Genomic DNA, 138,093 nt, shown 5'->3' on the forward strand with positions numbered 1-138,093 from the left:
GTTGATAACACTTCTGTGTCCCCTGAGCCTTCTCGGGAGAGTGCAGGAGGTACTGAGAAAGCAGAGGACCCCAGCCCTGGGACATACTTATAGAAAAACCCTAAGGGTAACAGTTAATAGCAACGGAAAGGGAGAGAGGACTGAAATCCCACCCTGCTGAACAAAGGACTAGCGATGGGGGGAGAACAACATCCTATTTGTATTTACCGTGCAGGCTGGAGAAGAGGCTCTTGCTGTGAACTACCTGGCAGGCTTTTGGCTAACCCAGGACTTGCTTTTTATTCATTAACAAACGCCTATGAGTGATTAGAAGCAAGCCCATGGCTCTTCCTCTGGAACATGCCCTGCTTAGCATGAAGGACAATGCAAGAAGTAGAGGAAACACAGATTGCCTGGCTAGAAAGGAGACAACTGAAACCCAGTTTCAGTTAAACTGAAACCCTCCCTGAAACCCAGGAAGGAGACAACTGAAATATAGGACCCTGGACGGAAAATGTACCCAAGCGGTCATTTTCTAGCAGCTGCAACAAGCACTGATTTTTGACATGTTTATTTCATGGCATTTTGAGTGTAATTCACTTTTTGAATGTAATAGAACAGGGTACATGGGCAAAGCTCATGTACTCTGGATTCTTCTGCTTACACTGCTGGAGCTTCAGTTTGCTAGTCAGCACAAAGCCATTCTGTAAAATGAAAAGATACTTGCCGTGGTCTGAGCCGGACCCCATTTCTCCAGAACATTAATTCTATTTCCCTCTAAGCACGGTGAGCTTCTGCAATATTTCCACATGAAGCTGCTGCTGTTGTGAAGGCAGCAGAGCCCTGAACCCCCAGCAGAAAAGATTTCTGGTGTCTAAGACCAGGTTGCTCTGACTTGCTGGGTCTCCGTCTCACCGGCACGTGGGTTACCCCAACGCTCCTTTCTGCTCCCTGCAGTGGATTTTCTGTCCACCAAATTTTACTATGAGGACAGGGAGGACAGGAGGTCCTATAGTGCCATCTCGTGACGCGTGCACGGGCAAGACAGGCTCTCTGTACTGCTCACCCCCGGGACAGCTTTGCATTATAGGAGGGCAGTGTTACAGATTTCCTTGGTGTTCGGTTGTGTATATAGCATGAAATTCAGATGACAGCGTAAAGAACTCCGTGCTACAGCAGATTTCAGTGATTACCATCCACTGCAAAGACACTTAGGAGACATACGAAGGTGCTGGAGCTAGATGCTAAGAGAAAACATTATACTTTCCCCAAACAGCTCAAGAGATTAAACAATGTACGTCACAACTTTCTTTTGTCTTGTCAAAAGACTGTTAAGAAACAGGAGCAAAACAAAGTTGTAAAAGAAAGGCTAAGGATCTATTATTAGTATTTGTACAGTTCAGGCTAAAGAGAGTTTGCATCTCTGGAGCAATGTATATTGGTTAATATAGTACTTTGAATCCTTGAATACTAAATTATCTTTTACTGTAGAATTTCTGTAATAAATTACTGGGTGCTTTATTATAAGCTTCTCCTGTATTTGTTACCTGCAAATAGGAAAGCCGTATGTAAACACTTACTGGACTATTACTAACAGTGCCAAGTGCACTCGGGTCACTATAAAACAAAGGTAGTGCTTGCCCACAAGAATTTATAATTTGAGGAACCAGCAGAGCAGAATAATATCCCTGGTAAAAACCCTGGTTTCCTTTTCCTGCTGCACACTTAAATAGTTAAATAGGAGACTCATTCTATGCAGCAGAAGCGTTAGGGGCTTGTACAGTACAGCTCCTGCCATCCACCTCTGCCCTCCACTTTTCCTTCCAGCAGTCCTATACATACAAAAACTCTAAGAGAGAAAACACACTTGCTCTTACCTTGTAACTCCTCGTTACTCGCTGCTTTCCGCAGAGCTGGTAATTTGCTGAGAGTAGGAGCTGCCAAAGCAATGCTTCCAGACAGAGTCGCGCTGCTGCCAGGTCCCACTCACGTGGGGAGAGCTTGGATGCAGGGTCCAAAATATCTCTCCTCCTGCTCAGGATGGGGATTTTCTGTCATCCAGCCACAGCTAACATGGTGTGGAAACCAAGATGCTGAATTTAAGAAGAAACTTGGCAGGGAGAGAAGCATCATTTCCTCAATTCCTCCTACCTCCTCAAGGCTGCATCTTCGCTTCAAAGGAACAGCCACAACTGTATTTATGTATGAAAAGGAACCCACAACAGTCCTGTAAAGCACTAACAAGGAACAGCCTCATTTCCCAGTTCAAAGTAGGAGCAAAGAAGATCTTACAAATATCATATATTCATAGCAGCACCTCACATAGGTGGCTGTCTGACCCTCCAACTCAGAGGATACCAGTACCACTTGTATAATTGATATATAAAGCCATAGCAACCCTCTCAAGAAACCTTTTATCAGCCAAACAACCAATAAACCAATTTCTGGCTTCAAGCTTTTACTTTTTTTTTTTTTATTTATTTATTTTAAATCAGCCAATGTGAATTCAAAGCACAAAAGCAACCAGCTCATCTCAGCCAGTCCATGTGCTTCTGAGCTTCCGTCACTCCTCATGTCATTAAGTTAAAGCCCCAGGCCTTCACAAATGAGGACCTCAGCTGGACTGCATACATTGGACTTTAAACTGAATTAGGAAAATTCAAACACCTGATAATTTTAGGCAGGGACCAAAAGATTCCTTTTTCTTGGAGGAGCCAGTCAGAGTTTGTAATTTGCTAATCACCAAGTGTTTAATTGTGACCAGGCTAGTCACAAATTCTGCCCCAAATTTCCTGCCCTCAAAAATGGAGCTCTTTATTTTACCTTTATCCTTCTAAAAAAAAAAAATCAAAGCAAATAGACCTGCAGGTATCAGGTGTCTCGAGGGGAAAACTTGCCCAGTTTTTCCAGCAGAGACTGCTGAGGGATTACCTTTATGGTGTCTTAACGAAGCAAGGTAGAGCAAGGCAAAAGGCATTGCTTTTTTTTTTTAAGGAGTCTGAGGCTTTGGTCCAATTCTTGATCCCATCCTTCCCTTTTTCCTTTTTTTTATTTCCTCCCTATTTTCACTTTTGTCCCATGCTGTTGTTTATTATTACCTAATTGGAGAAGCTAAATGGAGATTAAGACACACCTGTCAGATATTTCTTAAAATTATCCCCAGAAGGAGAGTCTTTGCAAAAAAAGACAGTTCAGGCCATTTATTAGCTGGAAACAGGCTGTGCTCACAGGTGTTTCCTTTTGAACTGTTAGTGCTTCTTCACAGCTCGCCTTTGAACCAGTATCCCTAGAAGATAAAGATGGGGATGAGTGGCCTTGCCTCCAGCCTGAGGCTTTGATGGTGGAGCATGGGAGTTCGGTGGGATTTATTGCTGTTCTCCCAGGAGGAGTTCTTCTGCTTTGCAGAGTGTGTCCTCTAAGGGTAAGAAGTATTCTGTTGTCAGGCAGGGTCTCTCAAAATGCGATAGAGTTGCTGCTATTTGTTAACACTAATTCAAATACTAGGTAGCATTACAAGAAGCTGGTTTATAGGTTTGGGCCCCTTTGCTGGCTGTCTGTTGCCTGCTTTGAAAGGAGTCACTGGGACATATGTGCTGACTGTGAGCCAGATCTCCACGGGCTCCGCATAGCATGCATGTACACCCTTAGAGCGTGTTGAGGGAATGCTTATGAGGAGGTAAGCCGTTGCTGAATGCTTACGTGAGCCAGTAGGAAAGGCCTTACCCCATGTCCAGAAGGGGCCAGCATAAGAACCTATTTATAAAATGGCAACTGCTGGCTTGCTGAGGCGAGCTTGGGCACAACTCCGGCTTGGGTTTGGGTGGGATGCTTCGTTCCTTGAGAGTGAGTGGTATTTGTGTTACTCTTGTGCAGGGTGCTTCCTTGCTCAGTTATTGCTAAAGATCAGTCGTTGCGTTCTGCCTTGCTCTTCTAGGAGTTACCAGTAGGTACCAAATATTCTTTTACTCTTCCTTCTAAGCTGTTTTGTTGTCTTGCACCATAGTGGGGGCTTAGCAGTAGGAGTGGCTGTGTACATTGTAGTTTTGTGACAAATTCATTTGTGGCAAATGAAATTATTCCTATCTATACCTTTGACATTAACATGTCTGGAATACTGTGGTATATAAAATAAGTATTACTGCATTCTTGGTTTATTTTACTTTGAAAGCTGTCTTCCAACAGTTAATTAGCAGATCAAATGAGGCAGAGTGCTGGGCAGATGAGGTAGTGAAAAGTGAGATCTTCTGCATGTCTTGCTGGGAGTTCATGCTGCTGCAGACAAACAGCTTTTGTTTTTTTCTTCTCTCTCCCTCCTGCCCCAGTATGTTTTGTAATACTCTTGTTTTTGTGAATGTACAGAGTAATGGTACCTATAAGATACAGAGGATGGGAGAGCAAGTAAACCAGGCACATGAATTTCTGATCAGCCAAAACTCCCATATCTGAAACCGGGAAGACACTTTGCTCGGGGAGTTTTTGCTAAAGATGCCGAGTTACAATGTGCTTTCATCCTCTCTCTTCCATCACAGTGCAGGCATGCCAGTAGGTGTTGTACACCTCAGGGCATTCAAGAAAAGCACGTGCAAAGGGAAGTCTGGAATAAACTAAACCGAATATGCATGTCTAGCTATCCAGGCCCACAGCTTGTGGCTGGAATCCTTTCAGGGCACTGGCTGCTCTCCTCTATCATTTATTTTAAAAAAAGATGTGTAGAGCTGTAATTCAAGCTTTGCTTAGACAGCGAGTTTCAGATACTTGGCATCCAGGGCCCTGGAGATGGTCAGTTTTGTAGGTATCTTATAAATGGGTTTCAAGGGAGTTGTATTTTTTGGTATAAATCTGTTTAGCAAATAAACACACAGACTTCCTATGCCCTTTACAAGAATGACTTAGTTAAGCGAATAGTTTTCTTAGAAGGAGCAAGAGCTGTCTTATTGCTTTACAACAGAGGAAGGCATGGAAGCAAGCATCTGAAGTAATTTTTACCACCCCTCCCACTCCCTGCTAGAAGTGTGCCTAGAAGCTCAAGGCTTTAGGAAGCTAGTAAAACGTCACCAAAAATAATCAGAAGTCTAGGAATCAAGCAAGCGAAAGTAGAAAATACCCCGTAGAAAATACCCCAGGCTTACCGATACACAAAGGGCAAACAGAATCCAGGCTCTGGCGGTGAAGGCAATGAAAACCAAATGGTTTTGGCTGCTGACCAGGCAGCTGGGTCTGCCTGGGAAAGACCTTGTGCTTAGAGCAGGACTGCAGGACCAAGGCAGAAGAGGCTTGCTGGCTATTGCTTGAATGCGTTCAAGGGGTTCGGTGGAGGAAAGGTCTGTAAAGGAAGGGTTGTGGTTTTGCTTGTTTAAAGTGGGGGTGTTGTAACTTTTTTCCCCATGACCTTGCTCTTGTGGGAGCTGATTGTTGAGAAAAAATGCAAGACTTGCTAACATGATTCAGTTTGTTGGTGAAGCAGTTGTGAGCATAATGAAACATCCCTGGAGTGAGCTGAAATCTTCACCTAACTGGGGAAAAAGCCATATTGCTGAGAATTTTGCTTGACTAAGACTGCCCCAGAGGCTAACTCTCTGGAGGAAGCCGCATTTCTCTGAAGAGACAGATACTTCTTTTTCTTGCTCGGGGAGAGTAGCTGTGTGTCAGCCCCTGATGCTCTTGTTCAAGGTAAAGCTACAGTTGTGCTGCATCTGCTTATTCTGTAGCTGGAGGCTTTTCTGAATTGGTTTTGTTTTTTCTTTCTAGACTTAAGCAGAAAGGCATGTTAAATGCTTTTTATGACTCTCCAGCCATAAGCTGCAGGCATCTGACATTAAACCAAATGGAGACACGGGGGAAGTGGGTTTTCAGAAATAATCCCTATAAAAGCAAAGGCTGAGGCATGCGGAGCTTGAGTGACTGTAAAGTTCCCTGACTTTCCATCGAGTGCCAATGAAACAGGGAGAATTCATCTTGCTGGGTGCCAGCCAAGATCAGAGGAGTTCAGAGCAAGGCAGCGTGCAGCCTTCTTGCAAACGGAGACTGAGCGGAGGGCTGCCTGCATGTGGTTCACAGGAAGGGAATTTCCACCCAGTTTTGTTTTTATTGACAATAGTGCAAAGTGCCAGATGAAATTATCTTTGGGTGAAGATGAGGCTGAGTCCTGCTTCGTAAACACAGCATCCCGACTTGATTTTAACCTTGCTGTGGCTTCTAATAATGTGACATCACTCGGGGCTAAGCTACACTTTCTCCGAACTGCTGCTCCTGCCTCCAGTATGGCTTGTCTCTGTGCAGGATAATCTCCTCCTTCCTGTGTGAATTAGGAGGAGCAGCAGCAGAGGGGCCCCTAGACCATCCTGACTCCAAACAAAACACCACTGCAAATAACCCTCTCTTCCCTCCCCTCCCCTGTTTTCTCTCCACTGCCATAGAACAAATGTTTTCATCTTGGAGAGTGCTGGAATAGCCAGTAACTGTGCAGAAGGAAGTTAGCCCACCAAAACCTGTTTCCAGGATAGTTACCTGGGGAAGGTAAGAGTGTTGTTTTGCCAGGACCCTGATGCGTTCCAGGGAATATCCTGGCCTTTCTCTCAGCTGTTTTTCCGTCTTGTCTAACAAGGCGCAGGTCACAAGAGCCAATGTCATGTTTTGCTTCGGTGGCCTCCCCACTTCAATTTCAGGCGATGTCTACAATACGGAAATGCTTTAATTCTAAGTGTCCAAATGAAGCCAGAGGAAACCTGGGGAAAGTGACAGGGGAAAAGGAATTTTCCAGGTTCTTTGTGATTTGTTCCAGAGCAATTGATTGTAAATGGTTGCTAACTTGTTGGAGGAAAAGAAAATTCCTGTTGTAGGCAAGGCAGCCTACAGTAGGATTTCTTCCCTACCTCTTTGTTGAAAAGTATTCTTTGATGCTGTAGCTTGCGAACAACAACTCCACTCCACCTCAGAGTTGGCTGCATTTCAGCAGCAGTGGGTGTTATGAAATTCCTGCATTTTTAACGCTGATGTATATGCTGCTTTCCATCGAATGCTTTGGCTGTTAGCTGAAGTTGTAAGAATGGTGTTGTCGTTTTGTGGTACTCGAGGGAGTGCTCCTCACTGAGGGTTTGGGAATATCTGGGCCAGTTGGGACTTTGGAAGTATTAATTTGAGCAACTGGTTCTCTGCAGAGGTCTGCTGGGAGGGAGATGATGACATGACTCCTTCCAGAAGGTTTTTAACATTCCTAGGATTCCAGGAGAGGGGTCTCAGGAAAAGAAAAAAGAAAAACACAAACCCTTCAGATTGTCATCCACGGGAACAGCCACAGCTATGAGGCTTAAAGAAAAATATTGTCTTTAGGCTTGTTTGAAAATGCAAAATCTACTAAAACAATTAACTTCACTTTGAAAAACAGGAGTGTAATAAAGGGGAGGCAGACATCTTTGTCTTTGCAAATGTTTCTCTACCAATTATCTGCTGGGCACCAGAATGCGATCAGATCTGCGGGCTGCATCAAGATCGGGTTACTTTGTGACTTTCTGCTGGCGGGGAACATCGCTGCGCAACATCCTACAAGCCCCTTCTAAACTGTTGGAAATGGGGAAAAAAGTCACAGAGTGATTGGAGGGGAAGGGGAGAGAAGAGGGGCTGGACACAATGGGTGTTTGGTCTTGCCTGTGTCTGGTACTCAATCCCCGAAGTATCATTGTTGGAAGATATCTGAGCTCAGTCTTTAAGAAATCATTATGTGGTTGCAAAAGCTGATGTGAGGTTTTCAGGTGCAATGGTTTTTGGTTTTGCAGGTAGCACCCTGAAAGGGTGTGCTGGGCCCGAACTCATGCATATGGTATGGCTAGAGAGATGAACTAAATGGGTCTTGGGTCCTTTAAATATCCCTGAAACTTGAAAATAAACAGACTTGTGTGATGCAGAGAAGTCAAGTTAGGTTTTTCTAGACAAAGGGACCAGAAAAATTGCTGTTATTAAGGTCAGGATTTTGAAACCTGAAATATTCTCTCACCTCTGTATGCAAGCAGATACCGTTTGTGACAGGCTTACATGAGCCCCGGCCTAGTGCAGTCTGACATTTCTTGTATCCCCCTTTGTCCCAGCTCTGGTGTGTGTGGACTGGGTTGCCAAAGTGCTCCTGACCCTTTGGCAGCACTGGGTGCCCCAAACTTGCTGGGTCTGTCTGACGTGCTGAGCTATTGTCATGGACTGTTGACACTTCAGTTGAAACCAGTTATGCTGGGCTGTTTTCCTGATTGCTCTGGGTGTTTCCTTTATGAAAACGTTGCCTCTAAAGCACTTGCCGAGTGCCAGTTTGAAACCTTAAAGGAACGAGTAAATCAAAAGTATTTTTAGACTGCTGCCATCCCAAAGACACAGCTGCAGAGCACGTGTGGCTTCATAACTCTCTGAAGCCTATCAAAGCCAGTGCTGCTGCCAAATGGTTGCTCTGACCTGGGTTCTGCTTCTTGCGCACCGGCGTGGCGAGTTGGATCAGTGACCTAAACCTACTGCTGGCAGCGCAAGGGTGGGCTGGGGAAATGGGGGGGCTGTTTTATTGCAGCGTGGACTTGGGGCCCTTTGGTCTTAAACTAATAATGTAACCAAAAGGGTAATAAATGCCTCATGGGAAGGTGAAGGATCTGCTCTGTGTCACTTGAGTAAGATGCTACAAACTTAAAATGACTTCCTGTAACTATAATATTGTAAATCTGTCTGGTTGCACTGAGGACTTCGGGCTCTTAGGAACAGCCTTCTTGGTAACTTGGTTGTTCTCTGATCTGAGAAAGCAAGCTTGTTAAACTATTCCCCCCCACTCCCCAAGAAAGGACCTTGTTAGTGAAACTTTTTGCTGCTTCTAAAAACACATATGGAAATTTTGTGAAAGGCCCCTGTGCTTGGTACTGTCTTGTGAGTGGCATCATCAGTCTAGAGGTGCAGAACTTGTAAGCAGGTGGCAATGATAGGTCCTTTCTGAGTTTTTGTAGCCCATGTGATGTTTCTAGCATGATTTTTGGCCTTTGGAGGATGTAGGGGTAGAATGTAGGGAGCCTGGTACAATTTTCTGGTTTTGCAGGACCGGTAGTTGCTCCTCTGCTATTGCACCCTGTCCTGTTCATCCCTCTTTTCTGCCAGTGTCACTACTGCTCTGCTTCCCTTTATTGGCTGCCCTGCTCTGTTAATGTGTCCTCAGATCTTTGGCCCTATCTCTTTCCCCTTTGTGTTGGGCTCTCTTTGTAAATCTCCTGCCTATTTTACATAACACTGTTTGGCTCTGCCAAGCTCTACGGTGTATCTGACTGGCAGCAGATTAGGGTTGTGCTGGGTGATAACATTGTTCCTTGGGGAACAGATGATGGTGGGAGAATAGGAAATTGGAGTTGAATGGAAATTGCTGGGGCCTTTGCAAGAGCAGCAGGCATAAATCAAAGTGAATGGATGTTGTGAACTCAGTGGTTTTTCCTTCATAATTTATACGGCTATGGCTTGTTAGCACCAAGTATGCTGTTGGTATTGGTACAGTACTTGGCAGGTAAGATAATCTCTGACGCGTCAAGGACTAGCTAGACTGACATATCAGAAACGTGAGCTCTCGTTCTAGCAGTGACACAGACTTTTCCCAATTACAGCAGGAAAATCCTTTCAAGTCTGTGCCTCAGTTTCCCGTGTCTCATGATATCATCCCCCTGCTTCTTACCCATTTCAGCGTTTCTTGCGTTGCACTGGGCAAGTGTGGCTGGTGTAGTGGGTGTGGGGGGCCAGATCCTGACCTGACAGTCCATGTGAGATGTGGGTGCTGTAGTTGCAGGCTGGGCAAACAGCTTTCGGTGCCAAGGCAAGACAGCTCCTCCATCACGGGATGGCACCTGGTCATTCAGAAGAAGATCCGCTCTCCTGCTGCGGTGGGGCAAAGGCTGTGGGGCAGCAGGCGAGCGTGAGCAAACCCTTGCCGTGGGGCGAACCGGTGTGGCGGGAGCGTTGGGACCAGAGGGTGCCGGTTCCCACAGAGCAACACCTTGCTGGCAGGAACGGTCTGTGAGGGCGATGCTGGCGGATTGGAGCTAACTCGTTCCAGTCCGAACCGGAGGTGCTTGGAAAGTGGCTTTGGCCTCCATGAAGGCAGCAAGGACTCGGGTTACAGCTCCTGGGTCTCCTGGAAGGACCCGCCTAGGGGAGGACCCAAGGAGGGATGGGCCCATCGGAGCTCTTTGCAAACTTGCCTCCCAGGAGCCAGTGTTTCGGAGCGCTCTGTGGTGGACTCTGGGGCTGTAAGGCTCGTCTGAAACTTTCCTGTTAAGGCGCCTGGCTTGTTCGGAAAGCACCTCTGCCCGCCAGAGATGGGGATCTCCTTGCTGGATAGCTGCCCTGGTTTCCTGTGGTGGGGAGACCAATGCTAGATGTCAGGTCTGGATGCCGTGGCTGTGCTTTCAGGTAAGGACGCTGTTCTTTGGAGTAAAACCTGGTACTGTTTATGGCTTAAATATAGCAGTGGTTTGAATGTTCGGCCATGTAAATCCGAGTGCAGTGGACAAGGTTAAAACAGGCTGGATTTGAGTGCCTGTGAGCCTTTATAGATCCGTTGTTCTGTCTTGATCACCGCTGATTTTGGTTATTGGTGGGTGCATAAATTCAGCCATTCATCCCTGTTTGCTTCCACGCTGCGCTGGCTGTGGGTCTGTTCACAAGTGTTGAATGTCTTCCCAGATCTCGGAGCTGACTAGTGTTTTCCACTCTTGCAAGCAAGAGGAAACGGAGAAGGGAAGACACTTAACACCTTTACTTTCTCTGTAAAAGGACCCTGAACTTACGGTGAACCTGGGGCAGTAATTAACCGAGTAAGAAGGGAGATGGCGTATGCGTACGGATACTGCTGGTAATGAGAAACAATCCGTTCCACGCTCATTTTGTGTGGCGGTTCCTACCAAACTGCAAAAGCTGTACTTGATTCTAAGGGAGAGAGACTTGAGCAGAGTTTGAGGTAGCATGATTAGAGGAGAGTCTGTGTTTGCGTATTGCCCAAGGGAAGGGGCTGCTGAATTGTTGCAGCATGTAACTAGAGTCTTGTTTTATGGAGTAAACAATGGTGGTAAGGAAAAATCTTGTAAGATCCTGCTGAGGAGTGTAAGACCATGGAAGGGGGTTGCTTGGACACTGAACAATAGATTCATCCACCTCCTTTGTGCATCATGGCACCAGCCTGACTTTCTATCTGCTTGCTGCTGCGGGCTGGGTGTTTCTCTTCCTGTTAAATTTTGATTTGTGGCATTGACTGCCCTTGATGCCAAGTTCCAAGGTCAGTTTTCTAATTGCAGGGTGGCAGTGGAGTGGCACTCGAGCTCCTAAGACCAGTCACAAGCATTAACCTGTCAGTCCTGGACCCCGCCCAGCTCACAGTATTGCAGAGATTTAGTTTAACCTATGCACATCTTGGAGGGATTTGCACCTCTCCAGCTTCTCCCTGGGCTCTAACTGGGTCTTGCCTAAAGAAGCATTTCGTATGTAGGATTAATGCTGAGGGACCCTTTCTCCAGATTTGAGTATTACACATGCAGAACACAGCTCCTTTGTGGGTTTACACAGCCCTAATCCCCTCCCCCAGTAAACATGTCATTGAATGAGTACTTGTATAATGCTTTGAAAAAAAAAGTTCACAATTTGCCAGTGAGCATGCAATCTTAAAGTTTATGGGACCTGTCATAGCTGTGCAATCTTTAATATTTGCAACAAAATAAGACTGGTCTCCATAACAGTGGAAATTTTAAAGCTAGTCTTATCTGGATTTAATTTGTCTTGGTGTCAGCTCAAAAGTTACTGAGAATAAGACATCTGTCAACATGCTATTTCACTGTAATATTTTAATGTTTCCTAAAAACTAAAGCATGGTGCGAGTTGTCTTTGTGCTGCACTGTGCACAGGCAAATTTCTGTTCCATTATAATCTTCATTGTATCAGATAAAATTTATAACACGTTATTCCACAGCAAAAATGTGAATGGGATTATAATGGCATTTGATACGTGCTCATTCACGTGGCTGGACAGTGTACGGAGTGCTCTGAACCACAATGCCACTTCAGCCTCTCTCCTTCCTCCCCTTTCTTCCCTGGGCATCCACATGTACAGTCTTACAAAGGTGAAGTGACTTGCCGAATTTAAGCAGCAATTTCCTTTTTGATTTGGGATTAAAGCTTTCAAAAATGTTGAGGGAACTCTTTTGCATAAGAATGGCGTAGCGTTGGATTTGGTGCCTCCCCAGATACACCCTATGCAGGTGGTCATCCACCTACCTGTGATTCACAGCGGTTGTGTTCGTCCTGTTCCTAGGCTTTCCTCTCTTCCTCATTCTTCCATCGCTTTCTGCTGTTCAAGCCAAAGCGCTCCCCGGGTACCTGCTGAGTGGCCCCGTGGTATCTCTGCAGGACCCACTTGGTTGCTTTCGCCTCCTGTGCTGCCTTTGGACCACACGACTCCTGAAGAGCTCTACGGCTTGAGATCTACAAACATCCTGTGACCTGAAACGAGAGGACAGATGGACTTGTTATACAGTACTAGCCCATGACTTCCTCCTCTGGGGCAGGCTGAGTTCTCGTCTGCCTCCTCTTCCTTTTTTCCCCACCAGTATTTGTAAAAATAGTATCTTCATCAGCAGATTTTAAAGTAAATTAGTTCAGTTTAGCTTTCTTGTCTTGTGGTAAAGACAGCATATGCCAAAGCAGGCTGGTACAGAACCCATCAGGCAGCGGAGATCAGAAGTTCAGCCGCAGGTACAATGCGATTTCCTGGCTCGGCCATCTTGTTTGCGTAACTCGGCGTGGGTGCAGTGCAGGTGATAATATGCTGGCCTGCCTGCAATGATCTCTCCTCCCTGCTACAAACAGCAGCCGTGCTGCTTTGCTGAGAGCTCCTGCTGAAGTGTCCTGGAAAACTCTGCTGCCCAGAAAGTGGAGGAACATGCAACTAACTGGGGCCGCTGAGCTGTGTTTGGATTTCGGGGATGATTAAAGTGAATTGTGAGTCGGGCACTTTGCATTTTCTCCCTGTCCAGAGAACTGTGCTTTTGCTGTGTGATCTGCATTAGGCTTCCTCTAAAATGAGGATGATGGTTGGGCTCATGAGAGGGCAGGGAAAACCAGTGACTTCATGTGCAGAGCACCAGGGTAAGGAAAAACTGTGTCATTTTTCAGCACCTCAGTGCCGCAAGGAAGGAGGCTCCAAACTGTGTTTGCCCATCCCAGTGGGGACCGCAGCCAGCCCTGACTTGAGATTTCCAAGCTCTTGGTTAGGAAAGGAACAGGAACATCTGCTGTGGGGTGTAACGATTGGGCTTCTCATCCCTCGGGGTTTGTTCATGGTGCTGTGTTTTTGCATGGACAAGTAACGCAAGTGTCAATTACTGGGTTTAAATTCTGACTCTGTAAGGTAAAAAATCCTTTAACTTAACCTGCTGCTTCATGTTTGGCTGTCCTCTGGACAGGAAGTTAATTACTAGAGAGGTATATGGGCTTTGAAAATTAAGATTTTAAGGTTATGATCCAGACGAATGGCTTGTCTGGTCTTGTTCCCAGCGGTGCCCAGTGTGTCAAAGAAATGTGAAAAGCCATTCTTGACACTTAAACAACTTTTCCTATCAATCCACCAAGTTCAATGAGTTTTAAATTGCAGCCTTGTCCCAGACCTGGAAGGGAAGAAGGGAGTTGCTTCCCTCGTTGCACAGATGACTTACTGGTCAACACCCTGGAGCATGGAGTGATGACCCCCGTGCTGTTGTGTAGTGTAGAAGTGCTGCAGGGGTTCCAGATGATCCAGCTCTTGCAGAGCTCCAGCCCATGGTTGTATGTGCTGACTTCTTGCTACTGTTTACTTTTCTGGGCTGAGGAGTTTGTTTCTGCGCAGCTCTATGTGCTCTTTGCTTTTTGGCAAAATTTGGGAAGTACTCACCTGTTTTGGAATGATCAGCAAGTGCTGTGCATAGAGCAGTGTTTGGAAGTAGCTGTGCACTACATTAGCCTTTAAGCAATAAAACTACCCAGGAAAGATGAGATATGTGCGTTCACTGAACCAGAAGCAGCAGTCCTGGGGACTGCAACAGCTGCAGAGGCTCATAGTCTTTGTCAGAGTGTTGTTTAGTGATTGACTGATAAACCTTCTTTGCTGCTTCTTTGTTTTTACATTTCTGAAGTAGGACATCTGGGACAACAAAAATAGTTTTGTCTGTCATCCCCATGAAGCTGCGTGGGCCAGATAGGGAGAATCTCTTATCAGATCTGGCAAACATTATCTCCTCCTATGAATGTTCAAGGCTTTGCTGCATCCTCAATCTGGATTTGAGGGCAGATGAGGACTCAGCCTGTGAGATATGTAGTTCTGTCTCAAGTACAGAAGTGGTTTCCTGCTGCTTCTGTGGTGGTTTTTGTGTGTTTCAAGCTCCTCCCCACCTCCATCCGTGTCAAAGGCATCATCGTAATGCTCAGAATCTCCCTGGCTTGTCATAGTTGTGTGTGTGTGGGCACAAGAAGCTAATGATACTCTCATCCCTCTTTAGGACAGCAGCAATGAAGCACTGTTTTTACAATGAGACTGTGGGGTTCTTCTACAACAACAGCCGCAAAGAACTGACCACGTACTGGAGGACGAAGGATGTCCTGGTGGTTGCCTTGGGCCTGACAGTGAGCGTCATTGTGCTCCTGACCAACCTGCTGGTCATCACTGCTATCATCATCAACCGGCGTTTCCACTACCCCATCTACTACCTGTTGGGAAACTTGGCGGCTGCCGATCTGTTTGCTGGCATCGCGTACATGTTTCTCATGTTCCACACGGGGCCCAGGACAGCAGAGCTCTCCTTGAAGACCTGGTTCATCCGCCAGAGCCTGCTGGACACCAGCTTGACAGCCTCTGTGGTGAACCTGCTGGCAATTGCTGTAGAAAGGCACCAGACTGTTTTCACTATGCAGTTACACAGCAAAATGTCCAACCAGCGTGTGATGATCCTCATCTTCTGTATCTGGGTCACAGCCCTGCTCCTGGGGCTCATCCCGTCCTATGGCTGGCACTGCCTCTGTGCCCTGGAGAAGTGCTCCAGCATGGCACCGCTCTACAGCAGGAGCTACCTGACCTTCTGGGCCATCTCCAACCTGGTCATCTTCCTGATCATGGTGGTTGTGTACACACACATCTTCATCTATGTCAAAAGGAAGATGACACGGATGTCCAAGCACACTAGCTTCCATCCCCGCTACAAGGAGACCATGATCAGCCTTGTCAAGACGGTCACTATTATCCTAAGTAAGTCCGCTTGCTGTAGTCAATCTACATGGTGCTTTGATCTTCCATCCTGGGTTGTGTGGGGCTGGAGAGGTGAATGTGCTCGGGACAATGGGGAGGATTGGGAAGTGAGGTTCTGCTTCCCTGGTCTCGGAAGCTGCTGGGGTGATAGTTTGGTTTGCTGAGGAACTCAAGAGTTTCAAGACTCTGCATGAATTGCGTGAGCTGTAATGGGAGCAACCTCGCAGGCAGAGGGGAGGCGAGCTCCTGAATCTGAAGTTATCAGGAACAAGGACTGTTATTAATGTGACTCGGTAATATCTGACTACTGTAAATGCAGGTGCTTTGGGCAAAGAAAAGGGTCTTATGTCCTCAAGTCTAGTATGCTCCCTCCATAGAAGTGTAGCATGGAATTAGGAGCTATAATCCGGCTTTATCAAGAAGCGGCACTTGGTGCATCCTTCATTAAAGGATGGAGAGGTTTGGGGTAGATATTACAAGGTGATGGGGAGAGAATGAGGGAGTTGCATCCAAATTCCTTACTGTTTACTAGAACAAAGCACTGAACTCAGATTATTTTTTTGAGCATCTTAGATACCGAGTCTCAATCTGCTCAGGTAAATAAATCTGCTCTCGGAAACTCTCATCTCCCAGTTTGAGCTGCTCTCCATGAGCACGGGATCTCCAGCAGAGTGCTAACTGCCTGCCAGTCTGTCTGCATCCGCAGTCTGTAGTGCAAATAGGAGCAGATCAGTAACTGGAAGTGGTTGGTGCTGAGGGTCTGCCTCTCCAGACTATTTAACTTTATTCAGATATGTGCTCTTCTGCCCAGTGGCGCATGTCTGACAGTGGAGGCTGGTGCGTGCATTGTGCTTTCAACAGCCTATCACTCCATGATTTCTTTAATCTGCTTTTGCCTCTTGCTTTCATGGTCTAACAGCCTTTCTTTAAAGTGAAAGAAATTAATGTGCTCAGATCTTCTGCAATCCAGCCCGACTCTGGGCTTACGGTCACAACCTCTTGCTTGCAAATCTTTCCTGATAAGCACAGAATTTGCTCCGTCAGGGAAACCTTGTAGCTGCAAACAAAGACTACTCCCTTGTGAACTGGCGCTGGCAGAGTGGGGCTCGGCAGAGGAGGGGAGCAGGGTGGGAGCCGTCGGGGGGGCTGGCGGGCTGCTTGGTGTGTCCCTGCTCCGGGGCACGCTGGCTTGCCGGGTCCTGTTGCAACTTGTGAGCATCGAAACTGGAGTTTTCTGCTGGTTCCTGCCTTTCCTGTGATGTTGTCTTCCCTGCCTTGCAATCTCTCCATCTCTTGTGTGCAGCTGGGAGTTCGTTACTGCCTTGGAGCTGATCAGATGCAGCACAGGGTCAGCAGAACTCAAGAATGATTTACTTCATGTATTTTGCACAGTCCACAGTGGAGGGAAGTTTTGTTTCCCCCTTTCTTTCCCCGAACAGTATCAGAGGGTCACTCTGTGGTGTCAGCAGGACTGCTTAATTTTATGGGACCTCACAAGATCGACTGGAAGAGGGTTGGTGGGATGGGGATGCTGGCCAAGAAGGAAAATGCAGTTCATGCATTTTCATCGTCATGTGAGGCGCCTTTCTTCTTGGTGTCTGCCCTCCTGGCTTGGCTGGCCTGCCTTTGTCTTCTGCCTTGAGTGAGGAAAAAGCTTGGGTCCGAGGAGGCTCAGAAGAGCTGCTGTGGTTTCACAGGGAGTTGGGACTGGTGTCTCTGGACAGACAGACTGAGGAGGAACCTAATCTGGAGAGTTGAGGGAGACTCAGGAGTTCATCAGGCCTTTGGGACTCTTGCAACCCAAGGGTTTTTCCCTTCCTCTGCGGGGCAGCGCTGGAGAGAAGCAGCAGTCGGTTCTGTACAGGTCCCTTGTGCAGGAGAGAACAAGGGAGGGAATCGCTCCACTCAGAAAACACCTTTCTGTTTGGACTCGGCACACAGAAAGCTGAGACTGCAATGGGTGTTTTCCCTCCCTGTGAAAGCCCTGGTGTAATTCCTTCTCCACCCTCGTTCCCCAGCCTTCTGCAAACTTGGACTCTGCACAGAGGAATACTTTGCGCCTTATGCATCAGAGGGTGTAGCCGCTGGTGAGCGTGCGAGGAAGTAAAGGGTGCGGTAGGAGCTGTCTGTATGCCACTTCACCGCAAGGTTGCTGCGGTTGATAATCTTGCAGGTCCTGAGTGTTAAGAACAGGTCTAGGAGCCGACCTGGAAACCAGTAAGTCCAAGGTACATCTGGAAACTAGTAGCAAGTCTTCCCACAGACCAGTTGAGCGACACAGGAGGTGATGACCAAACCACAGGGCAGAGTCATTAGTGACCATGCTGTGTTAGATTATTAAGAGTTCAGGCTTCTTTTGGAATACTTCATCTTCCATTAAAGAGCAGGGAAATCAGCTGGATATGCAGGCAAAGGCCCCAAACTTTTTTGATACTTATTTTTACACCCTCCCCTGCAATATTACTCTGGCTCTACTTTATGCTGCTGGGAGCCATTCTCTAGAGAATCTGGCTTTCCTTGTGGATGCTGGAAAAAGTTACATCACTAAACAAGGAGGTCCCTTTCCTGCAGGCTCACTCAAGATAGAATTATTGGACCTTCTTTCATGACAGCAAGGAAACTGTTTTGTATAGTTGCTAAATTTAAAGGGGGCAAAGTCATGTCTGCAAGTGCAGGGAAAACTGCCTGGCCCAGATGTGGTGGCTGCTGTGCTGACCACCTGGGAGCATGACTCGCTTCAGTAAAAAGGGTTACATGATGCAGTGGCCTGAAATTGGGGGAGAACACTCCCAGAAATCCAGGAGATCCCTCCCAAGTATTCCTTTGACTTTTCACCAGTGCAGCATTTCACTCTGACAGCTTTAAATTCAGCCTCTTGGTGTTGGTGCAGCTCTTCTGGCTGTTGTTCTTTCCTGACAGATGTTTTTTCAGTAAAGGGTGTAGTTGCAATGTTCCCAGCAAGTCTTGCTCTTTTCCACCCTTTCCCAGAAGATGCAGCAGGGTGCAGCTCCTGTGCTTTAAGGTACAACCTTATGTATGACCGCCAGGAGCACTGATGGGCGAGTGCTTGATTTATGTCAGCCTTAAAATCATGACTGTAAAAAGGGTTTTAGGAGCCGCAGGCACCTCCCACTCTCTCATGCAAAACAGCAATTATCGTTTTGCCAAAGAGCTTTGCAGGTGATGGCAAGAACCCAGTATCAGCCCAGCTGAATCAGTGGTGGAGTCTGGTCAGCTCAGGCCTTGTCTTGGCCAGCACATTGCTTGGCTATTTTCTGTTTGGCTGTTTTCTGCTTGGCATATAGCTGTGTGAGAGAGACTTCGTTGGACTGCCCAAAGTGTTGGCCAGGACTCTTCTAAACTCGTGCTGTTAAAGCCCCCATAAACTGTACAGAGAAGTGGAGAAGATTTTCTTCAAGATGTATCACTGTTCCCTAATTTTATGGCCTGTTCCCCTTTTTGGAGGGAGTGACACATAAACAGGAAATACGGACACTTTATCTTCACTCTGTAAATGCAACAATGGTGATGAGGGGAGGTAAGTGCAAGTACTTAAAGTGTTGTTCTGAGTGAACTGGGAGGGGGGGAAGCCAATGCCTCCATCTTTAATATTTGCTGGTTTAATCCTTGGTCTTCCTCCAAAGCAAAAAAATAGCATGAAACTAGTTATTTTTCCCCCCATTTAGCTTTTTTTTCCAAGATAAAACCCCAGTGATTCCATTGGGCGTCTTCATGGTGAATGACTGGGCAGGGTCAGGAACCTGCTTTTTCTCTAACACCAGTTTTTCCTCTCCCCAGGTGCTTTTGTCATCTGCTGGACCCCAGGACAAGTCGTGCTCCTCCTGGATGGCTTGGGCTGCAAGAGCTGCAATGTTCTAGCGGTGGAGAAATACGTCCTTTTGCTGGCAGAGATCAACTCGTTGATAAACGCTATCGTCTACTCTTACAGGGACAACGAGATGCGTAGCACCTTCCGGAGGATCCTCTGCTTTGTCTGTTACAGGAATTCCAAATACACCCCCACGGTGGTGAAGCTAAACACCACAGACCGCAGAACGCTTTCGCAGAATGGGCACTTTACTGTGGATTCCTCTATTTAGCTCTTAATCAGCGAGACAAGCACGATGCCGAACAGCGTCCGCTTTCTGGGCAAAAGCACGGAGGCTAGGAGTGACCTGCTTCTAAAGCAGCAGAGACTTTTTATGTGCACAAGCATAAATGTTTCTATAGAATACTTGTCATCGGTAAAGGACAAGATGCTTTTAAGGAACTGATGGATGGTGTGTTATTTAGGACAAACATACTTGGAGTAGTATTCTTATTAAAGACTGCTATTTCTAATGCAAAGTTGATTGTAATTTAGCAGCATCTAGAAATATGTGCAAAAGGAATCTCACGTGATCTCTCAACAAGCAAAGTATTTTCTTGGTACTTCAGTATTACTGCCTTCAGAAATAGTCGTTCCAGTGGTAGCATACTCCAAAGAGCCAAAGCTCTTCAGCTTTACGTGTTGCTTCCTAAACAGAGCTGCTTAGTGTTTCCCCAGAGAGTCGTATTTGGGTTGTGTTCCACCTGCTTCAGAAATCATATTCTTAAGGCCTCTTCCAAGAGGAATCTGTTTGAATTGCTTCCTGAGAAGCAGATTCCTGCTTTCCTAAGTGTCTGTTACTGAATTTCAAAGTATTCTGGGCTTTTGGAGAGTGTCTTAAGAGCACCTCATTCTTTCCTAAAATGGAGAGTGGTGGTGCTGTAACTAAGTGCAGTTGTGTTTGTGTTCTGCTAAGTGATACCATGTGGTATTCACAAGTTCATTGCCTATTCATAAATGTGGAGTGAGTCATGTTCCCATTAAACTATCTTTCTACTCCCTGAAAACCCCTTGGGACAGGTTTAGGTTGGATTCCAAGGCAATCAATATTTTGCCCTAGGTTTTAATGTGCAGTTTGTACCTTAATACTCGACTGCTCAAATAATGTGTTAACAGTCTGTTCAAATGTAGTCTTTTTCTCAGCAAAGCATCATAAGAAATTAGCAATATTAATATTAGTGCATGTAGGATTTAGTTTTCTGGGTAAGTCCATTTGTGGGATCTGACATGCAATGTAAACTGTCAGTCTTGGTTGCTGGGCCACGACTGGAGGGCAGAGGCTCTGCTGGCAGAAGAATATTCACAGCTGAGAAACTGTAAATACTTCTCCAGGTTTCCTTCACCTTCATGCTGTTAAACTTCAGCAGTGCGAATGTGCCTGTGACAGTCCAAAATCCAGGGCCAGGTGTTTATCATGGGCTTCTGTGAGAGCAGGGAGAGGCTAGAAGAAGGCAGGTTTTGGAATGTTGTCTAAATTTATAATTTCAGGGTGTTTTTAATAAAATAGCCCTGTTTTGTCTGATCAGCTGCCTGCCTGATCCCCACAGCTGGCTTTGCAGAGAAGACAACTTCCATTTGAGTAACAATGCCTCCAGTATGTGCATGGACTTTTTTTCTTGCAGAACATGGCCAGGAAGTGACAAGTGTTAAGGTGAGTCTCCTGGATTGACTAAAATGGTCTTGGAATAGGGTTCACCATCTCCGTGTCCCAGAGACTTTTTGAATAAACACTTTGTCCTGGGTTTTAGAAAAGAAGATTTGGAATTTTCCCCCTATCTCCCCACTCTGGAGCCCTGGGAAAAGAACATCCTCCAGTTGTGTGTTGTGGTGCTGGAAGGGGAGGGATACTGGCCTTTGTGCTTGCGTCCATTGTGACTGCTGATGGTCTGCCTTCTAGGTAGGTTGTCTTTGAGAGCATCTCCCAGGACTCTGCTTGTGTGTCTTGAAGGGGTTATAGTCTCCAGAAGGACCATGAAGAGAACTGGAGGCAGTAACTTTCAGGCAGCCATCTGCAGCCAGAGCAGGGGTAAGACTACAATGCGCCTTGGCGCATTGCTTGTGAACACCAGACTTGGCTGGTTTGGGGCAATTTCACACCACTAGAGCCCACCAGGTGGTAGGGCTAAGAGAAGCCATAATTGTATTGATTGCCAAAGAAGACTTATAGTTACTTTTACGTTCCCTGGAAAATACTGTTATTGGGATACAGGCACACCCTGCAGTGGAAGCAGGTGGCGAGCTAGCAGTAGCTGGGGGAAGACTGTACTAGTGAACACTGGAAAGCTGCTACTGAGAGTGATGGAGCTGGGACAGAACAAACTTAGACCTTTTCTTTCTGCTTTTCTGAATATTCCCAAAGCAGGAAGTGCATGAATCCTACTTCATGCAAAGCTAATTTTACAATTAAATACATGCCAAGCCTTGCTTTTATTAATAAAGGGGGAAGGAGGAAATATGGACGTTCATCCTGTCTAGATATGGGATTAGTACCAGTCTGATTTGGGGGGGGGGGGGTGTGTGTTAAGAATTGACTACTGCATTTGGGTTTGAACGAGCATTTGTAGTGGGTAAGATGACACTTGGCTCCTAAAAGAACTGCAGTTGGCTTTTATGCCCAATTGGGCCTTTAATAAGCTGTACACGTTCTTCCCTGAGGGATCTGGTAACTAGCCTGACCTCAGCCTTCTGCTGGCTGCTTGTTGAGCCGTGTTTCAGCAGTGCGATCCTGCTTTGACAAGTGCTTCCATGTAAGTACCTGCAGCGCAGGCAGACTTTGTCATTGACAAGAGACTCTTGATGCTTTACGATCACTATAGAGAGGATCATCTCAGTTTTTTCAGTATTTTAAATGACGGACAAATTCAGACTAACTCCTAAACCAGTATAAATACTAAAGAACTGTTATACATAAAACTGATGGAAAGTATATCAAGGATTTAACCAGTTTCCACCAGGCAGAATATCCTGACTACTTGAAAGATGTCAATGCTTCGTATAAAAATCGAGTCCTGCTGAGTAACAGTAACTGAATGTACAAATGCAGCTTATAGTCTAGCAGTCTTGAAAATGCATGATTTACAAAGGTAAATAGCAACTGATTAGTGTGAGGAGGAGGAAAAAGTCTCAAACCTCTAATGGAGCTTGTTTCTGAGTGATAGCTGGCACCCATCAGGAACGGAGGTGGGTTGCCTGGAATTCTTCAATGAGATTTCTCTTCCCGAGTGACTTGGGGACCATCAGATTTCTAGTTGTTTCCAGCTGGCTGTAATAGATGAGAGAGCAGGAAATTAGGAATGATAGAAACTAGCCTGGAAAGTGCTGTTTTCAGTAGGATTTGAAAAGAAATGGTAACTCAATGAGGCAGAAAAGATAGGATTTTACAGCCCTCCCAGCAATGAAGATGGGGGAAGACATAAATGGTGTCTATAGAACATGCATCACAAAAGAGGCTTTTAGGCTGTTCAGTATTTTAGTGAAGCCTTTACTTTCTAGTTTTATTTGGAAACACAAACCCTTGTCTAACTACATGGAGGCAGGAACCACGTTGCACTGTTTTCCACTTGATGTTTTGTGTCCTAAACAAGATGCTGCAGCAAAGGATGTGGTGTTATCTGATTACATGTTTGTTTCCCAAAGCTGCTTAGACTTTAAGTATAACTTTATCATTGTATGCAGAGCTGGATGCTACCAGATTTATGGGGTAGCTTGGTTTTTAATTCATGTTCCACAACCTATGGTGTGTCTAGTTTAAATGTGGCAATATCCCTCTTTTTAGTTTGAGAAGACTCCCTGCCTTTTTTAAATCAATGTGAAATGGCCTCGGAAGGTTCATCACTGGTTTCATCAAGTTGTTTTTTTAAGAGGAAATGTCCCTGAAATTAGTGTGTGGGGTTTTTTAGGCATGTGAGATTGTTCTAGACTTGCTGTGTGTTGGGTGGGAGGAAGGAAGAGACACCTAGGAACTATTTTAAAGGGATCGAATGTGGGACAAATAAGAACACACAACTTGATCAAAGATAGGCCGTATCGTTCCAGGAATGAGAGGTCATGCCTTGCTGACTGGTTGGAATTCCTGAAGCAAGCTGCTGCCAAAAGTAATATGGATTTTGGTGTGGTTTTTGGGGAGGGTAGCACTGGAGACTAATACTGTAGGGACTGATGGACTGTGAAGGTTTATTTTGTTGAAGAAAAAAAAAAATCCAACAACAACAAACTAACCTGCGGAAGGGGAAAGACAGAATAAGGGGGAAGCAAGATGAATAAGGGGAAGCTGGTGATGGTGGGTTTTTCTTTGTTTTTAAACTTCAGTTTGTCTTCTCTCTGATGTACTGAGGCATGGAAAATGAAAATTAAAATTTCTGCTAGACTGTAAGTGTAGCCAATGCAAAAGTTAAGCTTTTTGGAGTCAGTTGTGCTTTTCTGACTCTTGGACAGTACTGGAATATTAGGGCTGAGAGTTTTTTTAACGTGCAAGGATGCCTGGTGTGACACCCGGGGCCCCTGGTCTGCATGATGGTGGTGGATAGTTTGGGAGCCCACCCATACATTTGCATTGTGCTCCCCCAGCCAAAGGCCAGTGAGGAGACAGCGAGCACCTCAAGCTCTTGTGGGGGTGAGTTCTTCTTGGCTTAGGACACGCATCAGTGCAGTTGTGAAGTGAAGCCCTGTATCTCTCTGCTGTGGACTGGCATGAATGTAGCCAAGGTAACTGAAGAAAGGTCACACTGATGGTGTAATAATTACTTCCCATGATATTTCTTTGAAAAGCTTTTCTATAAAAAGCACAATGGTTAGCAGCAACTGTTGGGTTTCATAAGTCCATGCTCCCACACAATATGTGAGTGTAAATCCTGCGAGAAGAATCTGTCTCATCTCATCTGAAAGCTGGTACAGCCCGGAGTCCAGCTTCAAATGGGGTTTCTGGAAGATGATTCTCTTCTAACTGGTGGTCTTGACCAGGTTTTGTCCTTACACTGTGGCTGTCAGAGGATACAGCAGGCACCAGAAGGAAGAGGTAAGGAGAGGCTCTGATTTGCCTGCATTTCCCAGCAGGGAAAATAACTGTCCTTTAGTTGTTGGCACCCATTTGCTGCTAAACATCACCTCAGTCTCTTCTGTAATTGTGGCAGAGAGCATTCAGCTGAGTTCTGCTGGGCTTGTGTCTGGAGAGGAGCATTTGGGTGAGTTGTGTTGACCCTTTTCATGGTAGAACCAGTCTTACTCTCTAGGCTTGTCTTTGCTCACTGAAAGCAAGGAATACAAACTGGAAAAAAAATGTGCCTAGGATTTCTCAGATTTTTTGAATGTGCCTGTAGATGTGTCTAATGCTGCAAAATGTCCCCATCACACCCTTGATGTCCCGAGCACTATGTGGGAAGAAAGTCCAAAGGCAAGCAGGAGAGTATCTTCTTCCCGAGTTTCATAATCATGGGCTCATCTAAGATTTCAGTGTCACCATCCAGGATGTAAGAGGAGCCTTGCATGCTGAATTTTGCTCTGGTATAGTAATTTTTCACACAATTACTTATTTGGTGCTACCCACCTCTGATTTTTAGCACTTAACACCCACTCTTGTCTTGGTAGGAGTAACACAGCATGGTGGAGCAGTGGGATGTGGAGGTACCAATGGCTAATTGGCTGCTGTGCTATATGGTGACAGAGAAACAAATGCTTTTGGCACTGCTGCTTTTCTATTTTTTTTCTTGTTGTCTCCATGCCTTGGGGACCTTTACTGAACTGGTGCTTGCTCTTATTCTCTCTCTGGCAGTCAAGGAAATTGCACTTTTTATTGCAGGTAGTCAGATCAAAGATGCATCCTGGTATCTTGATGTTTTCTGGCATGGGGAGGTTGTAGTGAGGTGGGTGGTCAGCCTCTTCTCCCAAGTAACTAGCAATAGGCCTCAAGTTGTGCCGGGGAGGTTTAGGCTAGATATTGGGAAAAATTTCTTCACTGAAAGTCTTGTCAAGCATTGGCACAGGCTGCCCAGGGAGGTGGTGGAGTCACCATCACTGGCGGTGTTCAAAAAACATGTATACGTGGCACTTTGGGACATGGTTTAGTGGGCACGGTGGTGTTGGGTTGATGGTTGGACTTGACAGTCTTAAAGGTCTTTTCCAATCTTAATGATTCTGTGATTCTATGGGCTGTTGTGTGTGTAACGCAGCTTTTGGTGCTAGATTAGGTGTGTTTATTACTTTCTTGATCTGTCTGTAACAAGCAACTTAGTTCACAGCCCAAATCAAAACCCATCAGTGTTTGGAAACCCTGGCAGATCACTGTGAGTCTGAGGCACTTCACAAATACAACGGCCAAAGCCAGAGCATCCCAGCTAAGCGTGGATGGGGTATCCTTGAGGTAGTGCTGACCTGTGCCACCATGGTGTTGCATGTGGTCTGAGCTCCCGAGGCTGCAGCGGTAGCCAGGGGATATGTAAGCAACTTGAAGTTGAAGCTGCAGGACACACAAATAACTACAAGCAGAAGTCGGGAACAGTATGACTGCGTAGATGATGGGATGCAGCTCTCCAGAGCCCAGGGAGATCTCTACAAGTGGTGTTTCGAAATGGTGAGTGTATGATTCTCCTTGGAAGTAGCTCACGAGTCCCCTTACTGGCAGGAGAGCCTTGGCAGCTGCCGCAGGGATGCGGGTAGCTGTTGCACGGCGTGCTGTAGCCTTCCTCCGCCGGGAGGCAATGTAAGCCAAGCTTTTCTTGTGCCGTGTGTGTGTGTTCTTGTTCTCTGCCTGATGCTTTGTGTCCCCTTCTCGCTTGAGAAGGGGGCTGCACAGCCTCCCATCAGCCAGCTGTCCTCTTGGCTCTCTTTCATACACTCATTGGCACTTTTCAATGCTCCATGGAGGGGCTGTGCCACCCACCCATGCTGTCACTGGTGTGCAAATCTAGGAGGTGGGTGACATCAGTCATGGCAGTGGAGCCGGTGTCCCACAACTTCCCTGTTAGTTCGGGGGCTGAGCAAAGCCTCTGACTGATCTGTGAAACCACGTTCCTATGCTCCAACTTACAGGACACCAGCAGCAAGTGGTAGTCACAGATGCAAGAGCCTGTATGAAGAGCGTGCAGGTATCTTCACATGTGTACATATAACTTACATGTCTTATGGGCAGAGGCATTTATGAATGTCTGGCCCAGATGAACTCTGAAATACAGCTGGGGAGTTCATCATTTCTTTGTGCTGCTGCCTCCCCTCGCAAAAGCAGTGATCACAGGTCTAGCAGCTAATTTAATCCCATCACAACACAAACACTTTTATTTGAGCTGTAATAATAGCAGACGTGCCTAGAGATAAGGCATAGGCTACAGCGGGGGTGTATCTCCCTGTGAGTTTATGCTCTGTGGGCTTCAGGGTCAGTTTGTAACTTGTCAGGTAGCAGCTGAAGTCTTGGCTTTAGTTGTAAAATGAACTCTTTCCTCCCCTCACCCCACCTTTTTGTGCTGACAGGAGAGAATTCACTTGCTAATTATACCCCAGTCCATTTCCAATCGAAACGCACAGGGTGATTTATCAGAGAGCTGGAGACAGCTCTCCCTGTTCCCTTGGCTGCATCAGCAAGAACTTTTGCAAGACAATTTAATTTCTTGTCATCTTTTAATCCAGCTCCCTTTCCCCCTATAGTCAGCCTGTGAATGAGAAAAGATGGTTTATTAATCATTTTACCAAAAGGCTGAGAAATACAGTGTTTCTTCAGTGGTGCTTGCTCTGTATCTCATCAGTCAGCATTCCCAGAGCCACAGGGTCGTAAACATTCAGCCCTGTGACATGGGAAAATTAGTTCCCTTGTTGTGAAAACCTGACCAGTGTGAATGCAGGGAGCCAGGTTTTGCCACCATTGGGGTCTTAAAGGGTGTTACTCAGAACTGGATTTGGTCCTGGCATTTTATGCAAGAACCTGCTTAAAATAAAGCCTAAAAAAAACCTGTGTCTGTGTTCTCAATGTCACAAAGTGGGGGAACTTCGGCGTGGGAACTTCTAGCTCATAAAGCCAGGCATGTGCCTAAGTCTGTGGTGTTATGTTGGAATAAATGGAAGATTGCTGGATGCTGTGGAACTTTTCCACTAAGAAGTGATGAGCTGGACTCTAGCTAAAGCTGCAGGATAAATATTGCTGTCATTGCTTACTGGTGAGCTGGGATAACAAAGGAGGAGGGGTTGATTATTCTGAGCCAAGCCACAGCCCTGGGCCTCGCAGTGTTTATCGGTTTCCACTGTCACTGATACTTCCTTCCCTGCCTCACTCTGTTCCTCCTGTCTTCTTCCCCACCCTGCTTCTGCTCTGCTGCCTTTCCAAATAACCTGTCCCTTGCTTAGGATGCTTTCTGTACTATTCCACAGGAGTTTTGGCTAAGATTCCCGTACCTGAAATAACAAAGGCAAAACATATAAACCTAGAGGTCCAGAACCAAAATACATATTGGGTTTCAATTTATGTGAAGTTAGAGCTCAATTTGAATTACTCATATTTGGAAATTTCAATGAAAATAAGCTGCAGTTTGCTGCCAATCCCCTAATGTGGAATTAATGGTAGAAGGTATTAGCGTGAGCAAAAGTGCTGCTTGGCCATGCAGGCGTCCCTCCAGCACCAAATCCAGGGAGATGTAGGGCCAGGGGTGTTTTAGCACTAAAGCTTCATAATAACCATAAATGGCACTATATATACACACAAAAATATACATATGTATACATAAAAATAAATTGGTAAGAAGCCTTTCTGTTTCTGGGCATTAATGCTGTTTCTGGTCCAAACACTGTCCAATGATTAAAAAAAACCCCAAAGGTAAATATACCAAGATCAGGTATTGATTGAGAGTGTTGCTGTGGTTATTGTTTTCCCCTCTGATTTAAAGCTTCAGTCAGTTCAATCAATAAATGCATCAATACTAAGAGAATGGTAACGCTCTGCCTGAAAACAAGATTTCATGATCTGGATGGAGGTGAGCAGAGTTCTGGGAACTCGGTATGTATATGTGTGTGTTTACTGATACCAGCAGTTTCTTGGAAATTTTCCAATGTAACAAATTTTGGTCCTTTTTTCTAAATACAACAGTTACCCCCCAAGGAATAAGTGGTATGCAAAGACTTCTGACCATGACTCTGCAATTGCTTATGGTTGTAGCGATGCCTGAAAATGTCAGTGGGTCTAAGAGGTACATGGTGTTATGGAGGTGAGGAAGAGGTTTCCCTGCTTTGTAGTTGGAGAGGGGCCTTTGGCCGGGCTTTGCTGGGACCCCCGAGGGGCCCCGCTGTCTTCCAGAGTCATGAGGACCCTGCATGTTACAATAATTGCTGCTTTTAGTAAATGTTGTTGGGTTTTTTCCCCACAAGAAAAAAATGTGTTTTCTGCAGAGGAACAGAAAATTTGTTTTAACTTTGTCAGAGCAGAGCTACTTCAGCTGAGCAACTGCCCATACGCTGCACTCGCTCCGCTGGGAACATCCCCGGAGGGGAAGCTCCGGGTCAGTTTGCCGCACTTTCATCATTCATCATGTTGTCTAGGAGGGAATGTTTTCTTTACAAAGGTTTTGCTGAGCAGCCGGAGAAGCCGACAGTGCCTGGCTGACACTGAGACCTGGCCACCAGGTGTCTGAGAGAGCGATCAAACCTGGATTTTGTGTTCTGAAGCAGAAGATGAATGTCATAATTCCTGCTTTGGAGGATGAATGCGATGTTTCATATTTGCGGAATTGATATTGTTATTTTAAACAGCATTAAAACTGCACCACTGAATGTTAAATTGCCCTTGCCTATGAGGTGAAGATTCAAGCGTTGGGTTGGTAGCAGTCAGGCATGTGGAAGACGCTTCTACTTGAAATGCAGCTGTAAATGGATGTAAATCCTGTAAGCACATAATACTGCTGGACAGTAAAACACTCGAAGAGGTGAAGAACAATGACTGATGTGGTCAGCTCTGTGCTTGCACAGAGGCATTTAAATACCAAATCTATAATTGGAGGTTTTTTCCTTTCTTAACTTCTGTTTTCAGGTAACCCTATGTCCAGCTGTAGTGTGGTAACTTTAAAGTAGCAGCTTAAGAAGATACCCAAACTTCTTATAAAGCTGTTTGGGTGACCCTCTATAAAAAGTAACTTTTTCTGTGCTGCTTTGTACCCACAAACTTTCTTCAGCTGCAAATACACGAGATGCACAGCAGCTTTGCTGTTGAAGCTTCTGCGTGCTCAGAGCCACGCACGGTCTCGTTAAAGTGTCTTTCCAAGGTGATGAAGCAACGAGTGAATACGACCTGAGCCTGTGCCAACTGCTGATGGAAGAAGGAACTTACGGTGCCTTTTGGCACTCGTGGTGATGAGGTTTTGGAAGATCAATAGCTTAGTGGTGACCAGGCAGAATAAATTGGTTTAGAGGTGACAGAGTTCCCTCAGGTTACTCAAAAATGTGACAGTATTAGCAGCAAAGAAGAAATATACAGTCCAATTCTTCTGTTGTGTTTTTTACTAATGAAACTCCGTTAGTGTTAATCTGAATAATTTTCCTCTCTTTGAGTGTAAAAAGGGGAGAATCAAAACTAAGTACTGTGTCTGAGGCTTGGCCTGACATTAGGTACACGCAAGAACGATGGTGGCTGGGCAAAGGGGGGAATCCTTGCACCGCAGTTAAATGCCTATTAGCACGTTAAGATTGTTTATTGTCTGCCTAGAGAAATTAGAGGTCAATTAGGCGGGGAATCCCAAAGGTTATTTGAATACAGTTTTATGAAATGGCCGGTTGCCGCGCTGACGTTACGGCGTGGATTTGATTCCGTCGGCTCCTCGGGAACCCCCGGAGATAAACGGAGAGGACGGGGCCGCCGGTCGTTCCATTGGGCGGAGCGGGGCACCAACCGGGAAGCCGGCGAGAGGCGGTGGCGGCCCTGCCGGGGCAGGCGGCGCTGGGACCCAACGCGGGGCTGGCGGCGGCTCCGCCCCCAGCGTGCGGCGGCGGGGCGGGGCCTTCCGGGGGCGGGGCACGTCGCGGGGCGGGCGCGGCGGCGGCGGCGGCGGCGGGGGGGGTGCTGCGGGCGCAGGGCCCTGTTGTGTGGGAGCCGCTGGGGCCGCGCCGCTGCCCGTCCGCGGCGGACCGGCCCCGCCGTCCCCCGCCATGGAGGACACGTCGCGGCTGCTGGCGGCGGCGCACGGCGGTGGGGTGACCCTACCCGGTGGAATCCCGCCGCCCCCTCCGCCCGCCGCCGCCGGGGATCCGGCTGCCGCGCCCCCCCCGGGGCCGCCGCCGCCCGCGCACCACGACACGGGCGACGTCCTGCAGCAGATCATGGCCATCACCGACCAGAGCCTGGACGAGGCCCAGGCCAGGTACCGGCGGGCCTGCGGCGGGCCCGGCCGCCGGGCGGGGAGGGGGCTCGGCGCGGCGGAGCGGGCCGGCGGAGCTGCTCGGTACCGGCCGCCTTCCCGCGCAGCCCGGCGCCGTGACTCAGCTCTGCGGGGGGGTGTGGGACGACACGACACCCTCGGCCCCGCCGCTCCGGTCGTTACCGGCGGCTGCGGCGAGGGGAGGCGGAGGGCAGCGGTCCCGCCGTCCGACCCTCCCGGGCGCGGCCGAGGCTCCGGCGGGGGAAGGGGCTTGTGGTGGGCAGTCGCCCTCCGGAGGCGGAAAGTTCCCCGTTTCCCGGTGTTTCCGTGTCTTTCCTCTCCCGTCTGCCGGGCAGCGCTTCGATACCCAACGCCGGGATGATGCCCGGGCTCCTCGTAATTAATTTTCTGACTCCTTCTTTTCCGTCGCATTCAAAAATCGCCCCGGCTGATCTCATCGCGGCCGTTACCCCGCTGGGAACGGGATTGTCCATGCCTGACGCCGGCCTGGAAGGGGAAAACCGTAAGCGGTGGCTGCCGTTGAGGGCCGAAGTTTGCTCAGGAAGGGAAAGCGAGAGGAGCTGGAGTCCGTCGAGCCCCTCGCGGCACGGGTGCGAGGGCCTCGAAGGGTTTCTCACCACCACCAAGAAGTTTCTGGCTAATCGTATTTAAAGGGAAAAAAATTACATTCGTTCTTTTCCCTGTCTTGTTGACTTCGTTGGGATGTAAATAATTATACGGCGAAAACAACCTGGAAGTCAATAGAATTCAGCATCTTCTGGCGTGTTCTCCTTGCCCCGGAGCTGCGTCTGGCCCTGATTGGCGCGGTGTAATTACACGTAATTACACGCTTTGCTTCCTCGGCGTGTGCGAGGTGGGCAGCCCCCGCCATGAGACGGTTTGGGAGAAGGTGGAGACTTAGAAAGCGGGTTTATAAAAATCAGCAAAATGGGTTTTCTGGCCCTTTTTCCTTCTTCTAGTTAACGCGGTGTTGCTCCTCCAGCTTGCCCCTCAGTTGGGTGTTGCACGCAGTCGCCCCTCCCTGCGTGCACCCCGATCGCTGCCATGCCAACAAAACCCTGCCAGGTTGTTTGGGGTTTTTTCCCTGATCTCTGCCTAAAATTTAGCTGCGTTTGGGTATGTCAGCCACTGGCATGCCGAGGCCACAGCGTTACCAAGGACAGGCATCAGATTCCTGATGGTTGAGTGGCTTATACGAATATAAGGAGAAACTGTGCGTTCTAAGAATGTCACGGTTTGGGTTTAAAGTCGACTTTTCCAGGTAACTTTCAACTCCAGCTTGTAGGGCAATGATATCTGCGAGCGGTGCTTGGTGTGGGTCACATGTAGGGCTATTGCTTCTTCCCAAAACTTGCGTTTTTCTTTTCTACCTGGTGCTGTATTTCAGAAACAACCACCCACAGCTCCTGTATAGATTCTATAGGTGTGGATTTGCCTGGGTGTTGCATAAGAGCTGCAGTTTTCTCTCACAGCTTCATATTTAAGATAATTTTGAGCGGAATAAATTTGTCAGGAACTTCAGTTTCAAGTAAGAGTTGAGGAATGGGCTTTGACAAATGGCTTGGCCATTGTTTAAACTAAATTACTTTAACATTGCGTTAGAAATCCTGTCAAGCCCTAGCTGAAGCACAGCAGGCTTTGAAGGCCCCCAAATTTGGTGGGTTTTCATGTATATATGCGTAAAAGAAGCTTTTGTCTTCTGGACAAGAAGTTTGTTGCGTTTACTTCGTCCTCCTTAAGAGGACTTGCTGCTGAGAAAGTAAAACTCAGGCCTGGTTAAACCCATTGCACAAGTGATACACAGATGGGAATCCGGGACTTCTCACACCTCAGTGACATGGCTTTATTTGCTGGGGATTACATTTATTCTTTGGTATTAAAAATGCATGTTGTTGTGTTTTGTGTGTATTATTTTAACGCCTCGTGAATGTCGGAGGGTTCTTTCAGTGCACACAATGAGAATATTTAAAATACAATTGAAAACTTGGCTGAAAGTTTCATTGAAGGGAAATTAATCTGCCAAGAATGAATTTAATGCTGTTATTAAACACATTATGTTATCACCTTAGTCTTCTTCATGAGGGTTAGTGGCCATATTAATTATGCAATTATCTCTGGGTCTAGTGTCTCTACTGCTTTGTACCTAAATGCTGCTTTTTAGACCCGGGTGGAGAGTACAGTCTGGAGGCTTGGAATTCATTTTCTCCCCCCCCCCCCCTGTTTTTTTCCCTCATCAGGCAAGGACAATAGACTCCACTAGGCTGTCTTCTCAGCTGCCTTTGTTCTCAGGCTGTTTGTCTTGGGGTTGATATTATCAAACATCTCTGTAGCTGAATGGGTTTTGTACCTCTTTCGGCCACGTCATGAAGGAACGTGGCCCATCGAGTTCAGCTTCTGTGAATTTTTGTTAAAAGCTTGGATTCTGGTACTAGCTGGCAGTTCAGCAGGAGCTGTAAGTGTTACGGGTTGAAGGAAGCCGAGCACCTGGATTTGCGCCGTTCCCAATAGCTGGAGAAGTGACTGGCGTGCAAGAATGAAGGCCAGTTTGTATTTATATAAAAAAACATATTGAAACCTAGCTATAAAGGTGATTTAAATATTACTTCTGAAATACAAAAGAGGTCACAAGAAGCAAGAGGGACTTTCTTTGACGCGTATGTTGCAGCTAGATACTTCTTTCCACTGACTTCCAGTGGAAGTTAGGCACCTAAGTGCTGGCTGCCCTTGAAAATCGGCAACTGCTAGGTAAAATCACCGCCCACCCTCCGTGGGAAACCTCAGCTCCCGCTTTTATACGGCACTCACCATACTTTAAGAGTGTTTTAAACTTGGCAAAAGATGTAATTCTCTGTTTTTATTAGACTTTAGGATGGATTCTGTGTTAATGGTGTAATTAACATTGCCTCTTCCTGGTGAGAAAGGGGGAAAAAAAGCGGCAAACACTGGAAGAGCTTCAAAAAGGCAATATTAGCACATGTGGTAAAACTTGTGCTAAAATGTTGTTAAATACAACCTGCTTTTCACTGGATCAGGTGGCCGCTTGTTGTGTGAGCTGGGCGAGTCAGTGAGTGGTACCTGTATTCTATGTTGTTCCCCGCTGTTCAGGATCTATATGCTCTAAACCCACTGTTTTTTTCCTACTTCTTTTTTTTGATTGATTTCATTATTAGATTTCATAGACACATACTAACTCAAGAAGGAACTTTTTATCCCCACATATAAAATACGCTTTTGTTAGAACTGAAGGTGCTTACAGTTCCCATAAGCGACGCAGAATTTTGAATTTTAAGACCCGCATATTTTTATGACAGTTTGCTCCTAGTGATGGCTGAGTATGGCACTTAAATGAAATATATCATCAGAACTAGCACATTTCTGTCTTAATCTTATGCGCTAACCTGCTATTACTGAAGCGTGATCCAGTTCCCTGTGAGCCGTGGCATCTCTTACTGCCTTTCCTGTTGGCGTTCACTCATTCTTTCTTCTTCTGTTTCAGAAAACATGCCTTGAACTGCCACAGAATGAAGCCTGCTCTTTTCAGCGTGCTGTGTGAGATCAAGGAAAAAACAGGTGCGTTGGTGTCTTTTCTGGCCTGAGCTTTCCAAAAAAACCCCACATTCAGTCACCAGCTCTGCTCTTATGTAATGTGGCCTGTATTTTCCCTGGTAGATTCTACAACTTAAGGCTATTTTTTTTGGCTGAATAGTCTTTCTGTAAGCTGGAAATTGTTTTGATGTGCTTTTATAATGCTGACAGTGTGCAGGTTTGCAGAAAACAACACTGTTTATTTAAGCAAGTGTTTTGGTTGTGTGTCTGTGAAGAATCTATAGGTTGGGTTATTTTGATGTCTGGTTAGATACCTAGAGAATTCTGAATTATGCTGCTATGTTGTTATGCTCTTTTTTTTTCCCTTTAAGGAATTGGTACCAAAACTGTGGTGGTAGTAGGAGTTCAAAGCTGACAAATAACTGTATTACGGAGAAAAAGAGGGAGTAAGGCAGAACGCTTGGGGATACTGGAAAACACAGAAGTAGCAGAAAGTGGAGTTGGTGATTATGGGGCTTTCTTCGAGGAACCTAAGCACTGGGGGCAAATGGATTTCGATTTTGAATTGCCCAGTATGTGCTCATACATGAACACTTAAGCAATGCCATTTGAATATCTAATTTCCATAAACTATAGTGAATTTGGATTTTTTTTTGAGAATAACTACTTTCATTATATGTAACTAAAATGGTGGTGGGTTTTTTTGGTTGTTTTTTTTTTTTTTTAAGTTTTAGTTGTATTAACATTTAACATCCTAAACCTACATTTCTATTATTTTTATAAAAGTGTATGGAAACTTGCAGTGCTTTCATTGTACTGCCAAGTGAGGGACCGTACCCTTCCGCCCTCTGCGGTGCTCTTGGCATCCAAGGCAGCTGTGAGGCAGACATTACGCGCTCATTTCTGGAGAGTTTGGTTGCATGTATTGCCTTCCCACGATAGCAGTTTGCTTCTGAAGAAAATCATCGTGGTAGTAAACGTGTGTGTGCTGTCTGGGTGTGCTTTTATGTCTGTCTGTCCTTCGAGGATTGCTGTCCTTAAAGAGGGTCTTTCATCTGTTTTTCCTTTCTACATTGAAAGCTGCCTTCTGTGTTTTATTGATTGAAACTGTGACTTCTCTCAGCTAAATACACTTGCAGGAACAGACTCTGATAGCACGGTTATGCTGGATTTGTTTTGGTCTCATAGGTTTTTGAATGTCTGATGGTCTGTCTATTCCTTATTTAAATTATGGGGAGCAGATGTTATGGCTTCAAGCAAACAAAAGCCTGGACATACTGTAGCACAAGGTTTTGGGCTTTCTTTGTGACCCAGGCACACAAGCTTCTTTTCTAGCTCGGAAATCAGGTTCAAACATGTTCCCCCCCCGCCCCCCATCTTTCTTTCGCTCTTTGTTGGAGCGCTAGTGTCGTTCACAATAGCTCAGGATAAGCTGTATGCCTTTGCAATGGGCAGCCAGCTGAAAGGTGCTGAAAAATTCTCCCCAGTCATGTTTATTAATTCAAAAGAAATTACAAATGACTCTTACTGAAATAGATTTGGCAACACTTAATATTTTCTTCAAGCCCTGGGTTTGCCCCCCTGCCCCCCCCAATGATTTTAATTTTTTTTAATTTAAAACTAGTTATGGGAAAAACAGGTATTCTATTTTCAAATCTTAAATACCTGCCTGGAGCATACGTAGCTATTTGAAGAGGCATCTAATCCAAGAAAGCCCACTTGGTTTTTTGGGAACTCACAGAAGCATTTGAGGCGTTTTTAATTTGTGCAACAAATAGGCTTTTTGTTTTGGGTTATACTTCAGATACGATTCAAGGTATACAAATTGAAACGTGGCATAATTCCATCTTAAAATCAGAAATAACATCTGTAGTGTTAACGATGCCTGCTTTTGGTGCTGAATATGAAATTTCAGAGTTTATCTTCTCTGCTGATTATACCGTGCTGGGAAGACAGTAGTCTGTGATGGGCTTCAGGCCCCTTGGGGCAGGGAAAGTGTATTTCTACCCACTTTTGTGGAACACACTGCACAGTGAGACTCTTATTGTGCGTTTCTGGCCTGTGGTGGGGAACGTGTTTCTTGCAGCACTGTAACATGGACTACCGCTTTTTATTGTTTCTTGTGGTTGCTAGCTGCAACCTCTGTCCGTCCTTTAATGTGCCGGCACTTGCTTGGGTTAATTCAACGGGTACCTTTTCATTCGGTTATCAAACTTGGCAAGCGGCGTGGCCGAAGAACATGCTTTCTCTTTGTTGCTGAGTTTGTTGACACTTTTACATAGCTGAGTCTTGTTCCTCGGCACTCGGAGCCCCGCTGGCTTTTGTCTTCTGCTCCCATTCGCTTTCTCTCTCCCAGCGTGCGAGACTCTCTCTTGGATTTGGAGAAAGCGTTCCAAGGGACAGTGCTTTGAGACATCCTCTGTAGCGGGATGTTTGGGAGGCTGGTATCCCCACAGAGGACTGCTAACTGAAAAATGGGGTGTCGTGTGGGTGAAAAATCTGCTTGGTAGTACACGGGGGTGTGTGGAGGTGTGTGTTATTTTGGCAGCATTAAGAAGTAGTTCAGAAGGGGTTTGTGGTGGTTTTAGGTGGCCTGCTATTAAAAAAATATGCTCCTGCCTTCTCACCTAACAGTTTGATTTCGGACTGTCAAATTGAGGAAACCCTTTTGTCTGAACAAAACATCAGGAGTCAGTATTTACCCTTAGTTATAGGATAAATATTTGCAAGTGTAACATAGGTGATGGGATCATCTGGGAAACAGAGAGATGCGGACAAGGAGGGGTGCAGCTCCAGCACCCGCCTGCCTACCTTCTTCCATTCTCCGTGGGCGTTTTGTACTTCATACAGTATAGGCTCTTCATTTCTGGCCCTAACGTGTCAGATTTTGGTTCTAACTTTGTGTATTCTATACCAAATAGACACATTTATCGTGCTGTTCTTGCTCTATCGTGTGTTATCATTCGTTGCTTTGAAGGAAAATCTGGAAAGGAAGGCAAGTCTAAGCAAAGTGTGCATCACTTATTTTGGTACCAGGGATCTTGTACAGTTCATTACAGAACTGCAAATCTTTAATTAATGAGATGTAAATATATTGTAATGATTGCATTTGCATACTGAGTGAGGCTTCAGCACCTTAGGTTCTGATGTATTTAATTAAAGATTAATTAGAAATGATGGGAATTTCATTTTGCTTAGTATAATTATTTTACATATTTGATGAATATCTGGTAGGTGATGTGCCAGAGAATGCACAACATTATGTTAGTACAGCTGACGGGAGGGACTCTTCAGGCTTATTGAGCCAGTGTTGGGTTTTTCTTAAACATCCATGAAAGTGATGGATTGTGAAGGATTTTACTGTTACGCAAGGACTTTCTAAGTCATGCTTAAAACACTGACTATGTCATAACTGGTTATGCCATAACTCCAGTCTCTTAGCATCTTGACTGAAAGCCTTGGGTACCAAGAGAGTTGCTATATGTTCTTAAGCTTTTGTGGGAACTGCAAAAATTTGATGGCCAAAAGGCTACCGAGAGAGGCAAGCATTCTAGAGAAGCGTTCTCCTGGGAAGATGCCGCTTATTACCTACTGGGAAGCCAGTAGGTAATAAGCGGCATGTAAGGACAGGCATATGTAACATGGTGGTATTGATCGAGATGCTTTTCTTTACTATGGTAAGTTTTTTTTTTTTCCTCCTCTTTTATTTGTTTTTTTATTTCCTTTGGAATGCTGGTTGTTTAATGAAATCTAGTCCTTCCAGAAGCCACGCAGACTGCAAACTTCTGCTGGCATAATTTTCAGGACTGTATGCAGAAATGGGTGACGCCTGACCCACAACGCATGCCAAAAGCTTGCAGGGTAGATGCAGCTACCGTGACAAAACCCCTAACGGCACAGCATGTACTTCTGGAATTGCTTTTACCAGACTGTCAAAAGAGAGTTGCAGGAGCCTGTGCGAGCGCAGCGTTCCTGCGGTTGCGATGGTTTTGCTCTCCCATGCGCCATCTTTTGAGATTATCAGCTCTGGAAGGTTGGTAGGTGAACAACTGCAGCTCTTGTACTTGGAAGTAGGATCTGGCTGCTACCTGAAGCAAACACAGATACTAGGAGCAAAACTGAAGTTCAAGCAAAAAGTATCCATTCCCGGAGATGATGTCTGTGATTTAAAAATAGTATCTGTGGCAATGATTTCTGTAGGACTTGTGTTTTAACCGTCACATATATTAAGATGCAGTAATGCCGAAAGTTTAAGCTCAACCTGATGGAGCGGGTTGAACAGACTGAGCTTCTTGCACTCATTGAGTCTTAAGTCTGTTCACCTTTGAAAGAGTTTATTAAATAAAAGTTTGAACTACTAGGTTGGAAATGCAGTTTACGATATGTTGATAATAGTTAACTCCTTTCTAGTTTCTTGTGACTTGCTAGAGCCGGCCGACCAGATTCTTCCCTCGAGACTGGGAAGGTGCTTTATACATGCTTTTCAGCAGTCAACTTGAGATGAGCTTATGTGTAATTGATGATAACTAATGTCTAATTACCATAATTAGACAAGTGACATAAAATTAAGCTGCAGCTGGGAGCTTGACTTCAACATGAGGTGCTCTGATATGCATCATAATGTGCATAAAAAGATGTTTGGCAGAAGCACATTCGAATGAGACAGTGACACCAAAATATCTATTGCACTGAATCCAAATAGTTTAATGTGATTTTTATTCAAAAAGACTAAAAGCAAATGGCCATTGCTGAACTCTCTGCTGGGTCTCCTGGAAAAAAGGAGAACTGGTGATTTTTAAAAACAAAAAATCAACAAAAAATCCTTTTTTTCTGCGTTTCATTTCTTGTAACGTTCATTCAGTAAAGGGTGTGTGTAAAAAGGTGCTAATTTTTATTCCATGATGAGTTAGAAAAGCCACTAACTTCTTAAATAGTCAACAGTTTCCTCTCTCATTGTCTTAGCTTGAGTTCAGCAGTTACCCACGTACTACGTTATAGCTACGTTTGCCTTACCTTTTTCCACTTGCAAAAAGATGGGGGATGTTCTGGAAAAGACCGAATTGCTGTGACAGACCAAAGGTCTGCAGCCACTCCAAAGCTCTCTTCAGATGTTGTAGTAATTTCTGTACAGCCTGCAAAATGCAAAGTTCAGCTATGTGATTGTAAGTTTAGCCTGCTTGCGTGTTTAAAATTTTTATTGATTTTTTTTTTTTAGATGAGCTATTCTTTTGCCTAGGAAATGCTGAAAATTATTATAAATGCGTATGTTTAATGTCTCAGTACATACACATTGTTCTCCTGCCCTCTCAACAAGCGATCATTTGTGTTTATCTTTGGTAGGGAACGTAATAGCCCGTTAACCTGCCAATTACAATTTAGAAAAGGTCATTTAAATTTTGTAGCTTCACAAGGTTGAGACCAACTGTTCATCCAACTAAAATTGTCTAGCAATTAAAAGCAAATTAAAAGCCAAAAAGTTGTTGGCATTTTTTGTATGGACTCAACATCTTATGAGTTCTTACGTTTTTTAAAAAAGGAAGCTCATAATAAATTGTAAAAAAAATTTGGGAAATTAAGTTTTTAAAATAAATCTGTTTGGAATCAAACTTGAATAATCTGAGCATATAGACTGCTGCAGTCTGGGTTTGTTGAATACAAGCTTAAGGAAACTGGCTTGCGGTGCATTTTTTTCATGTCGTTTCAGATTTTGATAGATTTTTGAATAGATTAGAATAGATGTGAAAATTCAGCACTGTTACGACTTCAGTTTGTAGCCTGCTGCTGTACAGTATGGTTGTATCATGGCATATAAAGCAGATGAGGTGAAGCTCACACCTTGTGTACAGATTCCAACGGGTTCTTGCACTAGCGTGGTGTTCGTTTCCTTCTCTGGACTTGGAGGCACAGCAGTTGTCCCAGCGGCTCAGGCCTTTTGTCCGTCACCATAGTCTGTCTGCACAAGCTAGAGCTGAATGCTGTTGAGGACCGTGCAAGGAGCCAGGCAGCAGGCTGATACAGGGGCATCTGCTCTGTAAGAACCTCGTTCTAATTTTTACAGACCTCTAAAATAATTTCCAAATCTACTATGAACTAGTATGACCCCCTGATCTGCATGCATCTGAAAACTTGCCTTGCGTCTTGGTGTTTCTCGATCCGAACAATGTCCTCTTTGTTCTGATGTGTCGCACTGTGGCTTTGTTAAACGCTTCCTTATTGTTTTTCTTGAGCTCAAGACCTGCTAAAACCTCTGAAGAGCGTTTAAATGCTTTGCCAGAATTGAAGTGGATGCTCTTTCCTGGTTCGGAAATAATCTTTTGATTCCCTCTTTATATTTATCTAGTGTTAAGTATTCGCGGTATTCAGGAAGAAGATCCCCCAGATGCTCAGCTAATGAGACTAGATAACATGTTGCTGGCAGAGGGTGTCTCCGGGCCCGAGAAAAGAGGAAGAGGAGGACCGATGGCTGTAGCAGCAACATCAGGTGGCTGTCCAAATGACAATAGCATTGAACACTCTGACTACAGGGCCAAGCTGTCACAGATCCGACAGATATACCACTCTGAGCTAGAGAAATATGAACAGGTGATCTTTCTGCATGGAAGAGTTTTTATCATCTCAATTAAAAATAACCGTTTTTTCTTTGGTGTCGGTTTTAAGAACAGAACAGGAGGTAATGAATCCAGGTGAACGCGAGTATATCAAATTGAGTTGAAAAGTTATCTCAGTGTTACAGAAGTAAGGTGAAGATAGAGGGACTGGACATCAAACTAAAGATAATAAATGTCTCGTTTATCTTTGTTGCCGTTTTTTAAAAGTAAATAGAGTAAAGCTGAAACATGGAAACTCCTCTAAAGTTTTTGGATATATATTCTTGTTGGGGAAACGAATTCTAGGGTATTCTATTGTTTGTCGATACAAATGTGTGTATTTTCAGGCCTGCAGTGAGTTCACCACCCACGTTATGAACCTGCTTAGGGAACAGAGTAGAACAAGACCAATTTCACCAAAAGAAATAGAGCGCATGGTGAACATAATCCACGGCAAATTCAGCACCATCCAGATGCAACTGAAGCAGAGCACATGTGAGGCAGTAATGATCCTGCGTTCACGCTTTCTTGACGCAAGGTACGAGAAAACACGATCTAGCGATAACAGATGTTTAAGCCTGAACTACTTTTCTTGCCTGATGCCAGTGACTGTGTAAGAAATCTCAAGTCTGTCATTCCCAGTGTCGATCTCGTTTAAATATTAAGAATTTGCCACCTGTTATGCCTGCTTTGACATCAACATCTATTTAATTCCACTCAATTCTTACATTTTCCTTCAAACCAAATGTATTTTAGAGGGGGAAAAAAACGAGGTACTCTGTCCAGTCTACTCTATAGCACCATTTAAATAGGAATAACTAATGTTTTTCCAGGCGTAAACGACGTAACTTCAGCAAACAGGCAACAGAAGTACTGAATGAATATTTTTATTCGCATCTGAGTAATCCTTACCCCAGTGAAGAGGCCAAAGAAGAGCTAGCAAAGAAAGGTGGCATCACAGTTTCACAGGTATGAAGTGTTTTATTGGGAATTGAGTGACTTTTTTTTCTTTTCATCAAATAATGTATTTGGTTTTTTTCCCCCATAGTTAGCAAGAGGCTTCAGTCACTGGTACTTTAAATGGGATTTAGGTTATTCTGAAGTGTTTAGTAATAGGTATTTTCTCCTTGAAGCCTAGTTTAAAATGTCTCCTTTGCTGGTAACTTGCGAATATAGTGGAAAACGTAATAATTTGATCAAATGCTTAACAGCGATATATGCCTCCAGGTTTCCAACTGGTTTGGTAACAAAAGAATTCGATACAAAAAAAACATGGGGAAGTTCCAGGAAGAAGCTAATATTTATGCCGCAAAAACAGCAGTGGATGCAACTAATGTCGTGGCTCAAGGCAACCAGGCAAATTCTCCGTCTACACCAAATTCAGGTGAGCGAGAGTGCCGTGAAGAGTCTGTCTGCTTGAAAGATGGTGATTGAAATGGTCATAGGATTTCTTTTTCTTTTAAATAATGTAATACTCACTAAAGAACCATTTTTGGTGGGTTTTATTTCTCATTAAAAGATGTTCTTTTTTTTTCAGCTTCCTCTGGCTCTTTTAAGATGACAAATTCTGGAGATTCGTTTATAAACTTGCAGTCATTGACTTCCTACCAGAGCTCCCCAGTGGGAGGCAATGTGCAGTCGCAGGTCAGTAAGGGAAAAAACCCACAAAAAACATACTTTCAGCAGTAACGTAAATGTTGAAATTCCATTTCTCTGTCCTTTATACGGTATGAACAGGTTGCCCAGGGAGGTTGTGGAGTCTTCATCCTTGGAGATATTAAAACCCCAGCCTGCTCTAATTGATTCCGCTTCAAACGGGCGGGGTGGATTCCACAATCTTGTTTTTATTTTTTTAAAGTAGATTCTCTTAATACCAGATAGAGATGGATTTTTCTGGCTCTTGCATCCCAGCCAGTGCTGGCCAGAAATGACTAGGGTCAAATTTCTCAAACGAGTCAAGAAACAAACCTGCTCAAATGTTCCTCTTGGAACTGGAACTTTCTCTTCCAGAATTAACTTGATACCTAAATTAACCTACTGTTATTCTTCTATCCCTTTAAATTTACATTAATGAATCGATTTTCTCATTTTAGAGCTAGTCTGTTCCATATAAGTAGAACTTTGCTTAGGATTCATGGTTAACAGTACTGTTAAACTCATTTTAAGCTTTCTGCTGAATTTCTAAATCCATCTGAACTGCATAAAATTGGTTGCTCTGTCATAAAAGCTATAAGTGATAGGCTCTAATTCTGCTTGATAATGAACGAGCTAGGTATAGCTCAGTTAATAGCAAGAACTACAGAGAAGGCTTGTCTTCCTGCAAGAAAACCTGCCCCTTCTTCAAGGAATTTTTTGGCCCAATAGATCTGTACCATGTCCTACTGCATTTGTTAACTTGACTTTTTATCCTCATTGTTCTCATTGTGTGGGATCTTGTTCTAGATGGATTCCTTGCATCATGTCATACACCAGACAGGAAGATATGACACAATTGTGGGGAATCCTTTGTATACGACGCAGCGCATAGATGTAAGATGTACTGAGGTATTACTTACTAGAAACACAGATTCTGCCAGAGATTGGTTAAGGATCTGTGAATAAATGTTGATTTTTTTTTTTTTTTTTTTTTTCCTGTCTGATGTGGGTATAGGAAAAAGCTGGAAAAGATGTCATTTAATACACCAGCCTTTCCCTCTCAGAGACTTGATTTAAAATTCTGGCTTTGGTCACCAGAAAATTCGTGCACTTCAGTTAATTCTTGCCCTAAGGAGATGGCACTAGGAATAAGAATAACACCCTAAAATCTCAGCAGGGGGAAGAGGTTTTACGGGGTATTTGTGGACTGTGCTTTGCCAGAGCCGATACGTAGTTATTTCCTTTCAAAAGCACTGTCGCTGGGAAGATATAAACATAGAAAGGCATACTTTGTGGTCTGCAAGTAGTTTCTTAAAGATTTAATGAAAACATATATTTATTCTCCCTTCAGGCTAATGGCAGCTGGCAGGATGCTACCACCCCTTCATCAATCACTTCACCTGCTGGAGACCCTGGAAGTGTTAATTCGGATGCGTCTAATTAAGTTTTTAGGACCTATTGATGAGAGGAAAGAGGTCATTAGTGTAATTTGTCAATGTTGCTCTTTTGCCAATACTATTGTTTATACAACTTGACACACAGCTAATTACCTCAGAAAAACCCCTGGAACCAATAGAAGATTGTGATTACAATGATACCTCTCTACCTCTCAGCCTCACGCAGTTGAGTTCTTTTTACTTATGCCCATTGGGATGTGACATTGTTTTAAAAGAACTTGCTTCATTTTCCTAACCAAATTCATTTTTTTAAATATGGATTTTATGGTAAGAATCTGAAAGTGTTTCTTCTAGAACTTGGCGTTTGTCTCAAGTTTTACAGCTTATGAAAATTGACTTATTTTAATTTCCATGAAGTTTTTTACTATGAAATTTCTGTTCTAGTTGATAGCTACTAACAGTTATACCCCCTGTATTGTAATTGTATGCGTTCTCTGTATTGTAATTTTGTATAGGAAAATAAGCTTTTCTTAACTAGAATTCATTCTGAGCTACTTAATCAGAACGTTGCTTTACCAAAACTCTCACTGGACTTTGCTCTCGGGTAGGACCTTCCATCCTGTGTCATTCCACGTAATTCTAATTTAATGTCTAGTGAAGAAAGAAAAACCCAACAACGGAACCACCTGACTTCCCCATGGAAAATAGGTTTTTGTGCATTTCTGCAGCTGTTAACACAGAGTCCACCCCTTTCAGTTGAGATTTTATCAAAGATAATAAACTTCCAAAGCCTTTTTTTTCCCTTTTCCTCTTTTTTCCCCCCCCCTGCTTTTTCCCTTCCTGCCTTTCCTCTCAGCTTTCCTCACCTGAGCTCCGACCCGGCGGGGCTCCCTGAGGCGCTGAGGGCGGGAATTCGGAGGCGCATGGGGCTCCTGCGCATGCGCCTGGCGGCGGGCGGCGCCTTCCCGCCGTGCCCCGCGCCCAACGGCCGCTGCGGGCGCGCGGGGCCGCCATGGCGGAGCGCGCGGCGAGGGCCTGCGGGGCGGCGGGGAGCTCCGGGGCGGCCGCCACCCCACCGCGGCCGTCTGGAGGGTCGGAGGAGGAGGTGAGCGCTGCCGGGGGGGCCCGGCTCGGCTGAGGGGGCGGCGGGGACGCCTGGCTGCCAGCCGCCTAACCGTTTTTCCCCTCAGCGTTCCGCCGGCGGAGCCCGCCCTGCGGCCGAAGGTGTAGCGTCAGGTAAGGGCGGCCGCGGGCGGCGAGGGGCGGCGGGCCCGGGAGGCGGGGAGGGCTGGGGGTTGCCGAGCATCACCGCCTCGGCTGCGCCCTCCCCCCGGAGGGGGCCGTCCCGGGGCCCGGGAGAAGGAGGGGAGAACCGGAGGCACCGGCGGTCTGGGGAGGCTGAAGGGGTGACCCAGCCATCGCACCTCGGCGCTGCTGTTGCTCCGAGCTAGGAAGCAAAGCGCAAAGAACAGGGAAAGACCCGTTCCTGTCTTTCTACCCTGCTAATGGGTTGATGGTGTCTGTTTTTCTCAGATCCTGACCCTGGAGAAAAAAAAGCAGCTCCTGAGCAATTCCTAAAGCCACCTGGTGTAACTGCTGTTAGCAAGAAGAACATCAGTCCCCGTGAGACGACTGGAGCAGCTGTGAGGAAAAGATCCCATGGAAGTCCTAGCCTCAGGAAAAGCCCCCTCGGACCTAGTCCCAAGAGGCTGTCTCCCTGGAGGAGCAGTCCCAGGAAAGACCATACATTTAGTTCCTTTAACTTGTCCCCCAAACCACTCATCACCACTCCGCAAGCCAAGCGTCGTTCTTGGTGTCGTTCGAGCCTGAAGGGGACAAAACGCCGAAAATCTCTGCCTCCTGTTCACCAAGATATCACTGGTACATGCCCCACTTCTTCCCTTTGTCAAGCTCGCTCTCAAAACTTGTAGGGCAGCCTGCAGCAAGCTGAAATTTGATTTCATGGCACAACCTTTAGGGTGACTACAGTCTAACGGCGTTATTCCTAACTGGCAGCCACTGACATCAGTGTTGGCAGTGGTCTTGGAGGGCCAGGTGCCTGAGGAGAAAAGGAAGTGCTGCATTAATGGCTTCTGTGGACCATTGGGTTGCAGTCTCTGCCTTTTTACTTCTTGTGGCTGAGCCTGAAGCGTGACTTTTCCTTGTTAGGAACTCTGTTTCTCTCTTCTCCTTGCTCCTTTCATATCCTGCAAACCGCACTCCTATACAACAGCTTTTAGTGTCTTTAAGGAACATTTCAGCCATTTGCAGCTTGATGTGAATTTAATTGTTCTTACATCATTTTGTTCCTGATTTTTCAGAATTAAGCAAATCAATTAGCCTGGATCTGCCAGAGATAGACCGGCTTTCTATGCTGTTGTTATCCAGTTTCCAGGTAAGGTACTCTCTCTCAGAAGTGAATTATTTTTCTTTTATCTTTCTTCTGGCACTAATTGTACGCTCTGATTTGTATAACAGTTGTGAAATACGGGCCGGGGGGAGAAGAACTTTCTCCTTCAGTAACGAATCCTCCCACAAGCTTTGTCATACAACTTGGGAATGTGTGCCCATGTCCTGGTTTCAGCCAGGATAGAGCTGGTTTTCTTCACAGAAGCTAGTGTGAGACTATGTTTTGGATTTGGGATGAGAAACTGTTGATAATGTGCTGATGTTTTGGGTTGTTGCATCCAGCCAAGATGTTCTTTTCTATCTTTTCTTAGTTTTCTGCACAGAAGCTCGAACACATCTTGAAGCAGACTGACGGCTTTAGCCCGGAGGCTTTCAAAGCTAACGGTATGGTGTGATACATGCATCGCCAAGTGAGGGGAATCCTGAACGTAAAAATACTGACCCTTCCCTAGCATCTTCTCAAACTGAAACCAGCTGTCTTCCAAAAGGGCGTGGGTGCAGCCAAAAATATGGGAAGGATGTTCTTAAGATGCTCTGCATGACGGCAGTTTCTGGGAGGGAAGGCGAATGGACATGCTGAAGTAAACCATGGCCACAGCAATGAGTGGCCTTTAGAAACAATGTAAGGAAGAACTAGAATGCTTTCTGACAGGGAATCAGAGCCGTATCTGCAGGTTAGGAAACAGCTTTGCCTATAAAAATACTAATAAACAGTGGGTACAAGCGTTGTTTTATCCTGTTTTCTTTTGTCTTCGCCTCCAGTGCACTCGCTTTCAGAAGACCTGAAGCGATACGTGCAGAAGTTGAAACGAGACGGAACACTAAAGAGCTGCGTGGAAGACCCTAAAGGGTAAGGACTCTCCACGCTCATCCCCTGTGGAGTTTTATAATAATAAAGTAGTTGTTATTATTTGGGATTTGCTTTATGGCCTGCCCCAGTCATCTAAACTTGCAAAGAGTAGACGCGTTGCCTGTGGGTATAAGGATTTTTGGGGCTGATTTCACTGTGCTGGTTCTCCAGTGATTATTCAGAGGTGCATTATCTTTATTGAGGAGATCAAGGAGACTTTTCTCTTTCGTATTCTGCAATTCTAAGCATTCCCCTATATCATGCTGATGATATCCTGTGCTTTAGGGTTTTACTGGACTCTGCTTTGGATGAGTCGGTGGCCCAAGTTAAGGAGTACATGGCCAGGTAAGATCGACTGCGTGCGTGGTCCGAGACTCAACACCAATACAGGTTTGGACGCCTCTTCCTAGAGGGTATTCTGGGTGTATTTAATCCTTTAGCTGTTTTTTCTATGAGTCTGCACTGTAGTTTAGCTTTTACGGAGGGATGCTCTGGGATACAGACCTGCCCTCCTCTCGCTCCGCAGGTTCGCTGCTGAATGTCAGTCCTGGGATCAGCTCTTGCTGCGCTACCAGGAAAGTGCTGAAGAAATGTCCAGGTGCGGATTGTTACAGCTTCAGTACCAGCTGTAAGATGTGAAAAGGAAAGGAAGGGTCAAAGCCTGCTTCAAATGATGCCTAACAGATAAGTGACTTGTTTTGCAGGCAGCTGGAGGAATGCAAGAGGAACCAAGGACAGGCAGAGCCTCCGAATTACCTCCAGACATCTCAGGCCCAAGTCCTCTGCAGCAAACCGAATTACCAGAAGGTCCTGGATGACCAGGGGGAGGTCTTGAGCTGCATGGAGCTTGTGGTGAGTTGCTTTCAGCTGGTTGAGGGGAAAAATATTCTGCCTTGGGTAAGAATTTAGTGATTTTTTTTTTTTTTTTTTTTTTTTTGGCTGGTGTAGCTCGACGAACTGCAGCAGGCGGTGAAGCTGCTGGAGGCCTTCAGCGAGGACAGCCGGCAGTACCTCCGCGGCCTGTCGGAGCAGCTCGGTAAGCGGGAGTCCCTTGCGGGGGCGGTGTGGAGGCCCCCCTAGGGTTCGTTAACGAGAGTTTTTCCCTCGTTCCAGCCACGAGGACCTTCCGGCGGCTGGAGAACTCGCCTGTGCGCAAGCTGATCACCGCCCCGCTGAGGAAGCCGCTGCCCCCGGAGGGCTGAGCGGGGTGGGGGGCTGCGGGCCGCGCTGTCGGTGCTGCTGTCAATAAAGGCGCTGCGCTCTCGGTGCCCGGTTACTTCCCCACCCCGCGCTTCCGCGTTTGAAGGCGCTTTGGCGGGTCCGTCGCCGCTTAGTGGCCGGCGCGCATATCGCTCAGAGCGCGCCAGCCAATCACCGCAGCTGCAGTCGTGCGCGGCGTAATGGCTGCTCAGCAGCGGGGGAGGGGGGCGGTGCTCCGCCACTCCCGGGGCGGAAGCGGCGGCCATGGCGGCTGCGGCGGAGGCCCCGCTCACCGGCGTAGCCTGGGCCGCTGCGCCCGAGGCGGCTCCCGCCGGCTGGACCGCGGTGGGCGCCGGGGACGGGGGGTGGGGGGTACTGCCGCCTGATTCCAGCGAGGCCTGACGCTCTCTGTGCCCGCAGATCACCGTTACTGTGGAGGGCGCGGCGGCCAACCTGGGCAAGGGTTTCGGGCACAAGGGCGGCGGGTACCTATGCGTGAGCACCGGCGGAGCCCAGGTGCGGGGCGGAGGGGGCCGGGGAGGGCGGGCCAGGCCCGCAGGGGAGGGCCCCGGGGTCGTGCCGCCTTCCGGTACCGAGGTCCCGTCCCGTACAGGCGGCTCCCGGGCCCGTGGTGACCGACGTGCAGGTGCTGAGCGACCGGAGCCCCCAACCCGCCGGCTACACCCGCGCCCCCGAGTTCCCGGAGCCCCGTAAGTGCCTCCCCCGCCCTAAAAGACCAAGCCCCGGGAAGGGGAGGGGTGGCGGCGGGCCCCGATGCCCAGCGCCCCCGTCCCCGGTCGTGTGTTCCCCAACTCCCCGCAGGGACCGTCGTTTCTCGGAAAAAACGGGTGTACGTGAAGCTGCTGCCGCCGGATGCCGCCGAGACGGCTGTGTTCGACATCAAGCTGAGCTCCAAGAGCAAAGCCCTCCCGCACTACATGAAAATAGGGTACAATACATGAAAATGCAGTAAAATACAGGGAAATCCCACCCGCGGGTCTGGCCCTAAAGCCTGGTGGGTTTGGGTGTTTTTGTAGGGAAATAGGGAGTTTTGCCATCTGGTGTAAAAAAGGGCCAGTTTTGAAATCCAGCCCCGAGCCGCGGAGGATCAGCGCAGGCCTGAGGCAGCTCTCGCTCCAGCCCCCCGACTCGGCCCAGAAGTACGTACGCGCTTAATTTTTTGTTTCCTTTCCCCCCCCCAGTCTTACCTGAACCATTCTGGGACTGGGAGTAACTCCTTCGCTTGCTGGTGCCACCTCGTGGTTTCCATTGCCCTGGTCTGGGGCTCGTCGTCGTGCTGGTGCCCGAGCATCTCGCCTCCAGCCGGTAATTACTTGTGCTCTGCTGCAGGTCAGCCGTGGCTCGGTGCAGCATCAGACGTGCTTCTCAGCACGAATCTCGGTACGACACCTCCAGCATCTACGGCCTCTCGGGTAAATTGTTTCTTCATCTGGAACCAAACGAGGAAGCTGCATAAAGCAAGCAAATCCCTCTCTAAGGGGTACTTTAAAATAAAAATATAAGCTCATAGTTGGCCCGTGCACAACTGTTTCTGCACAGTTGTTCCCTTTAAAGACCAGAATTGAGCTAAATTTTGAGAGGAAGGTTTTCTTAAAGACTTCTCCCTTCCTGGAAGTTACTCCTTGCTTGAATTAAACGATGTCACTGACATCTTTGCTCAACTCTTCTCTGGGTGCTAAGGTGTCCCCTTCTGCTCATCTGCTTTATGCAGTAATTAAGTAATTGTGTGCTTTCAGAGCAGCTCCTTTGATGTTATTAAAGAATCTCTCGCTTCTCTTCCCAGCTATGGATGGAGTGCCTTTCACACTACACCCCCGATTTGAACGCAAGCTCAGTTCTGGCAGTAATGTGAGTCATCTTTTAAGCTGCTGTTCTTATGCTGCCTCATAACTAGTCTTAATTAGAAATTTTTATGTCTTCTTTTAGGCTATCCTTGCAGACCTGACTGTTAAGTCACTTGCTGATATCGAGAAAGAGGTAAGTGGGCTGCTTTGGACAGGCACCTCTTTTGGGGTGGACAGTGGTTGTATTCTGAATTTCTCAAATGCCAGTGTCTTGTCTTGACCCAGTGTTTTTTGTTTTCAGTACAATTATGCTTTTGTAGTTGAAAGGACAGCAGCTGCCAGGCTCCCACCCAGCATTTGTTAGCACTGGAGTCTACCTCGAATATGTAAACTGCAGTACATCCAGCTGGGCTGAGCTCCTCTCTCTCAGATTAAATTTTATAGTACCTGAAGAAATGCAATTGATACCTGATTACAGAAATTGCTTAGGGGAAAAAAATAAATGTTTCTCTTCTCACCTGCCAAAAATATTTTTGTAATGGTTTTGAAATAGGGGGCTTCAGGGTTGGCACGTAGAGCAGCACAACACATAGTTGTTCTTGGCTGCGTTTGCTCTCCTACGCTTTGGCAACACTCCAACTATTTTTTTTCCTGAACGTTACCTCCTGCCAGGGTGGTTATAGTGTTTCTGTGGTGTAAAAACTCCTGCCCCTCAGCCTCACCTTTAGTTTGTTGCTGTTCTACTCCTGCACTCAGTCCCATCGTCTATCAAAAACATCACAAAGCTTTCAGCCCCACAAAGGAAGTTCCAAACACATTTCAAAATACATCGATTCTGATTTTAGTTACCAAATTCTGTAAACGTTTCCTTAAACGTTAGGGCAGTACAAAACTCCCAACAGTTGGTGGTACGTCCTGGAAACATTAAAAAGTCAGGTCTTGTTTCACAGAGGTGGTTTCCACATGGTCTGGAAGCTTCCCCACACCTGTTTCTGAACAGGATCAGAGTTATTGTCAAAAGAATTACAGATGACTCTTGTGATGGTGAAACGCGGCCCTGGGGGCTGTCCTTCATGTCGCGCTGCTGAGGGTAAGGACCTTGGAATCCATTTCAGGAAGGCACTTTAAGTTTTGCGCTCCCCAGCAGAAACTGAAGAATTCGGTCCACTAACAAGGCAAGGAAGAAGTCAGCCAGCAACACCTGCGTGATGATGATCTTGAACTAGGAAAACAAACACAACTCATTAGTCCCTCCCTCTCTTCAGTTACTCTGTCCCCATAGACCAGAGCCTCTGCAGCAACTGCTGAACTAGAGCTTGAACTTCTTCCTTTCACAGCATGCTGTAAAAAACCCCCCAAAAAAATCATAGAATAATGGAATCTTCGGGGTGGAAGGGACCTTTCAAGGCCATCTAGTCCAACCCCCCTGCCATGAGCAGGGACATCTTCAACTCGATCAGCTTGCTCAGAGCCCCATCCAACCCAACCTGGGATGTTTCCAGGGATGGGGCATCTACCACCTCTCTGGGCAACCTGGGCCAGTGTCTCACCGCCCTCCGTGTAAGACATTTCTTCCTCCTATCTAGTTGAGATCTGCCATCTTTCAGTTAAAACCATCACACCTTGTCCTATCGCTACAGGCCCAGCTAAAAGTCTGTCCCCATCTTTCTTATCAGCCCCTTTCAGTCCTGGCAGTGGCAATAAGGTCTCTCTGGACCCTTCTCGTCTCCAGGCTGACCCCCTCCAGCTCTCCCAGCCTGTCCTCCCAGCAGAGCTGTTCCAGCCCTCAGAGCGTTGCTGGGGCCTCCTCTGGCCCCGCTCCAGCAGGTCCATGTCTCTCCTGTGCCAAGGGCTCCAGAGCTGGACGCAGCACTGCAGGGGGGGTCTCCCCAGAGCGGGGCAGAGGGGCAGAATCCCCTCCCTCGCCCTGCTGGCTACGCGGCTTTGGAGGCAGCCCACGGTACAGTTGGCCGCCTGGGCTGCAAGCACACATTGCCGGCTCACATCCAGCTTTTCACCCACCAGTACCCCTGAGTCCTTCTCGTCTCAATCCCTTCACACCCCAGTGCTTCAGCAGGATTGCTACTCTACCCTCAGGTAAAACTATTTGGGCAAGCAGTGCTCCTGTGAGTTATTTTCTGCCTGACGTTCTGCTAAAAACCTCAAGATTGCTCCAGAGATCCTGAGGACAGGTGGAGTCCTGCTCTCCCACTGAAAACTGAGCATAAGATTCAGGCGCAGAGAAACGCTGCCTGCTCACCTCAGTAGGGATTTCTACCAAGCCAAACTGTTCATTGAATTCTGGTGAAGAGCCCGTGAGAAGGCCCACGATGGCAAGTCCTGAAAGGACGATGCTCCACAGTAAAGGCTTGTTCTCCTGTAGACTCTCCATAAAAGGATGACCCTGAAACACAGCAAGGAGAAACGGGGCAGAGGTGAGGCTGTACGCCTTCAGACTAAGGCATGAGGAGCAATTCGTGACAGTTTGGGACACTTGGCTCATTCCAACTTGGTGCAAAAAGAGGGAGTTTTTCCCTGCAGAGCAGTGACAAAATATAGTTTGTGATTCGAGAACATCATTGTTTTGAATTATTGCACCCTAATTACAAGATTGCTTCTCCGGTGCTGCTGGAGATGTGACTTAAATATGACTTGCCTTGTAGTTGATAGCAAACGTGGCCATTTGCATTGCCATCGACATGATGTAGACAGTGCTGTTCACAAGGCTGGGCTCAAACTCCTTGTACAGGTCCACAAACTCCTCCTCTCTAAAAGGGAACAAAGCTGGAGATCAGTGGACCAGAATCAGAATCACCAGGAACATTTAGCTTCCCTTGCATAGCCCCACTGACCCCGGTTTATTTAAGTTTTGTTGGGTAAAACCAGTTTGTTCCCAAACAGGTGTGCCTGCATAGGTAAAAGCAGAGCTGCAGATGCTGCAAGCACAGGTACTCATCGGGTTCTTTTTCACAAAATAAAAATCGAGTGGAAAAAAAATTGTGTTTTTCTTTATAACTTTCCAGTAATCCACCTCATTGGTGTTATTTCTACTTCCCTTTCCCCTCCCAGCGTGGGGACAGTAGACCATTGGAACTGCAACGTATCACAGACCACACTCCCACCAGTTCCATCGCATCCTTGCCACGCTGAGCTGCCTGCTGACGCACTCGATGTACAACGCAGAAATGCTTTTTCTGGACACATTAAACTCCTCATGCTTGGTGTGCTCGATATAGCATTCACAGAAAGAGCACTGTGGTGAGGGAGGCCTCTCTCCACCCTCATGATTAGCAGCAATTGGAGAAAACATTCCGGTGTTGGAGGAACAGACACTCACTTGGAATCGCTGCGTGCCTGGGCACCACGGTACAGGTAAACAAGGCTGAGGAAGTGCACGAGGAACTGCAGCAGCACTGTCAAGACCGTGTAGAGGTTAAAGATGTTTGGCAGCGGGCGCTCCTTGGAAAGCGTCTTCAAAGGCTGAGAGAAAAAAGCAAACAGGGTTGACTTGAATGGTTTTGACCATCTCTAGGCAGTTTTCCAGCAGAATCTAACTAACATTCATCGGTGTTTCTGAGGAAATGCCAGCAAGAATTCCACTTCACCCGTACATGAGACCCACAGCTTAGCTGCTGCAAGTAACAGCCTCAGCCGAGCCATTTATCTGCATGACCCTTCCCACCTCTTCCACCTGCTCTTCCTGTAACCTGAACAAAGCTGCCTGCAATCACACAATGCTCCCTTAAGCAAGCACTGGCCTCAGGAGCCTCTCAAATCCAGGGGAACAAAAAAGCGACCCCCTCCAGCATTGTGGACTGTTAACTTATTAAAATGAACAGCTTTTTTTGGACAGAGGCACTCCTTCCATGATCCTGATACAACTGACAGCCACTGTCCCAACGCACTTCCCTCCCCATACCTTCGACCTGGAGATGAAAAGGAAGCAGCCAGCCAGCAGCAGACCCTGCAGAGTTGCCTGAAAATCACTGAACTTCACCCCTTCCAGGTAGAGGACGCTCTGGCTGTAAGCAAGGATCAGGGCGTTCAGGGCAAGGATCTTGAACATTTGGAGTGTTGTCACTAGCGTGCAACGACCTTGCTTGATCACGTGGCAGACTAAGGAGCAAGAGGAAGCAGCGTTTGGAAACAAAACAGAACAGGCTCCGGGGCTTTGTCCCTCAGTCCTTTTCTGAAGCAGCACAGAGGGAAGCTATCCGCTCCCTGCTTGCGTCCTGATCCAAGAAACCCCCACAGGGTAGCTGCGCACAAAAAGCTGGCAAAGCCATAAGTTTTGGGGGCATTTCTCACCACCCCACGCTCTCTGTCTTGGCTGCTTTCGAATCTAGACTTATTCCCCTCAGGAAATCTGGGCACATGGAGATGCACACCAACTGTTCAGCTCCCCCCATGCACTTACTGCACTGAATGGAGGAGAGCTTGGAAGTAAAGGGGGCTGCAATGCTGGCATCACCCAGCTTCACGACTGGTACATGCTCCTCTTCCAAATCCTTCAGGACCTGACTGATCCGCTCCTGCAAGCAAGAGGAAGATACAAATGCACGCCTCATTATCACAACCTGGATCGAAGACGATCTTGCATTACCCTCTCCCGCACCCCTGCTCCAAGGTGAGGCTGAAAAGCCTGCATGCTTGCAGCGTTAGCTTGATGGCTGGTTGGAAAAGCAGCACATCCTCTGCCCGAACCCATTCTGCTATTTCAGGGTAAGAAGCAGAAAAGCTGGTCTGTTCCCAGTATGTCCTGCTATTTCCAGTTCTCATGGATTAGCAGGAAACCAGAGGAGGAACAAAGAGCGAGGATAATTTAACAGGCTTTTAAACATCTAGTTACCAACCCTCTGGATGGCCAGCTGTTCCTCTCTTTGGGACATGACTCTGTGCTTGGCACCACGGGAAGTGGGCTTCACAGTCCCAGTCCCCATCGACGGCAAAGCAGGCCTCCCATCACTGGGTCCATCTCGAGTTCTCTTCTTCCGTTCGGGCAGTCTCTCAGGAGCATTTGCCAGCAGCGCCACTCCTGTAAGAGTGTAAAAACATAAGCTGCAGGGAAAAAGGGCCGTAATCCCTTTGCCAGCAGAGCATTTTCACACAGCAGGAATCCCAACTGCTATTTACAGCTGGAGTCAGGTGGGCAGGCTAGTTATGCAGCGACTTCAGAGATGTTACACTTGCTGAAGTAAAGCTTAGGAAAAGAAAATTAGGAAGAATCTTTCTTCCAGGAAAATGGTTTGCAGCTAATTCCTGCTGCCTGTTGGTGTGCACAGAGCAGGTATTCCACCGGCACAGAGATCCTTCTTCTTTACATTAGATTCTGCCACCAAATGATGTTGGTCAGATCGACCCCAGCCCTCAAAACACCAGAGAAACAAACACGGGTTTTGTGTTTAGGAACACTAGCCAAACTCAGACAGGGCACACGTGAGAGTCCTGCATGCAGACTCACCCACATCTGCATGTTTCAGAGCTCCAACATCGTTGGTCCCATCCCCACACATCAGCGTGACATAGCCCAGGCTCTTCAAAGTAGTGATTACAAACTCCTGCAAAAAGAAACGTGTAGTGAGAACCGTCAGCCTGCATGTTCTGATACGCTGCCACGTGCGCTGGGTTACATGTCTTGGTCAAGTGCTTCTGTTCCGCAGGAACTCACTGGCCTCAGAGCCAGACTCCGAAAGCTTCACCTTCCGGCTTTGTTTTAGGCATGCTGAGCCTGTTATCTTTAGGATAACAACGTGGCACATCCCGAGCGTTGGTTTGTGCCTCCTGCTGGCTTGGACACTGGAGAGGTTATGCTGCTTTGTTGAAAACAGCTTTAGCATTAACCATGGGCTAGCATCTACGTGGCTCCCAGGCACCACATGAGCCCTGTTGAGAACCCTGCTAAAACTGGGGTTTACAAGCAGCCGAAATCTCTCACCTTCTGCTTTGGCACCACTCTGGCAAACACCTGGATGTGCGGTATAAGTTGCAGCAGCTGCTGCCTGTTCACAGACTGTAGGTGAGAGAGACCTTCCCCAGTTACACACAGGTTGTACTGCTGTGTCAGCTCTCGCAAGGAGGCTGGCAAGACCGGGAGCACGACAGCACCATCGACGGACTGCCACTGCCAGCTGAAGTCTGGAAAGAGAAGCACGAGCTTGACACGAGCATGTCTGTGAGGTGCCTTGCTGCGAGAAACGCTCCCAGCCAGCCAACAGACACTGAGACTGGTGCTTGCAGCCCCTCAGCATTATGGACACAAGGCCCTGCACTTCTTGGGACAGTGACATGCCCACCTCCCATCTAGGTACTGTCTTTATGTGGACCCTCCTTCCCCGCAGTGAGTGACACTGCGCTCAGCTTCCCTGGATGGCCTCTGAACCTGCACAGCAAGGAGGCCTTCAAGCTGCCGTTATTTCTGTTATTTTGGTGCTCAGATAGCTCAATTTAGGAGCTGGCAGAGGAATGTTTGTAGCTTGCATAGTACTCCAAGCCAGAGAATTGAGGGGCAAAGGACAGAGGATTATCTGGGATTCTGGAAAGCGAGTCGTTTCCTTTATCAGCACCAAGCAGCAGCACTAATAGTATGTGGCTAACTGATACAATGCCCCAGTAGGGCTTTGGCTGTTGTCCTCCAAAACACAGAGCATTTTCTGCATGGGATCAGTTACCTTTGCTCACAGGAGGCTGCAGAATGAGGGTGTGCTCCCTCTGGAGGAAGTGTAGCTCCCGGGCCACATGGCAGGCAGTGAGAGGATTGTCTCCTGTTATCATCACTACCTGAGAGGAAAGCCAGAGGGGTGAAAAATCAGTTCTGGGTAGATAAGCAGTACTTCACAGCAAGTCTTCTTTACGCTGAAAAGACTTCTGCCTAGCTTGGATGCTGGTGACATTCCCTACGAGATGTAGCTCTGTGCAGAAAGGCTTTCTCTCTGGGCCAGGGCAAATCCCACTGCAAAAATAACAACCCATCCACAAGGTGTCCCTGCCCTACCAGTAAGGCTGGGATGCTGCCGACGCTTACGTGGTGCGATGCATTCTGGATCTCCCTGATGACGGATTTGGAGTCAGCTTTGAGAGGACAGGAAACCACAATGAATCCAACAAATCTAAGATCACACTCCAAAGCTTCACGCTTCATCTCTCTCACCTGCCAAAGCAAATCAGCAAACCGAGCGTTACCTGCTGCTCTGTAGCAGCCATCATGTTTTCCAGTCGGTGCTTCCTTGCAATCAGAGCATCGCTAGAAACACAACTCACGCTCCGAGATGCGCAGAGCAACCCTGGACAGTGCCCAGCTGCTCTAGAAGAAAAGCTTCTTGGGCACAAAGCTCCACAGAGACAGACCTGAAAACAATTATGTGTGCCCGTGCCACATAAAACCAGGTTCACAGCTAAGAAGTTCAGTGCTAAGCCTCTTCAGTTGCTACATGGAAAGAGTTGACCCTGCTTTCTGAACCGGGAAACAGATATATTGATCAATGATGCACAGGAATTCAAAGCTGGGACCACAACGCAGAGGCTGTGATCTTCCCAGAAGATGCAGATCATAAAAACCGAGACGGTTTCAGCAGCTTTGGGCAACCACATCCCAAGAGATCCCACTGCTCTTTCCTGCTCACACCACCTCTGATTCCTTTAACAGGTGCTCGATTTCGAGGCTTCAACAGACAGAGATACCTGCTGGTGAGTCAGGTGCCCCAGTTCTTTGTAGCCAAGGGCCAGCACTCTTGCCCCCTCATGTGAAATTTCCGTGTGGACAGCATGATAGTTGCTTGGGCACTGAGACAACTAGAGAAGGCGTGGAGAAAAGCATCATATTAATACAGTTCCAAACACAATTCAGTAGCGCATTCCAGCATTTCACGTTAAATATGCAGAGCAGGGAAAAGAGGCACTTGTGGGAGGGTCCATCACCATGAAGGGCAAAAGAGGGCAGGTTTAGCCCTCTGGTATCAGCAGAAGCAACAGGGCCAGGAATGCATACGGTGAGATATTCAGATCTCACTGGGATTAGACTGAAACTCCCCAGTGGAGTCTGTTTTCAGGCACGGGTTCACAGTGCCGTTTTGCAGGATGAAATCCCTACGTCATTCAGGTTCCCGACTCGGCAGGGACAAGCAGAGGTGTAAGGGGACGAGTGCACGTGCCAGAGAGGCCCTTCGTCTCCTAGAGAAATGCGCTCACCATTTTGTGCAGCGTCTCTGGGGCCCCTTTCACAGCTGCAATGTAACAGAGATCAGTCGAGCCGATCTTCTCATACGACGCCAAGACAGACATTCTTTTCAGGGCACTGGCAAAATGAAAGCGCTGGTGAATTTTCAGTCCCTGAGTTTTAATACTTCTGGGGAAAACTTTCTCATCTGGAAACAAACAGATCAGGAAATCCTGAAAGGTTTCTCGGTATCAAAATCCACATCCCTCCCTTCGGGTCCCAAAGGAATCCATAGGTCACCGAGATCATATGAATTTCCTCTCCTTAGACACAAGCATACAGAGCTGGGAATTCTGTATGAGAACTCCAAGAATCAAGGAGTATAACTGATCAGAACACCTATGTGCACTGGCATGAACAGCTACACAGCAAATTGAAGGTGCAGTTATAGCATACATTATTACAACCGGTAAAAATCCAGAAGCAAAAACAACAGCAGCATAGGTTTCAGTGGGGCATCATAGAATCTTCGGGGTGGAAGGGACCTTTCAAGGCCATCTAGTCCAACCCCCCTGCCATGAGCAGGGACATCTTCAACTCGATCAGGTTGCTCAGAGCCCCATCCAACCCAACCTGGGATGTTTCCAGGGATGGGGCATCTACCACCTCTCTGGGCAACCTGGGCCAGTGTCTCACCGCCCTCAGCGTAAGACATTTCTTCCTTAGATCTAGTCGAAATTTGCCATCTTTCAGTTTAAAACCATCACACCGTGTCCTATCGCAACAGGCCCTGCTAAAATACGTGTATGTATACAATATTCCTGGAAGATTGCTACTTTAGTTACCTGTGCAAGTGAAAGCCAAGAAAGCAGAGCAGAAAGCCTCCAGAGATACTGCCCGCAGACCACGCTAAAACCCACACGGCCCTGTTGTCACTACTGCGATCTGCGCTAGTCAAACCCTGGTTTTACTGAGTTGGCACAATCATAACTAAAGGACACCAACCTGAGCATGCCAGTTGCAGAATGCAGTATCTGCAGTCCTGAGAACAGAATTCTACTATTTGCTGTCCCTCTGACACGCAGTGCAAGGATTTCCGCTGCCCCAAACCAGTTCCTGGGATCATACCAGATGGAATTCACTCCTTGCAGAAAGCTGGCGTGAGGCATAGGAAATCTCCACAGACTAGATAATTTCATGCTCAGAATTAACAAAAACAGTGCTATCATCATCACGCCCCCCAAAAAAATCCACTCCACAACCCACAGCATATGTAAACAGGGCTCAGGTATCAGCCAGGGAGGAGCTGGAAAGATCTTTTACCTTTGGTCAGGGTCCAGTCCACAGCCATCAACATTGCCTTCTCTAACGGATCTCCCACCAGTGTCCCATCATCCAACTGTACCAGTGAGTGGCAAGTAGCAATCGCTCGGTGGGTTTCTACAGGAATGTCAGATACTGGTGTCACTTCCTTCCCATCCCTGCAGTATAAAAAAGACTGCCCATGTTAACAGACCCCATTCACATGATCTCAGACAAATTCTGGAATTTTTCCCAGCAAAAAATTCCTACTCTAAGACAGTAAACAGTGGAGCTTCTCATGGTGAGATCAAAGCCAGAGGAAATCTGGCACTGTCTCAACTGCAAACAGTGCCAAAGCCCGTAATTTCCACCAGTCCTCCAACGCAAACTTGATTCAAGCAGAACGCTCAAAGTAGAGGCCTGAACTAACACATTTAAGTAACTGTAGAATCAAAGGACTCAGATGTGTCTCTGCTGCAGCATCCAGCCTTCAAGCACAGTTCATTATGGCAGTGGAATGAGAAGGCAGGATGCTATTGCATGGAGGAGCAAAGGTCTCAGTTACATACAAAACCTACGCAACAAGTCCCCCAAGACAATTAAATTCACAAGTCCTGGGCCCATAGTTGTTGCCAGAGACCAAGGACCTTCTCTCCTTCCAGCTCAATCCATGTCTTTCACTCTCTGAATCCCTGTTTATCTTCTCTTCCCCACTAGAATGTGGTTTCACCTGTGCCTGAGGAGTTCCCATGGTGCCCAAAGCCCAGAGCACGGCAAATCCTATAACGGAAGTCACCCAGGACCTACCTGAGCCCAGCTACTCCTCTCACTACCAGGTGATCGCTGGTTAACGTGCCAGTTTTGTCAAAACAGCAAACTTGAACTTTGCCTGCAAAGGGGATGCGGAAGGGCTCTGTACAGTACACATCTAGAAGAGAGGAGAGGAAATTCTGTGAGAGATCAGCTACAAGAAAGCCGGGACAGGATGCTCAGTGCCTTTTATCACGAGACAGGAGCTGTCAACACGCTTCTGAGCTAGAGTTAATGAACCCTGAATTCCCCATTCTGAATTTTTGTGGCATTTGAAACCAGAACAGACACCAAGTTGTAGCAGTGATATAGTCCAACACAGAAGTCATTGGCCTCCCTATTCCATGTATAGGAACCTGCTCAATGCAGAACTGCAGGACTGTTGAGTAAGCAGGCTTTCATATGAACATATTCCCTCCTACACTTGATTTAGGACCCACTTCAAAGCACACACCTGCTAAGTTCTTTGGGGTTTAAACCCCCTCATACACACCAGCTCCAAAACCCAGGCTGTCACTGCACAGAAACCGCGGACACTACCGCAATTTCACGCTCATTTCCTCACCAACGTTCCCACAGTTCCAGACACAAGAAAGCAGTCCCATTTTTGTTTCTGGGTTTAGGCTTAGTACTTACAGAGCTTGGCCAAGGCGATGAGGGAGGTGTTGACAGCCAGAGAGAGCTCGATGGGAAGTTCAGGTGGCACGACCGAAGTCAGTATTAAAGTACACTCCAGGAAGAGCTTGTAACGGTTCCTGCTAGGATCCTTGGTGCCTACAGAATGAGACGGGAGACCTGTGTACCTCCTCATCCTCAGGCTGTGTGCCCCACAGAACTAAGATGAGTACCGCAAAGAAGCACACCTACCTAGGAAGGGCTGTGGGAGGGCAAGAAAAGCATCCATAATGCAGTGTGGGCCCCTACACTGAAACACTGGCGCAGCCCAACCCAGCTATTGTAACTCTCAGAAATTACGTCAACTGTCCTTCCCACAAGCTTTGGTACAAGTCCTGTGTAGACACCTGGAAGAGGCAAGAAGAAATCTCACCTTCAATCCAGACGTATGCTGCAGCAGCAATGGCAAAGACCAGCAGGAACAGGATGAAAATGAAGGTCTCTAAGTTATTGGCTGTCACTCTCTTCACCCCAAAGAGGATTGTACGTAGCAATTTCCCCTGAGAAGAACAGCCTTCAGTGCAAGAAGCTATCTCTGCAGCATGCAGTAGTTTGTTAAAAATACGTACGAAACCCATTTTTAAAATTACACTCTGGTGTTTTGGTGCCACAGCCTGAAACTTACTCCCATTTCTGTAATTAATCTGTTAAAAACCCAAACCTGTTCCTAAGTCACTTAAGTTGATGATTTCTTTGAAGCAGTCCTCAATATGCAACTAAAAAAGCTCGCGTTCACATCTCCAGTCTCTATAAGCACACTCAAATGCCCTTTCCCAACAATTATCGTTACAGAAACAGCGATAACCGGGAGCTGTAGTATATACATAGTGCAGCCAGTCACAACAGGAACCCCAAATCCTGCCTCCCAGGCTTCTGCATCATATATCAGACTACTTAGCAGATACACAAAGAAGAGACCAACCTTATTTATTCCTCTTCCAAACAAACAAGTAAAGTTAATGCCCTGAATTCTATTTTCCCATTGCTGTACTTCATAAGGATTTCCTGACAGCGAAGCACTGAATAACACAACCAGCATCATTGACAAGACAGGTGAGAAGGCACGTCCACATCTTACCTGAGATGTGTTGAAGCCGGTCCTCAGAGCATATGCCACACACCCGTTATCGACAGCTGGAACAGGAGCAGGGAGGAAGACAATAAGCTTAGTGTAAATCTTTTATAGGCTTATCACAGACAGAAAACGCTTGACTCTCCTCTCACTTACGAGGGGACACAGACAACTGTAACAGAGCATCACAGCAGTCCAATAATGAAAGTGAACCATTAGCAACACGGCCAAGGAGACTGACAAAATGATACCCTCCAAAAGCTGTACCAAACCATTTAACATAAATCTGTGAGTGCACAACGCCCTCTCAGAGGGAATTTGTGCAGGTACATACGTTTCAGTCCTGTGCTGGCTTTCTGGGGGGGGATGTGCTGCACCACTTTTGTTCCCCCAAATATGATGTGTAGGCGGGAATCTGCCTGCATGTCCAAGACATGCTCTGGACTGAGATCCTCCACAGGCTCCTGCAGGACAACGTTCACGTCTCAGACTCACAGCTATCAACACGTACAATTTTTCAAAAAAGTGTTCCTTTCTGTTCTTATCCCACAAGATGCTCTCAGTTTCACTTCAGCGAAAGGTGGCCTGAACTGAATCTAGACCTTAACATGCCATTCAGCTCCTGATCAGCCTGGGTTTAGAGCCTGCCATCTGTGGAAATTCTGGTTTCGGGGGACTAGTTCAAGGTCGGCACACTGAATTCAGCAAGGGAAGCTCTGCAAGCATTGTTTTATCATTTTTAAGTCACCCACTGGCACAAAAAGAAGGAAGATTCGGGGTTTTGAAGTGCTTTACGCTTGTTCCTCCTCCCACCTCTACCCAGCCAAAGGCATCCAGACTGGGGAATGTGTAGGAGGGCGATGCCATGCCCACACGATGGAGTTCAGACCCAAAGGCTGGAGACATTGCCAGACAAAACAGACATTTCTGTTTCTCATTTACCAGAGACCATCAATCATCGATAGGGAGCTGATAACAAACCAGCCAGGTTGCCTGGGACAGCATTTGCACAAAGAGATTCATTTGAACTCACAAATTTTTCCTTTTCTGGCTTGCAACAAAGGGACAACACAGAGGACATTTCACAGACCTTCATCTGTGGCACAGACTCTCCCGTCAGCATAGCCTCATCTACAATACACCTTCCACGTAACAGCAGCACATCACAGGGCACTAGATTTTCATGAGGAGATCGCCCTGCAATTAAGATATTAAAACTGAGAAGAAGCTCAAAGGCGGAAGTGACTATTGTTTTGCTATTTGTCTGGCAGGGCATAGCTCTCCTTCAGTTTAGCTGAGATACAGGACATTCCTAAAGCTTCAAACCTCCCACAGGGTGCCAAATCTACCACAGTACATACCCACTCAGCATTGCTGAGAACTAAAAGGGTTTGAAGGTTATTAGATCTCTCTTAAGACCAGGAAAGTTTTAAAATCAAGTCACTTTGTTCTCATTGCTATTCAGGCTTCAAAGACTAGTACCACATCCTGGGGTAATACAACCTTAAAAGGGAGAGCACGGTTCAGAGAGAGATTGGCCCTTTCCATTCTAGGAAGATACTGTCAGGAGGAAGGGAACTCTTCACCTTCACAATCCTAAGCTGAAAAATCTGAGGCTGATTTATCTAGGTATTTACCTTTCTTTAAGACAGCTAGCCGGTCTAACCAAAAGATCCAGCCCAAGGATTAATCTCTTGGACCCTTGAACTGTGACACTTAGGAATCAAAGGCCTGAAAAGCACCCGACCAAGACTCTTAGATTTTTATGCCTAATTCAATTTACTGCACAACTTAACGCACCAGAAAGAATCTGATTTTAAACAAGCTTTTGATTACAACCATCATGCACGTCATTACCAATGGAAACGATATCCCCTGGAATAATCTCATCACTGGAAATGGGGCGCCACTTGCGGTTTCTGTAAACCTGTAGGAAAAAAAAGCTCTTTGAGAAGCCCTGCACGCGTCGGAAAAGGATCACAGGAAAAGGATGGGAAAAAGGAATCAGCTAAATCAGCTAGAAGACAGCTATGTCAAAAATTTCATCATAACCCTCTCTAGTTCTGGTTACCTGGATCATGTATGGCTTGTTGCCCATTTTTCGAATCTCTGACATGTTCCTCATTTGCTGCTGGACCAGAGAAGCTTCAAATGCAACCAACATGGAGAGAGTGAAAACACTGTAATACCAGTATTCATCCAGGCACCACAAACCCACACAGAACACCTGTGGGAAGAACATGACACAAAAGTTATTCTAAATCTTCCTCAGAAAACAAAAGCCTTCAATTTCTAGGATTTTTTTTTAAGCTAACTTGGTACACATTTAGTTGTAGGAAGCCAGAAAAACACAGTAACTTGCTAGGGAGAAACAGGATCACTCCCACAAGTAAAATCAGTATTACAGTGCAAGAAGAGCATCTACTCCTGATTGTAGAAAGCTGCCAGATGATTTATGGCTCTCCAGTTGGGATTGTAAGGAATTCCCTCATTTTTTTGCAGGGAGAAGTATTTACAGTTCTTTTTGTTGTTCATTTTACCTGAAAGACGAAAAATGGAGCTGTAGCTCTTTCTTTAAAGAGTTCCAAGAACTCTGGCACCACCATCTCAGCCCTGGGAAAGAATTGAATCCTCATTAACCTAAACATTTCAGATTCTCAGCAAAAGCCCAACCCAAAAGCCACCTGCAGCCTCCAGTATCAGACCAGGCTGTACTCCAGAATGTCCATCATCTCCCTGTTTTCAATTACTTTGATTCAGTTGATTTGTTATTGGCAATTAATTTCCATCTATAGCCCACCCTGGAGAAAACCCCTTGGTCCAATACTGCTCTTTGCCCTTAAAGGAATTCAAAGCAAGTACCAGGAGTAATTGAGATTTACAGAACAGGGCTAGAACAGTGGTAAAACCCCGTTGTTGCTGACAGACCAGGATACTTGGGCAAAGAGAGATCTGCACCTGGAAAACTTACTTGTTTGTACCGTATTTCTTCTCAGCTGCTCGGATATCTTTGTCCTCCTGATAGCCTCGGGCATTCTGGTAGTAACAGAGGGGATGTTCCACAGGGAAAGCTACAGGAAGAAACTGTTTCTTGCCATCTATCTCATATGAGTATTTGATTTTCTGAAATTCAAAGGAAAGAGCCTCCTGCCCATCCTCACCCTGCAGAGAGGGGAAAAAAAACAAACACAACCAGTTGAACACACACCGAACGCATCACTCCACACATAACCTGGCCTGAAGAAGGAAAGAAACCCCAATCCCTTATATCATTAGTTATTGTACAATTCTGCTTGTGGTACACGCATCAAGAAACACTGTGCAATCTTTAACATCCCCACTTTTGACTGACTGAAGCTGACTTTTCCCTAACTACTCAAGTTAGAAGCTAATAAACTGCAGGCTGATGGCACAATGTAGCAGTTCCCTGGCACGTGACAAGTGTCAGTTCTGCTCCCGACAGCCATATCCTTACCTGGTCTCTGTGGAGTGGCACTAGTTCTACTGATCCGTTATTTGGGGTTGGCACAACTTTAGCCAATGTGGCTTTTTTAGGACAAGGTTCCTGAAACGCAAACAAGACACGCTTTATAAAGCGGATGGCAGACCCTGAATTTCAACGCGCTGGGAGGAACCCTTGCCAGATTGCATTAAGACACACAAAGAGCTCTTTGCAGCTGAGTGCTTTTACAGAGCTATTGTTAGAATCAGAGACATTCTGATTACCACAACTCATCCCCAAAATTGTACCCTACCACCAAAGGAAGCGTACTCAGTACTTCACTTGCAGTTAAGACGTGTTTAGCTGCCGGTGAGACATGGTTACAACAGTGACTGCAAAAATGGCAACCGGCTGGTCCACCATCAAAAAACAGAACGTTCGACACTCGCAAAGGCGGTCAGCCCCTGCCCCGAACACTCAACTCATCCCAGGCTGACTGTGTGCAGACACATTGCTGGACTCCCCAACACTGCTTCGGGGCTAGGGCCTGCCGAACACGCACACCTCTCCTTCACCCTTCATCCTGCACCCTCTCCCTCATCGCGCCTGCAGTTTCCCTGCGTGGCTGATGCGGCTCTGCCCCACCGCAAGAAACACACCCCCCATGCCAGGGGATCCAACGCGCCCTCAGCCGCCCCCGCACGACAACAGCGGCCGCGGGGAGCGGCAGGAGCCTCCCCGCGCTGCTGGCGGGAAGCCCCGGAGGCGCCTCCAACGCGGCCGGCCCCGCGGCACCGGCAGCCCCGGGACTCACCCGGACGCAGGTGAGGGCGCAGTGAGCGTGCACCGACCACAGCCCCGAGAGCGCCGTCAGCAGATGGACGACACCGATGGCGGCGAGCGCCAGCAACGCGGCCTCCGGGGGCGCGGGGCCCGGGCCCGGTCTCGGGCCCTCTTCCTCCTCCGTCGCCGCCGCCTCCCCCCATGCCGCCCACACGCGCGGTCCCCACAGCCACAACCAGGCCGGGTAGAGTCCCGCCACGAAGGGCAGCACGGTGCCGTGGAGGAGCCGCGGCCGCCGGCGGTACAGCGTCACCGACGAGACCAGCTCGTCCACGGGACCCGGAGCCGGACCGGCCGCCGCCATCTTCCGAGCAACCGCAAGCCACCCGCTTCCGCTTCCGCTTCCGCGGGGCGCGCAGGCGGGCGACCGGCGCCTGCGCAGTGGCCAGCTTGGGCACCGCGGCTCAGGGCTGCGCATGCGCCGAGCCGGGGCGGCACCCGCGGCTGCGCATGCGCAGCCTCCGACACCCCCCCCCCTCCCGCCTCGACGCATGCGCACAGCGGTAGTAGCGACCGGCGCTCCCGCGGTGGCGGAGGCGGCATGTGAGTAGGGGGCGGCGGGGGGACCGGGCCGGGACAGGCCGCGCTAGGCCGCGCCGCCTTCCCCCGTGTTAACGTTGCTGTCTCCCCACAGGCAGGCGGCCTTGGAGATCACGGCACGCTACTGCCGTAGCGAGATGGAGCAGTACGGGCGGTGTGTGGCCGCCAGCCCGACCTCCTGGCAGCGCGACTGTCACCATCTCCGCCTCAGCATGTCTCGCTGCGCCGCCGCCCAGTGAGTGCGGGAGGGGCGGGCTGGGGTCGGGGCCGGCGCTGGGGCCCGGCTGGGCCTGCCGGGTTGGACTTCAGGCCAGTTGGGCCTGTCACGGCTGGGCAGTGCGGCTCCCGGGAGCTGAGGGCCCGGTGTTGTCTCGCAGCCCGATCGTGCAGCAGATCCGCCGGGACTGCGCGGAGTCGTTCACCGCCTTCGAGCAGTGCCTGAAGGAGAACCAAGCCTCTGTCATGAACTGCAGTGAGCACGTCAATGCCTTCCTGCTCTGTGCTGACCAAGTGAAGCTCTCCACGTGAGGTGAGTGTTGTGTCGGGCTGCAGAGCATGGTCGCTCTCCCTCTAGACGTGCGGCCCAGAGCCTTCCTACTGACAGCCACTCTCCACGTCTGCTTGGGAGCTGCTCATTTAACCAGCTGGAGTGGAATAGTGCAGCCCAGAACACACATAGACCTGCGATTTTCACCCACCCACCTTCCCTTCCTGTCTCAGGAAAATACAGAGCACAGCCAGGAAGTATATCTAGGCTAAAAGCATGGTAATTCATTGGTGTGGATTGTCAGGGGCTGTAAGTGATGTATCTGTGGCCATTATGGATGTGAATGCAACAGTGTGTTTCTCCAAATGGGTTGGTCATTCTCAGTGTTGGACTAAGCCGATACCCTGTGGGAAAAGGCTCTGGGAGGAAAGCAGTCTTGCTGAAGTAATGATTTTCGTCCAAATCTGTTAATGAACCTGGTTGTCAGTTTTGTACCGTAATATATACAGAATGGTTTTGCTGGGGTAGGTCAGCTTGCAGTGCTCTGGTAAAGATCTTGTAAAAGTCTATGGAGCAACGTTAAAGTAAATAACATGTTACTAAGCATATGGAAATCACCTGAATGTGACGCACTCCCATCACCTGACATCGTAATCTACTGTACCTCGTAACTAGGGTGCTACATATGCACGGAGCCTACCTGATGCTTTTATTTGTGCTGTTTTTTTCATAGGGGAGCCTTGGAATTAAAACTCATCTTCAGGAGTGAATGAAAAGTCTTTCTGTACTCTGGAGTATCGTTCCATTGCTTGGTTGGGTTGGTTTTTCCCCTCTGAAAAACGAAGCACAGCCCTGTGATGTGGTTTTCTTGGTTGTGGTCACACTACGTTTGTCTTCAGCAGGCAGCTGGACTCTGACCAGGATGTCAGAGCATTCCTGATCCGTTGGCACTTGTGTGCTGATAACGCTGGGTTTTGTCTGCTGAGTTGCCTCTAAAAACTTTATAAGTAAATAAATCACAGAACTGTGTTGAAGCAACACCAAAGGATCAGCAGCAACCTGCAGATGTGCCTGAATATGAACCAAAAGCTAAAATCAGCCCTTACCTCTTTTCCTGTGGTCTGTATTCTTCGACAGTTCCTTTGATAATTAAGCACAATATTTTCCTTCGTCCCAATAAAAAGCATTTTCCAGGATCCAAAGCCAGTTCTGGCTTTTCCCACTGATGATGGAAGCTGCTCTCTGAGCTGGACTGACTACAGGGACATTTCTTTGGTTGTAAATGTCTCAGCTTGACCCACTAGAAAACATCCAGTGTGGTTCCCAATTTTGGGGGTGCCATGAGGGGTTGTAGCCCCGGGCCTTCTGCTGGTTTAGAACAGCAGAGGGAGTCTTCCCACTGGCAGAGGCGGCAGAAAAACTGCGGACTTCAGAGCACTGGCCGCTCTGTCGACAGCACAACAGAGATCTTCCAGTGCAGGGATGTGGGGGGCATCTCCGTTGTTCTTACACGGGGGAACAAAGAGCCCAGCTTTAAGGAGAGTTTGTTTCTGGGCTGTAACTAGTGGGGGGAAAAAAATTAAAAAATAGAAGAAACAATAGGTGGTCTAACGAGTGGATTAAGACCCGGGGCTCATGAGACCTGCAAGCACATCTGTAGAGGGAGAGCTGTGGGTTAGGCCCTCGGGTCCACTCCAGTGTTGCCACGTCTGAAAGTCACTGTAGGTCTGTTTAAGGTGCTGTCTGTTAGTGGGACTGGCAATCTCTCCCAGCAGAAGTTGAAACCTTTGAAAGTCCTTTGAGGTACCCAAGAGCAGGTACGAGGAAGGAGAAATTAGTTTCTACACCTGCAGCTTCAGAGCAACAGCTTTGCTGCTGTCCCGAGTAGGAACGTCGTCTTCCAGAAAAGTTACAGGGAACCATAAACTAAAATTTTCCAGAAGCGTGCAGGGAGCAGATGACATGCAGAAACTATTGTGCACAGTGCCAGCAGAGTCTTTGTCTGAAAGTACAGCACAGCTTTGCTGTGTTTGTGAGGTTTTTTGTGCCTCGAAGAGAGGGTGAGGCATGGACCGGGAAACTTGGCTTTGACCTGGTTCCCAGGGGTTCATACCCCCTTCCCAGGACACATTAATCCTTATTCGTGTTTCAGTCAGGCGTAAGTCCAAGTGTTCGCCTTTGAGCCTGTGGTGGTTGGCAAACATCGCTTGGCATTTTCCAGTTGGGCAGAGTTTAACTCCTTTGGGGAGAGGGACAGCAGATTTAAGTTGATCTGTTCCAGCTTCTAGCAGAGCCTGAATCATGAAGCTGGCTGTCGGCGTTGCTGTTGCCTGTCTCACAGAGGTGGCTGCATTTCAGCAGTGATGGGAACATATGAAGATGCTGGGGTCATGTCTAAAAACATATATGCACGCTTGCAGAAAACACTTAGTTTCCTTTTATCAAATGCCATGCATTGGAAATGTAAAGAGCCATTTTATCTTCTGGCAGAAAAGTTGGGAGAAAAAGGTGACAGTAGCTTGGCTTCAAAGTGGATTTGGAGAGGGGGCAACTGCTACCAGAAAAGGAGGAGAAATCCGCTTTTAGCGGTCTCTTTGAGTTTTATTTATACCAGGCAGCACCCCATTAGTCATAAATGTCTGTGGTATGAATAGCTTTATTAAGGATGCCGTTGTACAGGAGCAAAGGTGCTTTACATGTTGTTGACATTGTATTGAAATGTCAGCCTGTCAGCAGAAAAGCCATTTTTCATTATGTTTAAGGTGCACTGGGCCCCTTCTTAAGCCCAGTTATGTCTCCTCCTTCTCGGGAGCCTGAGCCACTCTATTATTATTTGCTCTAACACATTAACCACTGAGCTGCCAGGCACTTGCTGTTGGCATCGACGAGCCAAACGCTCACAGGGTTCAGTTCACTTGTTACTACTGGGAGCGGGAAGAGAAGGATGCTGCTCCATCCCATTTCCATCCACAATTGAGGAGAGAAATGCTTTCTGAGGAAATACGAGTGAGGCAGCTGCCAGTTTTATTCTGAATAAAAAATGCACATCTTTCCCTATGTGTGTAATGTAAATGTAAAATAACCTTGTGTAGCAGAGAATGATGGAACCTTCCTGGGGAGGGAGGTATTGTGGTGATGGTCACTACCTGAAATTGTTGCCTTCCTCAGTTTAACAGCTCCCTTGGAAAAGTTTCTAGATTAAATCAACTTGTAGCCCTGGCAAATTTGGCAAAGTCCTTTGTGAAAAGTGAAAGGAATACCGACAATTGTCTTTCCTTCAACTCCATGTGCTAGAAGAAGCCAGGGAGGATTCTCTTGCTTTTCTCTTAGCCTTGAAGGAATCTGTAGCTATATGTGCGGTACTGCATGATTAATCCATTTAATTCTCACTTAGGCAGAGGGGCCTCTTTAAGTGAGAAGCATGGAGCAGGAGGTTTGCAGCTCTTGCTCCTTTCGAACTGCCTGGGCTCTCTGCTCTTGCTGGTTGCTGGAATAAAATCAGAATGGCAATTACAGCTATTTCTGGCATTGACAAACATAAGGGCTGGGCTGCTGTGGTTCTATCTTGCTTGGATGCGTGATAGTGGCTGGAAATATGGCAAAGCTGTATATGCAGGGCGAGCAAGTGTCCCTGTGAGTGTTGGGAAAAACTGTTATTTCCAAATCCAGCTGTTGGGTTTTTTGGTCCCATCACTGGAAACATATTTAGCCATAAAAGCTAAAAGGAGCATCGGTTGCTCCAGTATCTTTCACAAGTTGTAAAGTGGTGAGGGAGACCTCTGAAAACCTGAGAATGAAACAAGAATTGGGAACCTGGGAGGCTGCTTCTTAATTTCTGGTACCACAGGTTTATGATACTGTCTCATACCTCTTGGTCTAATTAGGACAGGCTTCTGGAAGCAAGTGCAGGAAGCCGGACAGTAGGACAGTTACGGCATAAAGCTGAACAAGTGCAAAAAGTCCTCAGGCGGTCAAACTGGTAGGTTCAGCTTTCTCTCCAAAGGCTGTAAAGAGATTCAGCTAAATTAATGCCAAGTGGCTGAAGTCAGTAAGTGAATAAGCCTGTATTTCCCAGAGTGGGAGACTTGGGGGAGGTGGGGAACAATAATATTTAGAGCAGGATTCGGATAGATCGGTCCTCTCACATCCTCCCAAATGCAAACCAGACCAGAAATAAATGCTAAAGCCCTGCAGTACCAAGGAGAAGAACCCAAAGGAGCAAGTTCTAAGATGGTTAAGAGCTGTTAAGAAAGCAGTGTCAGACTTGTGTAGGCGTTCTCACTTGGGGGTTAACTGTTGTAAAGGATCCTTCATTGACACGAGTCTTTTTGTGCCACTATAGTCCTTCCCTCCACCTGTTTCTTGTCTTCTGGCAAGGGCTTTGCCATTCTCTGCTTGGTTTCCTTCTCCTGGTTCTATGTTTTCTCCCCTTTTAATTGTTCTCGACTCTTGTTTTCAGCCAAATACGCATTTTGCTTGGTAGGTGAGCAAACTGGATGTCAGTTTTTTTCTTTTTTAACTTTCTGTCTTTCTGTGTGGCCTTAGAAGCTAGTCCTAGCATGTTCTATGTCTCTGTTTACTCATCTCTGAAATAAATAACACCTACTGGGCTGGAGAGTAATGCAGTATAATTAATTAGTGCATGCAAGGAGTTCTGATGTCCTTAACTAAGAGAAAGACAAGGATCATTAGGTTAGTTAATTCTCTGCTTTGTTTTTCCTCCATTTCTTCTTGGTTTAGATCTCTCAGAATGTGAAGTTAAGTGTGTCAGGACTTTTTTCAGCCTGTTGCTTTAACTCCTGTTGATGTCACTTTTCCTTTCAAGTGGAACTTTAAAACCAATAAGGTAAATTACACACGATCTTAGAATGAGGAACTAACAAAAACATCTCTTTAATTTTTCATCCAGAAAATATTCTCGTTTTACACTCTGCTTCTCTTACTTAAAGGAACCATAAATCAGCGTGTTCCTTTGGTGTTTGCAGTCACAGGGAGAGATTTAGTGCTGCTGGCAGGCCCGGGTCTGAAATGGGCAACTGTCGAGGGCAGAGAGCTGTACGGAGCCACATTCCATTCACACACACATTTGCTTTACTTGGCTGTCATCCAGATGATTTTTTGAGTCACTCATGAGCACGAGGGAAATTGTGTGGGCAGAGGGGAGCGTTTTTCATCTCGTGGTCAGTCTGTCACCTCAACTGGCTTTTATTCACCTTTCTTCTCCTGTCTGCAAAGACGGGAGAGAAACACACCTGGGCATTTCAGAGAGCAGCGGGCATTCCCAAGCCCTCCTTCTCAGCAAATATGTTGGCGTGTCACAGCCAAGGACCTGCACCTCCCTGCTTGATGAGAGCAATTGTTCTGTCTCTTGGCCATGCAGAGCAAAAGGGGAAAGCCAAAAAGTGTGGGTCTTGCCCAAGCTGCCTGTGATTTTGTTCTTTGCTCTGCTGCAGGGTGGGCTTCGCCTCTTGCTGCTATTATTTCCTCACCAGTACATATTCCCCAAGTCCTGCGGTAACCGTGAGGCTTAATTCACTGATGTCCATAGGTGCTCTGGGATGGACGTTGATACCCGTAGGTTGCCACAGGGTCAGATCCCTTCTGCATACATATGCAAAGCTACTTCTGCCTCTCCCCTCTTAATGCTTGCTGGCACTTCTGTCGCCATTTCCCCAAGTCTCTTGTCACTAGAAGAAGACTTCCAGCTGCAACATATGGTTGGGAGTAGATTCACCTGCAGTCACTGACCTCTGATACCTGGCTGTTGATGCTAAAAGCAGCTGTGTCCTTTGGTAAGACAAGCAGCGGGACTTGCCTGGCGAGACTGTTAGCCTTCTGGGCTCGGGCAGTGTTGGCTGTGGTACTTGGTGTCCACCTTTCTGTTCATTTCAGGCAGAATCTGGCCTCAAAATGGGAGAGTACCTGCGACCTAACAGATGGTCGTTTCTCCCCCTAGCTGTAGGGTATGAATCTCATCTCTGGCTCTTGTACTTGAACTCCCTTGTCACCATCGGACTCCTTTGCATCAGTAGCTCCAGGTCTAGCATAGCTTTTCACCGTATTTAATTATTCACATTGGGATTCTAGTTCCTCTTGCAACTAACTGTGAGTCCTGCTGTTGAGTTTGCTGACTCCATTAAGGTATGAACAGCCGCCAACCAACACTAGTTGCTCCTTTGCTCCAGGATACCTAGTTCCTGGGAAAGGTGACGGATGGGCTGTCCTCCTGAGGAGCCCAGGCCAGCCGTCGTGGGACTGCAGGGAGCCGGCTGACGGCTCGTGCGTGCGGTTTGTCTGACTGTGCTCAGGCAAGCTTCAGATTTCCACTTACAGTTTGCTTTTTTTTTTTTTATTTTCAAATGTACATGCAAAAAAAACATCGGCACATCACAGCACTAGATCACAAGGAAGAGAGGGTGGGGTTTCAGTGGGTGAAGCTGGCTCTGGTATTTGGGAGAAACATCAATTTGCACATAGTTCACTGTAACATTCTCTTAAAACTTCATCTAAACTGAGACTGCCTCTAGTGCAAGCGCCTCTAAAAGTAACACACAGCTTTAGGAGTTTTTCTCTTTTGTTAGGGGTGGATGACCACACAGCAAAGGTGGAAGTCACCCAACTGCAGCAGCTTGGTCTAGAACTTGTCTATCTGGGCAAACATGTCATAAATAGCTGTTTCTGCGAAAGGCTTCCCCTTCCCTCATAAAAAAAAATGTCAAGGTGTCAGTAAACTAGGTACACGACTGCCTTCTGGGGAGAGACATTGTCTGATACTGAGAGCAAAGGCAAGTCCAGCTACAGAACCTGGCACTGTAAACACAACGGGAAGTGACTGCACATCAGCACGTGTCACGTTCACACAGCTTTATTAAAGGTGAAGCAACGGTGGAGTGATCTTTATAAGGGCTGTGGTTCTGTTACACGTCATTTTTTATGTCTGTTCTCTATAAGTAGTCGAGAAGGTGAAAAAGTCCTGATAAAAAGCAAAATGCATCAGGACCGCATCTCCTTTTCATCCCCAAATCCAGGATTTTTTAGTTCCTGGGAATCTTCCTCCATAACTGCAGGCAACAAAAATTAGCCACTTCTTTTATTTTGTTTCTTTTTTTTTTCTCATTTGAGAGGCTACACACCTTTAAAATCAGACTGACAAGCCTGCGGAGGCTTAGAAGTAAAACACCACATACAGAAACATCAGTCAGCCAGGTTCTCAGGTTGCACCACTAGACTCACAACTGTGGAGATCCAAGATTTAAAAATAAGTCATTATTTCCTTTTGAAGTTGTCTGCCAATTGTTCAGTTCAAATAGACAAGGAAAGGTTAGTTCTGGAGGACCGTATTCCTTCAGCTGGCATGCTGTAAGCAGGCTCATGGGAAAACCTGACCTTTCCAGGAATACCGGCTGTACTTCACGTATATAAGGAACCAAATCCCAGGCTTGGGTCCTAGGTAGGAGAATAAAGAATTTCCCTTTGGTAATAATTCACACTTCCATTCCCTGCTCTCTGTTTCTTGCCCTTTTTGAGGGTATACACTTTGGTGGCCACCTGCTTCTTGTAACTCGCCTGCCTCCTGGCAAGATGATGAATGGAGAAAATGGATTATTCCTTTCTATCCACAGTGGAGACATGCTGTTCTCTTGGCCAAGTCCTGATGTCACCCCTCGGTTGCCCTTGAAACGAAAACCAAACATAGCCTCTTGGAGTTAAGTGACTCGGCGGGGACACGTTATGGCATAATGCAATCTAGTTTCCTTCTCCCATCACTTGCTGGAGGGAAGCGAGGTGTGAGGATGCCTTAATTGAACTGGGCGCGCAGTCGGGGTGGGAAATCCCTCTGTGGACAGACCTACAGAGGAAGGGCTTTCTAGCAGGAATATTTTGGGAGTAAGATTGTTTCACTTCGCTGTTTTAAAAAAGAAACAAACAGAAATTAGTGTGGCTAATTCTGTTATTTTGTGAGAATTAGTCTTTGTTCTGTCCATAAAGGGAGTAAAACTCTTGTGGAGACAGACAGACATAAAGGTGATAGAGAACTCGCTGTGGGTATGTTACACTTCTCTTGGCATCCTTGAACATGCCAGAGGATAAATATTGTGTTGTTTCTTGAAGCAGATACCCAAGCATAGCCCTTTCAATCAGGGGCCAAACTACTGTGCATTTCTGAAATGTCAAACGTTAAAAAAAGGTCCTGGGCCAACTGATCGACAACCATGTAGAAAATCTCTGAAGCAGTAGTGGCATCCTTTAGAGATGTCTCAGGACCTTGGATTTTGCTGTTGAAAATTAACCTTGTCCCATGAAGTCTGCATCTGGATTGGGACATGAGGCAAAACAGCACAGTGAGCAGCTCAGCTGCAACCAAAACTTAAATAAGTGGAGTTCTTGTGGGAAGGGCACCTCCTACTTCTAGGGGCAGCTCTGGTTAGCTTGGCCAGTCTTTGTTTGCAGGACATAATGCTCAAAAGCTTTAACACTGGACAAACTGCTAAAGTTACAGCTAAACAACATTGTACCATCGATCTACTTGTGGCTAGAAAAAAGGAGAGAGGCGATCCAATGTCCTTCAGGCTGTGAAAGGTCTCCATGAATTAGTGCTTATATGTCTGGCGGACCTAGTTGCCTCCTCCCTTGTGCAGTGCTCAAGGAATGTCTGTGAAGGTCTCAGTCTTGTTTCTTCTCCCTCACCCTCGTTCTGAATTTGAAGCAGCATCCATCCGAGATACTCGTGAAGAGTTGGGAGCTTTTCTATGGTCAGGATGTGAAGTAGGAGCTCTGCATGGAGTAGAGTCGGTCAATGGGGTTGCCCACGCGGGCTTGGAGGAGGTTGGCTTCAGCCGTTGACAGCAGGCAGTCTCCCAGGTGGCTGATGCTGTCACTGTCCATATCGTGAAAAACTCCTTCTGAGTCTAGAAGAGGAAGGAAAGGGAAATGAATGTGAGTGTGGCATAAGCATGACCCCTGGGGAGCTGCAGCACAAAAAAAGGGTGACGGCAGGGCCATACTTCGCCTCGAGCAATGGTCAGCGTGCTATGAGGTGAGCCCCACACGCAGGACCAGCTTTAGGCATAACTCTTTCCTCCTTCACGCAAATATTTCACGCTGGATGGAGGAAAGACCCCAGCCTCGCTCCCTGGCCCCTTGCAGAACTTCTGTGAAAGGCTCAGCCCAAACCCCAAGTCCTGCGGAGCACACACTGCTGCTGGCTTCGTCAGCAGTCACAGCAGAGTTGGCTTTTCGTGATTTGGACCGCTACGTGCAGCTTTGGTGCAGAAACGGGGCAACCTCCACAGCACTCTCCTACCGTAGGGGTGCAGATGGTCTCCTGGCAGCTGCGGCGGCGTCAGCCCTTGTCTGTACAGGTCTGTGCTGTAGCCATTCTGGTCGAGGGGCAGCAGCTGCTGCTGGGGGATCCTGGGGTAAGGGACCATGAGCCCATCCAGGCCGTGAACGCTTGCGCCGTCTAAAGACACAACCGGTGGGATGGGTTGAAGCAAAGGGTGTGTGGCACACAGCGGAGCAGAGCCCTGTCGCAATAACATTGTTCCCAAGCAAGACTTGGTGGTCTCACTCTGGACCAGCACTGCACAGCGCTAGGCTCTGTGCATACGTGCAAGGGAAAAAACCCATCGCCTTCTCCAAAAGAGGAGATATGTGCTGCGTCACGACTACCCACGGGTCTTGCTGAACGTTACCTAGTTATTCCAGCTTGTACATACCAATTCAGTGACAACCTGCCTGCTTTCTGCTAATCTCTTCCTGCGCGCATTCTCTCTCAAATACCTCCGAGTCAATCCCCTCCGTCGCAGCCTGCAGCCCCCAGAGCTGTCACCGTGCGCAGCGGCTCCTCACCTTCGCTGTCATCATTGCTCTGCCTGCTGTTGCGACCGGTCCCTCTCCCGGTCCCTAAGCGAGGATTACCCAGCTGGTCTTGCTCCTGCTGTTGCTGCTGCTGCTGTTGTTGCCTGCGAGCAATCTTCTTCATCTGCAAGGAGACGGAGACCCCGGATTTGAGGTTCTGACTGAGAGGAGGGGAGTGGGTTGCGTTTAACACAGCAGTGGACCACTGTCGCCTGCCTTTCACTGAGACCAAGCACTGCCGTGATACAACCCTGCTCGGACTCCGAGTGACTCCTCTGCAGTCAACGTGCTCTGCAGCCATCCCTGTGTGAGAAACAGGGCTGACAGAAAAGCCTGTGTTATCTTTCTGGGAGATGCTCTTTGCAGTTTAAAAAACAAAGGACTTTGGTTTACTACAAAGTGAGGTTTCCAAAGCCACATATTTTCTGTTTTCACTCTTTAAATTCTGCAAAATTAGAAATGTTTCAACTTCTAGAAAAAAGAAGTGGGAAATCTTTATAGTCTTTCTATAGTGAGGGGGGAAAAGCAAGTAGAAAAAGAGTAATAAAAAAAAACCCAAAACATGAAAAATGTTAAGCCCTGCGAACATCTATAATCAATTCTTGTATTTCTCTTTAAGCTTTTGCTACTACTGGATACATGTTGTAGGACTAGGTGGACCTGTGGATGGTCCTGTGCAGCTGTTCTTCTCAGCATTTTCTCTTTTTCTAAGCTATGCTACATTTCCTTTTAATTGACCGAGCGAGCGTGACATCCCACAGGTATGCAGAACCCGGCTGTGGCACGGGAACTGTCACTCACCTTGGCTCTTTGGTTCTGGAACCAGACCTGTACCACCCGCACGGTCAAGCCTGTCTCGGCTGCCAGGGTCTCTCTTACCTGTCCACAAAACCCGGAGAGCTGAATCAGAACTTAAGTTGCACTTAAAAGGATCCAAGCCAGCAGTTGTGCTGAGTGGCCTCCTTATACCTTTCTGCAAGGTTTTGAGGAAACCTCGAACGAGGCCTTGAATGCCCGACGCTGCTGTGTGGTAAGGATGGTGCGCGGGCGCTTGGAGCGCTTGTGGTCTTTGCTCTCCTCGCTGCCTTTGCCGTGTGAGTGGCTGCCGTCTTCATCCTCGCTTTTCACTGCAATGGAAGATCAGTAGCAGTGATTCAGCAGAGAGTGGCCTTTCCGGGCCATCTCCCAGGGCAAGGATTCAGAGAAACTTGCCGGAGTTTTGCTCCTTCCAAGGTGCAGCTTAGAGCAGAAGCGCGGAACAACGCCAGCAAAGCTTGTGGGCTGAGCTGTGGCTCAGGGGAACACTGTCAATTCAGAGACAGAGCTGGTGGGCCACCCTGGCCCCGTATCATCCATTCTGTAACGTCTCAGAGCAGCCCACTCAAACTCTCCAGATCAGCCAAGTGGATCTCAGCAGCCTGGTATCCCCTTGGCTGCCTATCAGCAAGGGGAAAAGATGCTACAACCTCCACCTACCTACATCTCCTCCCTCTGAAGCCTTCCCTGTAGTTGATTGAGGACCAGGCAGTTCCTGCCCTCTACGAGGTTCACCCTGGTTCCCCACCCTCAGCACCGCTCCAGCCCCTCACCAGACTCAGTGGGTGCCGGGCTGATAGCGCTCAGCATCTCCTTCTCCTTCTCGTAGTCACTGCGGCACAGCAGCTGCCCCTCCTTGAGCACAAACTCGTCTCCCCGCTGCAGGCGCCGCTCACATTCGCAGCAGTAGAAGCAGTGCACGTGGTAGACGTTCTCCAGCACCCGCATGATGAGCTCGGAAGGGGCGATCACCTTCAAGCAGCTGCTGCACTTGGTCTGGAACAGCCTGCAAAGAAGGTCCTGGCAGTTAGACACTTGGGCAAGGAAGATCAGCCCTGGGTCAAGGCTCAGAAAGCCAAGGGAAGACGGGGCTGGATCTCTGGAGCTGTTCTAGCACATCCCCGCAAGAAGCGTGCATCCCAGCTGGGCTTTGGGGCTTTCTGACCTTCCTTAGCCCCAGGGAGGAACACGAACTTGCCTGGCCCACCAGGACAGAGCTCTGTGTCCCCTCTTCCTCTCTAGGGCTGTTCGCTGCCTGGCTTTGTTAGGTCGTTCCTAGTGAGAGGACTTTATGGACCCCTCCAGGACCATCCCCAGGGCCTGGAGGAGCCTTGTGCAGGGAGTCCCACAGGGGAGGCTGTTTGTGCCCCACACCGTGTCCAGAGAGAGAAATAAACAACTGCTGAGCGCCCCGTGTACAGAGCAGATGGTTCTGATGAAGTAATTTGGGATCTAAACAAATGTGAGCAGTGGTGGCTGCCGGCTGACAGCTTCTATTTAGCCACTTGACAAGAGAAAGTAATAAAATAGGGATTAATTAGGCTGTTGTTTAAACACACAGGATCTTCCCCACCAGCAGGGAACTCATAAACTGGGATTGAGAACAAGACTGGGTTAATCCTCCTGGCAAACTCTGTGGAGCAGGATGAAGAGGCTTACAGGGGTGGGCTCATCCCTTCCAAATACCACCATGGATTTGTGCTGTGCAGTGGCTTTCGGCTGAAGTGTCTGGGACATTCCAACTGGAATGGTGTGGGATTTCTCTCTCCTTTGTGTGAGTGTGTTTGCATGCATGTTCCTCTCTCCCTCCCTCTCTCTCTTTCTTTCCCCCTTTCCTCTTTGTCTTTCTGTAAGTCACACTTGAAAAATAATCATCGAATTCGAGTTGAAAAAGCCAGGAGTAAAGAGCAGCCTTTTAACTGCAACCTCTCACTGTCTTAACGAAGGAGCAAACTGGGAGCATGTTCCAGGCACGATCCCAGTCCAAATCTGAGCTGAGTCCAAATCTGCCCCTTTCCAAACACCAGCATCCTTCTGTTACAGCAGAAGTGAAATACTAAAAAGAACAAAAAAGACCCAACAGCAGAGCCAATCCGCGGTCACGGCTATCTGGGATCCGTCGGGAACATGCGACATATCACTAAACATTAAGTTAGTAATGTTCCTGGATCTTAAGCCCAGATGGAAGATAATGGTGATGTACTCTGCCCCATGTTCATTGCAACCCGGAGAATCTCGCCCGGGGATTCCCACCTCACGCCCGTGGTGGATGTACAGCGAAGGCCAGCCAGTCGCAGGCTGGAGGCTGCGAGTGGAGGAGGATCTGTCCGCATCCACGTGGACGACGTTCCAGAGGCTAACTAGCTCCTCATTCCTTATTTCCTATTTGAATTGTCCTTTATTCCATGCCCAGCAACTAGACTTTGTCATGTCTATCTTCTTGAGAACCACTTACGAGTAGTTACACCGATTTGGGTCATCAGACTGTTCTCCTTTCCAGGTTTCTGTCCTTTATCCTTCAAACAACCAGTTTAAAAGTGAGTACTGACTTTTCTTTGCATCTTGGCTGGGAGAATTACTGTCCCCAGAGAAAGATCTGCCTGGCTTTTCTATATGCTGTCGTGTAGCTGAATCTAGTGACACAAATATAATTTGCCTTTGAGTCAAGCTAGCCCCAAGCTCCCATCCGCTCCCACCGTATCTTTCAGCGGCGGGTTTACTCCTGTAGCACACCCAAGCTGAGCTGGTTCCGCCCCAGAGCCCCAAATCCAGGGACAGGCACGCTAAGAACATAGACCTGACAAACAAAAGCTTTACTTCAATATCCCGACCTGACTTCAAGTAAGGAACAGGAGAGTTTAGGAAAACACCAATGGAAAACTCCTTGTATTGTTTCACACTTGTGTTTTCTTTATTTTTACCGCTATGGATACTGGAGCATTCCCTGGGTCCTTTTATATTTCTGTCCTCGGTGATGTCGCTGGTTGCTTGAGGAAAACGCGCAGAACATCACTTAGGCAAGGCAGATAGAGGAAAGGTTGGAGTGTGATGTGCTCCTGTGCAGGCAGGCTGATAGCGAGAGGGACGGAGCAGAGCAAGGAAATGTGGAAACAGATGTCAGAGCTGGGAAAGGAGACCTATTCACCTGCAAGGCACCAAGCCGATTCCTCCTGCTGCTGTTGGGACGAGGCAATTAGCAAGCCTTATTTAAAGATGCTGTCATGTGCCAGATTTCCATGAAAAGGGGTTTTTTTTCAGCTATCAGGTGAGGGAAGTGCCGTTACTGCAGCGTAACTCAATAACGCTTTTGGCATCGCAAGGCCCGCACCCTCCCATCTCCCAGCTAAGCCCCGAAAACAAATCCGCTCTGCTTTGTACTAATTGAAGAAAACATTCAGCAAGCAGCTCATAAACACAGTGTCAGCTCGCATTACACAAAATTAAAATTCTCAGCCCTTCCAACACCAGGAATTCCTAAAGAGGCTGGTTTTAATATTGCCTGAATCCGTTTAAGTCAAGGTAATATTGTTTGGGTTGCCATAGGAACAAAATACATCTCCGTTGCTGGCAGTGGGTTACAAGGAGGCTTGGGAGGCTGTGCTGTGGACCCGGCTACACGATGTCTAGAAGCGGCTGCCTGCAGGAACTACGCTGAGGGGCAGTCCAAAAAACAAGCCTGTTCCCAGGTTCATAATGAAAAGCGCCTTTAGGAACAGCAGTGACACAAGCGAGGTCTCTGCACGCTCCCGGAGAGGAGCAGAGCCTCAGCAGCAGCAGGACCACTTCTAAGTGCCTGCAACCCACAACAACTACACCCGACTTCTTTTGGAAAGACCCTCATGTTGCCTGAGCCTCATAGTCCACGTGCCTCCACTTCTATTTTGACCAAGTCTCCCCATGGTCTTAACACTCTTGTTTCCTCAAAATCCCATCTGAGTTTGATTTCTGTTCAAGATGTCCTTATGGGAGGTGTGGTAAGGCTATCAACTTTTACTCCTGCGAACGTTCAGAAACCATCCAGCAAGTAGAGGCAAGTGCATGCATCCAGGTACATATCCCACGTCCTTCTTACCAACTTGCCTCAAATTAATTACCTTTGCAAATGATAGAATTTGATTTTCCTGCCGGGGGTTGCCCCCCTTGATGGAAAAAGTGTCAGTAGGAGGAAGGCAGATGGGCTTATAAGCGGGAACGTCTTTGGGAATTGCAAAGAAGGCAGCTCTGGAGCAAGTGGAACAGTTACTCGCAAGTCAGCATCATGGGAGAGGCTTGGGGCTACAAGCAGAGTTTTTGGCAGCTGGTTCTTCATGCTGATGGACACTCGAGGCAAGAGGACCGTCGCTGCGGGCAGAATCGTAGCCTGGCGGCTGCCCCATAAAGGGCAAGCACATCTGTACCATTTGCCAACTCGGAGACAGCACGTGTCACCCAGGCAAGGATGAAGATACACGGTATCTTAAAGGGAGCTTTGATGCTGGGCTGGAGGCCAAATTCACTGGCTGCCCACACTCTTCCTGCCAGGAGGTATTTGAGGCCAGCTCTGGGGCCGCATGGCTGGCAGGAGCACGTGCAGCAATGCCTTGAAAGTCCCAACGCTATTTCTCTCTTTCTCTTTTATGCCTCGACACTACAGCAATGCCCAACATCTTCTTGAAGCTTGCGGAAATCTTGGTCCCAACAGCATCCTGTAGCAAGGAGTTACATACTCTGTGGAAAACAATTCCATTATTTGATTCCCTCACCCTACCTACAGCTTCACTGCCTCTTTTTTACCATTAACAATTTGCTTTTTTTTTAATAACAAAACAGCTGTGGAGAGCCCAGTGTGTAATTAATTTCCCCCGGAGAAATTCGGTAAAGTTTCAAAACACGGAGCAGCGGGAAGAGGAATCGCAGCAAAACGACCATGTGCATCTGCCTGGCTTTTGCACACAGCTGAGAAGCTCTGAGATCTTTCTACGTCTTTTCAGACACATTTCATGGGCTTAATTTCTCAGACTTTCGCCCTGGTAAAACACCCCAATGCCCAGCTCTCCGCTGATCCTCGCAGAGCAACCCCGTCGCGGCTCAGGGCGCCGCTCGCTTTGCCCATGGCTCCGGAGGAGAAGTGGCAGCCCAGCTCCCAGCTCTCCAGATGGGGACGAGCCGACCAGCAGGTTATTTGAGAACCTCTCTGACCTGCCATGGCACGGAGAAGACGCTAACCCAGGCCTGGGAAGGGTAATTTGGGGGGCACACGATTGTCTCGATGGGATTAAAAGGTGTTAATGAAGCAAGAAATAAGCTGCGAGGCCTGTGCTTCATGAAACTAGCTTATTTAGTTAGGGTTTAGTCAAAATGAAGCAGTCCAGGCTTAAGCAAGGTCTGTTTACTTAACATTGAGCTGCAAAATCCATTGTAGCCGTCTGAAATATTGAAGTGGAACTTGCAAAGCCTCTTTCCAGATTTCGGGCTGGGGGCTAGGGGTGTGATGAGGAAGGGGACACACAAGGGAAACGAGGAGGCAGCGGCAAGCACAATATGCTCTTTCATTCCCCACCGCAATGGCCGTTTTCCCCCAGTTGAGCACCAGGGGATTAAGGGGAAAAAATTTCCTTCTGCTTAATTTCTGACTTCTTCCAGCAACTTTTGGGCCAGAGAGACAAGGTGTAATTTGGGGGCAACAGTTACCTTTGCTCTCCGTTCCCTCCAAGGCTCTTTGTGGGTTACACATCTGTCACCCCCAGAAAGGAACTTTGTCATCGTGTAATTATGTCATTGTGCCTCTTGTCAGAAATAGCCAAGACTCAAACGTACTCAGACCTCCTCTAATGCGAGCATGTACACCAGAAAAGAAGTCTTCAGAAATCAATGCTTACCAAAGCCAAACTGCATGCTGCATGCAAAGTTCTTCCCCGAGGAGTGGAAAAAACAAATTTTAAATTAGTCATCTCACTTAAACGGTTCACTAAAAGGCAGAAGGATGGGGTAGGACTCGGAGAAGAGCTGCATCGCACTATTGCTGCTGCATCTTCACGATCACGCAGGGGGAATGACCCGACCTTCTCTGTCCTTCGCTGGAAATATTACTTGTAAGGATGAGGGCAGCACCACGCTCGTGTAGAACAGAAGGATTTTGGGATGTGGCACGCAGCAAAGAGGTCTCCCCAGAGTTTTCTAGCTAGCACCACGAGCAGCATTTAATGGAATTGCGCTTGGTTATAAAAAGTAACCGGAAAAAAAAAAAAATGCATCTCCTAAGTGTGGTCCTGCTTGACTGGACCCTGTAAATGCCCTTGGCATCCACCCAGAAGGTAAGAGGTGTTACAAGCCCTGCTCCCTGGGCTCAATTCTGTTCATGTCAGTGATGAAAACTGATGCTGAAAAAAAAACCCCAACCACCACCGCTGCCGAAAACCTAAACCACAAGCAAAACAGTAAAGCAAAACAACACCAAAGAGGTTCCCAAAGCCAGAGAGATTCATAAATATTAAAGTGACACGAGTGAAATGCTACTGAAAGATTTAATACTGTGCTGCTGCTCTGTCCCTCAAGGGGTTAAACCCCCCACTGCGAGGATATTACTGCCAGCACGGTGGCACTGAGCCATCACCATATAATCTGATGAACTCTTTTATTAAATTTCACAGGCCTGTCTTCTTTATTAAAATCTCCCAGAATTCATCGGGTGCCTGTCATATCACTGCTGAATGCTAACAAAAAGTGTGGGGTTTGGGTTTTTTTCTTTCTCCCCTTTTCTCTGAGTACTGCCAGGGAGGGATTGTGTTGCGGTGAGTGTCTCTGTCAGGTGAAGGAGAGGTGGGAGGGAGAGGTGCTACTGGCTACAGTACGGTGGGAAAAGGGGGCTGTGTGCTTTTCTAAGTACGTACCCCCCCCCAGCCATCTTCCTTCACACCCCACAGCCTCCCCCTGCGGACAGAGCTCAGTGTCGGGGAAAATGGGTCCCAAAAATTAGTTTTACCTGTCTCTGTACCCGCAGGTGCTTGCTTTCCCGGAGGGGCAGCTCACAGCGTGCAGCCCCTCCCAAACCCCGCTGTCCCCCGGGCAGGGGGCTTCTGCAGCGGTGGAAAGAGCGTGGCAGGACCACACTCACCAGGTATTGTGGCTCTTGACAGGAGCCAGCAATAACCACTGCTTCCGAGGAAGAAAATGAGCAGAGTCCTTCCAAACACATCCAGGACAGAGGGACGACAGCAGTACGTGTACCTTGAGCAGTTCCCTCCTGCCCTTCACTTCGAGCTGCTAACACCCCATTTAACATCCAAGCTGCCTTGCACTCGCAGCCCTGCAAGAGCTCTCCTAAGCTGAAAATACTCTCTGTCACTGAGGCAGTGCGGCGGAGAGGAATCTGGCTTCTGCAATCACCCTCACCTCTGCAAAGCAGAGGCAAAAATGTTCCTGCTCTACTTTAATCCCACATCAGGCTGTCTCTGAGCTGCAGGAAGGTGGAATTCAGCTGCTGAATCTCTACAGACCTGCGCTAGACTGGAAATTGGGCTGCAGCTTTGGTTTTATGCTCTTTAGAGTATGCTCTAAATGTTTTTTTTTCAATATTTCCAACAGGAGACCGTGGGAGTCGTACCCTGAGCTGAGCGGGGACGGGCACAGCAGACTGCGGGACACACAGAGCTACAGTGTGCAGGTGCAGCATTGATTTCTCCGTAGCCCATGCAATGTTCCCGCAGTAATTCAGAAGCTCTTGTGGAGTCCTGCACTTGGTGCCTTTTCAAGGATACTCTGCAAGCTGTCAGGAACAACAGAGCAAAACCTTCTTGCAGGATAGAGGAGGTGGGTCCTGCCCCACGCCAGCCACCTCTGCCTCCTGCCCGGAGAACGGCATTGCCCTCTTCTTTTTGAAATTATTTTCTCTTCCAAGTGCAGAGAGCTGGTGTAGTGCCTTGGCAAGCTGCCCCGCTTTCGGACTCAAGATGGCTCTTACTCCACACTGGGCTCTTAGGAAGCTCCAGTCCCTGGTTCAAAAAAATGGGAACTGCATCTCTATGGGGATTCCACCTCTTTGGGATGAGACAAAGCTTCTGGTCCTGTATCACCAGGACAGCACCTTTCTGCTGTCCCCTGAGAAGGGAAACATCAGCTCCTTCCTCTCTCCTCTTGTTTTCTCCCTCTCCACTCACGAACCAAAAGCTCACTCCAGGTCCGTGGGTTTAAAGTTGGGAGTTATCAATTCATATTGATTTTGTCCTGCCTTATTGCATGGCTCCGGGAAGCCTCCGCGTCTCCATTAGTATGCCTGGCAGGAGAAGGGCTCCTTCGCTTAGTAGCTAGGGGTGATATTACCGATCCAGATAGTATCCAAACTCAATATCCTGTTTCTCCTTTTCTCATTTCCTGTTTGCAGGTCTGAATGCTGGCGTTGTCACAGCGAGAGGGGGGAAGGCAGGGAAAAAGAGAGACAGCAGGACAGTGTGTGCACGGGAGAGGGAGGGCTGGCGGTGGGGGTATTAATGGGGAAAGAGGGGGAGGGAGGTAGGAGGGCTGCAGACACTTTTATTACAGATTTAATAATGACAAAAGAACATCATTAAACATTCATTAGAATTATTTAATTAAATTTTACTTTGGAGGGGGGAAAAAAAGAGATTAGATATGATGTAAAAAGCAATATTGATTGAGAAAAGAACAAGCTTGGGAGACGTGATTTAAATTAAACTCTGCGCTCTCTCCCTCTTCTCTCTGTTTTAAATGAGGAAGGGGGCGTGCGGTGGCACAGAGGACGATTCAGCAGCACACAGCAGTAGTGGGGCACCGTGGCTGGGCAGGGCTGCTGCCTGCCAGCAGGAATGACAGTTAGCTCCATCCCATCCTAATGTGGCAACGGAAGCCAACTTTCCTGGCAAAATGCCCCCAGTAACCTCCGAAGGGTTTCAGAGCTCTGCACCCTGGGGCTGAGTTGGGCATCACGGGGTGAGAACCTGGAGATAGGTAACTGGCAGTTAGCAACTGCAGTCCCTGTCCGTGCCCTGCTAGACTTTTTGGGTAGCTCTGGGCATATCCTCTCCCTGCTGTGGTTCCCTTTCTGGATTAGGAATAACAGAGCATCCCCACCGCAAGGGCTGAGAAGAAGTCTTCCTTTGAAGTCCATTAAAGGAAGACTCATTTTAGAAAGAGCTAAAATGCTTATACAAAACAACCACGGCCCAAGAGATGGCCAGGACAAGATTTCAGCACAAAACGAAGCCTGTGTTAAGGATTGAGAAAAGGTACACTTCTGCTAACAGTGACCTTAGGGAAAAAAATGAATGTAAAATTGCCTTAATGAGTGATCTACTACAGAGAGCACGCCAAGGTGACGCAGGCAGCTTCTGAGTTCCTCTGTGTGGATGCTCTTAAGGCAGATACCAGTTAAATATAATCCAGATTTTAAAAATCTAAAGAGATTTTTTAAATGGTGAAAGCTGTTAAGCTGTCACATAATAGGAACCCACCTGTTTAACTCGAGAAACTGGCTAACAGTGAGGGAGATCTCCATGTACAGACCGGCCTGACCTGTGATGGAGGGGGCAGGAATAAAGAGAAGGGAAGTTAAAAGCTTTGAGAAGAAAGAAAAGGACAGGGAAAAAAAACCAAGCCAAAGCCTCAGGGACCAGGTCACAAACTGCAGCGTAGACTCTCCTAGTCCACAAAGCCACTAGCAGGTTGTGGCTGCGCTTCCAAGACTAACCACTTCTCCTCTGGGATTAGTGGTTTGAGCCTGAGTCTAGTTTAACGGGGCAGCTTCCATTTTGGCAGTAGCCTAGCGAAGGCTGCATGGTCGCGCACAAGCTCATTAAACGGGTGCAGTGCTGCGTTGCTGCTCATTTCTCTGCTTAAACTGCGGCCCTAAATTTACTGTAGCACTGAAAGTGAACTACCCTGCTATTGGGATTAATGTAACCAGTTTAAAAGCATATTGGTAATTAAACTTGTGCACCTTTTTTTTACAGGCCAGCCTTCTTTCTAGCTTCACCTTTCTCCTGGCACCAGTGAAACCATATCCAGGAATCAGGAAAGGGATTTGGGATGGTGCTTCTCCATGCAAGGCTGACCATCTCCGATATTACCGCGGCTGTATCGGCAAGACCTCAATAATGGAAAAAAAAAAGTGTGAGCAGTCAAAGGTGTGTGAAGCTGCCACCAAGATAGTTAGGATAAACTGTAATTAACGAAATTTAAGCTTAATTGAATTAAGGGGAAGGGGGAAATGAAAGCTGGAAGCAGATTATGGATCTGACTTATAATTCAATTTGTGCAACAGCTAGGAAAGAAGGGGCCACATTCTCCAGCAGCGTGTTAGCAACGCAGGAGGCGGGGAGCTACTCTAGAGACTATTGGTGAGCAGAAACAGCAGAGGGAAAGAAAGAGAGGATTGGGAAGCAGAAGGTAGGAAAACACCTTGGGAGGAACAAGGGAGAAAGAGCAACTTAAGTCATCCCAGAGGACTGGGAGGATGGGTAGGAGGATCTTGTTTTCAGGGTACTGTGTGACACCGAAAACACTCGCTCAACACTGCCAGGTGTCACCCTTGTTTCTTTAGCATCTGGTTTCACACAGACTTTTCAAAGAAGGAAATACAGGATGAAGAAATGGGGTGATAGATTGTAAGTGCTACACTTGCGGTGTTAGACAAATTTAGAAATAAAAGAAATGTGATAATACAGGGACGGTAGCACCTCTGTGTTTCATAAATCACTTTCCCTTAAATCCTTGCAATCAGTCACACCAGCCGTGGGCTCTCCACGTTAGTGCAAACTCTTTGCTGAGACCAAGTGCCTGTAAATACCTTCTAGTGCATCCTCTCTAGACCACTGCTGATTGTAAGTGAGAAGAACAGGGTCTGGGCTCTCCTTGCCATGCTCCGGGAACCCCCCAGCATTACAGTTCAGGGCTCCCCTTTGCCCGTCGGGATGCTTGTGCTGCATGGGGACAGCTCCTGCCCCCCTGCCTGCCTGCCTGCCTGCTGTTTCCAGCACTGCAGCCCCTGGCACTGCTGGAAGCTGGCTCTCAGGAGTTTATTTCTGGCACCTTTGCCTTCGCGGCTGCCCTCTGGTGGTCCCTGGTTCTGGACTGAGAGAGATGCTGCATCCAGAAGCAGGCGCATGGTACAGCCTCCAACCTTTCGGCGCCTTCAAAACCACAAGTCTGTGTCCCAGAGCCATTCCTGGTGTGCTGCTTTAGGAGCTGACACTCGGAAAGTCAACAGAGCAGTGCGTCAGCTTTCCTGCAAATGAGCTGCAGCGCTCGGTGCCTGCACGTAGCACCCAGACCCCCCTGCACCACTTGTACCTGCTGCCAGGGACAAGCGCTACTGCAGGCACTGAGAGGGAAATGGAGGTGCCGGGATGAGGGCAGCAGCAGCACCCAGAGCTCTAACCCTGCTCCTTGCCTGCCAGCCCAGCCCTGCAGCCGTCGCCACTCCTCGCTCAGACACCGCTTCTCTCAGGGTGGGAGCCCACAAGCCCAGCTGGACTTGTGCTGGGTCTAAACCGAATTAATCTGAGGGAAACACTGCCAGCTGCCAGAATACGCTGTCAGAAATTGCCAGGTACTGTGTCCAGTGCAAACCCTCGCCCTTTCAGCCACTGCTGACCTGAGTGAAACGTCCCTCCTCCTTCCCCAGCCCAGAGACCCGTGGCCAACCCTAGAGCTTGGGGAGCTCTGCAAGCAAGACTGCAAGGCCGCAAGCACGGGCAGGTAGAGCTGCAGCACGTCTATCAGCGCCACGCTAATGAGCTCAGCCCCGAAGAGCACGGAGTCGAACCCTGTGCTGCTCTGAGACTGCTTGCCTGCTGGACCATGTCCACCTCCCCAAACCCAGGTGCCAGGTGGTAGCATCCTCGAAGGGCAGAAATATCTGCTTCGTGCCCGTAAAGTCACCTGCAACCTGAAAGGGATAAGAAACGTCTTTCACTGGAAGTGCCGAGGATCCAAACCATTTACAACCACTCGATTGTTGAGGTACATCTGTGTCCTCTGGTTGGGGGGAGGTGACACCTTGAATTATAGTTGCTTACTTTGATACCTAAGTCTTTTTGGGTTCATATTTTCCTTTTCCTCATCAGGAGAGAAAGCAAATTATTTTTACAGGCGGGCATAGCTGACATTAGACTATGGCCACTGGGCTCCAGGAGCCATAGAGTTAAGAAAACTCTGCCCAGTAATAGTAAGAAAGTTGGTGACATGGGTCCAGGAGAGACTCAAAGCCATGGAACACAAAACATGGAAGGAAAAAAACAGCCCAAAAGAGAAAGACTATCTATCAGACTAAATTACATTTAATTAAACTAGAAAAATAATGTGCCACGCACAGCAAAAAAGTTCTTCCTCCCCCATGTATTCCCCCCGTTAGAAAAACAACCCAACAGCGATGGGGAACAGACAGCACGTGGTGGCTGGTTTCTTAATCACGCTCAAGGCGCATCTGCATATTTCTTTCATTTCGCAGTGATTATAGAGTTAGTGTTTAATTTCCTGGGCCCTGTGAACAAACCAATGCAAGGGAACAGTGAGAACTGGGGTAGGAATAGCTTTGTGTAATTAACGTCATTAATCATCAGACGGACTTCGCTCTCAGTGGGAGACGGGGCTCAACCACCCACCCGACGAGGAAGGAGGAAGCGTTTGGGATGGGGGAAAGGCGCAAGCTTTTGCGATTGGGTTGTTCGCCAAAGCTTTGAGGGACCGGTCCTGCTCCACGGCAGCAGTCACGCCGTGTCCAACAAAACTGCAAACCCACCGGGGCTGTCCTAAAAACAGGACACCAGGCTCCTTCCCAGGCTCAAGCTGCCCAAGTTCCGCACTCCTGAGGTCCCGCTGATCCTCACCAGTGGAGCAGGGATGGCTGCAGTCACCTCCCCAGTTTGGAGGAGCAAAGTATCTCAAGATAACGGCTGTGGATGCTCCGTGGAGGACCAGCAATAAGCACAACTCGCCCTGCTAACGGGTGCTATCGAAGGGCATCCAGGCTGGGTCCCACCACCCAGCCCGGAGGAGCTGGACGGACTTCCAGGCTATTTCCTTCCCACCTCCCTCATCCCCTCGTCTCCCGTTGTGCTACTCGTGGAGGTACCCGCAGGGTCTGTTAGCCGAGCACGCGGGCTCCATTCATCACTGCCTTGTCAAGGGTCCTCATTATCTCATTTATTTGCTCACTTTTCAGAGCACTGTCACTTTTCATTATCTCCCTCCAGCCCGACGGAGAGGGAGGACCGGGAGAAGACATGACTTGGGGGGACCCCGTTGCTCAGCAAACGGAGAAGCTGACTGTGGGGCGGGAGGGACGGATCTCCGCCTGCTGCCTTCAGAGCAACAGGATCGGGATGCCCAGCGTGGTCGGGAGCAGCGGCGCTGGGTAAAGCAAGGCTGGACGGGCAACCAGAAGCCCCTTTTCTTAAAAAGTAGTAGTAGCTATCATCAGCTCTTGCAATCCATCATGTTTCGGCACTGTTTTGTCCTCGAGCCCGTGGTTTTTGGGTTATAAATACATCTCAAGCACCACTTTTTAATGTCCTAGGAAGCGCTCTGATAATTTCTGAGCCAACTATAACCAAATGTCCCAAACATGGCAAAGGGAAGGGAAGCTTTCATACTGAAAAGCCCCAAAAAATCCCACCACAAGAAAAAAAAAAAAAAAGCAACAAATCCTTCTGGTTTCAACACCAATTTCATCATTTTTAGGGCCTGACTCCTGCTCCTGGAATCCAACGCCTGTCCCAGCTTCTCCTACCCAGGAGACCTTTGCTCAGAGGGGAGCCCTCCCACATGGTTTTAAACATTAACCAGCTCGCTTGGAAGAGTTGCCAAGGTGCTCGGTCTGGGTCAGTCCCTGATATTCGGGCAGGGAGGGTCGCTGCCTCGCTCCCTGCCTGTTCCGCGGGGAGGAACAGGGCTGCTGGCCGCACCACGCTGCTTCTCTGGATGCACAAGAGAGTTTTGGTCCCCTCTACCTTCCCTCCGCATCCCAGCCGTCGCCTGATCTTTAACCTGCTTGCTCCACTGGATGAAAAAAGTCAGTTCCCGTTTCCCATTTCTCAGGCAACTCCATTCGTGTCGCACTGCTCACCTCTCTGCTGGGCTTCTCCTAACCTGCGCAGCCCGGAAAATGGGCCAAAACAGTTAAAGGTCCCAACAGGACGATGCTGGATGTCACCCCGGGGTACCCAAACAGCAACGTGCAGCTGCGCAGTGAACGCTCCGGTCTCGGGGCGCTACTGCAAAGCCCAGGTTTCCCATTTCTGTTCTCTGAACACCCCTGCTCGACACACAGGGGTAGCTGAGGTTCTCTGTGGTGGGTTTCAAAACGCAAATGAGCTGAAGGACCTCCCTGAACTTTGGCCAAGCAGCCCTTTCGGGAGCTTTCCAAACCCCCGTGGCTTAGGAATATCATCTCGACTGCAAGTTCCGCACATCTCACCCGGCAAGGATGAGAGCCGCCCCAAGAGGACCCCCGAATGGCCGCAGGCAGAGCCAGTGGCTGGGCTGTGCCGGTCAACCCCTCCTCAACTCTCTCGCTTCTGCAACCGGATGGAGCGACCACGGCCAGTCAGGCACGGACCGAGGACCGGGAGGGCACTCGGGGGACTCGGTCTGCGCTCAGCTGTGCCGGTCACGTGCCGGCAGCCGCTCGGCAATGGAGAAGCTGCGAGTCAGGTTCGAGCCGAGTTCACCCCATATCTCTACAGAGGACGAGCAAATCATCTCCACATGGGCAAAAGGAGAGTGTGGAGGAGAGGGGGAAGGCTGCCAGCGCAAGGCTGCGGTTCAGATCCCTCTTGACAGCTCCCCGGCAGCCCCCACATCGCCTGTCATTCCACAAAACAAACTTCAAAGTAAACAAGGCGCCCAGGACCCGGCCGTTGCAGCCACTCTATCATCGTTCAGGAGTATTTTTCCTTCCCCCCCGCCTTCTCCTGGGCCATTGCATTTACACGAGCTGCCCGGAGCTGGATTTACAGGGCAGGTGCCTGAGCAAAGCGCAGGAGAGCTGGCTGGGCCCCAGGCAAAAGGGGAAGAGGAGAGTTTCACAAAAGCCTTCAGATTGTGGTTTTATATGATAGGGACTGCAGAACAACATCCATCTTCAGGCTTAACATTTCATCTCTAGATCAACAGTCCGTTCCTTCCCCCACGTTCAGCTGCAGCTGCTGGCTTATCTCTCCATTAAAGCATTTTCCTCTTATTGCGCAGTTTCACATGAGGAGGAATAAATGCCAGATGGGTCTCCCCTCCAGGTCACCATGCTGCAAGCCCCGGTCTACGCCGCAGCCCAGGGCGACACTGGATTCTGCAGTCAGGGATTCATCGCGGGCCAAAAACACGAACTTTGGAAAGTCAAGGCCAAGAATGAATACTCTGGGGGACAAGATTTCCAAACAGGAGGACTGAGAGTTTGCCTCCCTGGAAATTCCCATGCTGGAAGTGCAAAGGTGCTGAGCGGAGACGCCTTAAAAAGTGCCTGATGAACCAATTTTCAAAAGCACCTAAGGAGCTGGAGACCCCAAGGGGTGTTTCTGAAACCGGCCGAGATACTTTGGAGCGCAGGAGTGGGATGGAGCAGAGCGTGCCGGGGGCCTGCAGCCCTGCAGCTGCAGCTGCACGCAGCACAGGGCTAAGGAAAACACGGTGGCCACGCCATCCTGCCCAAAAACCAATAGCAAAAAAGCAGCATTGGAGGCTGAGGTCTCCCCACGTGGAAATGCCACCATCGGCCTCGGGTCAGGTACCCGGCTGCCTGGAGGAGGAGGTGATGGTCCTTGCAGACTGGTTTTGCAAACACCTTTTTATCTGGTTCCTCTTAACCACAAGCGGTCAAACCGCTGGAGCGACTGGCTCCTGTCTACCTGCCCAGCAGCCGCAGCCAAGACCTCACCAAGGTTCACCTCCTTTGCTTCACAGCATGCCGGGACCCCCGCCCTTTGCAGGGATGCTGTGGGTGCTGCCGTGCTTACACAGCCTGTCCTTCCTTTCCACGTCAGGCTGTGGCCGTGCCTGCCCGGCTCCTTGTCCCTGCCTCTCCCAGCCACCCTGGGGAAGTGGGCAAGCCCTGGTATTTTTATTACCAGTCCCAGTGCTGCCAAGCGCTTGCGTCAGTGGCCGGGAGGAGGCTGCGCTCCCTCTTATGGAGTGCAGGGAAGATAAGATTGGACCGCTACGTCTTCAGAGGATGCTGCCAAACTTCAGAGAATTGATGGAGTGTCTTCCCGGCAGCATCCTTGGATGTCTGTGTGTCACCAGCTCTTCCCAGCAGCACCAGCCGCAGGAGATCACAACCAGACAGGGGCTTGGAGGTCACAACCAGACACGGGCTTTCCAGGCAGCAGCACTCTGCACCCCCCACTAATGTTTCGGTGGAAGTCCCAGTATGGGAAAGATGAGCCGGGAGGGAGCGTGTGGGAAGCAGTTTGTGCTGTGCCCACAGGAGATGCTTATTTGGCAAAGGAGGAGAACCGAGGAAGCATCACCGTCAGCGTGAGCCACCAATGGAGCCCGGTCCATCTCCTCGGTGCTTAGGGCCATGGCACGAATGGCATTGCCAGCAGCTTGGGTGACAAGCAGCGATGTCAGGGAGCTGCTGCGCTCCGAGGAGCTCCCTATCCCAGGGAGAGAGCGGCTCACGGCGTTTTCCGATGCATCTGAAGTTTGCCGGAGTGTCACCATGGTTATTTAGCTCTCTTGCCAGAGGCCAAAGGAAAGGCAACAGCCTTCAAGCCATGCCCTGCCTTTGAGCTGTCCCCTGCCCTGCTGCAAGGCGGAGGGAACCAGCAGCCAGCATGGAAGCAGCTCCGTTTTTTACAGCCATGATCAAAGCGCTCCGTGCTGAGAGAGATAACCTCCCGCAGGATCGACCCTGCCCCAGCTCCGTGGAGCGATGCCACTTGGTTGGTGCGTCCAGACAGGAGGCTGCGGTGCTGGCTCATCATTCAAAGTCCTGCTCGGAGGAGCAGATCCTGCACTCCCTTCAGGCTCTTCCAGCTTATCTCTTGTTCCCGACGTGCTGAAGGAAAGGGGGTGGCCAGCAGACGGACTCTCACCGCTCCAGCTCAGAACTGTCAGGGATCAGCCTTAGGGGGAAACGAGTGGCTTGCTGTGCCACATCACCCCCCAAAAAATGCCATCTGGGGCTCGTGGTGGCTGCCAGGGGAAGGCAGAACTGGGGACACGAGGCTGTCCTTGGAGCCCCTTTCCCCGTCCTCCTGGACTCTTTTCCAGCAGCTGCTCTGCTGCAAGGTGCTTCCAGGCTGCAAAAAATGCGGGTGCACAAAGAGGGTCCCTGGGCTTCCCGGTGCCCCTTGGAAAAGGCCATCACCAGCGTTTGAAGGAAAGCCAAGGGTGAAGGCTCCAGTTGTCAATCGGAGGGGGGCAGAGCGAAGGGGAGAGGATTTGCCTGTGGCCACCGAACCAGACGGTGGCAGAGAGAGGAGGTTTTCCGTCCCGTGTTCACCTCCCAGCGGTGTGAGAAATGCTAACAGAAGCACCTGGGCTGCTTTGTTAATAAAAGTGCATTTATGACCACTAAAGGCAAAAATCCTTCACTGCTTTGGTGCTGGGGCAGGGTGCCACCACGCCGCCAGCTAAGGTGCTGCTGAAATTCAGGGGCACGTCTCCAGCGCTGCAGGAGATGCTGCTCTTTGAGTTTTGCAGACAAGGCCAAGTTTGGGATAAATCTAAACCCCTGATTTTTCCCGAGGATTTCACGCGCAGCAATGGTTATATTTTATCAAATCACACAGTCCAGAGCAGAGCCCAGCAATATGCAGGGCAGCTGCTTCCTCAGCTCTCCGACAGCCCCTCCAGGTACCTGCCACGCTTTCATTTTAGGGATGTCTCCTTCCATATCACACCACCACAACCCAGCTTTCCGCTTACAAAAATGCCTTCAGCCCCTCCAGCTCCACAGGCCGCTTCCCTCTGTTCAGCTCTGCCTGGATTCACTCACACTCAGACACCTCCCTTGATCTACGCAATTAAAATTACACAACAACCAGAGGAGCGCAGCAGCCCCGTCTTCTCCTGGAAGCCCTAGCAAGGTGGTCAAAAGCAAATGATGTTGGACTAGATGATCCTCCAACTGAAATTATTCTATTCTATTCTATTCTATTCTATTCTATTCTATTCTATTCTATTCTATTCTATTCTATTCTATTCTATTCTATTCTATTCTAAAGTATTTGGTGGTGTTGACCCTCCTGAAGGCACCAGGTTGCCACCACCAGCAGAGCAGAGCCCAGCACCCTGGCCATGGCAAAGACAGGCATAGCCACGCAGCGTAACCACAGGCATGGGCTCCCTCGCACCAAAAAGCGGGTGCCCCACCGCAAGAGCACACAGGGCTTGCTCGCAGCTCCCCGCGTAACGGCTACGGGACGGCGTGCCCGCTCCTGTCCTCATCTGATCTGTTCTTCACGCCATGAGCAGGACCTTCACTGCAAAGCAAAGCTCCTCGGGTTAATTCTGCTGGCCTGCATGTCCCAGAAGGACAGGGCATGGGGTGCTGTCATCTCCTGGGCAGCCTTGGACATCCCTCGTTTCTTGAAAAAGCATTCCAACCACCAGCAGCTCGTCCTTTCTGCCTCTTCAGCCAACAGCTCATCCCTTCTTCCTCCTCGTCCCTGCCATGTCACCAGGTTAGATCAAAGCTAAAGGCTTCTGTCCCTCTATTTGCACAGCATTCCTTTGCAGGACACCTCTGCGGTCCCGATCATCTCACCTGGTGCTCGCCAGCCTACGTGACACCGACACCACGATGCCCTTTCCCAGCCCACCCGTCCAGAACCCCACCTCGCGACTGAACCCACCCTGCCTCCAACACGGTCAAAACAGAGCCGAGAGGAAAGGAAAAATTGGAGAAAACCGGAAAAGCACTTACTTCTCATAGTCATGTTTGCAGTAGAGCTGCCGGTTGCGACAGTAGCAGGTCCCGGAGAGCGGCTGCAGGCAGACGGCGCATTTCACACAGCCTTCGTGCCAGGAGCGCTCGTTGACTCGCAGGAGGAACCGGTCGGAGATGGGGGTGTCGCAGCCAGCGCACACCTCCCGCATCTTGGAATCTGAACCTGGGCAGCAGGAAAAAGACGGCGTGAGGATGAGTTTTCCTTTGCCGGGGGGATCGTGCTCTGCCTTTTGGGAGGGGGTGATGCTTAGCCTCAGATAACTCCTTGCAATCATCTACTGTTGGTTTTTGCCTTTTTTTTTTAAAGCCATGGGGTGTTGGTGTAGGAGAGGGAGCAGGGAGGCTCAGCATGCAGGTTTTTTGTGGCAACCTTGAAAATAAATGTCAAAGTTGGCTCTGCAAAAGCAGCAGGTTCTGGGTTTCTCTGCAGGTGGTAAATTCCTGGTGAACCCCAAGCCCACGGCTCTGACACTGTATAAATGGCAGAGGACAAGGAGAACACATATTTGTGAACCAGCGAGCAAATATACATGTGTCTCGACAGGAGGCTGCGGGTGCTGAGCTGGTTGGAAACCTTGGTCCAGGTTGGAAACCCGTGTCTGAATTTTGTCCAGTTTCACCCCAGATTTGGCGCCAAGAGCTGCTTAAAAAGGCTCCAGAGCTTTGGGATTTTTTTCCTCCTGAGTGTTATCAACATGTAAATCTATGGCTGCTCTTCAAAGGCTTCGTCATGTTAACTTCAAGGTAAAGGAGTGAGTAATAAATATCTGGTGCGCTGGATCTGGGTTGCAGGCTGAGCCAGGCAGCGGCACCCTCTCCGATGTCCCCAGCCTCCACCCTGCCAAGCTCCTTGGGTTTTACGAGCCTTTATCTCTGCACTTTCCAGCTTCTCGATGCTGTTATCCTCCTGTAAGCTTGTAGATCCTGGGGTGACACCTGCCCAAGCCCCCTCAGACAGTTGAGGGGGATGATGGCATCCCATGGATGAAGCTTACGGCTGTTTTAAAAGGCGGTGAGCTGCCAAGGGCAACCAAGGTCTTCTGCTGCACCTTGGAGCAACACTAGGTGAGGGGGAACGCTAAGCCCGGCTCTAATTTGGGCACTGTCCCAGGGCAAGGAGTCAAAGCCAACACGTAGCCGTGGCAAACGGCAGAAGACGCGTTCCAGTGGAGAGCCGCGCACCTCTGCGCAAGGCTGGGAGACACGGAGGAGCTCTGACCCAGCAGCATCTCCCGCCAAAGGGGATTTTCTGCTTCTCCAGGAACACGCAGAGACTTTCCCAGCCCTGCAGATCTTCTCTCCCAGGCTCTGGGAAGCAGCCCTTACACCTGACCACACTCCTCTGCTGATGAAATCCCGGCCAGGACCCTGAATCAGCCCCTCAGCAACTTGCTGTCCAGCTCCTGGGGACTCAGCAGGCTCAAACTGGTGGTAGGAGGACGGATGAGTGGAGCATGGAGCAGGCAGGACCGCCACGGCGCAGGCAAAATGCAGGCAGCCAGAAAGTATCCACGAGCGGGAAGCTTTCTGAACACTTTTTCTGTCCAATTTGACCTACAGATGCTTTCCCAAAGTCCTGAAATCATTTGAAACCATGGCAGATTCTCTCTGCCTTGAAGGACACTGCTGTCATTATACCAACGCAAGAGGGACAGTGCGGGAAGCAAATTTGGCTAATTTGGGCTTTCTATGCGCCCGAAAACGGGGATGTCTGGTGCAAAGGCACTTTCTACCCCACTTCATTGTGGTGCTTGGGTTTGGGTCCTGCATCTCCAGCATCCCAGCCAGCACCGTGGCCCGCAGAGCCTGCAGACGCGTGCCTGGGCGATGCCACACGTTGCGGCAAGCCGAGTCCTTTGCAGCTCCCAGGCTCGGCACAGCTCGTTCGTTAAGTGCTGGGACCTGGAAATAAGGTGGCAGCATCAGCTGGAGAGGACCAGACCCTGAGAGCTCTCCTGCAGGTCGGGATCCGGCAGATTAGGGGTGGAAATGAGGATTTGAGCGCAAGAAGAGGAAAAACGAATGTCTGCCGTGCTGCTGGAGGTGCCGGGGCAGCAGCACAGAAGTGCAGCTCTGTAATGCCGGGAGGGTGGCGTGGATGGCCCAGGCAAGAGCAACCATTTCCCAGGGGCTGCGGGCACGTGCAGAGGTTCTCCGTGGATGCTTATCCCACGCTGAGCCTCCACTTCTCACTTTTGCCTCCATTATCAACTTCTGGAGCCAAATATTTTCACCCTACTTGGCTTTGACCCCATGGGCTGTGTGTCACCAGGGGATCAGCCAAACCTTCAGTGGGTTAGAGACATCTGGGACTAAAAATCCCCAGCTCCTCTTTAATTTAGGGGGAAAAAGCAGGGAATAATCTAACAGTAAATTAATCTGAGAGGGGATGGTTAAATTGCCAGGGAGCTCCGGGAATGTGGGATCAGTCTAAAAGGGAGAGACAGAAAACTTCAGCCCGGGGATGTTCGGCCCTCCCTCTCGCCCAGCGAGCGGGCAGGAGGATGCCAGGGACTCGGGATGGTGGGAGGCAGCAGAATCCTGCCCGCTGCCTGCCCATGTCGCAGGGCCCGGAGTGGAGGATTTCTGCCCGGCAATAAGTCACACCCGAGTCTCGCTCGGCGCAAAGCCACGAACATGGTGATGCCATGATGCAGCGGGAGACGAGCAAGCGATCCCGAGCTCTCCAGGGGGAAGAGGGGATGTGAAAAATCCCAGGAAAACTGTCAGCTTGTCTGAATCCCACGGCAGCAAGCCAGGGAAAAAGAGGCAAAACTGAAAGTAAAGGAGATTCTGCCTTACGCTGCCCTAAAGACATCAGGCGTGTAAAAACGCAACAGTTTGGCCACGCAAATACGTTAAAGACGAGCGATCCCAACCCACCATGTTGTGGCTCTCTGAGAAAGGGAAAAGGGACAAAGAGGGGGACAGGACCCAGCACTGAGGCAGGGGGGAGGCAGCTCAGGTGCCTCTTCCCAGTGTTATCCAAAATTACCCCCCCACACCCAGGCCCTCCCACGGCACGTGAACTCCCCACCGGGTCTCCCGGGCAGATACCCTCGCTGTAATTTAAAATTTGGGTCAGCAAAGCCGGTTGTCGCCCATGGCCGGGGTGGCCGAGGGCCACGCGACCGCAGCCTGGCCCTGCACGAGGTGGTCCCTAAAATCAGCGAAGGACCGGGATGGACTGAGGCTCCGAAGGGGCTCATCCCGGAGGTCGGGATGGACTAGGGATGGATGCTGGCGGGGTCCCTGTCCCTTCCGGGCTCGGTGCCTTGCGCCTTGCTGTGTGCCGGTGCTGTCTGCCGTTAAGGACAACGTCAGCCCACGGAGCCGCCGCCGCTTTGGGGTTGCAAGATGGCATTTTGCAGCGTGCCAACGTCTTTTGCCGTGGCTTTGGCTGCCTCAAAACTGGCAAACCTCAAGGCCGGGCTTAGCGAGGGGGGTGCTCCGTCTCCCCTGGTCACCCCCACAATCCAGGGGGGGAAGGAATCTTCTTCCTGCGTGGGGAATAAACGCCGCGGAGGTGCGGGGAATGCCGCTGATGGCGGATGGGATGGTACAGTTGGGGGAAAACGGGCAGTGCAGGCAGGGCCGGCTGGTCCCGCTGCAACTTGCGGACACGCAGAGACCCCCGGCGCAGCCCGGGGAGGATGAGGATGGGGCAGGCAGCCACGGCTGCTGCCTCAGCAACCAGGGCTGGGGGCGGCTGAGGGTCTCCCCGGTCGCCGCTCCCTGGTGCGTGGCACCCGGTCCCTCCGGTACTCACCGAAGCCCAGGACCGGCGTTGCCTGCTGCAGGCAGGACGGAGCCTCTTCCGTCTTCATGCCGGCGGCCAGCGCGGGGGCTGTGGGCGGAGAGGAGCGTTAAGGACCGGGACCGGTCGCCCCCGCGGTGGGTCAGGGCTGCCCGGTGCCTCCCGATCGTTTTCCGCGTCCCGGAGCTCCGGTTAACGAACGGCAACGAAATCACGGCGGCGGCGGTGCCCACCCGCCCCGCTCCCCCCGGCCCCGTTGGGGTTAAGCCCCGTCTTGCCCCCGGCATCCCCGGAGCCCACACCGGGGGCGGCGCGGGGGGCTGCGGCCGCGGCGCTTCCCCCCCAGCCCGTCCCGTCCTGTCGCGGCCCGACGGGTCCCTGCGCTGCCGGTGCCGGTCTCTCCGCTGACGGACGGGGCGGACTCTCGTGTCGCCCCCCCGTACGGGGCATCCCCGCCGGTCGGTTCCCGGTGCCGCATCCCCGCCCGCCCCGTCCACGCGCGGGCACTTACCGGGACAGCGATACCGGCAGCGGTACCGGCAGCGGTACCGGCAGGGAGGGGAAGGGAAAGGAGCGGAGCGGGGCGCGACTGTGCGCGGGGCAGAGCGCGCAGCCCACACCCGTGTCCGCGCCCGCGCCCGTGAGCGCCGCCGCCCCCCGCCTCCCCCGGGAGCGCGCCTGAGCCGGGAGCGCGGCGGGGGCCCCATCAAGGCGGGACCCCCCCTCCCCGGTCCGGACCCCCCCCTTCCCCCCGAGGGCTGATGCCGGCGAAGCCCGGTGCGCCCAAGAGGCGATACCGACGGCGCCCCCGGCAGCGGCTGTCGTGACAGAGGCAGCGCTCCTCACGACAGGAGCTGTCGCAGGCACAGGGGAGGCTCTGCGGGGTCCGGACCGTCGCGGGGAGGGTGTGGGGGGGAGGCTCCGCGCCGCCGGTCTCGTTAATCCGCCTCCGCTTCGCCGCTCACCGCGGGGCTACCGGGCTCTGTGTCACGACAGCCGTGTCGCCGACAGGGCAGGCGGAGACACGTCCTCCCGCCGTCGGGGCGACAATTCGCCCCGCTCGGCTCTGAGGACGGTCCCACCGGGGCGGCGGCGGCAGCGGCACACACACACCTCGCAGTGCACGCACACGCGTGGGCACACCCACTCCCTGCAGCGCACACACACCTCGCAGTGCACGCACACGCGTGGGCACACCCGCTCCCTGCAGCACACACACACCTCGCAGTGCACGCACACGCGTGGGCACACCCGCTCCCTGCAGCACACACACACCTCGCAGTGCACGCACACGCGTGGGCACACCTGCTCCCTGCACACACACACCCCCCTCGCAATGCACACACGCGTGCGCACACCCACTGACGCCGTGCAAGAACAGGGTGCCATCAGTGGCTCGTAGCAGGGGGTGAGCAGTGTGAACCCACTCCTGCCTGAAACCAGCGTGGGAGCTCGAGGTTTCCCAGCCTGGCCCAAAATGAGCTTTTTTTGTGGAAGGATGGAAAATGTGGGAGGGAGCCCGATCCCTGCGGCGTCCTGGAGCCCAAGGACCCCGTCGGCGACCGGTGATGTGACGCAGAGCTGAACCATGGTTGAGTTTCATGTTATAACAAACAAGCACCGGGCAGTTTTGTCGTGTGGAATCCAAATTGAAACAATAGGGAAAAAAAGAGAAAAAAAGGAAAAGTTATGAAAATTATAGGGTTTTCCCTCGGTAGGAAAACTAAACCTCATTTCCACCTCTGAGACCGCGTCTGTCGGTGTCCCGCGGCTGCTTGACTCAGCTCCTCCGCGCGGTGGGAGCCGGGGGGAGTGGGTGCAGGCAGCCCCGACTGCAGGCAGGTGCCGGCAGGCAGAGGGGCTGCTCTTAGAGACGCAGACCTGGCCTGCGCACCAAAGCTCTTCAGGAGCGGGAGGGCTCACGGTGGAGGCACCAAATCCTCCGGGACGTGGCTCAGCTCTGCTGTAGTCCAGCCAAGCCCCCCCCCCCCGATGCTACCACGGGAGATGCCCCCGTCCCGTTCCCGAGGTGTTGCCTTGGGCAGCAAATCCCATGTTCTGTCCCGTTTGTCCCCAGCCCGCTCCCGGCGTCGCTGCTGACCTGCACGACACCCGCCCGCATGCACACCCAGAAACAGAGAACCTTCATTAACCAGAGCAATAATCGTCCTTTATTCAGCTGAGCTCCCCACGGAGAACTCGGATTCCTGCATACATTGCTTAGGACCATCAAAATCCATCCCTGCCCTTCCCCGGAACAGCGCGGCGGAGAGGAAGAGCAGGGAGCAGGCGCTCGGATTGTATAAATTAAGAAGAAAAAGGCACATTTGCGGTGCAGGAGCATCGGACGTCGCCTCCGTGTGTGGCTTTGCTCAGTTGGGCAGAGGCTTTTCGCAGACGTAGTAGCACTCATAGGTGCAGTAGACGTCGTTCCACTTCCCGGAGACCCAGACGTGGGCGCAATCTTCGTTGTTGCCACTGTTGTTGGGCTCTCCCTCCTTCCAAAATCTGGGCAGAGAAGGATCAAACTGAGAGAGGGTGGCAGGGCCAGGCAGCTGAGCGGGGCAGCTTTCCCTGGGGCTGGGAGAAGGGCAGGGGCTGTCTGGTTTTAGACGGTTTTGGGTGCTGTGTTAGACCTCGGGGGACTGCTTCTCCCAGGAAGGGGTGAAGAAACCCGGCCTGCTGGCTGAAACAGGGGGGTGCAGGCAGGGAAGCTGCCTGCTGTTTTGGGGTGATGGCCACAAAAACGCAGGGCAGGCCCGCACTCACGTGAACGTGGTTTTATAGTCGGTCCCGTCGATCCATTCCCATTCCCCTTCCGAGTTCTCGTCCGTGAGCCCGATCCAGAAACGCTCATTCCTTGTCCTGAACATGACAAAACTCTGCAGCGGGGAGAGGGATCAGGAGGGAAAAGCACCAGGAAAAGGCTCCTCGAGCCGGCCCGCTCGCGGCAAGCTCAGCTCCGCGGTGGCCGCGGGGGAGCCGGAGGGGTACAGCTCTGCACTTGGCTATTTATCTACAACGTGGAGGTGCAGGATAGGTGCCGGTGCTGCGTTTCAGCATCCCGCACACACGCAGGAGAAGCCCTGGGTGCAGGCAGCGGGCAGGCAGAGCAGGTCCTGCCTGCTCTCTGCTGGCTGATGCGAAGGATAACAGCGCCAGCTCCCAGCTGCCCAGCGAGGTTGGGGTGTGCCGGCCGGCAGCAGGGAGCCGGGAGCGGCCGGGGGTCTCTGCAGAGGGCCGGGGCTGCGGGCGGGATTCGGGCAAGCCTGGGCTTCCCTGCCTGGAGCGAGGGTCGTTACCTGCTTGGCGTAGCTGTCGATGATTGCCAGCTGCGAGCGCATCTCTTCGCACTGAGCCTTTGCCTTGTGCCAGCTCGTTCTGGTTAGCGAGAAGTAGTAGCATTTCCCACCGAAGTATTCCCATTCCCTGGATCCGGGTCCGCAGGGAAACACTGGCGAAAGAAGGACGAGGGCGAGGTCAGGGGGGCTGCGGGCGGTTGAGCTGGGCTCGTCCCAGCAAGAAGGTTTTCCCAGCAGCGCCCCAGTGCCAAACTGGCACGGACGCAATCGCGGCGCCCCGAAGCTTGCTGTATATTGGACTGCCACGAAGGCGGCCACTGACACCCGAAAAAGCCTCTACCACAAGGGAAACCTGTTTTTTTTCTGAAATATAGAAGTGTTTGCTGCCGGCAGAGCAGCAAACCCAGAAGGGGACGGATGCCCTGCACTTCGCCTTAGCGAAGCAATCCAGAGCCGGAACACTTCGGGGACGATTTACGGACACTTCGGAGGGGAAGCAAAGCTTGTGGGTTTGGGCAGCAGCCAGGACTTACAGAGAAAATCCCTGCCAGAAAGGTTCTGTTTCTGTTCCACGTGCACCTCGTTGAGTTTAGAAGAAATGGCTGAAACTATTGGAGAGAGAGAGACGGAGAGACGCTGGGTTATCGGTTGTGTTGCCACCCGTGCGCCGATGGTTGCCCGCAAGCACCTCGCCCCGGCAAGGCTAAAGACGCGTTTCGTTCTGGCTTGTTTAATCTGCCGCTTTTCCATGCAGCCTACAGGACAAAGAAATCCCAGGAAACTTCAAATACTGGCTTGGATTAGCCAATATTTTATATACTTGTTTATATTTTTATATATACTTGTTATATAACGTTACTGTTATATATACTTGTTTATATTTTTATACTATTAGATATTTTATATATTTCTAAATTTAATTTTTTAAATATATTTTTTATATAGGCTGTAGCGTGGATGTCAGTGGTCACCACACGGGACAGCCTGGGAGCTCCTCTGGTCATCGCGTCCTGTGGAATTAGGACCTACAGTCTCCTCTAGAGCACGGGCACGCACTCAGACCTCACGTATCTCTCGGTCCTACCCGCCTAATTAATTAGCTCAAAGATGTCCCAATACCTCTGGAGAGCGACACGGCGTACAGGGTGATGATCAGCAGGAAGGAGAGGCCCAGTAGCAAGTAAACTGTGAAAAAGGATCTCAGCTTCTGCTGGAAGAAGTTTCTGTCTTTAAAAGGAAACGAGAGAGATGTGAAAATATTCCCCTCGGGTCACCGGGATTTTTTCATAGCTCTTCTGGTTCCGTTTATAGACGGGTTAATCAATAACCCAGAAGAGTTAACTATTTGCTAGAGAAGCCAAAATTCTGATGGTAGTTCCCGTTCAGACCAACCCGGGGGGCCGAAATCACCCCAAACCAGAGCCGTCACACCGTGCCTCGTGCCAGCACCCGGTGGCCTCGCTAAAGGTCAGGCCGGGTGAACGCAGCTACCGCGTAAGCAAAAGAAAAAGAAATTACAAGCTTATGCCGTGTATTCTGGCGTGCGACATGTTCCGAAGCCCTCCCGGCTGTCTAGCAACCCTTTCCGGAAGGGAACTCGCTCCCCAAGTGACAGCCCGCGGCCCGGAGGGCTCTTTGCTGTCCCTCACGGGCACCAGGTGCCCTTCGCAGAGGGGTTGAACCTTGGAAGCACCTTTGGGTTCCACGGTTCAGCCTTGGGAGGTTTGCGAGGGCGCTGGGCCGCTCACTTTGGGCCGCTCGACTTGGGAGAGCTCCAGGGAGAGCCCCGTTTTGCTCTGGTCCGGGGACGCTTGCACGGCTGGATGCTCTCCGGTGTGGCCGGTTGGGCACCACCAGCTTCACAGCTCCAACAGACCTTCCCCTGGGTGACAGCCTGCGGCAAAGCCCATTCCCCGCGACCTCCCTCGGAGCCCCAACCCCCGGGACAGGTTCCCCACCCCAGCCAATCAACCTCGTTAGCGCCGATTAGCTCTGCCTAAGCAGAGGAGGAAGGAGAACACGGACCTTCCTCTCCCGCAGAAGCCAAGCGTGTTGGGGGAGAAAGGCCGTGCCACGAGAGAGTCTCGTCGCCCGCGTCCTCGCGGCGGTGGGTTGCCGGGCTGGCGCGGCTGAGGTTTACCTTTAAAAACGTGCAGGTCGTCGTGAAGGTGTTCCTCATCCATCCTGGGAGGCTGCGGCTGGGAGGGGGGGACCGAAGCTCAGGACCAAGTAAGCGGAAGCTTTTTCACCAGGATTTCTGGAACAGAGAACCTGCGATACCGCTAGGGATGTTCAGTCCAAAGGTTATAATTTAACCAGCAGGTTTTCAGGCCGTGTGTCCTATTGGTTTGTCCTCTCAAAATAGCGGCTTGGATCGTGTCCGCTTCCAGCAATTCAGCTGCCTGGAGGCTTTTCCCCCAGCCAAGCTGGGCATCCTTTTTATCTGGAACTCTCTCCATCCCTTTGGAGTTAAAAAAAAAAAAGGGGGGGTAAATTCCCAAGTTTCTGAAGGTGTTTCCTGCAAGTGTAAGTGAAGGAACAGACCGGTGTGGAAAGGAGTGGGTCTGGAAAGCGAAGGGGGAGGCACAGGCAGTGCCCCCACAGACGCGCTCGCCCGAGAAAACAAAACAGCTCCGGGTCTGATCAAGCACCCGTACGAACACGCCGCGTAAACCGCCGCGCGATGGAGGCGTAGGAGCCGCTCGCTGCTGAAGGGTCGCTCCCTGCAGTAATTGATCACCCAGAAAGTTTAGGCGCCTTCTGGGTTTTCTTTTCGGTGGACTTTCACTCCCGATGGGGCTCTGAGAGATGCTTCGTGCCCTGGCTCTGCAGAGGGTTGAGCTGGCGCTGTGTAAGCCTTTTATGCTGTATGTTAAAAAACAAAAGTTGGGCTTTGATGTCGTGATGTGTATATAGACAGCTGAAAAGCGGGGTTGGGGGAAGAACTGTTTAAGTTAGAGGTTGGCGAAAGACGAAATGGAGACAAACAGAGCAGAAACCCTCCCGAGTTCGGAAATTGGAAGCAGTAAGGGTCTAGAACGGCTCTCCAGAAGGTACGGTGGGAGCCTGACGAGAGTGAACTGCTGTGCTACCGGGGCAGAAACAGAACTGATGATTTCAGAAGACCCTTTCAGCCCTTTATTCCTATAATTTGCCTGTGGTCATTGGATATTTACGGTTCCCCTCCCGCTTCCAAGCCTGAAAAGCCCACTTTGCGCCATATAAACTTGTAATTGCTGTTCTGCGCTATTCCACGTTCAGCAATTATGCGCCCTGCGGAGATGATGGAAAACTGGCAAGTTGGGACTGTCGGATATTAAATTATGTTGTTTGGAGCGCTGTGCCGTCAGGCTCGCAAACATCCCACTGCAAACATTGGGAGAACATTTAGGTTCTTGCCGCATCGAGCTGCGCCTTGACTGACTGACTGACGATTTTTACTGTTTTTAATTTTCCCTTTTGCTGTTTTACCTTTGCTCCCCGAGCCCAGACAGTGCTGGGACAGATAGTGCTTGGAGTTTTAATAACACTAATTACTCCAGCATAAATCTCTGGATCTGTGATAAACACGTAGTGGTAGTTATTAAGCCAGCAGCCTTGGGATGCTTTCCAAAGCAGAGCTGGGGCATTTAACCGCTGTTTATTTGCCCCAAAGCTACACCGAGATTGTGCACGGGAACAGAAAGGAGGCCAGGGCACAAAGACCGGTTGTTAACGAGACGCACAGCAACGAGGATTTCGTCACACGGGGGTCACTGCCACCCAGGTCTGTCTGAAACCCAGCTGCTCATTGCATAAGCTGCAGCTGAATGGAGGGCAGGGGGACAGGGGGGGAAACAGCTGTATTTCGAGGCAGAGCCCAGAAAAGGCTCAGCTGAGATGTTAATCCTTCTGCTGTGCTTCCTAGGAGGATGCTCTTCTCCTAAGGGGGGGGGGGGGAACCAGAAAGACAACTGTGGGAAACATCCATTCACATCCCCGTCAGTCTGGATCAGGGGACACGTGAACAACGTAGGAGAATCTCTCCGGGAGGGGACTGGGGTGTTAAGAGGATCCAGGACTTGGGCGTTTGTTTGAGCTCTCTGCAATTCCACGTGTCTCCCTGCCATAAGGGAAAAGCTTTGCTAGGACTGAAGCGTTGATTAAATCGGGAGACAAACCGAGGGGTCTCCCTGAGGGAGTCCTATGCCAAGCTCTGGACCGCTGCAGCCTGGCTTAACGTGCCGACTCGACACGCCGGCCCATACCTTCATCCCAGGACAGCGGCTCTTCAGCTGTTAACACCCAAGTATGCTGCAAAGCTGCCCGACTTCTTTATTTTAACAAAGATATTAGCTCAGTTAAAACCTTGCAGCACGAGAAAAATAAAAAGCATTTTTTATTTCATGAATACAATATTTGATTTAAAAACATTCTTGGCTGACTCAATGACCTAAGAGTAGCAACGTCACAACGCTCTGTGTCAGTTATCTGGTGTTATGACGTTATGCAGAGGAGAATGCGGCCAAATAAAAGGTGATGAGGAAATGCGGCTGCTCCCAGCAAAACCTGGAGGTAATGGCAGCCCCTGGCGATGCCCGTGAGCCCGCACCAGCCTGTTCACTGCGCAAACGGCACGCGTGGCTCTTAGCACCAGGCGTTCAGGAAGCCCCGTGACCAAAACCTTTCTGAAGAATAACTTGAAGAACTGAATTTGACAGAAAGTAGAAGCAAGGTGACATCCTGGACTTGAAAGCGCTCGCTGTCTGGGCAGATCGCCTGAGCTCCTCAAAGAAAACAGCAGCTCTGCTGTGTGTCACTGAGGTATTTCTTCCCCGGCAGAGTTTGGAGCGTACGTGCAGGGTGGTTAAGCAATCGGAGTTAGATATTAACTGCAAGTCTGGGGATTGGGCTGCCAGATCCTTTTTTCAGTGGTAGGAGAGCACCTCACTTTGCTCCTTTAATTCTGTGGTTGTTAAGCTGCTGCCTGATGTTTAGCAGTGGGGGGAAGAGGAGGAGACAGAGGTTAAACTTGTAACCTCAGCCAGTCTTTGGTCAGCTCATCAGTGGGGCTCCCAAAGACTGGGTGCTCCCCATCCTTCCTACTCCCCTGATCCATGGAAAAGGAGGGATCCTACCAAAAGCAAGCTCCCGACAAACCATTTTACAGGACACATTTGCTGGTTTAGCCCCGACAAAAATTCTGTCCCAAAAATACGTACAGCAGCTCCCAGGAAAACAGACTTTACCCAAAAAGGAGCACTTCAGGCATCGTAACAAACGGCAAAAGCCCTGCTGCTTCAGGCCTTGTGTCAAGGAGTATGTGAAAAGCTACAGTGGGGCAAACTTGCCTGAATGTTATTGATTACTTCGTCTTCAAAGTGTGCCCTGTCTAATTTGAGGTTCCTCAGCTGGGGCAGCGCTCGGCACAAAGCAATAATATCACCGGGAGAAATCTTATTGCAGAGATCAAGGCACAGCGTCTCCAGGCGCTGCAGGGTTGCTAAACAAGCCAGACCCGTGTTTGTCAGGGAGTAAGCGCCACTGATCTCCAGGAACTGGAGATGTTTCATGTGGCGCCCAATGAAGCCCACAGCAGTGTCGCCGATGACGCAGTGGCGCAGCACGAGATGCTCCAGCTCCTCTAGGTGCGGAGCCGCTCTCTGAATCCCTGAATCTGTTAGGCGGTAGGTGCCAGAAAGGCTCAGCATCTTCAGGCGGCTCTGGGAGGAGATGTTCAGCAGGTGGCGATCGGAAAAGGCAGGGACATTGTGGACAACGAGGTGCTGCAGCTGGGGCAGGGCCCTCACGGCAGAGCCACAGAACCAGGCAGCGGGGATTTCACAGCGACTCAGCTCCAGCACCGTGAGGGAAGGGGGGATGCTCTCGTAGGGGATGGGGCGGAGGTCCGTCTCTGCCAGGCACAGCCGGTGGAGCTGGGGACATCGCTTCCCGAGGGCGGCCAGCAGCGCCGGGGAGAGGAGCCGCTGCTTGCTGCTGGAGGCGAGCGTGCCCCGCACCCGCAGCGTCTGCAGGCTGTCACGGAGCCGCCACCGCACCAGGTGCCACAGGGTCTGGGAGCTGACCTGGGGGCGAGAAGGAAAAGGGCCTGTTCCCAGAGGGTGGGCGGGGGGTCACCCACAGACCCCTGCCTGCAGTGGGGTGACTTCCCCCCCCCACCTCAGCCCCCTGCCCGCAGCGGGGCGATCCCCCCGCTCCGCTCCCGCCCTCAGCGGCGCAATTCCCCGCGGCGGAGGCGGCCCATACCCGGTGGGGGCTCAGATCAACATGTCTCCAGACCGTCCGGTCCAGCGCCAGCCGCTGCCACCGCCGGCAGACCCTGCGGGGAGGCGGGAGGCCATCAGCACCGCGGCCCGGGCGGGAGGCGGCGGGTCCCGGTCCCGAGGCGGGGGGGGGTCCCACCTGGCCGCCCGCAGCCGGTCCCGCAGCGGCAACAGCGCCAGGACCTGCAGCAACACCGAATCCGGTAACACCGGCAGCTCAACCGCTCCCCCCTCCGCCATCTTGGCCGCTTTACGACAATGAGGCGGGAGTGACGTGCGTTACTTCCGCTTCCGGCCCAGCTCCCGGTAGCTTCCGGTTCCGGCGCCGTAGCGACTGTGGCGGAGTGACGCAGAGCTCGGTGGGTACCGGGGGGGCTCCGGTGAGGTCGGGACCTCCCTGTTTAACCCCTCCCGAACCCCTTTCCTTGCCGACACCCCCCCCGGTGCGTCTTGGCGCCCCCCCCGTTAACCCCCGGTGTCCCGGCCCGTGTTCCCCCCCCCATCTCTCAGGCAACGATGATCGAAGTCGTCTGCAACGACCGTCTGGGCAAGAAAGTACGGGTGAAATGCAAGTATCCCCGGGACCCGGGGGGGTGGCGGGTTGCGGGGGGGGGTCCGCCCGGTGCCCTCCTTTTCCTTAACGGCCTCGCCAGCACCGAAGACTCCATTCGCGACCTGAAGAAGCTGATCGCGGCGCAGACTGGGACCCGTTGGGACAAAATCGTGCTCAAGAAGTGGTCAGTGCGGCCGGGGGGTAGAAGCAGCCCCTGCCCCGGATTGCGGGGACACACACACCCCTAGGGGCCGTCGGGGGGGTGTGTGTGTTTGTCCCGCATCCCGGGGCGGTAGAGACGGTACCGGCTGCCTCATAGCTGTGTTTTCCATGCCGCAGGTACACCATTTTCAAGGATCACGTCACGCTGGGCGACTGTATCCTCCTCCGGGCGGGTGTTTTACGGTGTTAACGGTGGGGGCGGTGGGATCTGCAGTTTCTTCCCTTCTGCCAGCCCCATCTTCTCCTTAACTCCATCCTCCAGATGAGATCCACGATGGCATGAATCTGGAGCTCTACTATCAGTAGCGGCTGCCATGCCCACCCCGTTCTTCCCGTTTTCACCGTGGGACCCCCCCGATCCCTGCCCCTGCCCCCGCCGCCTGCCGGTATGATCGAGCCGGAGCCATGTTGAGGTTCTACACCAGCTGTAGCTGCCCTGAAATGCTCAAGTGGTTTATAATAAACGTGTCTCTCGAGTCTCCGATTGCTGTATGGCTTCGGGAGAAGCGGGGGCGGCGGGAACGCGGCACCGGGAGCCGCCGAACCGAGGCGGGGAACGACTCGCTATTTCTGTCCGCGCTCCTACTTCTTTTGTCCACCCGCGGCCACCGTCCTCTCTACTTGTCACGTGCCTAGGACCGGCTTCCGGTCTCAATGCGGCCTCTTGCACACAGCCAATGAACGCCAGAAGGGCGGGCTCTTCCACCAATTGCAGCGCGGGGAGGTTAGGCGCTACCTTCCCTCGGGCCAATGGGAGCAGGGAGGGGGTGGGTTCGCCCCGCCCCTCCCCGCGCCAATGGGGCCGGGCCGGGCGCGGGCGGTGCAGCTGAGGGAAGATGGCGGAGGAGGAGAAGCTGCCCGCGGGCTGGGAGAAGCGCATGAGCCGCAGCTCCGGTACGTGTCAGCGGCGCTGGGAGTGCCCGCTCCCGGGGCAGCGGGTTAGACCTCTCGGGGTATCGGGGGCCCGGCCTGGGCCCTAGCGGGGGTGCGGTCCAGGGGACCCGGCCTGGGCCTCGGCGGGGTCTGAGGGGCTGTGAGCGGGGCCTGGGGCCTGGGGGCGGCTGGGTGGGGAGATGCTGGGCTTTGGGCGAGCAGAGAGCCGGGGTGGGGGTTTGTGGGGTGTTGGCCCCGGGGCTGCCGTGCCCGAGAGACGTCGTGCCCCTGGGAGGGGTTTGGCCTCGGCGGGAGGGGGCGAAGCGGCCCCTGGGGCCGTGGTCTGTTGGGGCGCGACGCGGATCTGTGGGGCTGGGGGAGGGTTGCTCCATCTGGGGGTAACCGGTGGAGGGCGGGGTGGCAGAGCCGAGAGAAGGCTCTTTGTAAAAGGCCGGTTTAGGGCGCGGCAGGACCCTTCTCCCTCGGTGGGGCGGCGGGGGCTCGGGGAGGGCGCTTGTGGGTCAGGACGGTGCTTTCAGCAGGGTTTTGTCCTTTGCGGCGAGAGCTTTCCACTCGTAGCGCCTCAGCAGCAGTTCCTAGGAGGTCGCGTTCTTCAGCTCGGCTGCTCAGCTCGTTTGTTTGAGGCGGAGGCGATGAGGCTGAGAGGGAAGGGGGGTGCGTGTGAACCCTTCTTTGCCAGAAGTACCGTGGTTGAAGCGTCGTGGAGAGAGGCAGCTCCATGGCTCTCCAGAATTAGCAGGTCTGGGCTGTTGGTTGGGATTGCAACTGGGAACTTGAGCCCTTTGCTACTAGGTTGTAGCTTCCCGCCGCACAGCTCTGCTGTTGCCATCCCTCGCCTTGGTTTGCTTGGCTTTTTTCTCGAGTCTGGTCTGCTTCTAGCTTCAGTAGACAGCTTTGCTAGAAGAAAGCAGAAATCATCTCGATTGATGCTGTGAGTTATCGCAGGTAAATGCTCGTGTGGCTCTGAGTGCTGGAAGGCCTTTGAGCACAGAATTCCCTGGCTTTAATGCCGCATGTGTCGAGAGGTGACTTCAGAGGAGCTTCATTTTCTGCTACCTGGGGAAACCGTGGATATCTTGCATAAGAAGGTCTTATTTTCTGGTACAAAAAAGGTGGCTTTTGGAAGGAAAGGTCTGTGCAATGCAAAGATGTGATCTTTGCTAACGGTAACTCACCACGTTTACTATGGGATGTGCTTAACAGAACGGCTAATTTACACTGTTTCACCCTTGTACATAAGACTAGAGTGAAGCAGAGTCTTACCCCCAGGCCAGGAACTCTGCACCCTCCGCTTTCTCGGCAGTGGCAGGATGTTGCCTGGGGGTGTTTATGGTTTCTGACTGTATCAGTGGGCGTCCTGTCGCTGATCTGTGCGAGCATAGGGAGTTGGCAAAGCAGCTGGAGTCTGCTTCTGCACGGGGCTGTTGCTTTGACTGAAGGCGCTTCCTGACGGAAACGCTTGTGTAGGAAATTTTGTGGAGTTGTGAAGTCTTGTTTCCTACCTCGTGTGTCTGAGCCGATTGCGTGGATGTAGCCGAGCGCTCGCAGAAATCTAGTCTTCTGTGCCTTTGGGGTCAAGAAGCTGATTCTCGGGGTCTGCCGGGAGCCTTTTTTTAACCTCAGCCCCCTCTCTCTGTCCGCAGGCCGCGTGTATTACTTCAACCACATCACAAATGCCAGCCAGTGGGAGCGGCCCAGCGGCAGCGGGAAGAACGGCCAAGGGGAGCCTAGCAAAGTGCGGTGTTCGCATCTCTTGGTGAAGCACAACCAGTCCAGAAGACCCTCGTCGTGGAGGCAGGAAAAGATCACGCGGACCAAAGATGAGGCACTGGAGCTTATAAATGGCAAGTAAATGCAGGAGAGAGAGGGAATATGATACTGTTGAAGGGGAAGAGTTATTTTAAGGCTAGAATTGGACCCCGAGATGAGTGGTTCAGTGTGTCGTGAACTTGCTAAAGCAAAGTGATTTTTTTTAAGCCGAGTGGTTTGAACATGGACTTTTGTGTGGCCCAGCCACTTGGAGAAACAATTTTGCTGTATGATTAAATGACATAAAGATAGGTTCCAGCCCGTCTGTCTTCCCCTTTGTGTTTTTTTGTAATGTTATTTCAGAGGTTTGTTTGTATTTTCTTTGTAAATGTGTATTTTTATATTAAAAATAAAATCATTTAAAGCTAAAACGAACGTTCTTTAAACATTTCTTTTTATTTAATGTCATTTGTTTCCTTGCCCTAATAGCAACTTAGAGTAAATTCTAATTAATCTCTGCTTGAAATCAAGTTGCTTGTAGGAGGCAATCAACCTTGCACAAGGCTGTACGGATGACCTGATCGGCTCGGTCTTTTCCCGAAGTGTTCTGGCTTGTGATGTGGGCTAGGAGCGAGGGCGCTGCGTGCCTTCTGCAATACGTGGTGTTAATCTTTGCAGCTTAGATTTTTTTTTTTTTTTCCTTGCAGCTCTGGCAGTAGGAATTGAATTGATGTCGTGTTTCTTCAGCATCGAGGTTTTTGATCTTACAGAAGCAAATTCAAAGTCCAGCTGTTGCTACTGGCTTTTACCTCTTAGGATGAGGAGTCTGGGGGCTTGGGGTGAGGTTTAAATCGGTCCTACTGATTAATTGATGAAACTGAGACCATGCTCTTTAGTGGGCAGCTTTGTCTTTTCTGGCAGTGAGGTTGCAAAGGCTAGCTGAGACGCTGCGAGCGCACAGATACGTACCGCCGTTCTGGGCCTGTCTTATCTTTTATGGCTTCAGCAATGAGGGAGGGAAGATAGGGAGGGTGTTTTGGCTATTGCCTTGATCCTAACTAACAATAAATTTAAGGGCTTTCTTGTTTGAAAGCCCTGCAAGGGGAAATTTCCTCGCTGAATAACTTGAAGCACTGAGGCAGTGACCAGCAGGTGGTACCTGCTCACCACCTTTTGGAAGGGGAGGATAAATTAACTGGCACAGATGGGAATTTTTTTAGGGAATTGTCTTCTTCAGGAATAGGATGGCTGAGAAAGTGTGACCAGAGGTGATAGTGGGATGCACGCCTAGCGTGGAGATCTGTGCCAAGGGAGCTGAGACTGGTGTAAAGATAAAGAGATGGAAATATTTCAGCCGAGCTGCAAGTTCTCTGTGTCTCTTATCTTTTTTTTTTTTGTTAAGAATAAAACCATTTTAGAGCCATCTCTTGCAGTGATGTTCATTAAAAGGCCAGCGCAGAGCTTTCTACAGGACAGAGGTTAAATGATGCACGATGCTGGCGTGTTTTAAGCAGGCATTGGTGAACTTGGATCTTTGTAAGAGCGAATAATTTACGTTTTCAGAAAGGGAAGTTGTCTTACTATCTCTAAAGAGGTATTTCAGGAGCTTGTGACCATGTAGGCTTTTTGATACTTAGATGTTATGTAAACTGGTTACCTTTAGAAGCCTGAATAACGTTATTTGGCCTCAAAACCTGCCATCATTCTTACTTGGCTTGGGTGCTTTGCTTTGGGATGCCACAGTTCTTTGCTACTTGGTAAGGTGAGGGAAAGAAACGGCTTAAACTTTCCTTGGCTCTAGAGTGAGATTAAGCGTGACAGCTTCAGAGCCTTCTTGCTATCAAATAACCCTTACGTTTCATAATCTCTCGGTGGTGTCTGAAGAGGAAAGAGTTGTGATTAAAACTTGCTCCTTGTAAACGCCCTGCTTGTGCTCTTGGTAAAGGCCATTAGGGAATTAATTCCTATGATGGGAATACCATTGTCCAAAAAAAAAACCCAACAAACCAACCCAGTCACCTTTCTGCCCGCGTTTGTCCCCGATAAACACTATTCCTGGGAAGGTCACAGGGAACAGCAGCTTATGATTAATTATTTTATGGTGGCTTCTTGAAAATTACTCTAATTTAAATTTCTAGAACAGCTGAAACTTATTGGGCGGTTGCACGGCTGAGCTTCGCTAGGGCTCCTGACAGTCAGGCGTCCACGAACTCCTCTGAGCAGATGTAGTGTACCTGCTGCAAGTAATTATAGCGTGGAATCGTCTAAGCAGGTCTCTGGGGAGAAATTTGTTTGCCAGGCGCAGTACCACACGCTTTCGTGTTTTGTTTGGAGGTGGGTTGTGTCTGAGAGATCTCCCTCCGAATCAGCTCTGGTGTTAATGCTTTATGCAATAAAATTCCGAGCGAGAAACGTGGTTAGGGAGGTCTTTGTTCCCACAGGAGAGGGGATGATACTGAAGATAAATGTTTTCGGTAGGTGGACTTGACTGATGTCAAATATGCCATTTGATGGCTTTTCTCCGATAATAAGGGAGGAGAGTGGCGAGAGCCGGAGTGGTGCGTGGTCCGTGAATGATTTTTAATCCATTAAGAGAGTTGCAGCAGAGGATTAAATGTAGGTTAGCTCTCCCGTCGTGTTGCAGCAGGAGTTGGAGGACTTGGCTCAGCGGGTGCTTTTCTGATAGGCGATAACATCGCAGGGAATGTGGGACTGGAAGGAAATTTCAGATTTGGGTCTGACCCTGATGTTGAAGGTAGCGAAACCTCTTAGGCGCCTCCGCAAGCTTTATCAAGTGCCGTTCAAGAGGCAGTTAGGGTCTGGCTGAATTTGCTGTGAAGGTCATTTCAGACCATCTCTGCTCTGATGTGTAGAAACCTGGTTTCCAGCTAAATACTGCTTATGATCGGTTTCTGTCCCGTGCTTCTTGCATCAGTGTTGTTTAATTACTTAATTAAATTTAATTTCTCGCCGATGTTGACCTCTCAGTGGATTTAGAGCCCTGCTCTTCACCAGCCTGTTTTTGCACGCTGAGCCAACCAGGCGTTTAGTTTCTGGTAATGTAGGTCATCCCTTCTGCTGTTTTGACTCTTAGTCCTCCTTTGCACTTCAGTTTCAATTAATCTTTGAGTGTGGGCTCATTGTGGGATGCAATATTGCAGATTAGCTCTCGGCTGTGCCTTCTACTGTGGTATTTACTGCTGCCCTTCTCTCTGCTGAGGGTACCATGGCTTCGGTGCTGTGCTGCTCGCTCCTAAAGTCACACTGCCAGTTTTGGGGTTATTTATGATTCTGCATTTACATCCTCCTCTTGGAGCTCTCTGCATACAGGAGATTGCTTTTTTGCGTTTGTAAATGCGCGTGCGAGTTCTCTCGGTGTCGTCGGATCTTGCTCGGTCATTCGGGTCACGCCTAATGTTGGGATCCTTTCCGCTGACAGTGCTTCTCTACCCGCCAGCTTACTTGCACGTTTCGTTAGCTTACCCCTCTTTCTCCTCGCGGAATCGGATAGGACTCGTCCCGAAGTTCAGTCCCCAGCAGCTTCCCTTCCCCAGTGCTCCCCGTTTCGGCACGACCCATTGCCGTTCGCACCTCGCTCTCTTTGCACCGATCTCCCGTTGCTCAATTTCACTTACGCCTGGAGATTTTTAGGGGCGGTTTGTTAAGACCCGGGCAGTACCTAATCTGCGTGATTTGTTCTGAGCGGCTGAGACCATCTGGGGAAGGGGCTTATTAATCCCGCTTCGCAGAGCCAAGGTTTAGACGCAAGGTGCAGGTGTCTTGTTCTGGTAGAGGTGGCTTGAAACAACTACCTCGGCTTTAAAAAAGCCTCGGGTGTCGTCCGGGAAAACCCTCATCTGGTTGACAGGCAGATTTTGCGCTTGGGCTGGTCACTGGCAGAACATTAGGAGGTTTTAATAACCACATTCTCTTTCAATACGTAGCTGACTGGTTTTCTCCACATGCTGGTGAAACCCTCCTTAGCACCAGGATCCTGCTGATGTGCCCGGGGCGGGCGGGTTTGGATGGAAGTGTAAACACGCCGATCCTTAGTTTGGATGCTGTGTTACTTTAACCTCAGCATATATCTTAAAGCTGCAATTCCTGACGCTTCTGGATGTGATGCGTGACGGCCGCTTGCCGGGGATTGGCGGCTGTATGCAATTAGATACGCGTTTATGGTGGTACAAATACGTATTTTTAGGATAAACTCTCTTTTTGTCAGCAAGTAGCCTGTTTATGCTCAAGCGGCTTAGTTTAATAGGATGAGTCAGGATCAGCTTCTTTTCCTAAAAGTGTCGTCCACCCGGCTAAATAATCCTTTTTCTCTTTTTAATGCAGGATAAATAGCCGTTGTCTTAAGCTCTGTCGAGTTTCAGGCTTTCACGCTAGCCTTTCTCCATCTGTAAGTGCGCGCTGTAAGCAGCAGGTAGGGTAAACGTGTCTAATCTCAGGCGACAATACCGGTGCTGGTGTGTTCCGTTAAAAACGGGTTCTGCACTTTAGGAATTAAGGTAACTTAATGACTTTTGCTTTTGAATGGTATTCGGGACACCTGCATGAAAAAAAAAGAAAAAAAAAAAGAAGGAATTCTAGAACCAGAGGTAATCAATCTCCTATTCCCATTTTTTTGGTAGCTTTTCCTCCTGGCCCGTCCAGCTGGAAAAGCAAACCTATGTCCTGAACGCCTTGCTGAACGCCAGGCTCGGGCGAGTGGCAGCTGATTTAAAGAGATGACTGAACTGGGGAGGAAATACGGGCTGTAGGGCAGAAGACTAATCTGAACCTTAAAATCCCTTTGTTTTGGTCTTTCTAGCGTTAAACTGCAGCAAGAGCGTTCATCCAAAAATTGGTAGCCTGCTTTTTCAGTTGATGCTGGCTATGTCAACTCCTAAGAGGCACCCTCAGTTCTCTCGTTAAGGTATTTTCTTACTTGCCCCCAGCCCGCACAGGTATTTCCTCAGGTGTGTACAAGTAAATAGCATTAAAATACTTATTTCCTCATCCTTTTGCATCATCAACCTCCCTCTCCTTTTGTGAGAGCATCCCTCCGAATAATGAAGCCTGGCTCTCGAATTACGTGCATGACCCTTTTTCAGGCAGGGATCTTCCAGGGCTTGTGGCTGGAATAAACGGTGCCCGGCCCAATTTTATTTTATTTTTTTTAGAGGTTTATCTAGCAAAGCGCGGACTCTTTCTACGTGCAGGCTCCGGGGCTTATGTCGGAGTGGCCTGACGTAGGGAGCTTGGTCGCCCAACCCAGGAGGCTTTAATGGCTTTGAGAGGGAGGAAGCCGCATTTCTTTTCTCTTGATTTCTCCGTTAAAGAAAGCCAGTTGCTTCCCAGTATTTCCTTTTAAAGGCGGGAGACTGCTGGCTCTAAATTTCAAAAGGTGACGGGAGGCTTCTGGAAAGAGGGATTTAAAAACTAAACGGATCTCTAGGGAGAAATAAGTTTAGCTTAGTAGGGAGGGTCGCGCTGCGGCGCGGGCTTGGGGCTGTTGCTCCGTGCGTCAGGGCACGCGCGGGCAGGTTCCTCTGGGAGGTGCTCCCTTGCCTGAAATACACGGGTGAACGGTTTTCGCAGCGTAATTCAGCCTTAATTCGTGGCCCGCAGCGCGGGAGGCGAGCCGCTCCGGCAGGAGAGGCTGCTTCGGGAAGGCGGGGGGTTAGCGGGCAGCCAGACCCCCAGCGGATACGGCCGCTCGCCGCGGGCTTCGGGTCCAGCTCACGCGACCGTCCTCGTGCGGGAGCGTTTCTGGCAACGGGCGCTACATCGCGTGCTGGGCCGGTGGCGGCGGGGGGCTTGCTTGGTGGTTGCGCTCCTTGTAACGAAGGAGCTGAAGCTGGCCGAGCTGCACGGGGTTTTCTCCTTGGCTCGGGGATCCGTGAAAATCTTCCTCGTGCGCTTTTTAGGGGATGCGTCGGTGGCGCTTGTGCTTTGCCCGCTTCCCAGAGGAGTCGGTGTCTGCAATTAGTGGCTCCACAATCGTGTTCTCAAGCTGTTGGCTGGAAAATACGATCCGTCTCCTTGGGGGTTTTTTTTGGGGTATTCCGCTGGTCCAGAAGAGTCAGAACAGCGAAGCAGAGCTCCCAGTTAAGACTGCGAATATTTCTCGATTGACCTTTTTAAAAAGCTGTCTTGACAAATAATTCGCTCCTTGGGGATTCTTCATGCTTGGTCTTCTACCGCGGTGAGCCCTTCTGAAATCAACAGCTCCTCTGGTTTCAAGCCCAGTAATAAATTCTCACGCTTCAGGGGTAGCAGTAGGCGCAGTCGCCGGTTTCTTATTTAGCAGAAGCTTAGATAGAAACGGGCCAGGGCTCGGCAAAAAACCAACGGGAGACAAGTGCTTTCGGGGCGTTACGAGAGTTTAGTCTTGGCGCGCTCTTCCTTCGGGAGGAAAAACCTCGCTTTGCGCACGCGGTGCGCGTACGTGGCCGTTCGTGCCCCTGTTGCCGCGGGATGTAAGGCTTAAGGTGAGGTTTTGGCATGGGTTTTTTCCCCCCGTTCTTCCTTCCCCTGACTGATTTATTCCCTGTATTTACAGGCTACATCCAGAAGATAAAATCGGGAGAAGAGGATTTTGAATCTCTCGCTTCCCAGTTCAGCGACTGCAGCTCGGCAAAAGCGGGAGGCGATCTGGGTGCGTTCGGAAGAGGTAAGTTGAGCTCAGCCTGGCAACAAGATCAAGATTACGGGGTTGATGCTGATCTGCTTGGCAGGGGGAAGGGTTTAAAAGTGCACCCCGCTGCCGCGGGAATGAACGTGGAAATGGATTTCTGCACGAGGCGACCTGCCGTGCGGGAAATGTGGTTTGATGCCTAGAAGTTAAACCAATTAGGGATGCAGCCGTAGTATTATTCTAGGCAGAGAGGAGGTGTTGTGCAAACGCCCTTCGTGAAATTGGCTTTTCCCTCTGGAAAAATCCTTTTCCAGCTACACTGAACGGAAATCCAGTTGCAGAGCGTAATGAGCCGTGAATAAGGAAGAAGTGGATCGGTCTTGCGAACGGCACGCCAGATAAACGATTTGGCATCCTGATCTTCAATGAGAAAGCTGTTAACGAATCGTGGGAGTGAGAACAGTTCACAGCCCACCGAAATAGCGTTGCTGGTGAGGGATTTTGTTACGGGATCCTCGATCAGCGCAGCGAGAGCGCCGCAACAAAAAGCTCGTGGATGCTTCCTCGTTCGTATGATTTGCTGCTGTGGGAGGAAGAATCTTTGCGACGGGAAAAGCGTAACGCTGAAGCCTCTCGCTTCATCTTACAAATGCTTTTCGCAGTAATTTCCACTAGGAGGAAAATATAAAGCGACGATGTCATGAGCACAGCTACGATATTCAAAGAACAAACCCAAACCTTTTTTAGCAAGGGGGTCCACGCGTGTTTTAGTTGAAGAGAGTCAAGAAGGGCTCTTGCCAGGGAGAGAGGACGCGCTGCTTGTCGTTACGGTCTGTGCCCCAAAGTCACGGGGACTTGCAGCAATCCCAGAAGAAGATCCGCCTCTGAAAAGGCTCCAGCAGTTTTTCCTAAGCTCGGGGTTCATGAGCGTTCAGAGGCTCGGCTGGGGCTCGTCCCAAGGGTGCGGATGTTGCAGCAGGTTTTGCACGGCTGCCTCGCCGTGCCAGGCTGCCACTCCATTTTGGGTGGCCCTAATATTTAATGGTTAGGCTGCAGTGTTGCTACGGTTTAGCAGCAGTTGCTTCCTCACACAGCTCCTTTCAGAGCGATATTTTATGGATTTGTCTATAATGAGGCATTAATCCTAGGGTGCTGTGTCTGCTCCTCTGGGTCCAGCGCAAACGCAGCTCGTTGTGCTCTTTGGAGATGAACAGAAAGATTTTTTTATTCTTTTTTTTTTTTTTTTCCTGGCTGCACCAAAATGTAAAGAAATGTTGCAGGAGCCAGTTTCCACTAGATGGCATTGGAACCGTGCGTGGTGGCCAAAGCCCGGCGCTGCCACTCCATCCCCCTCTCTGCCTTTTTTTTTCTTTAATTTATTTTTTTTTCAGCTGGGCTGAAAATGTAATTTGTTAGAACTCGGAGCACTGGTTTCTTCGGAGGTGAAGTTATTAAAACATTTCAATTTGTCTTCCTGAAACCCTTCAAATAAGTCATGTTTCTGCTCGAGGAAGACCACTGTGGTGTGGCAGGGAGGCTGTTACCTCATCTGAAGTAAAGATTTCAGGTCCTAGTGGAAAATAACCAAGAAATTCAGGTGACGAGGCAGGTCTGCCCGAGAGCGAGCGACACTGGCTTTGTAAGCGGAGCTCGCGAGCCCGGTGAGCTGCTCGCCTCTCCTAGCAATTAATCTAAATGCTGACGTGAGGGAAGCGAGGCGCTGGGAAGCCGTACACGTCAGGTCACTTCGCTCACAAAAGATTATTTTTTTTTCTTGGAAGGGGGAAAATACCAAGCTGAGGCTAGTCCTGAAGGGGAGGAACTGAGCGTCTTTTGTGGCATCGAACTGCTAGAGAAAGGGGTACGGATGGATGTAGGTCCTAAAGTAAACCATAAACTCTGGAGATGCTGCCGGGCTAGATGCGACGCATCTGGGATGTGTGGTCTTTGAGGGGACGAGGAGGCTTTAGCTTGCAGGGATGAGCGTATCGCTGCGACGGCTGCTGGCGGTCCGGCCGCCAGGCTGCCCGGAAGCTTTCCGCAGCCCCCTCCCGACGTGCTGCGGCGTCCAGAGCTGCAGCCTCGCCGCGAAGCTTGGAGACGAGCGCCGTCGACTTGCGGGAGATCGACGTTGCGCTGTGGGCAAGGCGCTGCTCTCTACGTCTCCTCGGGCAGCCGGAGGCGAGCTCCGCGAGCGCGGTCGGTGCCGAGAGCGGGGAGTAAGGGTTCCCTCCGCGCCTGGGGGCTGTCACCTCCTGGCCTTCCCTCGCAGGCGCCTTCTCCTTCCGCTGAAGGTTTTGCCGAGTCGCTGGTGAGGCTTCGATCCGACGGTGACGGTAAAACCTCGTTACTTCAGCTGGGGTGGGCAGTTTTCTCTGCTCTAACTTCTCTCACAGGGAACTGGGCAAAACCAGCATCCCCCTCGAGCCCCGCTGCGGCAGGCCGGCGTCTCTCCTCCTGCCTTAAATTACTCTGGCTGAGCGCTCGTGCCGATTATTCCCTCTGCCCCCCTGCAGAGCTGCCATAGCTCCGCTCGTGGATCCCCAGGCGGGATCCTTCCTGCGAGCACCTCTGGCTTTCTTGAGCTTGGATTACTAAACCTCCCGGAACTCGGTGACTTGGAGACTGGAGCCTTAAGAGCGGTTCTTAAGTAGGTCATGACATTGTCCACGTGCGCCTTGTAAATTATTTAGCGCAGCTCGTAACGTGCACCGCGTCCGTTCCGCCCGTGCGCCTGGAGGGCACGTGAGACCGGACGACAAATATCCGCTTGTGAGTCTGCAGGACAGATTTGCTCTGGCTCCGCAGCTCTCCGAGTATCTTTCCTTGCTGCAGCGATGTCTATAGGATCTGAAAAAAAGCCCCTGTTTAAAAAAGAAGTCGTCTGTGTACACGCGTGCGTGAAGGAGTTGTTTTGAATCATTTTCTGGGAGCAGATGAAAACAAACACCCCCTGCAAGTTATTAATTGGTGACTTTGCTGTTTGCCTGGAAGCTGCCGCCTTCGTTTGAGGCTTGCTTGCTCAGAGAGATCTTCCCTTCCTTGCTGAGCTTAACTGAACTTTCTGGTGTCTGCTCTCTGCAGGTCAGATGCAGAAGCCTTTTGAAGATGCCTCATTTGCGCTGAGGGCTGGTGAGATGAGCGGACCAGTTTTCACAGAATCAGGGATCCACATCATCCTACGCACAGAGTGAAGTGCCTTGGTGACACGTAGAAAGGAAAGGGCGAGGGGAAGAAAAGAAAAAAAAAAAAAACACAAAACAAAACCAAAACCTACTCCAACCCTGCACTCTCCCAAATGAACTTCATATCCAGTTAAAAAAAAAAAAAGCTCATTTCATATCTCAATATCTTCTGTGGCACCTGACACAATGTTTTTCACCTGCAGAGATGCATGGTTAGCCAAGGGTGAGAACACAAATCAAAATAAGACAGTAGCATCTTTCGTAAGCAGAGAGAATGTTAAAAACAACATTTCTGGCATGCCACGGCCGCTTGAGTTACATTGACGAGTCTCCGAAGCCGAGGAGCTGTCAGTGCTAACGGTCACCCCTCAGTGCTTCCCGCATCCACGCTGTTAGAGACGCAGAGTATTTATTGCGGCGCAGCGCTGATGGCGGCGAAGCTGGCGTGGGAGCTCTGGTGCTATGACGGAACGAACCCCCCGCCCCTCTGCATGTTTGTTAGAACACAGTTATGGCCTGAAGGAACGGTATTTGCTCTGCAGCCCGGTCCCTTGCTTCGTAGGACCGGTTTACTAAAGCCATTCATAAATTGACCGTAAGATACCAAACCGTGAGGCAGCTTAGCGCGGGGCGCCCGTCCCTCGGTGTCCGTCCGCAGCTTCCCGTAACGCGGCTGCCTCGGCGAGGATCGTCCCTCTGTCCCGTCACGCGGCGGCACCGGCAGCTCTTGCCGCTCCTGCCGCTGCTTTGACTCTAAAACTTGAAGTTGCCTTTTGGTTCCGATTTGCCGACGAGAGAGAGGCTAACGGCCAGTAGTTCCCACCGCAGGGAGAGCGGCAGCCGCTCCGAGCTGCGTAGGTACGTAGGATGCCGTGTGCTTCCCCTTCCAGCCTGAAGTCACTCCGTTATTCGGGCGCGGCGGTGCCGTTCTGTAGGGCGGGCTGTGTTGTGGATTTCCAGTTGTAGCTAGAAGGCTGTTACTTTTTTCTCAAGCTCCTCTCGATCCACTTGTGGTTTAAACACTGTAAGTCATTGTTTTCCAGTTACGCTGCATTGCTTATGTTTAGCGAAATAAAAACGGAAAAAAAATAAATTAATCCCAGCTTTGGTCCGATGCAAACCAGCTGTATAGTTCCAGTTCTCTTAAGCAGAAAATAAAGCCCTCTCCAGTTAAACATTTCAAGAGCTCTGGTATTGATTATTTCTCCTCCCTCGCCTGTAGAGATCTCGTTGCTTCTGTTGGAACAAACAAAAACCTCTGCAATATGTGCTGAGTTAGCTTTTGCTGGGTGTTTTGTTGTTCTTTTTGTTCTCTTTAATGGAAGCGTGGCTTGCGTGGTGTCAAGAAAAACTTCTCCAAGTTTGTCTTAAGCTACAAGCTCCTGTTCTTTATTCTCTTTTGTCGTTGGGTTCTCCCGCTCCGCGTCGCGTCAATGTCTTATCGCATAAGAACCGCTTCAATCCTGGGACAAGGTGTTACTTCTAAGGTCAAAACGGTGCTTCTAGTGCAAGTTCAGAGCTGCTCCCTACCCCTCCTCGGTTCTGCAAACGCAGGTGTTCCGTTTGCGGTACGAAATCAACCGTTGCGGAGAGCGGCTCCGCGGCGTGGCGCTGGGCACCTCCTCGTCCTCTCCGCAATCACTGTGATCGCCGAAACATCTGAATGTCGCTCGCAGATCTGCGTTCTGCTGGTTGTGCCGGGGAGATGGAAGGCTCTTGCGCGTCGGACAAGTTGGTTGCCGCAGCTACGCATCGATTTTTAAACAAAAAAAAAAAAGAAAAATATCCGGCTCAGGGTGACAAGCAGGTGAGAACTTCAAAAAGAAAATTACCTCAAATTATTTTATATATATTACCTCAAAATTACCTCAAGAATTACCTCCTGCTGTCGTGTGGTGTCACGACAGCAGGATCAAAGGTAAATACAGGCAAGCAGAGATGTGTCTGCCTGGAAATGTGGTAATACCGTAAAAGCAGCAGCAGCCACGTGTCTTTTGCTTTCCAGCCGTCGTTCCCGCTGCGGCGGGGTGATCCCGGTCCCGCGTTCCGACCTTCCTCGGAAGCTGGGAAGCGGGGCGGCGATCGCCTCGCAGCACAAGCAGAAGGACGATGAGGTGACCGTGGGAAAAATTCGGGGTGGGATTCAAGGTGCCACCGGGGGTTTTCTATTCCCGTCACAGGCAGCGGGTCTGCGACGGGCAAGACCTTGCCGCAGCCAGCGGCGGGGCTGCGCCAGACGCGCTGGATCCCCAAAAGCGCGCCTTGATGGTGGGGATGTCGTTTAGGATATTGACTCCCACTGAGAGTGCCCGAAGGCGTAAGGTTTCCGGGGCTCTGCCGTACGCTGGGGTCCGAGCAGCCGCCCAGAGGAGACCAGGAGAAAATAAACGTCCGTGAGGTGCCGTGCTGCTCAGGGTGGAGGGCGGGCGCGGTGGCCCTCAGCTCTCCGCGCCCTCGTGACTCGGCCGCATCCAGCCCGGCGCTGGGCTGAGGAGAGCTGTCCTGCGGCACTGGGCAGTGGCACGTCGCATCCGGCGACGCCGTTCTGGCTTGGCCCTTCCGTCTCCCGGCAGCTGAAGGGCTCAGCGGAGCGAGCGCAGGGAGGACGGGAGCATCTCCCGCAGCTCTGCCCGCAGCCTTGGCGTCGGTTTTCCCAGGATTTGGGTTCAGCTCCGCTCAGAAGCCAGCGCTCCGTCCTGGGGCGCGTTCACCTCTTCGCAGAGGTCATAAACCGTGAGCCGCTTCGGTCTCCTGCCCTTTCGCCGGGGAACGCGCGCCGGATGCTGCGCTCGGCGAGCAGCTGTGATACGGTAACCCGATTCGGCGTGCTGTCGTGGCCTGGATTCGCGTCCCTTCCCGGGGCCGTTTCTGGCTGAGGCGCAGAGCAGCACAGCTCCGTCCAGCCCTGTTCCCGCAGGGGACCCTGGCTCCGCGCTCGGAACGCGTGTCGACCCTTGGACTCTGTCGCCGGAGTCGGTGACGCTGACGGTAACCGCTTCCGACTGTATCATGTTTGAAGCCTTCGCTTCTCCAGAAGGATCGTTTAAGGGATTTCTCCTGGTTCCTCTCCAGGCCCCGAGGAAGAGGCTGTCGCATCCCGGAGGATCAGGAGCCGGGTCGGAGGCAGGGCTGGGGCGGGAGACGCTTTTCCCCAGCTCCCGTGGTGTGTGGTAGCGGGGAGGCCGGAGGCAGGAGACGGGCAGGGCAGGGGCAGCCCCCCTGCCCTGGCTGCAGCCCCAAGACCGGGCTCAAGTCCTATTTTCCGCCCGCCAGCTCCGCGGCGCGTTACGCACGCCCACGGAGAGGGCAGCTGGCGCGGGCCGGTGCCGCCACGCCGCGGGACATCGCATCCATCTCTGTCGAGCGCCGTTCCTCAAGCCGGGCTGCGAGGCTCCGGGCTCCTGCCTTGGGCTGGTGACGCAGCGGCTCCGCGCTTCCAGCCCTGGAAAGGCGCCCGGGGAGGGAATCGGAGCCCGTTAACGCGCTTCCCTCGCCGGTGGAGGGGTGTGCGCGGACGTGGGGGCGAGCGGGGTGTTCGTACGCGCAGCCTGCTCTTCAGGGGCTGCCGTGAGGAAGATGAGCCGCAATCCTTGCGCTCGGGAGGGCACGGAGGATGCTCCCGGGCGGCATTTCTGCCCCAGAAGAAATCATAACATTGGGGGGGGGGAAAACGCGTCCTGGGCGCGCTGTGGAGTGGTGAGCGCTCCTGGAAAGACTGGGGTCTCCGTGGACCAAAGCAGCGGCACCCAGGTCAGGACCCCCGGGTCCCGTCCGTGCCTCGGGAGCTTTGTGGTGGTCTCTTGCCCTTCGGTGCGGACCCACGCAGCCGATCCCTCGCCCGTGGCTGTGCTCTGGGGGTCGATTTGGCGTCTCCGTGCCAGCCAGCACCGTCCTGGGAGCGTCCGTGAGTCGCGGCCGCAGCCCCCCCGCCTTCCTCGGGGCCGGCGCCGGCTCTCCGGGCACGCGGGGCTGGGATCCAGGAGGGCACGCGGACACCCCGGCGTGGGCTTAGCGCTGCCGTTTCTACCTGTCAGGGAGCAAGGGAGCGCGCGGCGGCTCTGCTGGGGAAACGCGGTTATCTGGGGGGGGGGGGGCTCCTTCTAACCCCCGTTACCGAATTTCTTGATCCCTCTCCCCAGGGGAGTCACAAGTCCAGCAAAATCCCGTTTGCGCAGCCCTGCGTCCGCGGGAGCCGGCTCCGCGCCGCCGTCACGCCGCCCCGATGTCGCTTTGCGTTGGATTAACATTCGTGCCGAGTTTCCTCTCTAACCCCGTGTGCTAAGATCGCCGCTTCGCCTCTCCTGGCATCACCGGCTTTTATTGCCTGCGCCGACGGAGGCGGCGGCACAGAGGGGCTTTTGGGGGAGGCCACGTTGGGCTCGGGGAGCCCGGCTGAGGCCGGAGCTGGCGGCTCTGGGACCCGCTCGCCCGCGTGGAGGCGCGGATCCGTGCTTTTCCGTGCGCCGTGGCCGTGCCGGAGGACGGAGCGCGTCGCCCAGCCTGCAGATATTCCAGGAAGGAGCCGTGTCCCGCGTTGAGCGTCCACGGTTGCGGCTCGGCGGGCGCCTGGACCTCTAGATGTAGCCGCATCTCCCCAGCCCCCCGTGCTCCCCGCAGGGCCGTTTTGTGGGCGCCACCTCGGCGCGGCGTCTGCCCGGGACCGTCCTTCGCGCCCGGGAGTTCTGCAAACGGAACCGTAACCGGATCATCGGCGGGATCTCATCCGCCGAGTTTGTCCCCCTCCCCGCCGCGGGTGTCGTTGGGGGTCCGGGCAGGCGAGCGGCGTGCGCGGCGCGGGAGGGCGGGCTGCCGGCGGCTTCCGAGCACGGGGCCGGAGCGTTGGAGCTCTGCCGTGATGAGCTTTCCTGCTCGTTATTTTTAGGCGCGCTCGGCTTAAATAAGAGCCATCGTTCCCTGCTGGAAGGGGCCGGGCTGCTGCGTCTCTGCCGTGCGGGACTGAGCCGGCCTCGGCGCGGCCCGGCACGGCCGGGGAGGGAGGCGACGCTGTGGGCGAGGCGCTTCCCCGGAGCGGGGAGGGGGAGAACAAGGGTGGGTATCCCCCCCCGCCCCGCTGTATTTTATCCCGAAGTGAGCCTGGACGGGCGCGGAGGGTCCCGCCGCGGGGCCGGGGGGCTGGAGCCCGCCGCTCGTGAGCTGCGCGGTCTGCCCGGCGCCCGCCCGGGCGCTGCGCCCGCGGGGGCACGAGCCCGGCGGCACCTCGCGGCTCCCCTCGGCTGCGGCGCCCGGCAGCCCCGGGAGGCTTTTCCGCCCTCGGGGCGCGCGCGGGAGCGGTTGCGCCGGTTGGCTTTCCCGAGGCGGCTCCGAGACGCAGGCTGACCTCGCGGCCGGCGTCGCGGGACGCGGCGGGTCGCTCCCCAGCTGGGCCCGTGACGTTGCGTTTCCTTTTCCCCCCGCGGCTTTCGGGGGGATGCCGTAGCCAGCCGGCCCGTGACGCAACACCCGCGGCGCGGCAGGGCTGCGTTGGGCGCTCGCCGTCCTTCTGCGACGGCGAACTCTTCGGGGGCCGGCGAGCTGCGGGCGCTCGCCAGCGCTCGGAGACCAAAGCGGGGAAGAGAAGTTTTGACCTGGCACCGCAGCCGGGGCCGAATTCCCCGGGGAATCCGCCGCCTCTGCTCCTTGCCCGCGTCGGCAGCGGGGACGGCGCCCGAGCGCGGCGCCCGGGGTGCCGCGTGCCTCCTTCTGCGCCGCGGCGGACGGGGGAGCGCGACTTGCTCGTGTTCACTGGCACCGGCTACTGTTCTGGTCGTTATTTCCGTGGTCTCGGAGAACGTTTAAATGCGACACAGGCTCCGATGGCTGAGCGAGGGCTCCTTGTGCGTCCCCCCCGTCGCTGCTCCTGCCTTTCCCCCTTCGTCCGGAAACTCGGGCGCGTTGGCGGGTGCGTCGGCCGTCCTCATCCCGACGGCAGCCCCAGCGGGTGATCGTGAAGCGCCTTTTGTTCTTGCTAGGTCACAAACCTTGCCAATTTGCTTTTAAATGTTTCTGTACTGTTTTATTATTATTATTTTAATTATTATTATTTTAATTATTTTATTTATTATTATTATTATTATTATTATTATTATTATTATTATTTTAAAGCAGCTGCTTTTCTGCCCTGCGTGCATCACAGCCGCCTTCCCGTATGGAGTTCTACGTCCAACGGGACGTGAGGGGGAAACGCCGACGGGTGATCGTTACCCCAATTCTTCTGCCCCAGCCTCCTCCCTCCGCCCCCGCTTGCTTTAGCGGTGGGAGAAGGGCGTACGCCTTCCGCGGGCGCCGTGCTGCTCGCCACCCGGCCCCGGCTCCACGCCGGCGGCCGGGAAAGCTGCTGACGGTGCTTCGGCGCAGAAGGGCACGTGCTGCCCGGTGCCCGCGGAGCGGACGCGGCGTGCCGGGCTGCCGGAGCCGGAGTGAGGGAAGGGCTCGGATACCCCCGTTAAACCTTCTTCTTTCCAAAGGTGGATGCTGTCCTGAAGGTTTGGCTCCCGTATGGTTTGGGCACAGGCGCCAGCTGGGCTCTGCTGGTCCCTGTCCCGGTGTCCCAACCCTGACTGGAGCCGCTCCGAGCTCCCTCCTGGAAGCAAGCAGCAGCGGGAAGACGGCCCTCGGATGCAGGACCAGCTTGGAGGCGTCCGGGAAAGGAGCTGCCTGCTGCTCTTCCCCTCTGCAGCGCAGAGCGATACAGTCCTCCTCATTACGGAGAAGTTACAAATTTTTCCAGCTTCCAGCAGATTTTTCCCGGTGGGTTGCTCGCCTGTTTTTCCCTAAAGCACCGCCTGTAATGATTAACGGGCGCTGGCTCTGCACGTTCCGCTTCCTCGCCAGCCCCGGTGAGCTGACAAGAGTGATGGGAGTTGCGGAACATCCAGAGCCGGAGCTCAGCCCGTTTCGCTTTTCACTGCGCCAATTAGTGCCTGGTTTTATGGGTTCCAGCTGGCCCATTAAACCTGCTGCCTTCAAACAAATCCTTCAAAATCCGCAGCGTTGGAAAAACACACTGGGAAGGATCTTCCTCTTTTTTTGGGGGGGGGTGGAGACTTCTCCTGCCTGTCTGCCTGCTGTGAAATCCTTCTGTGAGGGGTCCCCGTGGCTCCGAATCCAGGACGAGCAGGACCGCGGGTGTATCTGACGCGGGAGGCGCGGACGGCTCGGGACCCTTGCTCGTGTCGCCGGCCCCGCGCCGCCCCACGTCTCCAGGGGGGTTCAGCCCCGCTGCTCTCTCGGCTCCTTCCCGCTGTCGCGACGGCAGAGCCGTCTTGCCGTAAGGTGCTTCGGTCACCGAGACCTTCGCCTCCGCTCAGCCCGGAGAGCTTGAACATCCTATGGCTCCGTTCCGTGAGCGCGCGCCCGTCCCGCCCCGCGCCCCACGCCGGGCGTCTGCCCCGGGGGTGCCCTCCCGGGGCTCATAATCCGGGCCGGTGCCCGCGGCGTTTGCGCGATGTCCCGGCGCGCTTAACCGGGGGCGCGGGGGTGTTACCGAAACGCAAACCCCGCAGAATTAGCGCAGGGCGTCCCCGAGGCGGGAAGCGGCTTCGCTGGGGGCTGGGGGCGACGGTGCCAGGCGCCCACCTGAGCGCGGGGTCGCAGCCCCCCGAGCCCCCTCACCACCCAGCGCAGCCCGGCGGGCAGCTGCCCGCCCCTGCCTGCGCCGTCCCGCCCGGCTGCGGCCCTCGCTGACGCTCGGCTGCATCCCAAGGCTCCGAGGTTTCCATGGCAACTCCCCGAGCATCCGCGCCGCTGCGGAGAGCCGCGGGGCCCCGCGCTGCCCGCGCCGCCCGTGCTCGGGAGGGGCTCGGCAGCTCGTCCACGTACCCAAACGTTATTTTTAGGTCTCTTAAAAACGGATTATGTTTGCGTCCCTTTTTCTACGGCTGTTAATGTATTTCAGTGCCTCTATTAGTGACACACGCCGCGCAACTCGGCACAGCCCGCTGGGAAGGCTTCGGGTTGCCGTGCCCGGGCACCGCGAGGATGCGCCGCCCGAGGAGATCCAGAGGCGGAGCCGAGGCTCCGCGCACCGGGGCTTCGGCGCGGCGGGGTGCCGCGCCTCCCGCGTTAGCTGTCCCGGGCGCCCGTGCGTCTTCAAGCGTGCGAGGACGCGCGCCGGGCCCCACGCGCGGGGCGACCGCGCGCACGTCTCGTTCCTCCCCGCGGCTCAGTTCCCTAAACCCGCCGGTCCCGTGGGGACGCTTGGCCCGTCGCTGCTCCCCGCCGGCTCGTCTGCCCCTCGCCGGGGACGAGGAACAGGAGAGAGCCGGCACCGCGCCCGCGGCGAGCCTGCGGCGAGGCGCCCGAGCCCTTTCTTCGGAGCCGCGCGCGCGAGCGAGGCTCCGTCTGGCGCCAGGACTTGAAACCAGCCACCCGGCTCCGCCGGCAGAGCCGAGCCCCGCGCCTGCGGAACGGCACTCCGGGGCGGATGATGACCGTCATCCCAATCCGTCGCAGCAAATGACGCGTTTCCAGCCCTCCAAGTGCAGCCGCAATTAATCGGGGCCTATTTATGGCAGGTTATTCATCCAAAGGGAAGGAATTGTCTCCGCTGTACCGGGAGGCTTTCATGTCCGCGCGTTCAGAAGCGAATCTCGGCAAGCTGCTTCCCATCCGCGCAAGCACCTCGCCGCGGAGCGGGAATGCATTTCCATACTAACGACCTGAGGGGCTCCCGTTTCTCCCAGGGAACGTGCTGCCGATGCGGAATAAGTGCGCTCGCTCGGCCGGGACGCGGCCCCGGGTGGGCGAAAGCAGCGTGGCTTTGAATTCGTGCGGGCGTCTTCGCCCGTCCCCCGTTGTTGCGTGAATTTGATGACGTCTCAGCGGCGCCGCAGGCGTCTTTTCGACGTGGGCCGTTGGTCCGGCCCGCGGTCCGGCGATACGGACGACCGCGAAGGCGTCGGCGGGCAAACAACAGCGCGATCTCCCGCTAATCTCGCGGCCGCCGGCGCCGAGTTGGCAGACGGATTCGCCCGTTCGCTGGATTTGGGCGGGAGCGACGCTGCTGACGCGGCTTCTGCTTCCCGCGTCCCCGCTCGGGAGCGGGGACGTCCTCGCCGGGTCCGGGTGCTCTCGGGGGCGCAGAGCCCCGCCGCTTTCCGAGGAGAAGGTGGCAGGTCCTGCCGTCCCCGGGCTGTTTCGGGACTAACGGTCCCTTCCTCCCCGCCCCGCATCTCCCGCGGGAATCCCCTTCCCTCCTGGTCAGCGGAGTAAATCCGCAAAGCAGGAGCCGGGTCGTGGCCCTCAGGGAGGTCTTAATCCAAACGGAGCAGCTCGGGCGATTTCTGGGGACGGGCAGGGAAAGCCGGGAATTACCCGACGGCTTCAGGGCCAGGAGGGGTTCGCATCTTCCGTGACGCTCCGGGCTGAAAACGGAACGCGCGGGGCAGGAGGGAGCTCAGGCAGCGCTGGCGTCGGCGTCGTCGGGCTGAGCGAGTTCCCTCCTCGTGCCGGTGTCCCCGGGCGGCCCCGGGGCCGTGCTCCGTCCTCGGGCCAGCCCGCGGTCTCCTTTCGGACGGGCTACGCCTCGAGCCGGTCCTCGCGCCGTCGCGGCGTAACGGGGCTCGGCGTAGGAGCTACCGCCCGTGGGCGAGGCTCGGGCGAAGCGGGGGGTCAGCCCGACGCGGGCTCGCGGCCGGAGAAGCCGCCCACCCCCTCTGCTCCCGGCTGCGCCCTCCTCGTACCGCGCGGCCAGCGCCGCGGCACGCGGGGACGGACGGACGGAGCCGCGCCCCCGCCGGCGGAACGCAAGCCTGGCCCCTTCTCGTTCCCTCTCCCTGCCTCCCGCCGGTGCCGTGCCCATCGCCCCCGCTGCCGGCGGCCCTGGCTCCTGTTCCCGCTCCTCGTTCCCGCTCCCGTTCCCGCTCCCTGTTCCCGTTCCTGCTCCCCATTCCCGCTCCTGTTCCCGCTCCCATTCCCGCTCCCGTTCCCGCTCCCCGTTCCCCGTTCCCGCTCCCCGTTCCCACTCCTGTTCCCGCTCCCCGTTCCCGCTCCCATTCCTGCTCCCCGTTCCCGCTCCCTGTTCCCGCTCCCCGTTCCCCATTCCCGCTCCCCGTTCCCCATTCCCGTTCCCGCTCCCATTCCCGCTCCCCGTTCCCGCTCCCATTCCCGCTCCCCGTTCCCATTCCCGCTCCCTGTTCCCGTTCCCGCTCCCCGTTCCCCGTTCCCGCTCCCGTTCCCGCTCCCCGTTCCCGCTCCCCGTTCCCGCTCCCTTCCGCCGGGCTCGCTCTCCGTCCCCATCCCAGCGCGGACGCTGCTGCGACGGCTTCGCGGTTGGATCCTCGCGCGCCGGCCGCCGTTGGCCGCCCGGGATTGCGGATTGCAAGAGCAATTTTTTCATTTCTTTTTCTTCTTCTTCTTTTTTTTTTTTGTTTTTTGGCGGCTGCTGAGCCCGACAGCAGGGACGCAATTAGCAGCGGCGCTAACGGAGCCATTTGGAGCCCTGCTACGCCCTCCCGCGCGGTGGCTTTTCTTCTCCCCTCTGGCTTCTCGCTTTCAGCCGCGAAATAACCCGGCGAGCTGAGAGGGTGCGTCCCCCCCGGGTCGCACCCGAGCCCCTTCCTCCGAAAGGTGCCGGAGGCGGCGCCGGCTTCCTCGCAGGCTTCTGTTCACGGCGCGCGTCGATTAGGAAGGTTCGTCCTGGGAACGCCGATGAACGGGTCGCGCCGCCGGCTCTTGGACAGCCGCGGGTGCGGCTCGGCAGGACCGCAGGGTCCTGGGGCGCAGGGGAGCGCGTGGGCTCGCCCCCGGGCCGCGGCGGCGTAAAGGCGGGTGCCTCTGCGGCGCCGATGCTCCCCCCGGGGGGGTGCGGTGGGGCGCGGAGCCCCCGTCCCGGCGCGGCGCCGCTCGGCTGGATCGCCGCAATCCAGAGATGGCTTCGTTCTTGCGGCTCTCGTGGAAACATCCCTTCGAGGCTGGACGAACGGGACCGAGTGCGGTCAGGAGCCGGCGCGCTCAGCAGCATTTCCCACGCGAACCGCGTCTTCAGACATTTTCCCGGACAAAGGCATGGCGATTCTTCCAAGGGATAATCTAACAGCAGGTACGTGCCCGCTAACGAGCTTGGAGACTCCTAACGAGGAGCGAGGAGGTGAAGTCCGGGAGGCCAGATGCTCGGCCGCGTCTGGAAGGAAGAATTCTCCCACGCCCACGGCATGCCGGCGCGGTCCCCGTGGGTGCCTCTAGGCAGTAACGCGGCGGCGTGGTAACGAAACGGGGGAGAAAAGCGCTGAGGGTTACGGTTCTCTCCTCTACACCCGAATATTGCCAACGCCTGCTGAGAAAATCAGTCGCCGTATAATTAACTCAGAATTATATTGGCAATAAATACGTAATTATATTTGTTCCAGTGCGGGTGGCTGGTGGTTACAAACGGCGTTTGGCAAAACAGACGAAGCAGCGAAAAGTCCGTCGGCGTCCCGCGAAGCGCTGCTCGGCGTTTTTTTTAACCGGTTTACAGCAAAAACACGTGAAGACCCTCCTTCGGCGTCCCTGCGTCTGGGCGGGGGAGAGCTGCTGCCAGCGCGCCGGGCCCGGGCCGCGCGCGGTTCCGCGGCACGTCCCGTGCATCGCGCGCTGGTTCGGAGCCCGGGCAGGATCCTCGTGCCGGTTGGGCAGCGGCAGAGCCCCGGTCACCGGTGCCGCGGCGGCGCTGAGCGCCGTGCCGGGACCTGGAGCAAGCCGCGAGGAGTTTACGGTCGCGGGGACGCAGCAGGACCGTCGTCCTCCCTCTGCAGAAGCGGGATCCCGAGGGAGACGGACCCAGGTTCTCCGGCAGCCCGCACCGACGGGCCCTGCCAGGCTGCAGGACGCGGCGGCGGAGGCTGCTGCCAGCACCCCCGCGCCCCGGGGCAGCCGGGATCCTGTCTCCCACCGTCCCTAAAAGTACCTTTTTCCCGGAAAAACCGGCCCAGGGAGAAGGGCTGCGAGGGCGCCTTCCCCCGGCTGCCTCTGCGGGGGGATTCGGGGTGGGAGGAAGCCGAGCCCGGTGTTCCCTGAGCCGGCTTCAGCCCCCCGCCAGCTTTTGCCCAGCTTTGCCGAAGACCGCGGCTCTTGGGAAGCGGTTCCGCAAGGACGCCGGAAGGCAGCGGGGCCCCTCGCAGCGCCTTCCGCAGCGCCCCGGGCTCTCGCCGGGCTCCGCCGCTGGAGCAGGCTGGACGGTGGGAAACCCTTCGGCTTCGTGCTCGGGTCCGCCTCGCGCCCCGGCATCCGCGAGGAAAGAGCCGCTTGGGCTGCCCGCGGTGAGGGAAAACAGCAGAAGGGCAGGGAAGCAGACGGGGAGCGTGAGGAAAAGCTCTCGACCACCGGAGATCAGGGCTTCCCCGGGCCGCACTCCCCTTTCCGCAGCCCCCCCCGCCCCAGCCCCCCTTGCGTCCCGGCTTGTTCCTCGCTGCCGGCTAATTCCGGAACCTGCCCTGAACCCGCAAGGTGCTTCGTCGTACGGCTCTGGGAGCCTTCGCCGCTCGCGCAGCCCGCGACGGAGGCTTTGCCGGCGGGGCGAGCCCCCCGCCGTCGGGCGCGGAGGGGCCGCTGCGAGCGCCGAAAGCGCGCGGGGGGAAGCGCGGCTGCCCGCCCCGTCGGGCTCTCCTCGCCTTTCGACCCCTCCTCGCGACTGCGGGAGCTGCCCGGGAAGCGGCTCCGCGGCGCCGGTGAAAAAGACGCTCTCGCCGCGCCGCGGCCGGCCCCGCGCGTCCTGCTCCCGCGCGCCTGGGGCTGGGGGTGGGTTGGGGGAGGACTCCCCCCTCCTTCTCCTTCTCTTTTTGTAGCCGGAGGGCTCCCAGGCAGTTTTCGGGTACCCGAGCGACGCTCGTGGAACGACGACGCGTGCCCACGCGCGCGCACGAAGGTCGAACCGCCGAGCCCGCCCCGCGGGCTGCAGGGTCCCCCGTAAAACACACCCACGCAGGGAACCGCGGGTCCTTGCCCCAAAGTGCCCGTGGGTTTAGTTCCAGGACGCCCGGAGGCCATACGAGCGCGGGGGCCGGGTGGGCACGCGCGGCGCGGCAGCCCCGTCCCCGCCCGACTACATATCGCTATAGTCGCTATATATCGACTATATATCGCTATATATCGCTATATAATCCCTATATATCGACTATATATCGCTACATAATCCCTATATATCGACTATATATCACTATATATCACTATGTATCGACTATATATCGCTATATAATCCCTATATATCGACTATATATCGCTATATATCACTATGTATCGACTATATATCGCTATATATCGCTATATAGTCCCTATATATCGACTATATATCGCTATATATTGCTATATAGTCCCTATATATTGACTATATATCGCTATATGTAACCGCTCGCGGGAGGGGTTTGGGTACCAGCGGCTCAGCTGCGGGCTGACACGTTAAAGGGGCGTTTGTGAAGAGCACCCAAAAACCCCAGACCCCCGAGCCGGACCCTGCCTGTGCCCGGAGCGAGCGCGGAGCTGCCTGGGAAGCTCCGGCAGTCGCAGAGGTAAATGCTGCGGTTGGGATAACAGACGGAGCAACGGCCGGGGGCGACGGGGACGGGGTGGCGGGGACGGTGACCCGGGCAGAGACATCCCCCGCAGCACCGAGACAGGGCCCAGAGCTCAACATCGCCCTGGACATATATATATATATTTTTTTTTAATCTCCTTTCCTCGGGGAAAGCGGCTCCGCGGATCCTCTCCGCAGCTCTGCCCGTTTCCCCCCGCCACGCCGGTCACCGAAAGCAGAGCAGCAGCAGAGGCCACGCCGGGCTCCCCCGGCCCCCCCCTCGCCTCCCGCGGCGCGGCCGTCCCCCACAAAAACGCATCCGGAGCCCCAGCTCAGCCTTGAGCCAGCCCCAAGCCTGGGGAGGAGACCGGCCGCGCGGTCCGGGGGCTGCCGCCGGCCCGGGGGTCCCCTGCAGACCCCCGCTCCCACCCGCCACCCCGTGCCGGGAGGGGACCCGTCTCGGCGCCGCGCAGCGCATGAGGGAGCCGGCTCCTGCTGGCGCGGCAGCTAATTTTAGAACTTATTTATTAACATTTTAACGCAGAACGTGCGTGAAATATTCACCCGCTGTGACAATGCATTTTACGGCAAGGGGAGCCTTAAATATTTAAGAGGCGTTCTGCGGTGTCGGTGGCAGGAAGCATTTATGGCTGACTCACGGCGCGACGCTGGGAGCCCAGCGGCTCTTGGCTGCGGCTTTCAGCTGCGTACCCCGTCCTGGGGGTGCCGGCGGGGGTGAGCCCCCCCGGCCTGCGGAGGGGAGCGGGGCGGGGAGCCGCTCTTCTGCGGGAAGGTCTCCCCCAGGCTCTTTTGCCGCGGTGGGAGCAAAGCCCTCGCCTCTCTCCGCCCGCTCGCCCCCCGGCTCGGCTGCCGGCGGCACGGCCAAGGACGGAGCCCCACGGCGACGGCTGGCTTCGCCTCCGAGGGGCGAGCCGCGCCGAGCTGGCCGGAGGCACCAGCCTGGTTTGCTTTATTCCCCGGACACCCCCGCAGCGGCTAGAACCGACACGCAGCTCCACAAAAAGCCGCGCACCCCGTGAAAGCCCCGTTCCCGAGCCTCGGGGAGGCATTTAGCGGGAGCCCCAGTTTCCCGAGCAGGGATGACGGGCTGTAAAGCCCTTGAGAAGGGCCTGCGAGAAGAATAACCTTCCCGTGGGCCGGAGTAAGCCGGCACCACCTTCCGCCGTGGCGGGAGCGTGATTCGAAGCCTCCGGATTAAGGAGGCGTTGAGCAGAGTTTAAGACCATTTCCAAGCTGAGCCTGTCAAACTGAGCGGAGGTGAGGTTTGGTCCAG

At 51.2% G+C, this 138,093-nt stretch overlaps 11 protein-coding genes across 12 annotated transcripts in view; 7 read left to right on the forward strand and 4 right to left on the reverse strand.

Annotated features, from left to right (window-relative positions):
* The window catches only part of GMIP (GEM interacting protein), a gene marked incomplete at its 3' end in the record, with an annotated part of 22,485 nt that extends 22,392 nt beyond the window's left edge, over positions 1-93 (forward strand). The window contains exon 22 of the mRNA XM_082012130.1: positions 1-93. This exon is cut by the window's left edge and continues 395 nt beyond it. Within this exon, the coding sequence (XP_081868256.1) occupies positions 1-93 (93 nt within the window).
* Positions 94-14,508: 14,415 nt separating this feature from the next.
* Positions 14,509-19,341, forward strand: LPAR2 (lysophosphatidic acid receptor 2; the record flags this gene model as incomplete). The annotated part of the gene is made up of 2 exons (XM_082012191.1): positions 14,509-15,241; positions 19,040-19,341. The coding sequence occupies 2 exons, from the start codon at positions 14,509-14,511 to the stop codon at positions 19,339-19,341; spliced, it is 1,035 nt and encodes a 344-aa protein (XP_081868317.1).
* A 10,877-nt stretch (positions 19,342-30,218) lies between these two features.
* PBX4 (PBX homeobox 4) lies at positions 30,219-43,947 on the forward strand (the record flags this gene model as incomplete). Of its 2 annotated transcripts, none has more annotated exons than XM_082012181.1 (9): positions 30,219-30,430; positions 33,945-34,018; positions 40,335-40,576; positions 40,929-41,119; positions 41,415-41,550; positions 41,809-41,965; positions 42,119-42,225; positions 43,024-43,125; positions 43,568-43,947. In XM_082012181.1, the coding sequence occupies 9 exons, from the start codon at positions 30,219-30,221 to the stop codon at positions 43,658-43,660; spliced, it is 1,314 nt and encodes a 437-aa protein (XP_081868307.1). In that variant the 3' UTR covers positions 43,661-43,947. The 2 variants fall into 2 exon arrangements, with proteins under 2 accessions (XP_081868307.1, XP_081868308.1); XM_082012182.1 differs by having other exon boundaries at positions 43,024-43,110.
* A 678-nt stretch (positions 43,948-44,625) lies between these two features.
* Positions 44,626-48,296, forward strand: DSN1 (DSN1 component of MIS12 kinetochore complex; the record flags this gene model as incomplete). The annotated part of the gene is made up of 11 exons (XM_082012161.1): positions 44,626-44,718; positions 44,804-44,849; positions 45,147-45,494; positions 45,935-46,008; positions 46,334-46,406; positions 46,785-46,872; positions 47,158-47,217; positions 47,399-47,470; positions 47,577-47,742; positions 47,821-47,908; positions 47,986-48,296. The coding sequence occupies 11 exons, from the start codon at positions 44,626-44,628 to the stop codon at positions 48,072-48,074; spliced, it is 1,197 nt and encodes a 398-aa protein (XP_081868287.1). The 3' UTR covers positions 48,075-48,296.
* A 40-nt stretch (positions 48,297-48,336) lies between these two features.
* MVB12A (multivesicular body subunit 12A) lies at positions 48,337-50,357 on the forward strand (the record flags this gene model as incomplete). Its single annotated transcript, XM_082012189.1, has 9 exons — positions 48,337-48,417; positions 48,493-48,588; positions 48,686-48,782; positions 48,895-49,021; positions 49,110-49,232; positions 49,423-49,505; positions 49,877-49,941; positions 50,020-50,070; positions 50,179-50,357. 9 exons carry the CDS (start codon positions 48,337-48,339, stop codon positions 50,239-50,241), a joined length of 786 nt encoding a protein of 261 aa, XP_081868315.1. The 3' UTR covers positions 50,242-50,357.
* A 631-nt stretch (positions 50,358-50,988) lies between these two features.
* On the reverse strand, positions 50,989-66,477 carry ATP13A1 (ATPase 13A1; the record flags this gene model as incomplete). The annotated part of the gene is made up of 26 exons (XM_082012202.1): positions 50,989-51,099; positions 52,138-52,281; positions 52,534-52,645; positions 53,215-53,357; positions 53,797-53,993; positions 54,295-54,409; positions 54,731-54,912; positions 55,339-55,435; positions 55,813-56,012; positions 56,546-56,654; positions 56,899-57,024; positions 57,555-57,665; positions 58,062-58,237; positions 59,353-59,510; positions 60,139-60,259; positions 60,778-60,915; positions 61,190-61,316; positions 61,895-61,950; positions 62,223-62,352; positions 62,979-63,085; positions 63,746-63,815; positions 63,960-64,115; positions 64,429-64,501; positions 64,860-65,050; positions 65,364-65,453; positions 66,145-66,477. The coding sequence occupies 26 exons, from the start codon at positions 66,475-66,477 to the stop codon at positions 50,989-50,991; spliced, it is 3,573 nt and encodes a 1,190-aa protein (XP_081868328.1).
* A 9,477-nt stretch (positions 66,478-75,954) lies between these two features.
* On the reverse strand, positions 75,955-101,028 carry LOC309414809 (LIM homeobox transcription factor 1-alpha-like; the record flags this gene model as incomplete). The annotated part of the gene is made up of 8 exons (XM_082012184.1): positions 100,533-101,028; positions 96,740-96,926; positions 78,651-78,883; positions 78,031-78,188; positions 77,863-77,940; positions 77,053-77,185; positions 76,505-76,663; positions 75,955-76,109 (listed from the first exon to the last, which is right to left on the reverse strand). The coding sequence occupies exons 1-8, from the start codon at positions 100,588-100,590 to the stop codon at positions 75,955-75,957; spliced, it is 1,161 nt and encodes a 386-aa protein (XP_081868310.1). The 5' UTR covers positions 100,591-101,028.
* A 1,864-nt stretch (positions 101,029-102,892) lies between these two features.
* Positions 102,893-107,000, reverse strand: LOC309414827 (hepatic lectin-like; the record flags this gene model as incomplete). Its single annotated transcript, XM_082012203.1, has 6 exons — positions 105,963-107,000; positions 104,942-105,049; positions 104,356-104,430; positions 103,823-103,974; positions 103,290-103,402; positions 102,893-103,028 (listed from the first exon to the last, which is right to left on the reverse strand). Exons 1-6 carry the CDS (start codon positions 106,003-106,005, stop codon positions 102,893-102,895), a joined length of 627 nt encoding a protein of 208 aa, XP_081868329.1. The 5' UTR covers positions 106,006-107,000.
* Positions 107,001-109,113: 2,113 nt separating this feature from the next.
* FBXL12 (F-box and leucine rich repeat protein 12) lies at positions 109,114-110,325 on the reverse strand (the record flags this gene model as incomplete). The annotated part of the gene is made up of 3 exons (XM_082012162.1): positions 109,114-109,887; positions 110,069-110,141; positions 110,225-110,325. 3 exons carry the CDS (start codon positions 110,323-110,325, stop codon positions 109,114-109,116), a joined length of 948 nt encoding a protein of 315 aa, XP_081868288.1.
* An 87-nt stretch (positions 110,326-110,412) lies between these two features.
* Positions 110,413-111,322, forward strand: UBL5 (ubiquitin like 5). Its single transcript, XM_082012128.1, has 5 exons — positions 110,413-110,444; positions 110,596-110,657; positions 110,739-110,822; positions 110,978-111,015; positions 111,123-111,322. Exons 2-5 carry the CDS (start codon positions 110,602-110,604, stop codon positions 111,164-111,166), a joined length of 222 nt encoding a protein of 73 aa, XP_081868254.1. The 5' UTR covers positions 110,413-110,444; positions 110,596-110,601; the 3' UTR covers positions 111,167-111,322.
* Positions 111,323-111,696: 374 nt separating this feature from the next.
* Positions 111,697-124,266, forward strand: PIN1 (peptidylprolyl cis/trans isomerase, NIMA-interacting 1; the record flags this gene model as incomplete). Its single annotated transcript, XM_082012124.1, has 4 exons — positions 111,697-111,754; positions 113,398-113,598; positions 120,054-120,164; positions 123,213-124,266. The coding sequence occupies 4 exons, from the start codon at positions 111,697-111,699 to the stop codon at positions 123,320-123,322; spliced, it is 480 nt and encodes a 159-aa protein (XP_081868250.1). The 3' UTR covers positions 123,323-124,266.
* Between the last annotated feature and the right edge of the window lie 13,827 nt (positions 124,267-138,093).

This window comes from Phaethon aethereus, assembly GCF_964289735.1.
Source record: "Phaethon aethereus genome assembly, chromosome: 32".
Classification (NCBI taxonomy): domain Eukaryota; kingdom Metazoa; phylum Chordata; class Aves; order Phaethontiformes; family Phaethontidae; genus Phaethon; species Phaethon aethereus.

Coding starts and splice junctions, on each gene's coding strand:
- UBL5 (XM_082012128.1), top strand. CDS start 110,602: ATGATCGAAGTCGTCTGCAACGACCGTCTGGGCAAGAAAGTACGGGTG. Junction 110,658..110,738: donor AAAGTACGGGTGAAATGCAA/GTATCCCCGGGA, acceptor CGGCCTCGCCAG/CACCGAAGACTCCATTCGCG. Junction 110,823..110,977: donor AAAATCGTGCTCAAGAAGTG/GTCAGTGCGGCC, acceptor TCCATGCCGCAG/GTACACCATTTTCAAGGATC.